This window comes from Schistocerca piceifrons, chromosome 7 (assembly GCF_021461385.2).
Source record: "Schistocerca piceifrons isolate TAMUIC-IGC-003096 chromosome 7, iqSchPice1.1, whole genome shotgun sequence".
Lineage (NCBI taxonomy): Eukaryota > Metazoa > Arthropoda > Insecta > Orthoptera > Acrididae > Schistocerca > Schistocerca piceifrons.
The window spans coordinates 2,562,059-2,706,237 of NC_060144.1; the positions used below are offsets into that span (position 1 = coordinate 2,562,059).

Sequence of the window (144,179 nt, forward strand, 5' to 3'; positions counted from 1 at the left end):
GTGAAAAAAGGGTCTTAACAGATGGTGTGACACTCAGACAACGGACAACAAATGACACACACCTTGATTTTTACCACATTTCATTATTCTGGGTCAATGGGAAGATCGTATAGACATAAATGGCCCTACCTTTTTATTGCACTGGGATAGTAGCTAACATTTATTATACCGCCAAGGGACCAGTGATATCTAACATAACTTGATACGTCCACTCGTTTTTAAGCAGTCGTACGAACGGACGGACAGGCGGACGGAAGGACAGGCAACAAAGTGATGCTATAATCGTTCCGTTTTTATCGACTGAGGTATGGAACCGTAAAAAGGGGTACAGTCTGTGGTAAAATTAAGTCAGTGTTACTATATCCATGTTAGATCTTGTGAATTTCACGGCCGTCAATGATTGTGGGTGAACAACGCAACCACATTTTAGCCTGCTTTATTTCAGTGCCATAACCGGTTTCGAGCTACCATGCCCATGTTTTATCCTCAGTCTGCATTTTTCGATGGTCGATTGAAAGGTTATACCCGGAGATGAAATGGAGGAGGTGGAGTTAGAGGGGTCGTTTTGATAATTGGAGGATCGGACGAATAGTGAGAAGAGCAGACGTCTCGACACTGAGCACGGGATGGGAGATTTTGGGTTGTCAGGTATGCATGCGAGTAATTGACTGGTAACAGAACGCAACTGTGCACTACGCCAGCAGTTAGATGATATGCCTGGAAACCTGAGAACCTCGTATTAGTTTAGTTCGTCAAGAAATACCGTAAGACTTTCTCAAACACCTTGAGTGTACAGCAAACCAGTGTCTGAATTCCTCGCTGGGGAACCTGTAGGGAAACACAAAGCCGATGTCATACATCAACTTCGTCATGCTGAGCAAATGTGGTTCCGCCAAGATTTGGAACATAATATCTCTTTGCTGGCGATGAACGAAGACATGTCGATGGCAGAGACCATAGGCATCGTCTATTTAGCGGCTCCACCAAAGGCGGCGACAATTGGTATGCTATGTGACAGTCGACTACACAAGTAGGTTGCCTGGAGAACTTCGAAAATGGCGATAAAACCTGCCCCGGAGAAGGCGAAAGTCAGTTCTCTTCGTCGTCTCACTCTACTGTACTGCCATGAGACTTTGCCTGTCTCAGCACTGCTCGAATGCAGGTGATAGAATCGGAGACATTTACGCCAGATAGTGTTACACTGATCACCCACAACATTGTGACTATTGATATAAACCTGTCCAAGCGGCGGCAGCGTCACCTGGCGAGGAACGACTGCTGGCCAGACCCACGCACTGTGGCTGCAAGCAGTACCAGTGAGCGTGCCGTCCCTGTACAGAATGGGAAGTCGCGCGATCCATCAGAGTTTGACTGAGGGCAGACTGTGAGGGCCCGGAGGCTCGCCACGAGCATTTCGGAAACTGCACGACCTGTCGGCTGTTCGAGGAGTGCTGTAGTCAGTCTCTTCACGTTGCAAAACCGCGGTGAAACCACGCCCACACGTCGTCGGGTTGGGCGGCCAGCCCTCATTAGACATGTCGGACGTCGTACGCTGGGAAGATTGGTAAACAGGACAGGCGTCGAAACTGTAGGGGAAATGACATCACATTTTAATCCTGAGCAACTACAAGAGTGCCTGAACACACAGTGTACCGAACATTCGTAACGATGGGCCTCCGCAGCCTACGACCTACGCCTGTGCCAATGTTAACGCCGCAATATCGCAAATTACGAATGAAACAGGTGCGTGACCATTGGCACTGGACATCGGCACAGTGGCAAAGCGTAGCACGGTCTGATCAATCCCGATACCTTCGTCTTTCACGGGATCGACTCCTTGCCACCTGAACTTCGCGACGGAGACAAGCTGGCAGCGGTTCCTTTATACTGTGGGGAACATTGCCGTGGACATCCGTGGGTCCACTGGAGCTCGAGGAGGGCGCCATGACGGCCAAGGACTGTTGTACACTGGTGATCGATGTTTCCAGACGCCTGGGGCATTTTCAGCAGGATAATGTGCCATGTCAAAAGGCCAGGAATGTGACGGAGTGGTTTGAGCAATACAGTGGTGAGTCCCATTTGATGTGCAGGACCCCCCAAATCGCCAGATCTGAACCCGATCGAAAACATCGGGGCTGTCATTGAACGTGGCATAAGAGCTCATGGCCCCCCTCGGAATTCGCTGGAATTAGGTCACCTGTGTGTGCAGATGTGGTGCCGAGTCCGTCTAGAAACCTACAAAGGCCTCACTGCTTCTATGCCACGACGCATCGCCGCTGCTGTCCGTACCACAGATGGACATTAGGTACGTGGTCATGAAGCTCTAGCTCATCAGTGTATGTGGTACACTCTGAACTTCGTGACATTTCTATCGAGTGTCGCTGAACTTCTGGAACTTCAGTTGCCAGTTCTCACTATTTCTTCTATTTCCTTGTGGAATTTAGTTATTTCGGATACAAGGATCCGGCGATATAGGTTGTATTACCTGACGGTCAGTAAATACTGTAACTGAAAAACCGTTTATTTTATGAAGCTTCGATGCGCGTTTTAACTGCATGCCAGTCAGGGACTCGAACCTGCAGCCTTGACCTTTTCCGGAAAAAGATTTACCGGCTGCGCTATCCTGGCACGACTTAGTATCTGCCCTCATAGTCGCCTCTCTCCTACCCTGGAAACTTCATAGAAGCTGTGCTACACCCTTTGTGGGACTAGCAGCCCTGAAAGAGAAGATACTGCGGGCAAATAGCTTAGCCACAGCCGTTGCTCCCGACATGAATTTTGACTCTGGAGTTGACTGTGCGCTGATCTGAAACCTCCATGCAGACCAAAACTGGAGAGAAGTAGTGGATGAAACTGTGAGGGCGGGTCTTGCGTCTCGTCAGGTTAGCTCACAGTCCATACCGCATTTGCCTGCCACAGGCAAAGGGGCCGGTTCAGAGTCCCGGTCCGACACGCAATTTTATTCTTGATTTAAATAACGGGACAGTGCATACGTTTCGTGTTTTTTCACGCTCATCCCGACACATTTCAAGAATTTGTTCTCCTTACAAGATCAAGTACTTGTATAGATATTTTATGCGATGTTTATGTGAAGGTACGTTGTTCTGCTGCCTCTCTTGCGCTAAAGTCGTCTCTTTGCGGTTTCATCGCAATCGAAAAATTGGACAAAAAATTTTGTGTTTTTTTTACGTGCTAATCTTAGAAAATAGTATTTTTGTCTGTCCACCCACACATTTTGTGACGCCTCATTATGCAGAAACAGACACACATACAAACCGTCACTCGCACTATTTGCGAAATCAGAATATCTATCTATCTATATCCGAATCCCGCTCCAACTACTGCCGGGTCTGGGTGCTGATGAGTCCTCTCCATTTGGCTCGGTCCTCCCACCACTTTTCTTCCTCCACCTGCTGCCAGGTCACACCTCTCCTTTCTACAGATGTTCTCACTCCCATTTTCTACCGTATTCTTGGGCGCCCTCTAGGTCTTTTCCCATCCATCTTTAGTTCTTCCATAATTTTGGGGAGTTTCTGCCCATGCATCCTCTTAACATGCCCATACCATCTTAATCTCTTCCTTTCAATTTCTTCTCTCATACTTTCTTGTTTGAGGTCCTTTCTGATCTCTACATTCTTTACTCTGTCCATTCTTGTTTTTTCCTTAACTGCTCTGAGAAATTTCATTTCCCCTGCTTGCAGTCTGCTCCAGTCCCTTTCTGTCAATGTCCATGTTTCTCTACCATAGGTGACAATAGGGATGTAATAATTCTCATACATAAGGCATTTTGCTCTTTCTGAAACTTCATTATTCCAAATCAGGTGTTTTATTGTTTGATAGAAATTGTCTCCCTTCTGTAACCTCCTATTAATTTCGTTCGTTATTCTTCCATCCCTAGATATTTCACTCCCTAAATAAGTGAACCTTTCTACCACTTTGAGGGGTTCTCTAGTCAAGGTAATATTTCCGTTGATTCCTTTCTCACTTCCAAATATTGCTTTCAAAACGAAATCAGAATATGATATACCACAACTGGGCTTCAAAAAGAGTTTGAAGTTTCAAATCGGCGCACACTCCGCTGAAGGGTTCAAAATGGCTCTGAGCACTATGCGACTTAACTTCTGAGGTCATCAGTCGGCTAGAACTTAGAACTAATTAAACCTAACTAACCTAAGGAAATTACACATATCCATGCCCGAGGCAGGATTCGAACCTGCGACCGTAGCGGTCGCTCGGTTCCAGACTGTAGCGCCTAGAACTGCACGGCCACTCCGGCCGGCATTGGTGCACGAGGTTGGCTGTATAGAACAGAGCGAAGTCAAATAATTAATTCGCCTCATGATACCGATCACATTCTGTACACTCCAACCCACGACCGAACACTTACAAGATGTGTTCTTACTGTTGTCGTGCGGTTTGCACAACTAGAGAAAGTTCTTGTTGGTGCAGGCACCAGCTGCGTTTCGCAGACCAGTGGCTCTTATCACTGTTTTTTGTGATCAGTGATTGATATTCTAATCTTATTTTTGTGGGCGTTCTGAGTGTTAAGAGGTCACCCATTTACGATGTCATGATAACCTCTGGTGTGACCGAACCCAATCGTCAATTATCCTTAATCCAGTACATCAGCATCGCACTCTCTAGGTACTGCATTACACACAGCTCAACTCCCCTCTAGAAATAGTTCGACGACTTGTACGTACGTCTGAATGAGTAATTAGCATCGACACTTCAGCCGTGTATTTTTTTATTCGGTTAATTCGCCTAGATTGTTTCTCTAGGCAGTACTCAGTGCTTTGCAAAAGAATTTTCGTTTTGAGGAAAATGCATCCTTTCAGCTAGAAGTATCAATGAAATTTCAAATATCAAGAGTCTAGGAAAAGGTAGATTGCTACTCACCGTAAAGACAACACGCCAAGTTGCAGACAGGCATAATTAAAAGATACTTACACTTCATCTTTCGGCCTCAGCGACCATCGGAAAAAGAGTAAAACACTCCATTCATTCACACAAGCAAGCATACCTCACGCACATATGGCCGCGGTCTCTTTCTTCGACGAAGGCTGAGGTGGAAAACTTAAGTGTCTTTTAATTGTTCCTGTCTGCAACTTAAAGTGTTATATTTACGGTAAGTAGCAATCTATGTTTTCCAGCATTATTTATATTCCCACCCGGAGTTTCTATTGTTTAAAATATCAAATAATTACTTCATTACCTGTAGAAGTCTCGTCGCTGAACGCTGAACTGGCACATAAATTGGTTTGACAATGTATACGGTCTTACTGTTGTCGATTGACGAAAGAGTGTCCCTAGTTAATGATATGGGTTTAATAATACATTTCTGAACAACATATTCGCACATTGCGAGCAGAATTTTGGTGATACGACAGAGGGCACACATTTACTATATAATGAAGCTAGCGTTTTCATCTGGATCATCTCGGCACCAGACCACCATACGACGGAAATACTGAAAGAGCTTTAGCTTTCAAGCACGTTTCAATGTCCCGCCAACGTCATTCGATATGCTCATCTTTCGGAAAGAACTGAATGGAATGCCCTCGAACTTAGCAGAATCCTCTATTCGGGAACTGTGAAACGTAAATTCCTGTAATGATATCCGCAGCACCATAGCCTATGTACATGTCAACGAACTACAGACACAGAAAGAAATTAATTTCGACGATATCAGACGCGTTAATAAATCTAGAAAACTGAGGAGTACAGTGTGCAGAGAGAGTAGTCAAAAAAATGGAATACAAAACATGGATTCGACTGACGAAAACTTTAGTTCTACGTCTGCATGCGTACAAGGGAAAGAAACATGAAGTGCGTGGAAGAGGGTACTTCCGATTCACCATGGATTAGGGTTCCTTCCCGTTCCACTCACGTCTGGAGCACACAAGGAATGATTGCTTGAATTTCTCCTCCTCAGCCGCAATTAGTCTGATCTTTTTTAATGACCCATAAGAAAGCGATACGTCGTTTGTCTCTGATGTGTTGACAGATCCCTCACTTAATACTGTGTCTTGGACAAACACAGACAGTGCGTATGACTTCATAATCTAAGGATTGTGCTGGGAGTTGTCCACAACGTATTTTATATTGCCGTCTTATGCATTCAGTTACGAAACTCAGCTGCGTACATAACAGCTGCAACTCCCTAATTTGTCTCATTATATAAAAGTGCAAAAGAATCAATATTTCATCTGTGAACACTACGTATATTGATGTCTTTAATTGTAGCAATTGTTGGCTTTCTGTACGTGTCAGATCAGATTGTGTTCCATATATGGTTGAGAATTCGTGAACTTTAATTTACTATTAACTGCACATATACAATAAATTCACATAATATGTCGACTTAGACGTTAAACTTTATGATTAGTATGTTGAGATAAAATAAAATTTCCATCATGGTCAAATGCATGGCAACTATTCTATTACTCTCTGAATAAAGCAATTGTTCCCGATCGCAACTGACATGTACTTACGCCGTCAGACATCCTTCAGGAAACACCAGACCACGGGGCAGAGCCGACCCACTGGTGCTCTCCTTCGTATTTATATTTTGAGGAGACCATACGCCCCTCTCCCGTGTTTGCTTCAGCGGGTGTTTGCCGCTCTGAATCACATGTGTGCTGTTGTCGCTACGCGATTCACGCACGCACTTTTATGACAGGATTAACGTTGGCTTCACAACAGTTTTTCTTTCCTGGTGTCCTCTCGCCAAACGAACCATACTCCATGCCGAGGTGTGCTGACTTGAGTGAATCAACGATACAGATGGCCGGTAACGTAGGTGCAAGCATAACGTAGGTGAATCTGCACACAAGCAAGACCGACCTGTGGTTTATGATGAGGGCCAGCAGTGTTTGATGGTCACAGGGGCAACAGTGTGGATGACTGACTCATTGTAACATTGGCCAAAACAGCCTTTCTGGGCTGGTACTGCGAACAGCTGAAAGCAAGGGGTAACTACAGCCGCAATTTTTTCCGAGACGGCTTGACGATGAGGACTCCAACTTGGGTGAAATATTACGGAGGCGAAATAGCCCCCATTTGTATCTCCGAGTGGGAACAACTTAAGAGGTTCTCGTCATCAGGGCAAACGAAACTGACATTCTACGGGTCGGAGCGTGGAACCTGGTAGGCTAGTTGGAGAACTGAATAAGGAAAGTTGATTGGTCGAGAATTAAAGAATTTCGGTAGGAGCAAGAACAAGACTTGGGCACAATACGAAATGAAAAATGTATAATAATGCATAAGAAAATAGAAATTAGGGTAAGTTACTATTAACAATATAGTGAACGAATTATCGTAGCCAAGACAGACACGAAGCCAACCAGAATCACCCTAGTACAAGTTTAAAAGCCGTCTAGCTGCGCAGATAATAAAAATATTGAAAGAATGTGTGATAAGATAAAGGAAATTAGTTGAGGGAGACGAAAATTTAAATGCGATGTGTGGCTGGAATTCGGCAACAAGAAGAGGAGGACAAGGAGATTCACTTGTAGAACATGAACCAGATGAAAGAGTGATTTTGCACAGTCCATGATTTTATAATTGCAAATGCTTCGTTTAAAACTCATTAAAGAAGACTGTATACCAGAAAGAGACCTGAGGACATTGAAAGATTTCAGCTTGGGTTTGTAATGCTAAGATGTGGAAAGGAGAATATTAAACAGTAAGGCATTTCCAGGGGCAGATGTGGATTATGACCATAATTTATTGGTTATGAGCTGCAGAATAAAACTAAAAAACAGGCACGAATTTGAGGAGATAGGAATAAAGGCATAAGTTATATGCGAAAATCTTTCTGATAACTCTGACAGAAGACCTCTTATACTGCGATTTCTATGCTTTTAATTTTTTTTGAAGAGATACTATGGACCAAAACAAGAAACAAATTGTCTGGTGAACATCGGCTCTAGATTGCATATGTTAACAGCTATGTGCACTTCTTCGGTAGATGTGTTTCACATGAGCAAAGGTGAACAAGTGCTTATAGCTCATAAGGTTTGCGCTTTAGAGTCCATGTTTGCCAGACAAACTTTTCTTCTTTTGATCCATGCTATCTCCTCTCAAATATGGGAAGCTTCCTGTTTTCTCAATAAAGATAGTTGTCCTCCTTTTTCTAGACATTCGAAAGCGGACTTCGTCGTATGACTGCGGTACCTCGTTCGGTTTCCTCGACACAGTAGTTTCAGTTCGGATGAAAACTACGTGATGAACAGTGAGTCAAGGTAACAGTACCGCGGAATCCGTGTAAATGAAAGCCACCACGAGTGGAACACCTGTTGCTGCGTCCGTTGGTTTAAGGGCGCCCGCATGACTAGCTGACTCGCAATGACGACGTATCGGACCGACCTGATAACGATGCGTGTACGGTACTGCAGCACCTACAACGCGAGTGCTGGCTTTTAAACCCTAGCGGTTGATGTTTCCGCTGGAAGTCTACAATGACGAAGACATGAGGCAGTGCACACGAAACCGTTAACGAGCGTCGGACCGCCGTAAGACGGATTCGACAGAACATATTTTCTGGGGTGCGTGTCCGTTTAGAATGTATTGAATTTTCTTCGGAGCTCCCATTTAAGTGCAATATCCGGTGGCTAAGGTACTTGTCCAGAAATACATGTCATTAGTGATAGCCGACTGGCGGGGAAGTGAAAGTTGCCGGGTCTGACTATTGACGTGTGACTAGTGACACATCAGTGTCGAGTGAGATTCATTATCAGCACTGACACGATTCGTATTGTTATATTCGTCCGTCTTCTGCGCCATCTACAAAATCCTTGCCTGTGCTGCGCTCACATCTATTTATGTTTGGTCGAACGAACCGATTTACTCTTGTAGGAAAAATTCATCGAGGGAAACACCAACTAACGTTTTCTAAATGGATATGAACCACACAATTACCGAGGTCATGGAGTTAAATGTAGGATAAAGCGGCACAACTAGAAATGGTATTTCAACAGCAGCGAGGCTGATACATCAGAAACTGTCAAGATGAGCTTGACATATCAATATTTGCGCGAGCACGTGCGCGCACACACACACACACACACACACACACACACACACACACACACACAAAAGCCACTGATTTAAGAGACAGTTGATTTGTTGGATACAGACCGCTCCTGTCGTTCGGGCGAACCGATTAATTTAGCGGTGTTTATGGTCTAGATGATAATCGGACACCCGTGATTACAGACCTAAATCAAAAACTCGCGTGGGCATCTTAGTTTATGAAATTTATTCCAGAGTTAGTGGTCCGCAGCTTAATACCATGTCCGAGATAATAATGAGGCTCGAATAACAAACAAAATTCTATGGAATATTTGTTTACTAACGTCAACCAGCACAAACAAAAGCAAATATCTGATGCATGCAGTTATGGCTGCCATTAGTGTTGCCATTACACTGTTACTCAAAAACGAAAATACAGTGCCATATGAAGTAATTCAGAGCTGTCAGACGAATAGTTTCTGCCGTTTAACAAAACAAGAAAAAAATGACCAGTAAACATGTGTTCCAATGTGCATATCTTAAGAGCTATCAGCAATTGTCCGTCTTTGCCACTATGAGACAGATCTGTTCTACTGGTCAAGTGCTCTTAGCACTTAACGTTTGCATTTTAGGACCCATGTTTGCCAGTTAATTTTTTCCTTTACTGGTCCATACTACTTATTCCCAAAATACGGATGCAAAGAGCTTGCAGCAGAAAATGTCCACTGTCAGAAGTATCAGACCAATTTTCCCTTGTAATGTTCGACCCAGTCGTTTCAGGGTCGCGTTCACTATCGTCAAACTGATGCAACTACTCTACACCATCATACTCTAAAAAGTTTGTGACATCATCACGGAATTGTCCTTTATACACAGTGTGCTACAAAACAATACTGACAAACTTTGAGGAGTGTGTCCTGAGGATCACATTCGTGATAGGAACCCGTGTCTGGAAATGTTTCCAACGACGCTACAGAGCACCAAAGTCATAGGCGTCGGCGCCTGCCAGTTAGATCACCCCTTAGACAGCAAACGTAACTACATTTTCTCATCTAGACCTTTCGTTACATCACCTTTCAATAATTTTACATGAGTTTCTCAGCTAATCATTAGTTCTGTTCAACAATTACACGCATCAGGATGCGAAACGCAATACGACTGCTATGATAGCGTGTGATTTGCCATACGCTGAACAGATAGTCGACATGAGTGTGGACGATTTCGCCTTCCACACTATCGCACGTTAGTGGCAAGTCCCTGTGTTATCGCGGTCGGTCACCGGTGCTTCCTGTCGGATAACATTTATGCCCGCGGGGAAGTCTCTAAGCCCAAATTCATTGCGTTTAGCTTCGCACACGAGGCGTTTCACTACTTCTGATTTACAGAGGAAACGTAGTCTAATTTCTTAACGACTGCTACACCTATCCCGAAGACTGAAATTTATATTCGAGTACTGGTCATGCCATTTGATTCCTCAGTCATACAAGAGATGTTAGATTACCGTGGTAATTTAATGCTAAAGACACAGCACAATCATAAGGAAAACTACGTTGGGTAGGTAGGAATGCCGATAGCTACCGTGTCTGTATTTAATGTGGACGACTGTTTGCAATTGGCAAGCGTTACGCCGACATACGTAACATTTGTAGACCACTAAAAGGTAACGAGTTCATTAAGTCTGTAGCGTCCCGAAGCCCTTGTTCATTGCATTTAGGCGGTTCAAAACTTATATCTCCTCGTCCAGATTTAGGTTTATTGCGGTTTCCCAAAATCGCTTAAGGTGAATGACGAGTTAGTTTCTTCAATAAGGAGACGGCCAGGATACTTTTGATTACTCCTTCCAATCAGACTTTGACCTCTGCGTCCAATAACGGTACGTTAAAATCTGATCTTGCTTCTGCCCTTCAACAGGCGATCTGACTGCAATGTTTCTATGTGAAATGACTACATAAAACAAATGTAATCAACATTACGTCGTGTGTTTCTTGAGTATCTACTCAAGAAACACTTGATATCTTATCGTTTATTTTAAAGCTGATTTTGATGAAGTGTGAACAAAGTACGCTTTGAGAATAGCCGAACTGAGTCTCTGTGACATTTCAACTGTGTATGACGAACCCAAGTTTGGACTTTAACACAAATGAGTCCGTTTGATGCTTTACACCAGGCGCATGGAAATAGCTATGTGGTCGCAACTGCTGAGCAGTGAAAAAGACAAAATGAAAGGACATTCTAATATAAGAAAGGACAGCCAATATGGTATATTATTGTAATTCAAAAGATTTATTCATCTGTGGACCTCGCAACTACAATAGTGGAAGAAATTTTGGCAATGTACTGGGAGCTCAGCTACTCTTCTCGACAGTAGAATGAAAAGCAACAATCCAAATCGCAAATTATTTTGGTTTTGCTCGTAGTGATCGATTTAGGCAGACCAAGAACACTTTACTCAGAAAACATGAGGAGCTACTGTGTAATAGTAGAATGTATCAGTGACGGATACCTTACGGTATTACAAAGCAGCTCGTCTTGGTCAGATGATGGCTATTTTAACAGAAACCTGCCAACAGAAGCAAAAGTAAAATAAATGGAAATTTAGATTGCTACTTTTTATCCTTATAAGATATCGTAGTCGCTTGTTTTTCGGTGCCTATGTCTTGCGACCCCATATTGCTGCCAACATACACCAGTGGTTCTCAACAGTTCAAGTTATCCCTGAGTGAAATCAGTGATTACCTTGTACCCCCCCCCCCCCCCCCCCGTCTCCCACCCCCCCATCCCTCTCGTATCATCGATATACATTTGCGGCCAACTAAATGTTAAAATCAAAAGAATTTTCTTGTGACACTTTTCGTTTTAAAATGACGAAAGATAAATGACTTTTATTGATGTTCTTTTAGCCCATTAACTACTGAGTCGATTGCTACTGCTTACTTTAAACAATCTTTTTATAAAGCAATGAAGCAGTTCTCAGTCCATCACGAGTACTACCTACAACTCCTCAGAAAAGAAAGCTAACTATCCAAATTGAGGGTAGACAGTTGCTTCCTCTGCTCCACTCCTCTACCTAAAGACATTTGCGTGAGCTATACCCCGCACTTCTAAATTACAATATATGGACTATACTTAGGCTTACTCTTTCTAAATCACTTGACTGTAGGACTCATTACTTTTGAAATGACAAAAATTTTAAGACTTCATTTTGCCAAAGCATTGTATCTGACAACTTTCAGTTTCATTATTATTGTTGTTCTTATACAGAGTAGGCCTTACAATAGGATAGTAACTATAACATAGTTACGTTATGCAATTCATTAGTTCGTTTATTCTTGTGAAGTGAATAATGAAGCAATTTCTGGTCTATTGCAGCAACTTATTACAACATGAGGGGGCCTTTTCAAGAGATATTCAAGCTTACGTGATACATAAGTGTCAATTCTACCGTCATAGATACAGTATACTGATTATCCAAAACGTTATGACCACCGGCTTAATAACTTGTTTGTCCGTTTTGGAAAGAAATACACCACTGGTCTGTGTATCGGGGATCCGACTGTTTTTGGATGTACGTGGCGTCAGACATCTACGCGCAGGTGGTGTAATTCGCGTAAATAATGGGCCGCTGATTTCCATACGCGGTGACGGCGGCCGATAGCGATCCAGATGGGTTCCGCATGATTTACATCAGGCGAATCTGGTGGCCGACACATCAACGTAAGTTTACTATTACGTTCCTCAAACCACTTTAGCGCGATTCTGAATCCGAAACACGGACAGTTGTACCGCTGAAAGATGACATCGCCGTGGGAGAAGACATCAAGCACAAAGGGATGCGGGTGGTTCGAAGTTGTCAGCGTGTCTTCGATTACTGTCACAGGCCCCATGCAGGCGCAGGAGAATGTCTCCCACTGCTGCAAGATTCGAGCCCCTCGATGAGGGCGTTTGTGGAGACGACGACAGACCTGCAGCAGCAGACACGTGATTCAGCCGAAGAGCCGGCAAGTATACACTGATCGACGGTCGAATCCCTACGGTTCCGCGCCCATTGCAATCGTAACTGACGATGTCCTTGGGTCAACATGTAAACACGTAGGGATGATGTGGTGCGGGACTCCTTGAACAATGTACGATGAACGGAGTGCTCCGAACCACTTTTGCGTGCATCAGCGTTTTGCTTTTTTGCCAGAGATGCCGATCTATCCTACTTTACGGAGCAGACAAGCCTCCGAACTCCACGTTCTGCCAAAGAGTCGTGGACGTCCAACCATTTAACGCATAGTGGTAGTTGGACTGTCCTTCTACCTCTATCCGTTGATACACGCGACAGTAGCACGTCGACATTCGACCATCTCCGCCGTTCTCGAGATACTCGTTCACAGGCTCTGCGTAACAATAACCTGCCCGTTGTGAGAGTCGCCCGCCTCAGTGGGTTTCCCCGTTCTGCAGCCCATGTCTTCGCCGGGGTGATCCCCATCGGTGTCTGCTCCGCTTACGTGTACACTCGTTACCCAGACACGCCACGTTCCCGGATCGCCACCAGATGTCATCGAACGTCGGCGTGGGCAATGCTAATTGTGTTTTAGCTCATAAGCGCATGTCTATAGGAAGCGGCCTGTATAAAGGAGATGTTCATACATTCGTTTGACAAACTGAAATCCCCATCACATCGTGTCATACAATCATGGTAGAATTTGACAAAAAAGAAATAATAATGATACAAAAAGTAAAAAATGGCCAGGCGTGAGTAGGACGTGTTCCGAGGGTTCCGTACAAACTTAAGTCTGTGTATATAGACAGTTCATCCACTCTGCAAATCGAGAATCTCTCTGATTCTTGCCCGTTAGCGACATTAATGCTGGCAAAATATCGGTCTTGGTGATTCTAAGACACTAGAGAAAGTTTTAGTTTCATGTTACAAGTCAGATACGAAATGAAAATTTTTGTGTGTGTCAAGTTATTAAAAATGCGCAGTTTTACGACTTTTTCCTTCAGCTGTACTGTGAAACCCTGCTTCTCGTCAAATCCGATGATTCCAGCTCAACTGAAAGTACTCTAGAGGCTTTGATAAATGAGTTTTCGAGTATCGAAATCTGACACAAATGTCAGTATCTCTTGATTGCATTGCCATCGAAGCTAACGTTTGTTACACTGCCAAGGGACCATAGACCTTAGTATGTGTCATAAATTTTAACTTGTTATGCCAATCCGTTCCTTAGAAAAATGGGTCTTAACAGTTGGAAGGACATACAGACAGACAGACACACGGGGAGACGCAGAACAAAGCGATTCTACCAGGGATCCGTTTTCACTGATTGGGGTAGGGAAAACAAGCATACGTAATTGTTGGTAACCTATGTAATCAATATTACAGTCTTACGAAATGCCGGTAATGGTAACTCAATTTTAAAAGTCATTTAATTACAGTCGAACCCTTTTGTTTTTACTCCTGAGAAAATCACCGTTTATTCGTCAGGAGGTAACAACCCTCAGGTCGAGAACACGGGATTAGGCACGACGGATGTGGAGCTACGTCCACCTGGGGAAGTCTCCCAGCAGACAGTTCTCTGTCGGCTTCGCTTACCGGTCGTGGCTCGCGCTGGCTCTGGCGAATGAGACGCGACAGGCGCTCCGTGCGCTGCGAACAGGACAGCGGCCTGCGCGGGGGCGGCGGGGGCGGCGCCGCCTGCGTGCGCCACGCGTCTGCGCGCGCCTTCACGGCGGCCAGCTCCACCGCGGGCCGGGGGGCGGCGCCGTCGGTGTCGTCGAAGCGCACGCGGCGCCGGGGGCCGGAGGCGGCGCCGGGAGCGGCGTTGCCCAGCGTGGACAGGGGCACGCCGCGCGAAACCGTGGCCTCGCCGCCCGTGGGCGTGCCGCCGAAGCACTTGAGGTTCATCAGGTCGCCGATGCTGCCTCCCGGCGAGTGGGGCGCCGATCCGGTTGCCGACGCCGCCCCCGGGCGCAGCCTGGCCAGCGCCGGCGACAGCTTGTCCAGATCGGGTAGGCTGGAGCGGCGCCGGAGCCCGTGCCGCGCCGACTGTTGGTAGGTGGGGGGCGGCGTCGGAGGCGGCTGCGGTGACTCTGGCGACGGGGGCAGCGACGACTTGAAGGCAGACATGCCCGCCTGCAGCGGGAAGAACAACGCCCACTGCGTCGTGTGCTCCTCTTCTTCCATGGCGCTCACTGATACAACTCCGGTGTCAGTAAGACACGTGTACGCTGGACGTCTTCAATTTCCTCACAGCCTTGTATTCGGATGTTTGCCAATATAATTTCCACTGTAGCGTGCAACACTCTTTGGCGGGTCTAGACACCAACAGCACGTAACCAAATTACTCGCACGAAGCTGCTGACGTCACTTTTGTTTTATTTCATGTCATACATTCATTCCGATTTATCAGCAGTAACAGACATGAGTAATCGTCTACAACGGTTCTCTAGAGATACTTCTTGGGTTCCTACTTCTCTAGGTTCAAAACAAAACTACAGTTCCGTAGCTCTGGTATTTCAGTTTACGCCCTGGAGTTCAACAGGTGGTGGAACGCTGCACTTTCTGTCCTAGGAAAAGTCGAACTAACGCTCTCGAATTTTGTCACTATTCTTCGGAAACACAGTAGTATCTGAGTCACAGTTTTCTATGGCCAACCGTCAGATCACAAATGTGCTTCTCTGTCACAGATCATACTTCCAAGAACATTGGCTGTCATTTACTGGCACATTATAATTCACATTTAGTCGAAGGATAATGGTTTTGTAAGTTGTCTTTCTTGAAAATGTATATGAAAAACACTCCTCTTGCGTTCCTGTTAATTTACGCCGTTGGATGTAGAATTCCACTGCCTATTTTCCCACGACAACTACTTCTTGCTCTCACTCTCATATCTGACACGATGACCAATCCAATGACAACACTCAGAACCCCAATGTTTAGTTAGGAAAGACCTGAAGCTTCATCGCTCGTAGCTACCGAGACTGTCGTAGGAGTGACATCTATCGACAAAACAATTAAACACCTCTAGCAGTACAGCGAGTAACTTGGCGATTCGGCAACGTTCCACGCTCAAAGGTGGACATACAATCGAAGATCGCAGATGTATGTGCCACTATTCACACTACGATCCTGACTAATATCTCACTTCATAATCGTCACAATCGTAGTTTTATGACACATACTAACACACTTTTTCCACTGATGTATCCCGCAATGTTGTTCTACGAAGATGAAAGAACGTTACGATATACACACGACACAGTCTGACAGCGGTGTGACGTCACAAAACACAGCTCTTGCGTCACTGCTTATGTCGGTCGCCGAGTGCGGAATTACGCTGCTCGACGCTTCAACTGCTGCACAACTGCCACCTGTTGCTCGCAGGCCGGACTGTTACACACGCTGCGCAATTCAGCCACCACTCAACAGTCGCACGGACCGAAGACAAGTGTTGTAAAGCGTGACCGCCGCTAACTACCGTCAATGTGACAGCGACGACACGTACCGGTGAAACAGTTAACACGGAAAGTGTAGCAAATCACTTGGTGATTCTGCAACGTTACATGAGACGTGCAATCGAAGGTCTAAGATATAAATATCCAGTATTCGCACTACGATCCGAACTGTTCTCTCACTCGATACAAGTAACAGTCGTGGTCCTTTGATGCACACGACTAACCTGTCCAGCAATGTCGTTCACCCGAAGGTAAGAGAACGTTACAGAGGAGGAACGGTACGGAGTTTGAGGTGGGAGCGCGCGGCGCGTCCGCACTGTGCTAGCTAGCTGCGTGCGTGTCGCGGGGCGACTGAGGCAAGCCTTGGCCGACGCTCTGCTAACACGTGGCCGGCGCCGCTGCCGCCTCTGCCACGAACTCGCGCCGCGCCGCGCCGCCGATAACAGGCGCCGGCCAGAGACCGACGCTTATCAAGGCCCGCTTCCGACACGGCGCCCCGCGGGGACACCCCCCCCCCCCCCGTTCCCCACCCGATACACTAGCAGCACCCTTCCCTTCTCGCGGTACTCCCTCGTCCAATGGCGACAACCAGATTGCCGCCACTTAACGCTCCCTCTCTACCATCGGATACACACAGATACACCAGACAACGGTTCCACTGAACTCGCTCAGGCCCTACTGTAAGGGTAATAAGTGGTGTAGCGAAATGGTCAGCAAGCTGGACTCTTATTATTCGGGAGGACTACTTTTCAGATCCGCAACCGGCAAGTGGTTTCCCTAAATCGCTCCAGACAAATACGCGGATGGTTCCTTTCAAAGGCACGGCTAATTTTCTTCTTTATCCTTGAAACAAATTGAGCTTGTGCTCCGTCTCTAACGATCTGGATGTGCACGGGACGTTAAATCTTTTCTTCTTCTTCTTTTCGTTTTACCAATGAATCTCTTTCATTTATTTACTTTCGCGTTTCACATCCCGTATTTACGAGGTTTAATTTGCAATCGTCTTCAGTACGGTCTGAACTGCGATCGCAGTGGAAGACATGACTGCATTGTCATTTTAATTAATAACGCTGTCGTAAGTACCAAAATGAAAAGAAAAAAAATATCTCGCCGTTTCCTATTTCAGCGGGGGGGGGGGGGGAGGGACAGGACATGGGTGTCAAACTGGTATTTTGACGTGGGAATGAAATGAATGATCATCTGGTATTTTCATTTATCAGTTTTCAGAAAAGCACTTCTATGGTATTTATGATTGCAAATATTTGATACTTCGGTAAATTCCTAATGAAAAGCTCTTTATCATTATATATGTTTCGCGTGACAATCACTTCGAACGTCCTGCCTGTGATGCAGTGTGGAACAGTTCTTGCACAACGCAATGTTACATAGCAACAACATGCAACAGATTCCACTGTTTCTGTGAAACCTATCGTGTGACACATCCGAGGTATGGAACTTGAATAATGAAAACTATTTATTTACTAGGGCTTGCTGCAAAATAATGCCTCCGATTTCCTTTTTATTCCGAGAGACCTTAAAGCTTTTAAATCGAGCGAACGCTTTTACCATTCTTCATCTTTATTCTTCGTGTCTACATATTTATTCCTCAACATTGTCTTCCTGACAACGAACACATTTCTCCCCACGAGAGAGCATTTCGTCGATGCCGCCGCTGTAGACGCTGCCGTCGCCACGTAGTCACAATCACTACCTGCCCTATCGTCACTATCAAAGTGAAGTGCTCGAAGGTCTTTTGCAAACAGATGAAAATCGGATAGGATTCAATCGGGGCTGTACGAAGGACGGCGGATGGCAGGGTAGTGACTGCGGAAGGCGAGGCGTGGGGCCGCAGCGCTCGTGTGTGGTCCGGCCGGCGCAGTCAGCACTGCTGGGGGACGAACCCTCTGCACTGCAGGCCCCACGGCACAGCCTCACGTTTCTCACGCACCGACCTAATTACCTTACGTGCCGCAACGTTGCACGGTAAAATTGGGAGTCCTATAAGCGGCAGGGAGCTGAAAATACGTAGACGTGATTGGTTCGCAGATTTGGGGAGAAGAGACCGAATAACGAGGTCATCGGTCCCGTCGGATTACGGAAGTAGGGGAAAGGATGCAGGCCGTCCCCATCTGAAGGAACCGTAGCGGCATTTTCCTGAAGCGACTTAGGGAAATCACGGGAAATTAAATCAGGGTGGCCGGTCACAAGTTCGAGCCGTCGTGCTCCCGAATGCGAGTCAAGTGTGTTAACCACAGTGCCACCTCGCTCGGCTGTACAGATGAAGAATAAATATGTACAACTTTAATAAAGTTTGTTTTATTTTAAAAGCCTTAAGAGTTCTCCATAAAAATTAGGAGGCGCTACTTTTCAGCACGCCTTTGTACAACTTGTACAAAATACGTTAGTGGTGTCTGCCAGATACAGACGCCGCACTAACGTATTTCAAGTCAATGCCAAGACAATTTGACGAGAAAACTAAGTAAGTGTCTCCCTACGTGGGGATAACATCGTTGTACGAGACACTGGGACATATGGAAGTTGGGGTCTGACCGTGAGGCGTGCAGGCGTGCGCGGATAGCCGAGCAGTTAAGACAGTGGTTCCCACCCTTTCTTAGACCACTACCCCTGAGTGCAATTTAACTGCCACTTCCACCCTAATCCATCCCGTACCGTCTGTTGACCACCCCCCCCCCCTCCCGTCCAACGCTTTATCACCAACTTTAGCTCCTAACGAAACTGTGGAATGAAAGGCGTTTCTTTTAGTTTCTGTGTGTGTGTGTGGTTTGGAATAAATGACGGAGGAATGCGTGGTGCATCGCAAGTGCTACTCAACTCCTTTACAGATAAGAACGTTAATAACTATCCACAGTGAGGGTAGACACTTGTTACAAACCGTATTTAGCCTGCATTACTACTCTCCATCGAGACACTTGCTTCGTCTGCACTCAGAAATCCCATTTAAAATCCATCAACTTAAATTGTGTGCAGTACACTTACTGTTCGTAAATCATTTGACTACTGAGGTTCAAAAAAATGGTTCAAATGGCTCTGCACTATAGGACTTAACAGCTGAGGTCATCAGTCCCCTACAACTTAGAACTACTTAAACCTAACTAACCTAAGGACATTACACACATCCATGCCCGAGGCAGGATTCGAAAGTGCGACCGTAGCGGTCGCGCGGTTCCAGACTGAGGCGCCTAAAACCTCTCGGCCATCCCGGCCGGCTGACTGCTGCGCTCCTCATTTCTGAACTGGCAGAAATTGGAAGACTTCAGGCTGCTAATGTTTTGTGTCTGACCACAGCCATGTGTGCAACACTATAGTAGCCCTTATGTACCTAATGCTGTGTCGTGCTGCCAATTAATTCATTATCTGTTTCGAAGCGAGTAATGAAGCAATTTCTGAACTACTGCAGGTACTATCTACAACTTGGAGAAGACATTTTCTTCAGATATTTAGCATTTGTTACATATATATCTGACTCTTATCATCAGCGATGTACGGGAGAAGGTACAAGATATGTGTGTAGTGGGTGCACTAGGAGAGGAACCTGTAACCTCCACCGCGTTAATGTTTCTAACTGAGAAAAAGTTTTTATTGCTAACTTATATAATCAGTATTAGAGTCTTACAAAACTGTGATAACAGTAATGACCTTTTGAAAATAATTAAGTTTCTTGACTGAAAAAGAATCGAATGGCTTAGTCTTTACCCCTCAGAAAATTTCACTTTACCTGTTAGAGGATGAATAGCCTCAGGTTGCGAACCACTGCACCAGGACGACCGCTCCCGTCAATCAGAAGATCCGGGTTCGAGTCGCGGTCTGTTCCGCGTGTATTGGATAGCTATGGTGGTAGCGTATTCGAAATTTTCCAACGCATTTCATGCTTAAACAAATATCAATACATGTTTCAAAGTTGTACTGTCCTTGAAACTGATAAGCACCACTGTGTACAGAGCGTTGCCAGAAATTTGCGACTCGCAGGAAGTCATTAGTTGTGTCAGAAGTGCCGGTAGTTCGAATGGAGTTGTAGAAATCGCTGTAACAGTTCTGAAGAGAATGCCACGAAGGACTTCATTTGATTTGAGAATCAAGTTGAAGTCAGAAGCGCTTGAGTCTGGGGAGTGTGGTGGTTATGACAGCATTTCCCACCCATCAATCGAACAAATTGATCAGAGCTTGCGCCATACGCTACCAAACTTTGTCGAGGAAAATGATGGGTAGGTTGTGGACAAAGTACCTCCGCTTCTTTCTCCAAGCTGCTCGTTTTTGGAACACAACCTGCGAATAGCTTGGAGAAAGAAGTATTTTCATCCTCTGTTCATACAAGGGCATTGTACTCACACAAACCTTCGACTGCAGGCGGTTCATTGAATGATCGGCGAGGATTTTGTTGGCTTTCTTTCTGTTTTCTGTTAGTTCTAGAAGGTAGACCACTTACGTTACATAGACTGTGTGGTAGAGCAAAAGACCAAACTCAGTTTTGTCTCACGATTTTAATAACATCGCCTTTTCCGCGAATGGTACACTCGCATTCGTTTCAAAAAAGGTCTTCAGTAGAGGAAGTGGATTACCAAAAAAAAAAAAAAAAAAAAAAAACATAGGGGCGTTATTAATGAAAGGTGTAAAAGGTGTACAGCTGCTAAAATATTCGTTACAAGAAAGGCCCCCTGGAAAGTATACAACATTTCTTTCTTTTTTATTTTGTTTTTGGAAAAAATGTTACTTGGAATGTAGATGGCATTACTCCTGCCTATGTGGTACACGTGGACAATAACGCTAATAATTTGGATATCGCAGCACTAGTGCAGGTGAGAGTAATTTGAAGTTTGCTGCGTGTCGTGTCCACACGACGTCACAGTCGTGACGGCCAGTGTGGCGCGTTCAAGGAGGAGGGCGGAGGGCGGAGGGCTCAGCAGACACCTCGGCAGGCGACAGGTCCCACCGCCGCGCCGCTAGGCCGTCAAGTAGAAGCTTTGGCCCTGCCACTGTCCCGTCGCCTTGCCGCCAGCAGCCGACGTCTGATACACAGCTGCAGCAGCTGTCTGCAGACGGGCGCCGCCGGTTCACTGAACCGAGAGATAAAGTGGAGCGCCAGCTACAAGGCGCGCCGTAAAGCATACGCAGTACGGTTCTCACGGCGAAGCGAGAAAGAGGCCAGAAGACACTGCCGCGTCACACTTTTAGCTCGACAACTGGACATCCCACAGTCTACGACACTCGAACGTTCTCTACTGAATTACACTGTAATACCATCTCTCATGTTCTAAATATGAACTGACCACAAAAAAACCACTGCTTCTCTAAAATAGCGAAGCACCCAGAAGGGACGAAATGAAACTTCACGGGCTGACAGTGTACGTCGTGTTATCTGTGTGACTACAAAATCTACTCTGGTTTACAAACGGCTTGGTAATGTCAGCCTACTTACAACATTGTATCAAATGGTTCAGATGGCTCTGAGTACTATGGGACTTAACTCCTGAGGTCATCAGTCACCTAGAACTTAGAACTACTTAAACCTAACTAACCTAAGGACATCCCTAGGCAGGATTCGAACCTGCGACCGTAGCGGTCGCGGGGCTCCAGGCTGTAGCGCCTAGAACCGCTCGGCCACCCCGGCCGGCCCACTCCAATCGCAGCCGTTTGTGTTGTGGTGTTAAGGTCAGCCTAGGCACGGAACAGTGCTCCCCTCGTCTAGCTACTGTTACCCTCCGAACACTGGAACGGCGTGACACAGAATGTCGCAGGTATGCCATTAGTTGTTCTCGGCTGACTGGAGTGCGTGAAGGGATCACAGTGTGCTTGGTGCACAGTACAGCGACACTTGGTCGAGGCGGTCGGCCGCGGTCGGCCGCAGCCTTCATAACGAGTACGCCTGCCCTCACGTTGTCATGCAGTCCATTTCCGTGCCGCTGTCACGTGCGAATGCTCGCCACGAATGGGAGTTTCTTACCAACTGGCCAAATGGAGACCCACCATGTGGAACCTTTCAAACTCCGTCATGTGCTGATACCGGTGTCTCACAAGAGAAAGCAGCATCTCCGCGTCCTTCACAATGATCACTCAGCATCTGCCAGCTCACGCCTGTTATATATCCTACCAGGCCTAGTACCATTACTAAACACGAACGACACTAATGCACTCTGGTGGTTGTTCTACCTGTCGCAGAGAATTGCACATTTAGTAATGTACATATCTGCTGACTGTGATTACGTACACGAAATTGCAGTGACATCCGAGGATGTGCTCTGATTTCGTCAGGTTCTTTCCCGGGCAGTGTGTTATTTGCACCCGCCGCTTTAGAACGCTGTGAACAGAGTTGAAGTGCTACAGCGCAGTCATGTGACAGTCCACCACTGGCGTGAGTCTTAATAGTGGAGAACGCGTGTGCGCCGGTCGGCTGAGTGGAATGAACGCAGTAACATGCGGAGGCGTGGCAGCTATACGGCGGTGTATCACAATGGTCGCACCATCTTCTTTGCATACATGTCATCTAAACGGTATCCTGGAAAGGCTGCGACAAACTTGCAGGGGCTGTGTGGCACAGTAGATGGAATGAGAACTGAACAGGAGCCCACGTCCGCAAACGTCAGGAGGACGAGGCAGCAGAGGACGAAGATCAGAAAGGAAAGGAGAAAATGCTTCATTTCAAACATTTATTGGACACAACGGGTACACGCCTTGTACGACACGAATGAAGCTCTAGTGGTACAACAGACGCTCGAAGTTTGCAGAATCAGACGTCGCGCGTGCCGGACACCGCCGCAGCACTGACTGCCGTACGTACTCGAACACAAGGGAGTTTCCTTGACTGTGGCAACTGCGCAGACGACTCATGCGGCGAGATCTGCTTCAGAATCCACAGAATATGAGAGAGATTATTTGGCTCCTCATAGTAAGAAATCGAGGTTCGATAAGAACGGCGAGTGCGGTGGCCAGGGAACGGGCCCGTTACGCCCAGTCCACATCGATGAGGGGGCGAACTGTTGAAATGCCTGCGAACAGCAGATCCACACTGAGCAAACTACTCCTCCGTCGCTATCCTGTGGAGTCTGAAATGGATCTCATCGGAAGAACAGTCTGCGCAGCAGCTACCATCGAAGAAACTCCCAGTGTGTACGAGCATGTTCGGCGGTCGATGCTCCGGCGGTGTTAGGCATGCGTCGTGTCTGATGGTGCAAACTTGGAGCATCTGTTGTATCATTAGAACTGTGTTCAGGTCGTGCACCATGTGTTCTCATTATGTCTAGTAAATATTTGAAATGAATAACGCTCCTGTTTCCTTTCTAATCTTCGACATATGCGACCACTTACCCCCTACGTCTTCGGCCATTGGTTGCTATACAATTCTCAATCCTTTTCATTCCCCTAGAAGTAAGTTTGTTGCAATATTTCTGGAACACCCTATATATTCACGCAACAAGATTTCACAAGAACTACGCCATCTTTCTTCCAACCGAAAACAATTAAGTCTTCCGAGCATATGCACTACCCTTTACTATGGACTGTATTGAGCAGTTAACGACCCCAGCAGCAAGCCTTTGATTTCGCTGGATGTCTCTTGAAATACGTATTTGATAAGCATGCCCATAGGTTGAACAGTAATCTGTAATTGGCCACACCAGCATCTCTTTTACAGGTGCCCTGTACTTTCTCAGTACCTACCCGCAAATCTAAGAGATCCAATCACCTTTTCTAACACTGCACTCTTCGTTCCATTTCACAACAGCCAAATATATGGCGCCAATCAGGCCATTTTAGAAGATATGAAATCGGTGTTATTAATGTAATCCTGGAGCTCTCGTAATTCTGCCTAAATATGAGCCCTGTTCCTCTCTGGTCTTATGTCGTCTTCTTAGCCAAGCCATTAGTGTTTCTTTGACTCAAATACTTGCGAGTTTGTCGCTTTAAATGATAACGCATTTTACACATTTCAATGTAGCTATAAAAATGGGGGGAAAGGTTTTCCCGCATAACGTCCGTCTTCCACGTTGGTGTGTATTTTTAAGCCTAATAATTTTACTTGTATTTTATAAAAAAAGAAGTTTCCTTGCTAGAAGTTCTAGCCCCGAGTGACACAGTATTGAGTGTTATATGGGCGGCTTCTTTATCTGAAATTACGGTCCTGTGTATTTAATGTTCTGATTCTAGTGGTATAAGATACGAAAAATCTGTTTATTTACTGCATCTGTGTGTTGTATTATACAACTTGTTTTCTCATTTTAAATTTACCTCGTTCATTTACATTTTGCTTCATGAGAATTTTGGGATAAGTTATTGCACAGGTGTTGCCCCTAGTAATTCCATCTTATCAATGTTTTGTGTGCATTACATTTATAAAGTTTTAGTGGGTATGTATATCCAGTTTACGATCTCTCATTCTTATCACTGCTGCGTCGCAGCGCCACCTATTGAGGTGATTCTGTATTAGGTTTCAGTACTGGCACACGACGCTGTGGTGCATTATGCTTACTACCTGAGTCTCCATCTTACTCTGTTACTCGCTCCTGTGAACGGGAACGCGTTATGCAGATCTTGGTGCCTCTCGCGACCATCTAGGAAAGGTAATGATTTTACTATTTTATATTTCTAGTTTTACTGAGTTTAACGAAGGCGATGTTGGCCTGATATATTCGACGATGCCCTTTGGCTACACTGGCTGAAGGATTCTTGTAAGAAATACCTAATTAAGGTATTTGCTCTTTCAATATTTGATCTGTTTATAGATGCTTCTAGGTTATCAAAGTCTGCACAACGCGATCGCGAATCTCAAATAGAAGTATTTGTTCTCCGGTTTCTATGTAGATAACCTGAAGATGCCTAAATAATGCGAAACGCGTCGCTGAAAAATAATAAACTAAATTTCAACCAAGACTGTTTTTAACCAATACAATCATATAAGACAGTGTTAAAGGCAAATGGTTATCGCGACAGCGTGCTTAGAGGGATGCACACAAGCTACCTTCGCTCAGTACGGTGTTCTAATCCATACACTGATAATGCTGGTGTCTATTGTAAAATATCGTTGTTTTGATCATCACGGAAATTTATTATTGAAAGGCCAATCCAATATTCGAATATCAATTTCTTCGGTGAGGAGTCTGCACTGCGCCTCATCTTTTAAACACAAACTAAATTCGATGATGATTTCCTCGTCTTTTTGCCTTTCTGACAACCAAAACAGCGAGCCCTATCGACGAATAGATGCCTGCTTAATTCATTGTCTGGAAGTGGCTTTCCCCGAAATGATCATTCCAACAGTTAGCATAGGTTGGAAAACTACTTCCGGGTTTAAATGACGGGAGAGAAAGCAGACCGTAGAGGCAGTAACTGACGACACATACAAAAACTCTCTGGGCACGCCAGCCGAGCTGCCTCTGGGCAAATTCCGTTGCCGGCACACCTGCGCACACAGACCATTGTGACAACCAGGCGTCATATCTGCAACCAGTTTTATCGATACGCAAACACGTGCCGGGTGATTCACTAGCTTTTGTCGAAAATTCCTAGGACTCAATAAAAACAGGCTGCGTAGGTTCCTCACCTCTTTTTGTATGACAGCAGAGCTTAGGGAGATCTTTGAAAACTGTCCTAGGTATCGAAGGAAATCATTGTCATCTTCTCGGATTCTGCGCTCATTCCCATGAAATATTTTTAACGAGGGTATAAAAATAACGCGATAGTCCACAAGGTCAAATGTCAACCAACTGGAAATGAATGTCCGCAATGTCTCCGTGTATTGGATTAAAGCGTACAACAACGTATTGGGAAACAAGATCGCTGATTTTCTTCCTAAAGAAGAGATGACTAGAAAGACATGCGCTCCAACGGAGGTGCTATTCCCGATTTAGAGAAAGAGGATTCTGAATGAGTGGGACAAAAGATTCCAAGATTCTCAGATAACTAAGGGAGAACATTATGTGCAGATAACAGCAGTGCTATCAAACTCACCTCGGTTCCGTAAACTCAGGCCTGCTCTTAAATTTGCATTTACCATTGACGCTTCGCACAGCACCTTCACTGCATGAGCATCGCACCATGTTCACTTCCTGACTTCACCGAAGTGCAAGTCATAAATCACATACTGTTTTTTTACATGTACCAATCATTAGGACGTAATGTCAAAGATACAAAGGCAAGTTGTATGAAATACTGGTAACCAACATCTGTGTACACATTACTGGCAATGTGTAAAGAACTTCACTCGCGTCTAACGAAAGCGAAAAGACAAATATGAACTGTCGTTATTGTGGTCTTCGGTCCGAAGACTGGTTTGATGGAGCTCTCTTTGGTACTCTATCCTGTGCGAGCGTCTTCATCTCCGAATAACTACTGCAACCTACATATTTCTGGATCTGCTTACTGTATTCACCTCTTCCTTCAAATACTAAACTGGTCATCCCTTGATGTCTCAGAATGTGTCCTATCGGCCTGTCCCTCGTTTTGGTCAAGTTATGCCATAAATTTCCCCGTTCTATTCAGTACTTCCTGATTAGTTACGTGACCGGCCCATCTAACATTCAGCATTCTTCTGTAGCACCACATTTCGAAATATTGTATTCGCTTTTTATCTAAAGCGTTTATCTTCCATGTTTCACTTCCATGCATGGCTACAGTCCAGACAAATACCTTTAGGAAAGACATCCTAACCCTTAATTCTATATTCTATGTTAACAGATTTCTCTTCTTCAGAAATGCATTCCTTGCGTTGCCAGTCTACACTTTATATCTTCTCTACTTCGGTCATTATCAGTTATTGTTCTGTCTAAACAGCAAAACTCATCGACTACTCCAGTGTCTCGTTTCCTAGCACAATCCCCTTAGCATCATCTGATTTAATTCGATTACATTTCATTATCCTCATTTTGCTTTTGTTGATTTTTATCTTCTGTTCTCCTTTCAAAACACTGTCTATTCCGTTCAACTGTTCCTCGAAGTTCTTTGCTGTCTCTGACAGAATTACAATCTCATCGGCAAACCTCATCGTTTTTATTTCTTTTCCCTAGGCTTTAATTCCGATTCTAAATTTTTCTTTGGTTTTATTTACTGCTTGTTTCCTTAACTGCTTGACTGAATAACATCTGGGTAGGCTACAACCCCGTCTCACCCTATTCTTAACCGTAATTATGTGTGGTCTCAATATGTTGTTTGAAGTTGTTTTCTCCTTTCTTTTTATATCATCACCAGAAGTGTTTGTTTTACCTGTCTGATGTATTATCTATTTTTTTAAATATAATTCTGATTTATTTATGTAGATAGCTGTATGGAGTACGTTCAAAGTCCGACAAATTCAGAACTTTCTTCGATATAACACGACACTGTCTATTGTACACCAGTATCTGCGGGAACTAACAATACTTGCAAAACGCAAGTGAGCAGTAAGTTAAAAACAACAGTATCAGTTTTTCAGTTAATCCTTAAAGCATAGCACCTGAAGCTATTGTACATTATTAGAGTGAGTAGTGGAGTGTGCCAATTATAACTTATCCCTTTTTCCTACACAATGAGTCATTGTCAAATTCCTATAACAATCTTAACATATAGCTACGTAGATGTAAAAGTAAACACTCTCGCTGTAGTTGATCTACGTTCTCACCGTAAAATTTCAGGCTACTGTTAACAGTGGGTATAACACACTCTACGCTAGTTTCACGTCGTTTAACTGTTTTGGCTGCTGCTACTGAACAGTCTAGGTGATGTCCGCCTTTAGATTCTCATCAGCTTGTAATTTTTTGGGGATAAAGAGTAGCTTGGTGCAGATCCGCACTAAACAGTATCTGGAGCAAAATCTAAGGTCGCTGAGGTGAGAAAATAGCTAAGTTAACCGTTAAATTTTGATCTTAATAAGCAATTTTCACAATGTTTTGGTACCTGTAGCTCTGTCAAACTTCCTTATTTTTCGGTCGTTGAGCTATAGTTGTCAAAAAACAGGTTAGTGGCCTACATCAACTAGAAATACAATGCTACTTCCGCACACTCTTTCCTGATACAGGAGGTATTCCGTGTGCTATCCGATACAGGAGGTGTTGTGTGTGCCGTCGTCGCATTTGGGAACAGTGCTGCACTCGTTCCGAATTCTTTCAAACAACGCTGCTCCATTTCTCCTATCGTATCAGCAGTAGGGCTGAAGACCACTTCTGAGATGACTCCAGGTAAGAAAAGGCAGGGTACTGATGTCAGCTGACCTAGCTAACCAAGTTTCAGGCCCTACGCGAATCCTCCTTCTTGGATCATACCTACAACAGCAGCTGGAAAATGTACCGATGCCTCGTATACATGTACAACATTCCCCAAACGGGGGCCATATGTGTAATTTGATCCCACATGTATGGGAACTAATGAAAACGTTTCCATTCCAAATACGTTTGCGCGCACGGACACTCTACATACATAGATATCTACCGATGCAGAAATTTTAAATTTTTGTGTGAGTAAATGGACGTCATTTATCCGGAAACAAATTAAACAAGTTCCAATCCCCCAGTGCGACCAAGATGTACGGGAGGTTTTCCCTGCGCTGCAGCCCCGTCCCCCTTCCAAGTCCCACACGTCTGGGATGTTCGGCTGAAAGGACCAAAGTTCTCCTACAGCCTACCCTGCTCTCACCGGCTGCCAATAAAGGATCCAAATAGTTAAACGGAACGCTTTCGCTTTTATTATCGTATACATTCATCGATGTTAATTATGCTGTTATTTATGATACCCACAGTATAAGGATGAGGTGCTTCTCTATTTGGAGAAGGTAAGCGGACACTCTTACTGGTAAAGAAAAATTACGAGTAAATTATGTAACAATTCCAGGTCCAATGAAATCTGGTACTGATAGGCGTGAATGTTACCGAACTATGGGTTTAATAAGTCATGCCTGCAAAATAATAACAAGGATTATTTGCAGTAGACTAGAAAAAAAAGGTATAAGTCGACCACAAGAAAGATTCCTTTGGATACCGGAGAAATATAGGAACTCGCGAGGCTGTACTGACCCTACGAATTATCTTGGAAGACAGGTTGAGGAAAGGCAAACTTCCTTGTACAGCATCGTAGACTTAGAGAAAGCTTTTGAAAATGTTGACTGGACTACTCTCTTTGAAATTTTGAAGGCTGCAGGGGTAAAATGCAGGCAGTGAAAGGCTCTTTTACAACTTGTACAGAAACAAGATGGCAGTTGTAAGGATCGAGAAGCATGAGGAAGCAGTGGTTGAGAATGGTGCGAGACGGGGTTGCAGCCTATCCCCGTTGTTATTCAATATGAAAGTTGAGAAAGCAGTAAAGGAAGCCAAAGAAAAATTGGGAATGGTAATTAAAGTACAATGAGAAGAAGAAAAAAAAAAAACTTAAAGATTTGCCGATGACATTGTAACTCTGTCAGAGACAGAGTAGCTGAACATCAACGAAAGCAAAACAAGGATAATGGAATAATTAAATCAGGTGATGACGAGGGAATTAGACTTGGAAACGAGACACACAAAGTAGTAGATGAGTTTGCAATTTGGAAGCAAAATAACTGACGATGAACGAAATACAAAAGATATAAAATGTGGATTGGCAAAGGCAAGAATAGCGTTTTTGAAAAAGAAAAATTTGATAACATCCAATTTAGACTTAAGTGTTAGGAAGTCTACTCAGAGGGCATTCGTCTGGAATGTATGGAAGTGAAACATGGATGACGAACATTTTAGAAAAGAAAAAAGCTTTTGGAGTGCGGTGGTTCAAATGGCTCTGAGCACTATGGGACTCAACTGCTGTGGTTAGCAGTCCCCTAGAATTTAGAACTACTTAAACCTAACTAACCTAAGGACATCGCATACATCCATGCCCGAGGCAGGATTCGAACCTGCGACCGTAGCAGTCGCATGGTTTCGGACTGCGCGCCTAGAACCGCGAGACCACCGCGGCCGGGAGTGCGGTGGTACAGAAGAGTTCTGAAGGTTAGGTGGATAGATCACGTAACTAATGAGGAGATACTGAACAGATATGGAAGGAAAAGAAACTAACGGCACAACCTGACTAGAAGAGGGATCGCGTGATATTCTGAGACATCAAGGGGTCAGGAATTTAGTATTGGAGGGAACCGTGTGTGCTTGAGGGGGGGGGGGGGGGGGGGGTAAAAATCGAAGAAGAAAAGCAAGAGGTGAATACGGTAGGCAAGTTCAGAAGAATGTTGGTTCCAGTAGTTTTTCGGAGATGAACAGGCTTGCAAGGCATACTGAGGCGTGCGCGGCTCGTGTTCGTGCCGTTTATTGCTTGACATCTTTTCTTTGCGGTACTGCCGTCCCGTTTCTCATTCGATTTACTGGCGTTACTAAGTTGCTGGCTTGCGTGCCAGTGAGTGGCAGCAGCAGCGCATATATCGATCAGAGCGCTGTCGTACTATCTTTGGAGCGGCCGCTAGTATTTCCAGGTTGTCGTGTGTCGGGAGTTCAGTCGGGTCGGAGCTGGAGTGAACTCCGGACAGTCGTGACTTGCCCGACCGTTGCCGGCACACGTGCTTGAGTGGGGACGACCTTGGTTGGTCGTTCGGTCGGTCGTCTCATCAGATGACGTGTATTTGGTCGCCAACCGCTTCTGGGTTTTTCGTGTGTGTCGACTTGTGATTCGTCTTTGTTATTCCACAGTCACTGGTTTTAGTATTGTTCGAGTTGTTTGTGGAAGTGTTTCCGTGGAACAATGTGTAGCTTGCGTGGTTTTGACTGTGCAGCTAATGTAATGCTGTCTGCGTGCTGTACGAGTCAGTCGGCTGGGATGGAGCAGTGAGGAAGTCTCTGCAGCGCGTGGCCAGGCCGGGACAGCTGGCGGCGTGCACACGCTGTCTGTCGGATTGTGAGGCGCAAGCTGCGACAGCGACAAAGTTTGTTGCCCACCGAACCTGGACGTTGAAGTTAAGTGATCAGTTAATCTGTTACGAAACCTCAACTATTGTGACATCTCATTGTTCATTTGTGGGTTGTTGCTCCCTTGGCCATTAACATCCCAGATACCTGCCCTGGTCGTTAGTGTAGTTTTCCGGCAGTGTGCCTTTCCCTCGTCTTGTTGATGCTGTCCGGCACGGCGTGTAATTCGATAGCCTTTAAATGGTTTGGTTCATATTTGCTTGGAGTGGTTATTGTTCCCTTGGCTGTTCTTAGACGCCAATTTCTGAAGAGGTAGTGCTGTTCGTATCCTCGTTCTCGGCAGATATTTACAGTTGTTGTGCCGTTGGTCGGACGGAAGGGAATTGGTTAAATTCCTGGTCAGTCGTTGGGTCGTCCCTAGTTTGGGTTGCCATCCGATTATTTAGCTTCAACTCTTGGCTGCCTGTCTCACCTCACCTTAGGTTTGACCTACCTTCTCAGGCTGACCCTTGAATCACTTCTGAGCACCATTTATTCTGTTTGATTGTCATTTTCATTTTAGTTTGAAGTATTGGGCGAGGCTCTCGGCCGTGTATTTATTCAGTTCCTTTTAAATTTTACATAAAGGCCTTCAGCCATGTTAAATTAAAATTTTGAAGATTTATTTTATTTAAAAAAAATTTTCTTTAAATTGTTTGTAATCCAGGCCCTAAGCCGTCGTTTCAAATTTGTTTGTGGCCTTCAGCCGAGTGGTATGTTAATATTTCTTTATTTAGGCTTTTGTCCGTTCTGTTGTAAGTTTAAAAAGAAAGTTCTTGGTTAGAAAAATTGTTTATTAATGTGTTTTAATTATAGTTATCCTTCAGACGTGTAATGTAGCCCTTCAGCCGCTAATTGTTTTCAATTGCATGTTTTTTTTTTTAAATTTTAGCTTATATTTTTAATTGCTTTCAATTTCTAAGCCAGGCCTTTCAGCCGTTCTTGTTCTTGGTGTGTTTTTGGGCCTTCAGCCCAGAAATCATATCAAATTTTCTTTAACTAGGCCTTCAGCCGTATTGTCTAATTGTGATCTTTAAAGCAATGTGTAAATAAGTGGTTCTTAGAAAAATAAAGGTGTTTGATTGTAAAACTCACAGTAACTGTTTGCGGTCCCATCCACAATCGTAACCTTATCCTATGCGTTCTCTGAGTATCTACCAATCAGGTTTCAGATACAACAGCACGGAGACCTGCTTCAGACCAGTCTTTGGAGAACAAGAAGAACACGAGCATCGAACTGGATGGCGCAGTAATAAGACACACGACTCGTGTTCTGGCGGGCGGCGATACAAATGCCCGTCCACCAATCGCGATTTAGTTTTTCTGCAGTTTCACTAAATTGCTCGAGAGTAACAATGGTATGGTTCCTTTGAAACTGAACGGCCGATTTCCTCCCCTATCCATCCCCTACCTGATTCGTGTCTAACATCTTCAGTAGACTTTCTTCATATTACGAGTGGTTCCTTATTTAGGTAATACAAACGTCCGAAGTGTTAAACCTGACTGAAAGAAAGCAGGAGAGAATGAACGGGCGATCAGTGTGGTATGCTCAATGAAGGCCTCACACAACTGCGAGTTGCTTATCTCCTGAGTTACGAGGACGCAGAGACATTTTGTCGGCCTGTGGGCTGTCCGTGTCATGCAGGAGTGAACTGTGACGAATGATAAGCCCTTTTCTGCCGTGGGCGACTCGCGCTGGGTGCAGCCAGAGGGTAAGCGACGAGTGCATGCAGCCCGTGGGCCGCTAACTGGACGGCTGGCGGCGCGGCGGCCTCTTCAGCATTGCGGGCGGGCCGCGGTAGTCTCTGGTGGAAGGACTCAGCTACAACTCGTGTGGACAGTCACTCTGCCGCCTCTAATAGTTGAAGACCAGGAGAAAGTATAACAGTGCAGCGAACGAAAAAGGGAATACAGAAGTATAGGAAATGAGACTGACTGGAAGGAAAAGTGGCAAAGCAGGAATGGCTAGATGAAAAGTACTTAGCTGTAGAAGCACGCGTGTCGAAGAGTAAGATAGATGCCGCCTACAGGGAAGTTAAAGAGGCCTGTGGATAATAGAGAAGCACATATTAATATCTCATATGGGAGGCCTGTACTAAATAAAGAAGGGATGGCTGAAACTGTAAGAAATTTACTGCACACAACCTGATTAAAAGGTAGGACAATCCGAAGGTACCGGGAAATCATTAGTTGGTTAATGGAGAGAAGCACGGGGGAGGACCAAGGCTTGAATACAGTAAGAAGCCTGAAATGAGCGAAGGGTGTAGTAGTTGTGAAGAGACCTAGAGACTTGCGTAGGATGGACTAGTGGGCAGAACTTCGTCAAAACTAGTCGCAGGACTGAAGGCGACAACAACAACAACACCACCACCGACAACAACAACAATTAAAACCGCTGCTCACTTTGTAGTTTTCTACTTCAGTGGTCTTTACTGTCCTGGTCAGGTTCCAACAATCGTTATTAGCAGTTACAGACACTATCAGAATGTATCGTGACGCTTTCAGCGTGATGAGCTGTTGCTCGTAGGTCAGCCTTTCTTAATCCTTACCCATTCCATTATAGTACGCATTTCGATTTGTTGCAGTTAAGCATTAATCTATTCTCTGGAAGACATGTTCAAATGTTAACAACCGCCTTGTCAGCTATATAACTCATATTACATTCTACCATATACCTTTCATAATAACACTTCTGCCCACTGCAAGGAGAAAAATGTTTGTGACAACTGTCGCGGTTAGCGGCAGATTATTGACAGATATCAAGAAAACTAACGGACCCAGAAACCGTGCGTGTTCCGTGAGATTTAAACCTGTTCGATGTTCGTTGAGACTGGAACATGTCATTCTACTTCCCGATATAGAAACATTGTTGAACTTTTGCCGCCAATTAAGGACGATACGTTTCACATATAGTGGTAGAAATAAATGTTGGAAATTGAAGCAGAACTGATTTTGTTCTGTCAGGTACAGTAATGAGAAAATCACAATAAAGATCAATTTCCACTTTATGAACACACACACACACACAAATGATTCCAGTCCAAACATTACACTTTATCCTCACTGTCCTCTTGCATAACACATTTTTATGAAACAATTGGCCATTCTAATAGCTGGAGGCACTTGCGAATGCCGTTAGGCATACTCCTTACCAATTTGTCCAGATCAGCCTCTGGCATATTGTCCAGCGGCCTGTAACGTCTCTGGCGGACAAGACGATTGCAAACCGCTCGTTTCAACACGGCACGTGCATACCCTATGTCTCTGAGATCTGCAGAATATGGAGATCATTCACACCGACTGATTCAGTGCTCGCCTTGGAAGGTGTTGAAAAGATTGAGACAATGGACGTGTGCATCGTTGTCCATCAGCGTGAATCCCGCTCCAGTATCTTTACCAAATGGAGCCACAACGTGTGAAACGATGTCGTCCTGATACTTCACACCAGTCATCCTCACATGTATTGACAGATGGAGTGTCGTGCGACCACATATGATTTCACCGCAAAACATGACATAACCGCCTTGACAAGGCTGGCAATGTATTACAAGGTGTAAAAGTTGTCCTCTGTGCCCCAGCATTATCAGGATGCGGACTGATGCGTCAGAAACGAGTGTACTGTCCCATTGCTGCCTAGCCCACAAAGATTGGTTTCCTACTGTGTGTGACACGAGCCTCTCTTCAAACCCGTTTCGGAGAAGGAGCTTTGGAAAGTCTTCCGGCGCCTTATCGCTGTTCATGGAGCCTCATTCGTATCGTCTGTGCTGCACTCCGATGGCTGTCTGGAACTGCCGCCGTAGATGTGTAGCATTGTGGCCAGGAGTTTCTGCTTACTCTTTTATACAGTTACTGGTCCTACATTTTTTGTTTTCTTCCTCGACCATTTCTGCGACGATCCTCAACTGATCCCGTCGCTAAAAACTTGTTCTAGGTTCTAGAAACACCACTTTGACTCACAGCGATGTCTGCTGCGACGTTCACATGTCTCATTCCGTGCTCCAGTAGAGTGACTGCGGAGGCTCTCGTCGTACTCATACATTATTGTTATGCGAACCGTCCTGAAGCAACGCACAGTTCTCGCCATGACACCAGGCACAGGTATTGCAACGTTTGCAGGCGACACGGTTGCCATACACTGCACGTGCTACTCACTCACGGTAGCAACGTTGAGTGTTTTCACTAGAATAACATTGAACAATAAGCATTATATTGATATCATAATCTGTTTCTGGATCACAACGTCCAATGTTAAGGTTTCAGGAAATATTTAAGATTTACACTGGCGGAAGAAAAATTTTTACGTCCTTCTAGATGTTTCCAACTTACTCAAGATTTATTGTTACAGTATTGAATATGGATTGCACGAAGTGATTACATTTACAGATCAACAGCACAAGCGGTTCTGAGGTATGAGGTGTCGATCTGTGCTGAAACACCCATATTAGTTCGTGATTTAGCAGTCACGGGCGGCAACGATGGCACTGGCTCTGGTATCCAGTCAATCGTACAGCTGGCGAATACTGTGCTGGGACACGTTATGCCATGCCTGCTCCTCGTGTTCTCACAGTTCTGTAAGCGTTGTCGTCTGTCGAGTCGCACGAGTCACTTCCATTCCATCGTACCCGATACGTGCTCGGTTGGAGACAAGTCCGGAGGTCGTGCTGACCAGGGAAGCTGCCGCACGTGTAGCAAAGCACGCTGAGTTTCACGGGTGGTGTGTGGGCGAGCGACCTTACGGTTGCGAGAACGGCAGAGTAACGGGACTACCAACAGGGTGTGCATACCGAGCGCTAGTCAGCGCCGCCTCCAGAAACGCCAAAGGTGAACGAGAGTTGTAGTTTACCGCACCCCAGACCGTAAGAACAGTGTTTCTTCGACGAATGCACTCTACGAGACAGCGCCCACCAGGTCTCCGTCGTACGCACGAACGACCGTCACAACCCGCTTTTATCACCGGATACCGGGGAGCGCCGTTCCACCTTCCAAGTGATTCTCTGGCGGCGCCACTGGGGCGGTGCACGTCGGTGCTGTGGTGCGAGTGGAAGGCCGGCGAGGCGTGTGCGTGCCCGCGGTTCCGCTCTTAACAGCCGCTTCACAACAGCTCGTGCTGACTCGTCTGGACTCACTGGCTCTCTGGTCTGTGCTGTGGCAGCTGTACGACCTGCCGCTGCTGCCCTTACACTACGACGATCCTGCGTGGAATCTGTGCAGCCTGATCCTCGTCTACGGGCTACGGTTTGAAAATTTCACGTGACCACTGACAACAACATCGTGCACAACTGACGCAGCGAGTCCAGCTTGTGTGTCAGTTCTCCGAAAGGACCATCCCGCGACTACGAAGGCCACAATTTGATCCGTTTCACTCAGCTGTAGGAAACACGAGTGCGTCCCCATGGCACGGTTGCCTGTGAGCTTCACACGTTTGCACCACAATGAGCCTTGTGGCTGTGAGCGTTACCTGTTAAAAGGTTGACACAGGTGGACCTCTGGTACATATGCCGCTACACTATCTGTCGGCGAACAACGTTGAAACCATTATCAGTACATCCACTATTTCGCAGGTGGCACATGCCGCCATCGGATCAAAATCGACGTCGTATTTCCAGGTCTACAAATATTTTCTCTGGCAGTGTATTTTGACCGTCCTAGCTTGACGAGGTGATTCAGATGCAGGTACGGTAGACTTAGATGATGTGGCGGGTAGCAAAGAAATAGGTATCAAAGTAATGCAGCGGGTAGTTTCGGGAGCGAGCAACGTCAAACGCTTTAAAATAGCCAATGAGCTGGACGAGGGACTGTCCTCAGCCGAGAGGCGGCATCTCGGTGGAGTTGGCGGCATACCGCGGTGAGCGTCTGGAGTGGCTACCGACCGGTTGCTCATTTCCCGGCGGTAATTACGGCGCGACACGCAGCCAGCGGGGCGCGCGCTTTTGACTGGCGCCAGCGCGCCGCACCGCGCCGCGCCAGTAGAGCCGGGCCGGGCCGGGCCGGGCCGGGCCGCGTGGGGTCGGAAGCTCTCAGCGCGCAGCGGGCGCTAATGGAGGCGGCCTGTCGCCGCCGCCGCCAGTGCCCGCCGGGCGGCAGCACCGGCGCCCGCTCTTTTCGGTAATTTGGCCGGCACCAGCTAATGAACGCCCAGCCCACACTTTCCCACCAAGATGCCACTGGTGCTGCTACTTGGTGCAGTTCTTCTAGAGTACAATTTACATTCCAGCGGTGTACGTGGATAATATCTTAAAACTGTGTTGCGAATAGAGTCGGTAGTAAAGAGCTAATTAATTAAAATGCTGAATTTTCACAATATGAATAGCGAAAATGTAGTGAGCTATAAACGCTTTTCCTTTCATCATTTTAGAGGATGTGAGTGAGAAAGAGTTTTGTAGAGATTTAAAATTAAGTTCTTTATTTATTAAATACTGAATGAATACAGTCCGGGTATTTGCGCGCCGCAGCTTACGCTGCCTCAAGACTGTTTCTAGCTGTTGTACCTGCCTTACTACCTTACTAGCTGTTATACCTCACTGAGCTGGCGACAACGTGTTCGTCGTCAACGCCTTGTCACGTGGAGATCGGAGGCCTGACCCACCTCTGGAGGAGTGTAGTTGGCGATCTGTGTCTGATGCGACGGCAGAGTACGACTCGGGCAGGAAGAAGTGTTTGGAAGTACACTGTCGACCACAGGGCTCTGCAGTACACGATTACTACGTGCCCTCGTGCTCACCCAATGGCAACAGCGGTGGGCGCGGCATCATACAAATTAGACTGTGGATCAATAGAAACGTGTCAGCTGATCACATGAATCAAGTTTCTTGTCGATGCTCGTGTCAGCACATGCTGACGTCCAGGCGAACGGCTACTCGAAACATGCACCGCAACATGGGCGCAAACTGGTGGCCGTAGTGTTACGCTATGGGAGACCATAAGCTGTGCTTACAAGCAGCCTGTGATAGTAATCGAAGGAATGATGACAGCTTTAGATTACGTGAACGCTATTGCAGACCACCAGCATGCCTTCGTGCTTGACACTTGACGTTTCCCCGACGAACGTGGTATATTCCAGCAGGATAACTGGCTATGTCACAGGGCCACAGTCGTGTGACAGTTTTCTGACGAGCTTGACGTTCATGTCTTGCTCGCCAGATCCCCCGAAACACATGTCGAAACACATGCCGAAGGCTCTCGGGAGCCAGTTATACGCGCACGAACCATCGGCCCCTAATTTACGGGAAATCTGTGAGGTGTACGTAGAAATTTGGTGCTAGATACCTCGTGAAACCTACTAACGACTCTTAGAATCCTTGTCACGCATAGTCGCTACTGTCTTGCATTCCAGAGGCGGACTAACATGCTATTACTCAGGCGTTCATAAAGTTTAGCTGATCAGTGTGTAGCTGTATTAGTACAATTTCCATAGAAAGGATTCACCAATGCCGCTAGATAGAGTCCAAAGGCAGTACTTTACTAATGAGCACATTGTTTACAATAGACACGGCTGCTTGCCACGTAGCTCAGATAATTTTTAATCCTTGATTCGTGATATTTTGTTAGTATGCAGACAAAATAATTAAGGGTGCGTTTTTCATTTTCTTTTTAATGGATTTGGGTTTCCCTATGTCCAGCTTGTATTATATGGGAACTTGTCGACTGCATTTGAATAGAAAATTCTACTTTGATCCCTAGAGGAGGAGGCAAAGTTAACATGGAAATTAGTTTTAACTATCATATTGCGATTGTGTAAATCAAAGCACAGTTTCAGCTCATTTTCATTGTCAGCTACAAAAGCATTAAGCAATTGTTCTGAGAAGAGAATGTAAATGCTGTACAGTCTCAGGTATCAGATTAAACGGGGGAGCTAACCACCAAGACGAATGAAGACACGAAGGAATGAAAGGCCGGTCTACTGGGCACAAGGCAGATGCTCTGACCACTAAGCCATCCAGACACAGTAGTCAGCAGACCACCTTAGCACGCCTCCCGTCAGACACAAATTCATTTCTCATACCCCACACTACTGATGTAGTGCCCCTGCTCACTAGGCTCATTACTCGCAACATCTCGCCGATTCGCTTGGTATGAATCTGCACTGGAGCGCTCATTGGCCATCATTGCCTTAATTATACAGGGTGAAGAGAAATTCGCTCATTCGGGCTTCACAGCACTACTTCTCACGTGACAGCGGTAAAAAAACGTCTCTCACAACATTTCGTCCAGAGACTACATCGGGCAGGAAAAGGACGTTAAAGAGTGGTAAGTACCTCTTGCAGTACACGTTGTACGTGCTGCACAGTTGGCGCAGTGCATAGAGTTTTGGGTTACCATTCAGGAGATCGAAGCTTCAATCCTGGGTTGGGGCTGAATGTTTTTGCTTGCTAATTTCATTCTGATATTTCATATAGTAATATACACCGTTTCTTAGGTCGCATATATCCTAAATTTACAGCGTTTTGTAACGCTGAACGTAATAAATACGTGGTTAGACAAAAAGTAATAGAGAGTTGAAACAAATGACCCGTCATAGTACAGAATAACTACAACAGCAATATCAATGTCGAAATGGTAAGGATGATAGCAGAGCACAATATTACAACATCTACTTGTCATTTATACTACATGTAATATGAGCGGTCAGATGTCGCACATTAGCAACCAGTGACAATAATAATGTCCATACTAATGACCGAAGAACACGTTTTCCTCACAACAATAGATGCTCGAAGCGACCTCCGTGCACGTCCGAACATTGCGCAACCACGCACTACCAGTTCTTCCACATTCGTCGGCGGAGTAGACTACACGTGCTCCTTCAGGTGCCGCACAGGAACAAATTCAGGGCATTTAGGTCAGGTGAAGGCGGTAGCCATACAAATGGACATCCAAGTCCGAGCCATTTCCCTGGAAATGTTCAGTGCAAATCCTGTCGCACATTAATTCCAGAGTGTTGAGGTGCACCATCGTGTTGGATCCATATCCTCTGCCGAACATGTAGTGGAACATCTTACAATGAAATGAATACCTCTAGCTACATACAGGCGTCGATATAACGGGGACAGTTGAAAATGTGTGCCCTGACTGGGACTCGAACCCGGGATCTCCTGCTTACATGGCAGACGCTCTATCCATCTGAGCCACCGAGGACACGGAGGATAGTTGGACTACAGGGACTTATCTCTTGTACGCCACCCTTGAGATCCACATTCCCAACTTACTGTCCCGCACTATATTCATAGTACCCCTGCCCATTGTACTCATTACTCGCGGCTTTTTGCCGATTCCCGTAAGGGTTCGGGCACTGTTTGTGCATCAGCACAGAAGAACATGGTCAAATGGCCGATAAACCTTAACTATACATATATGAAGATGGTATCTGTTCTTTCGGACATCTTCAGCGTATCAGGCAGATAGTTTGAGAGGAATGCATGATATCTTCGCGCAGACAGCCGGTCAGGCAATATGTAGGGGCCCAAACAACTGTCGCCCAATATTCCAGCCCAGACGTTGATACCAAAGTGAACTTGATATCCACGGTCGACAGTGACGTACAGGTTAACCTCACACCAATGGTGGGCATCGTGCACATTTAAGACGTCCCCACCAGTGAATGCTGCTTCGTCCGACCACATTACGGTGTTCACTAGGTCGGCGTTGGCTTCCTGTTGTCGTCGGAACCATTCACAACATTGCATCCGCTGGTGGCGATCTGCGGGATCCAGGTGTTGCGTGAAAGCAAAATGATAGAAAGGGGTGCAGCCCGTGCTCGTGCAGCACGTTGACGACCGTGCGTTGCGAGGCACGCAGCTGCTCTGCTACGCTACGTGTACTCCGCTGAGGCTCTTGGTGTGCGACCTCCAGAGCAGCTTCCTCAGCAGCTGGAGTACGGCGAGTCCGTGGATGACCTCTGTCACGTGATGGTGGAAGGAGAGAATCTGACTCCCAAAGCCGGCCGCGGTGGTCTAGCGGTTCTAGGCGCTCAGTCCGGAACCGCGCGACTGCTACGGTCGCAGGTTCGAATCCTCCCTCGGGAATGGATGTGTGTGATGTCCTTAGGTTAGTTAGGTTTAAGTAGTTCTAAGTTCTAGGGGACTGATGACCACAGATGTTAAGTCCCATAGTGCTCAGAGCCATTTGAACCATTTTTTTGACTCCCAAAGGCGCTGCTCCAAAGACGAAACGCATGGCGTCGACGAGGATATCTAGCTGCATATTCACTAGCGGCAACACCAGCCCGGTTGTCAGGTGCACCAAGGGCCAGAGGCATATCCACATGTTCATCGTTTGTGTGTGCCATACGTCTGCCACACTGGTTTACAATGAGAAAATTCGATGCGTGTACGCATGTACGTTGGAGCCTGTCACGGGCGCGTTTCTCCGCTCGCAACTAGTGCCTACTTGGTGAACAGCGCACACAGCACAAACACGTCAGTCCTGCGCGCTGTTCCTAAAGCGCATTACCTCACTGTCATATTGTTCTGTATGGTTCATCCCGTTACCGCTAATTGTGAAATGTTCGGTTTCGAATTACACCGCTGCCCTGACGGTAATAGACGTAATGTTTCCATTGTCCCATCGATAAAATAATAATAATAATAATAATGCATAATCTTGTTAGGCGGCTTTAACGCACAATTAGGCAAAGAGAACAAATACAGGAAAATCACCCGAATCCATACAGCTCACAAGAGAACTAACAAGACTGGGGAAAGACTGATAAGCTTTTGCGAAAATTTCGACCTCGTAACTATGCCAACACAATTCGAGAAACCCAACAAGAAACTGTATACTTTTAAGTCGCCCAACATAATGGTGGGTGAGTTCCAGATAGACCATGTGGCCATCTCCAAGAGTAGCACAGCAGAAATTCTGAATGTGAAAACGAGAAGAGGATTTTTTTTAATCAGACCACCATCTTCTGCAGATAAAGACCAGATTACAACCCAACAGAAAAAAGCCAAAACTAAACAAAGTGCTGAGACCAGACCCTGAATACATAAAAATCAACAAGGAAAACATCTGACAGGAAATTAGACAAACACCACAAACTGGACAGAACTTGTGGACTTCCTCAAATCAGCGATGAAATTGGGTCAACCCCCGAGAAGGAAATGCGTACTCATCCACCCACTCCACAAAAAAGGGGACAAAACTGAACCAAATAAATACAGGGGTATCTTAATCGTGCCGGCCACATATAAAATCCTATCGAAAGTTCTCATGAATAGATCAGAAGAACAAGCTGACCCACAAATAGGAGATTACCAGACTGGTTTTCGCAAGGGACGATCATGCATAGAACAGATCTGGAATCTGACAATGATTCTCCAGATGACAAACACCCGAAACACAGTGGTCACTTTTGTAGATTTTAAAAAGGCCTACGACTCAATAGACAGAGTTGCGCTCTGCAATACGCTGCAAGAATTCAGCATTGACAGAAAGGTAAGAGCAATCATTCGGCAAACATTAACTGACACAGTCTCCAAGGTTAAATTTATGGGGGATATCTCTGAACCATTTGAAATACAAACTGGAGTGCGACAGGGTGACGGACTTTCACCATTACTCTTTAATATCATTCTTGAAAAAAATTATCAGGTCATGGGGAAAAGAGTCCAAGTAATCCAAATTGGCATTAGAATAGATAATAGATTCAATGTGAAGTTTTTAGCTTTTGCAGATGATCTTTCAATCCTCACAAATAATGAAAAATAAGCCACTAATGCCATAGAGAAGTTACACGAAATTGCACAAAGAACTGGCCTGCAAATTTCGTATGAGAAAACCCAGTACATAGAAAAAGTGCGACAAGACAAATTGCATATTGTGACAACCCATGGGAAAATCGTACAAGTACCACATTTTAAGTACGTGGGAGAAATCATCCAGTCGTCAGGGATCAACCTAAAGGCCAATGAGGAAATAATAAAAAAACCACAGGAAGCATATAAACTCACGTTGAACTATTATAACAAAAAGTCCATATACATTAAAGGAAAATTGAGGCACTACAACACTGTCGTACTTCAGGAGGCACTGCATGCATCTGAAACAACACATATAGGTGGGCAAACTAAAATCGAAGAAACAGAGAAACAAGAAAGGAAAATTCTCAGGAAAATTTTTGGCCCGATACAAGAGCAAGGAATCTGGAAGGAGAGACCAACATCAGAATTATATAAATACACAGACAGGATTACCGATACAATAAGGAAAAGAAGAATGCAGTTCTACGTCCATATCCACAGGATGAATGAAAACAGAATTTCAAAGCGAATTCTTAAAGTCATCAACTCAGGCAGGGGAAAAACAAAATGGACAAAAGATGTCGAAGAGGACCTCAGACAAGCACACATAACAGTAAACGATGCAGAAAATGGAACTGAAGTCAGAAACATCATCAATAAACATAAATTTGACACCACAACACAGAAGAGACCAGGATGCAAATGGACAGCGGAGCGAAAGAAACAACACAGTGAACACATGAAGAAAGTATGGGCTCAGAAAAAACATAAAGAATCATCATAAAGGAATTCAACTTCAAACGCACTCTTTAAATGGGAATAATCGATAATAATAATAATAATAATAATAATGCATTTAGATACATAGTAAACAGCATACGGTTGCCAGACTCAATGTTGAAATGCATAATTAGTGAGACCATGCTGATAACACACAAAATAGTAACCGAGTTGGGACATTATTCGCGAAGTACGTTGCTAGTCCTACTGGTAACGTAAGGTCCTAACGAAATGTATTGGACCTGGACGAAGCAAGAATAACAGTTGCTACTAATCTGTGGGACCATTGGAGGAGGGTACAAAGAAAACAGGTTTCGCATCTAGTAGATGAAGTGATGCGAAAAAATTCACGCCCACGACGTGGAAAAGCCTTCTTTCAAAGCTGATCAATCTTCCATTTCTACGATTGTACTATGCAAGTGCCATTATTTTCTAGAGGACCCGCTGCAATCGCTGTTGACGTTTAAGATGCCAGGTATCGTACCACCTGGACTACATTTACACAATAAAAAACATATGCCTCAACCCAGCATCGAACCAACGACCCCCTGCATGCGAACCCAAAACTCTATGCACTGCACCAACGGTGCAGCACGAGTAACATCTACTGAAAGAGGTAATTACCGTACATGTGGTTACAGTGTTGCAAGTTTGCCTCTGTTTAACGTACTTTTTCTGCCGGATGTACTCGCGGGACGAAATTTTGTCAGAGACATTTTTTTTATTTTTTTTTATTTATTTTTTTTTTATCGCTGGCATGCGAGGAGTCGCGCTGCGAAGTCCGAGTGCGAGAATTTCGCTTCACCCTGTATATGTAAGGTCTGCTCTTTCGTGCTTCATAAAAGACACCATTTTGATCCTGCAGCCAGTGTGCATCAAGCCACGAAAGAATGAAAAACGTTAGCTGCCACAGGGTTGAGATTTACATCGATGGGTCGAGTTGATAACTTGTGCCGTACGTGGATTCGAACCCAGGTGTTCACTACGCCTATGCGCTGACCAGTACACCACCCGGGCACAGTGCTCACGGACTACCCGAGTACGCCTCTCCTCACTACCAAATTGGTACAGTGGTCAGCGCATCTTCCCGGTAAGAAGGAGAACCGGGTTCGAATCCCGGTTCGGCACTAATTTTCAACTTGCCCCATTGATATAAATCTGTACCCACTGGCAGCTGATGTCTTTAATTCCGTTGTGTATTGATTCATATCGGCTGCAGGAGCAAAATAGTGTCTATATATACGAAGATTGATGAGAAGCGCTGCGGCTCCATGTCTCTCTTTGACTTCACGTAAAGCGTGCAGGGAGAAACTAAGCGTGCGGTCGGTGGCGCTTTGTCACTGGGTGAGGCGGCGAGGCCTCGAGTTGGAGAGAGTGGCCGTCAGAGGCGCAGTGGGGAGGCAGCAGGCAGCCCGACTGCGCGAGATGCGGGCGGCGGGCGGCGGGCGGCGGGCGGGGGCCGGCACGCGATGTGTGTCTGGGCCGCCCCGCATCTGCCCGCAAGGACACTGTCACCCGTCTCTCTCCCTAGTCACGTCCGCCCTCCCCGACTCACACAATTGTGGATTAGCTCGCCGTCAGGACTCTGAGGAAGAGTCCAGTGAAAGCGTTTCTTGCCTTTACTACACAAAAATTTTGGTTTTCTTTATGTTGGCAGCAGAAGTGTTACGGGCATGGCACAAGGACGCCTGTGCTATCGATGAATTTTTGTTTTCGTTACATTGGCAGTGAAAGTGTTTCTGGCACTAACACGTGTACTTTTGTTTCTGTTATTTTGGCAAGCAACATGCTACGAAGATCGCCACCGAGTGTGAGAAAACTTTGATTTTGATGCGTTTTTGTTTCAATTATATTGGGAGCGGTAGTGTAGTTGGGCCCATCACTCAGATGCCTTTCTTTTCGTTAATATCAATGTATTTTCATTCTCGTTATGTTGTTTAATAACGTAAGTCAAGTATCTACGCGAATAGGGGAAGCGTTTCATTTATGTGACTTTTTAAAATAGTCGTAGTGTGTGTGTGTGTGTAAGCGTTTCATTTATGTGACTTTTTAAAATAGTCGTAGTGTGTGTGCGTGTGTGTGTGTGTGTGTGTGTGTGTGTGTGTGTGTGTGTCTGTGTGTGTGTCGTTCAAAAGAACAAATGAAATGCAGCACTGTCATAAAATTCTGTCTATTAGACAGGAACTCACCAGATTTTGGTGATGTTAACAACCAGTTTGAGCCGCTCAAAATTTATGTACTCAAAGAAGCTGCAAGTTTTGTCAGCTACATTAAGGTCGCATTCACATAGTTTATCACTGCTGCAGCGTTACACTCGAGTTAACTAACATAAAATAGCAGATGAAACTGCCTGATGCACTTTGGGATCGATATTTTGTCTTATAACAGTAATAATAAATAATATAATAGTATAATAATATAATAAGTAATAGTATAATAAATAATTTTTCTAAATAAAATATCCACCGACCAATTGCGCTGTAATTCTACTCACACAACCGATCTTGACTTCGATAATAATAATTCTCAAATGTGTGACATGGTTACGCCACGGAAAGAACGGTTGCATAAATTTTTTTTTAAATGGGGCGTCTTAGGTGTTTTAAACATTGACGATACTATAGGAAAGTTGTACACAGTTACTTCAATCTCAGGAAATACTGACCGAAATTGTTTCCGCAGGGATGTTACAACTGACATTGTTGCAAGTCTCTTCACTGTTACAGACCAACCACACTAATCGTGCACTGTGTGTCTTCCATCGTCTCTTCCGTGATCACATCCGAACATATCGACCAGCCAACTCGGACCTTACCTCCCAAATTAATATTAGCCCTCTTTAGCACCTCCCCAGCCCCCACAGCCCCGCTGTAAGCGATTAAACAAAGTTTTTCTATCTTATATACTATCGCTTATTGCATAATTATTAATAATCAATAAATTTCACATTTAAGAAAACTCTTTTTTTCTCTAAAACGATAGCTCATCCTTACTCCAGACTCTCACTTAATACAGCCATCGCCGCAGTCTCAAAAGTGTTTTCATGTTTCTCTCTCTCGTCTTTCTCTTATTTTTCTTCTTCCTCTTTCTTGACGTTTCTTTCGTTTTCTTTTTCCCTCCCTTTCTTCCCTTCATTCTTTCCTTCTCTTGCTTTCCTTTTCCCTCCTTCATCTCCTATCTTACTTCTTTATTCCTACCTCCATTTTTTAATATTTAAATAGACTTTTCATTTATTGCTATACGAGGTGATAATACACACTGTGTATTCTAATAGGCGTTACGTTTGAAGAGGACGCCAATCTTGTATAATGTGACGTGTTTAATCAGGAGTGGATAATCCAAGAAACCAAAGTACATTGATGATTTTTAAGTTGTGGAAGCAAGTGAAGATGTTCCCAAAAATATTGATATTCAGGACGGGATGACACATCAGGGCAATCGCTTTCTGGGGGACGAGAATATTCCACCCTTGTGTTAGTCCCGCCTCCTATATAAGAAGTAATGAGAGATGACGCGATGTTTCACAGATCTGCCCCTCGTTTCGGTTTCGATAACATTTCAATTACGCTTCTCGAGTCTTCCGACATAATTTTTGAAGTATCTGCGAGTGCTACCTTCAACAAAGATATTGCCGGTATGATAGATTTATATTCTCGGATTCCATTGGGCCATAAGAGTGGTTTTCCAAGAAGATACTGTATGCACGCTATGGTTGACAGAATACTGAGGACACACGTTTAGTAATTACAGGAATTTAGTACAGCATAAACTTATGAGTTTCTAATCACAGCGAAAGACTACTTTTTTCCTACGAACTCCTAACAGTTAAAAACAAAAAAGAAAAGAGAGAAAGAAAGAGAGAGAGAGAGAGAGAGGGATAGAGAGAGAGAGAGAGAGAGAGAAATAGGGGAAGGGGGGGGGGGGGGGAGGAAGAAGAAAAGCGCAGCCCTAGGACGCCGTTCATCTTAGTTACCACACATTCCTAACTCGAATGATGTACTCTCGAAGTAATGTATGAAGTCCAGCCTTCTTTCAATCCTTATTTCGGTCATATGGAGATGTTTAGCAATGTCTTGAATTTAATCCTCTTACACAACACCGTTTTAAACTGGATTAAAAAGTACTAAGATGCTAAAAAAAAAAAATAGTTCAAATGGCTCTGAGCACTATGGGACTTAACATCTATGGTCATCAGTCCCCTAGAACTTAGAACCACTTAAACCTAACAAACCTAAGGACATCACACAACACCCAGTCATCACGAGGGAGAGAAAATTCCTGACCCTGCCGGGAATCTAACCCGGAACTAGGGTGCGGGAAGCGAGAACGCTACTGCACGACCACGAGCTGCGGACTAAGATGCTAAAAGATGAAACTTTTCTTACACCATTTGTAACATAGATATACTTTATTTTCCTTTTTTTGAACACTAAGCTCGAAGAAATGGTTAGTGTTTAACATCCCATCGACTACTATGTCATTATAGATGGTTGACTTTGGAGTGCATAACGTTACGGTAAGCGGTGGAAATATACGAACAGCAGTCCATAAAGAGAAACATTATTCAAACGCAAATTATTTGTTACGTGAACGATAAGCAGTACAAGCAGACAACATGAAAGTCGAAGAACGCTGAACGTAGCTGCCGCATTGTGTGGTTTCGTAGTACGGATGTGGCTTTCCGTTGTGCACGTGACGTGAATAGCAAATCGAGACAGCTGCAGCTGCCACAGCTTCCTAGCTGAGGCTGCAAGTAGAGACTCTGATACATAAAATATTTAAAAGGTCAAGAATATTTGATCAAGAAAGCTTAAAATTAAAGGCAGAGGCTATTAATTACGTAAGCCATTGAGGGGGGTTACAGAGGTGTCAAGACGTTGGGCGTTATTTGGCAACAGCACCATTCGGACTTAAAGAGGCTGCATGCCTTGACTTGTCAAGGTCAAGACCAGGATTTCATTTTTTTTCCAACGAGCATCCCGGTTATTGCATTTCCGGTTTTGTTCGATCAAATTATGTATTCAGTTCCTTATGAGGTCGACGGCTGTGGCAAGTTTAATAGTAACCACGCTTCTTCCTTCTCTGATTATAAGCGATAACAGTTTCACAAAAAATTTCTAACACGGATGCTATTCTTAGTTTTGTGAGGAACTTCGATACAAATTATTACGGATTTCTAAGACACAAATTCGCAGATTTCAGATAGTCATTTCTATGGCAAACTGTTAGATCAGTCGTTTATCCAATGAGTCACTGCTAGCCAGTACGTCGTTGATTGTATTCATCTTGTTCCACAAATATTTAATTTATGGCCTCCATGTGTTATAAGCTTGTCGTGTCGTAAAATGATTTATTGTGTGTGCAGGTGGGCAATCTCGAAAGTAAAGGCGTACATTGTGAGGCGTGTGAACGCGAAAAACTGTAAGATGCACTTTTGTATGCCCAACACGATGGAGCCCCGTTGTAACATCTGTAACTTCAATGGTTAGTAGAGTCATATAACTGAATAAATGATAGAGGAGCATGCTTTGCGTTTGTTGATATTACTAGATGCTATTTTAATTTACAGTCTCAATAATTTCGAAAATCCACTTGTAACCGCTGTCGAAAGAACGTCTCTTACTTAGAGGCAATGCCTACGTGTCTCGTACGTTAGACTGCATCTGTATCTACTTCTGTACTTCAGAGGCCATCTTACGGTGTGTAGCGGAGGGTACTTGTGTCCCACTGTCACTTCGCATCTTTCCTGTTCCAGTCGCGCATAGTTATCTGGAAGAACGATAGTCGGTAAGCTTCCTTATGAGCTGGAATCTCTCTAAATTTATCTGCATAGTCTGCTCACAAGTTATAAACAGAAGGATGCAATATACTGGCTGGTTCTTCTGACGTGAACAGTGAAGCACACCGCGATTCACACCTCTCCTGCAGCGTCTGCCACTGGAGTTGGGTGAACATCTCCGTAAAAAAAAAAAAAAAAAATGGGAACACTATGGGACTTAACATCTGAGGTCATCAGTCCCCTAGAACTTAGAACTACTTAAACCTAACTAACCTAAGGACAGCACACACATCCATGCCCGAGGCAGCACTCGAACCTGCGACCGTAGCGGTCGCGCGGTTCCAGACTGTAGCGCCTAGAACCGCACGGCGACTCCGGCGGGCCATCTCCGTTACACTTTCGCTATTACTAAGTATACATGTCACGTCTCGCGCTGCTCTTCTTCTCATCTTCTGTACTTCGCCGGCCGGAGTGGCCGTGCGGTTCTAGACGCTACAGTCTGGAGCCGAGCGACCGTTACGGTCGCAGGTTCGAAACCTGCCTCGGGCATGGATGTGTGTGATGTCCTTAGGTTAGTTAGGTTTAACTAGTTCTAAGTTCTAGGCGACTGATGACCTCAGAAGGCAAGTCGCATAGTGCTCAGAGCCATTTGAAGCCATTTTCTGTACTTCCACTATCATTCATACTTGGTACTGATCTCAGTCTGACGAGCAATATTCAAGTATGGACCGAACGAGAGTTTTGTAAGATACATTCTTTGTGAGTGCACAACACTTCCTGACGATTCTTCCTGAATAGTTTTATGTGGTCGTTCCACTTTAAATCGCATCGCACTTACACTCCTAGATATTGTATGGCTGGAGTACTTCTAGTGATTGTTCTGCAATTGTGTAATCATTTGATAATTGGTGTTTCTACTTATTTACGTGTAGTGCGTTATATATTTTTACGTTAAGGGTCGATTACGAATCCCTAACATATGTATAAAGGGCAGTACATTGGCGGAGCTGACGTTTGTTACAAGGTGATTCTTGTGAACAGGGTTCCGACGTGAAATGAATTAACGGACTTTGCAAGCAGAATAGTAGTTGGTGCTAGACGCATGGGACATTACATATCCGAAATCGTTAGGGAATTCAGTATTCCGAGATCCACAGTGTCGAGAGTGTGCCAAGAATACCAAATTTCAGACATTACCTCTCACCAAGGCCAACGCAGTGGCCAATTGCCTTCACTTAACGACCGAGAGCAGAGGCGTTATCGCAGAATTCTCAGTGCTGAGAGACAAGAAACACTATGTGAAATAACCGCAGAAAACAATGTGGGACGCACGACGAATGTATCCATTAGCACAGTGCGACGAAATTTGGCGTTGGTGGGCCAAGGTAGCAGACGGCGGATGCGAATGTCTTTACTAACAGCACGACATCGCCTGCAGCGCCTCTCTTGGGATCGTGGCCACATCAGTTGTAGCCTAGACGATTGGAGAAGCGTGGCCTGGTGAGAAGAGTTTCGATTTCAGATGATAAGAGCTGGCGATGGGCACATACCCCACGAAGCCGTGGACCCAGCTTGCCAACAAGGCACTGTGCAGGCTGGTGGTAGCTCCATGATGGTGTGGGCTGTGTTTATACGGAGTGATTATTGATGTAGAAAGACATTAGTTCCGACGTCGACCGGTAGGCTGGTACCCTGAGGAACCATATAGGCCCTCCCAGTAAGGTAGCGTAAGGCCGTCGCATTGAATGGTGGCCATGTTGAAAAATAGGGTTTGGTAGCCAAAAGAGTGTGGAATAGTATGAAATACTCAGTAAAAGCAACCAGCTTCCAGAAAAGAAAAATATGTTGCCATTTTAGCACACGACGATAATAGTGATGTTGATATTGATTATGTTGGTTTCAGAGTGCTCAGGCGTATGATTACTGAGGTCATCGCAGATTTTCAATGCACGCATTCAGTGATACGAACGCCCTAGAAAGAACTTCTCTTATCGAACAAGCGGGGCCCTGCAACCAGCCTGTGGCGGAACCCAGCCAGTGTTGACATAAAAGTTTTCTGGGTATAGCACCGCGTCATAATGTAGAAACTGCTGCTGCTGGAGAAAAAGCAACGTTTCGGCCACGATTGCAGCGGCCTTCTTCTGGGTCATTCAACGCTAATTCAGTCCTTCATGCTACATTCCTGTACTGACTCATATACTGAGATGTAGACACATTAAACACCGAAAGGAAGTTGAAAGCTGTCAACGCACTTCTCGCTGATAATGTGTTACAATATCTTACTTTTGGTTATGAAAATCGGTGTCAACTTTCCTGGATGTTGGATAGGAAGAGTTGCTCCTTTTTTCGCGGTCATCTCGTTCAGCTAATCTGATCAAACCCGATTTCTCCTTTTGGGCCATATGAAACGTTGTGCACACGAGACTTCTGTGGAGACTGAAGAGAATCTCGTGGCAAGAATTCTCTCTGATTTGTTCTTTGGGGCCAGCAGTACAAAATATGTCCTCTAATGACATGATCATCATAAACGTCAGCCATTTATATTGCTCTTCAGATGGTCTTGACAGATGTCAAGAGAAAAAGAGCGTACATAACAACCTACATAAGTCAGATATACGTCCCCAATTTACATCTAAGGCGAAACACATAATTCTAAAAAAAGACACATGGCAGCAACGATACTACATGTAAGAGCATACGATGATGGCATATTGCCATATGGGCTCATGGTGAGTGATTTATAAAGTAAAAGCCATATACAGATCAGCGTAGCTAGGCGATATTTATAATAAACTCTCGCTGCATGTGAAATTTTCTATCGACTCTGCGCTTGTACGAACGCGTACCCCCAGTACGACGGTGGCAAACTTACACTGAAGCTGAAAGATGTCATTTCCAACAACATTTGTTGAGTTTAGTACATGTGCAGATAAATAAAATTACTACAAAAAAGTGTCTATTTATAATTATATCGCCGTCATTAGACGAACGGGAAAGTAATTTCTTTCTCATTTTCGATTATAATTTTCAGCTACGTACCTCTGAGAACTAGGGTTCTCTCTACAGCTGATACATTTGCTCTTCCCTAGCATTCATGATGACGACGACGACGATAATAGTGATGTTGGTTTCAGAGTGCTCAGCCGTATGATTACTGAGGTCATCGTAGATTTTCAATGCACGCATTCAGTGATACGAACAAATTCTGTTCTCATAAGGGAGAAACTAGAGACGGTGGCACATGTGCACATATTACAGACTTAATAGACAGCGATAACCCACAGAGCAATTACTTATCAGTGTGCTAAAATGGACGATTATATAGTCGCATGAGCGTGAACGTAACTAGATGCACCTTCATAAACCATGACATAAAACACTATACAAAATTACAAAAAGGGGAGAAACGTGCGAAAACTCTTTCCTAGTTAACATTGCCTCGCTGACAGAAAAAAAGAATCAGGGAAGACGCATCCTCTATGGGAACAGGTGGAACTTGTCTGCACACAGTTCACGTCGTTAACGTTGCTTACATCAAATCTAAGTCTCAGTTAAAGGCTACATGTGTATTAAAAATAAAATTATGATCCACGTAATTACGGGTCATTTGATCGCTATCTGAGGAACATTGAAATAACCTCTCCATGAATGTTACCAGGGATACGAAGGACACACGAAACCTTGCAACCTTTCCCACATTCGCCTTTTTGTTACTCACAACAATAGAAAAAATCGTTATGGAGAAAAACAGCAGTTCTTTTTTCAGAATAAATAATGCAGTCTAGTGAAATGCGGCACATCGGAAGTGGTACGCGAAAATCACCGATCACTGATGGGTCCCCCCGTCGCAGGAGGTGCCTCTGTGTGAGTCGTGAGAAGGCCACTTGAAGACAGAACGTGGAGGCGTGCGTGGAGCATAACAACATAACGTTTATGGGTCTGGAGTCAATTTTCCGGACGTGGAAGTGTAACGGAGACAACAGTTTATTTGTGGTAGTGGAGTCACCAGCGGGTGTCCTCAGTGTGTGCAGTGATAATTTAGAAAGGCGAGAAAAGAATGAAAATCTATATTTACATCAGAAGTTGTGTTTTGCAAATTGTTTCTAACCAAAAGAACATTGTACTATAGAGACCAATCGAATCAGGCAGTGCAGTTGTTAAAGACACTGAATTCGTATTTTGGCGGATGGAGTTTGTTCTGTCCACCAGTCCTGGTTTAGGTTTTCCTAAACATTTCCAGGAAAATGCCAGGATGGTTACTTCGTAAAGGCTACCATGAGCACCTGTCCAATCCTCTAAAAAACATCTTTATAGGACGGTAATTCCGTAAGTCATGGAAACTATGGTATATCGTGCGATCATGTGGCGTCACGGCAGTCGCAGTAAATACATTCTACAGCCCGTGGCAAACAGTACCGAAATCAACCGACAGATTGTGGCCGCATACGAGGATGGCTCGGTACTAACGCCTGAAACATTCAGTGTGCGATTGGCCGTGCTACAGGACGGATGTAAATATAGATGAACAGCGATCATAGGTAATCTTTCTTGCCGGCAAAAATGCTACTCAGCGTCAAGTGGAACTACGAGCCGCCGCGGTTGACGGGATATTGCCCCACAGAGCAGTTGCACGCTGGGTGGAGTCTTCCCGACGTGGACGCGCAGCCACGACAGACTCGCGGCCCACATTTGTTCCTACTGACCGGTCCGTGACTCCTACTGAATGGCGTTTAACAGAGCACAGGCGATGGGCTGTGCAGGACTGGTTATGTCGAGGAAAAAAGTGTTCCGCATTTTACGGCAGGGCTTCAAGGTGCGGAAGAAGTGTTCAAAAGGAGCACAACATTAGTCATCAAAAATGGATCAAATGGCTCTGAGCACTATGGGACTCAACTTCTGGGGTCATTAGTCCCCTAGAACCTAGAACTAGTTAAACCTAACTAACCTAAGGACATCACAAACATCCATGCTCGAGGTAGGATTCGAACCTGCGACCGTAGCGGTCTTGCGGTTCCAGACTGCAGCGCCTTTAACCGCACGGCCACTTCGGCCGGCCATTAGTCATCAGTGGTGCAGAAGAGGACGCGTTAAGAGACAGCCTATCACCCAGGAGCGATTTTAGCGGGAAGGGAATGATATTCTCAATCGCATTATAGCGGCTGATGAAACATAGATACGAGGTATGAACCGGAATTGGGGACCCATTCATTAGAACAGTGCTATCCAGGTTCAGCATAACGCCACAAGATGCACTATAATCAATCACCCACGAAGGTCATGCTCATTCTGGGGTACGACAGCCGTGGTATTCTGGAGTGTCACCGTGTTATGGACATCCACACCGTCAGTGATCAATACTACCGGAATATTCTGCTGTGCCATCTCCGACGTACACTTGGGCGAAAGCGTCCATCACTGCTGGATAATGCACAAATACTCCCTGAAGACGCTACAGCCCAAAGTGCAGACGTCATCAACAATTGTGTACAGCAGTGGGGTCGGTAAATCCTCGCCCAGCCACCATATCTCAATCCGAGCTATTTCGACCTTATTTAACAACTACAGAAACCATTGTGTGGGTGGCGCTTTGCAGACATGGTGGATATCCTCACGGACGGCATTTCGGCGACATCTTGCACGTATTGATGGCAATTCCACTGGCATTCAGTGCCTTACCCGTCGCTGGCAACTGTTACGAAGGACAGCAGCTGATTTTGATTAATTTTTATTCCATTGGCGCTCGTGCACGATAAATTTACACTGAGTTCAAATGAGTGTGTTTCATTTCACCCTTTGCCGTGATTTCCTGTACTTGAACCCTATTTTATGTTGTCATTCAGCTTACCAGTTCCATGCACATCGTGGAATTCCCATTGTCGCATTATCGCAAGATATACCACAGTTAGCATGACTTACGGAATGACCCTCGTGTATGCCACGAGCTCATAATTGCAGCTAATTCCGTCATGGCGTGACAGGGCAAGCTACACGCAGCTCTACTGCACGGTGGTCTACTGAGGGTGTCCTGCAAGTTAAAATATGCGGGAGGCAGACCAGTCGGAACTCCAAATGGAGACTACTCAGGGCCGGTTGTTGTAATTACAGCAAACAAGTCTGTTGTTTACCCGCTCGAAGAGTAGAATTTTGGATCCCTTAATTGGTCAGGAAGGTTAGAAAACATGTTAAGAGAAATGAACAGGTTGAAATTACACACAGTGCGAATTAATGAAGTGCCGCAGCAGGAAGAAAAAGTATTTGTGGTCGCATGTGTACAGCGTTATCAACACGAGTTAGGGTGACATAAGAGTGGATTTAATAATGGCGAAGAAGTATTATGAACAGAATAGTGAACGGATAGTCATGCCTAAGATAGACAGAAAGCTACGACCCACCACAAACCCCAAGTATACACGTCTGTGCCTACTAGCTCCGCAGTTCGTGAACACATTAGGAAGAAGTGAGCGATGAAATAAATGGAATTGTTCATTACGTTAAGAAAGAAAATAAAACCTGATAGTGATGGGAGACAAAAATTCGATAGTTTGAAAAGGAAGAACTGAGATATTATTTAGAGAATTCGTGGAAAGGAATGATGTCGCTGCAGCTTCGTAGTATTTTGCACAGAACACCAGTTGCAAACAGTTTAAGGATCATGAAAGAAGTTTTTATACTTACAAGGGAACCTCCCCATCGTACCCCCCTCAGATTTAGTTATAAGTTGGCACAGTGGATAGGCCTTGATAAACTGAACACAGATCAATTGAGAAAACAGGAAGAAGTTGTGTGGAACTATGAAAAAATAAGCAAAATATACAAACTAAGTAGTCCCTGGGCCACATGAGCAACATAATGGAGTATGTGAATTTAGGAGCGCCGTGGTCCCGTGGTAGCGTGAGCAGCTGCAGAGGGAGAGGTCCCTTGGTTCAAGTCTTCCCTTGACTGAAAATTTTACTTTCTTTATTTTTGCATTGTTATTATCTGTCCGTTCGTTCATTGACATCTCTGTTCACTGTAATAAGTTAAGTGTCTGTGTTTTGCGACCGCATCGCAAAACCGTGCGATTAGTAGACGAAAGGACGCGCCTCTCCAATAGGAACAGAAAACATTTGATCGCAAGGTCATAGGTCAACCGATTCCTCCACAGGAAAACACATCTGATATATTCTATACGACACTGGTGACGGCATGTGCGTCACATGACAGGAATATGTTGTCGACCCACCTAACTTGTACACTTGGCGAATGGGTAAAAAGATTCTTCTACCTTGCCCGATTTAGGTTTTCTTGTGGTAGTGATAATCACTCCCAAAAAAGTGATGAAAACATAAGAGTTTCTCACATAAACTGATAATAAAAAATTAAACTTTTCACTCGATGGAAGATTTGAACCAAGGACCTTTCGTTCCGCAGCTGCTCACGTTACCACGAGAGCACGGCGCTCCTGCTTTCCCATCGTCCTTAATGTTGCTTATCTTCCTTTGAACTACTCAGTTTGTATATTTTGTTTATTTTTTCACAGTTCCACACAACTTCTTCCTGTTTTCTCAATCGATCTGTGTTCAGTTTTTCAAGGCCTATCCACTGTGCCAACTTATAACTAAATCTGAGGGGGGTGCGATGGGGAGGTTCCCTTGTTAGGAGAAATCAGGAACCGCCACAAAGTTCCAGGGTTAAAATAGCGGAGGCAGCAGAGAAAAACCATACACGGTATACAATAAGTTTAACTCATGAATACAAACGTTACAAAAACGCTAAAAATTAAGCAGGCAGACCCGTTAAAATGAGACCGATAGAAAATACAAGGTGGTATAGCATGACATAGTGGTATAGCAGGAATGCCAAGAGGCAAAACGCTAACACTTGCAACAGTGCTTGATCGTCGGTAAGTTGGGTGCTGCTTATAGCAGAGTTGGAGAAACCTCGGCAGAAAAGAGAAGTTGTAGTACGAACGAAGAGCTCCGGCGGCAAGCAGTAGTAGGCGTAGAAGGAATATTAAAATGCAGATGTCTACAAGTAGAGCAGACAGGAAAGAAATTAAACAACAGTATTATGGAGAAGGACGATGGACTGGATTAAGATGAGACGGTGGGTGCAGTGCTGCGAAAAGTCCAAACAAGACATCTTAGGTAGACAGCGTTTCCTCACAATTATTAATAACTGTGAAAAAATTAGAAATCACAAAACTGATCCGCCTGGCATGAAAAATATTTCACTCAGGAGAAATACCCCCAACTCCGAGAAGACTATAATAATTCCATTACGATAGAAGTCGGGTGCTGAAAGTGTGAATATTGTCGAATCATCTGTTTAATAAACCGTATTTGAAAAATACTAACACGAAGTACGTACAGGGTAGAACAATTAGTATAAGGCAACCTGGAGGAACATCATTTATAAAAACAAGTACGTAAACCTGGGCGTGTTATGTATCTTAGAAGACAGGTTAAATAAATGCAAACTCACATTTATAGGATTAGTAGATTTGGAAAACCTCCTAAAAATGTCAAATGGAAAACACTGTTTGAAAATCTGAATTCACTATGGATAGAACGGAATTAGCATGAGGTTATCTACAGTCTGTACTGAAGCTAGATTGCACTTAGGCAGGAATTTAAAAAATGGTTCAAATGGCTCTAAGCTCTATAGGACTTAACATCTGAGGTCATAAGTCCCCTAGACTTAGAACTACTTAAACCTAACTAAAAAAAATGGTTAAAATGGCTCTGAGCACTATGGGACTTAACAGCGGAGGTCATCAGTCCCCTAGAACTTAGAACTACTCAACCCTAACTAACCTAATGACATCACACACATACATGCCCGAGGCAGGATTCGAACCTGCGACCGTAGCAAACCTAACTAACCTAAGTACCTCACACACATCCATGCTGGAGGTAGGATTCTAACCTGCGACCGTAGCAGCAGCGCAGTTCCGGACTGAAGCACCTAGAACCGCTCGGCCACAGCGGCCGGCAGGAATTAAACTTCAGGGAGAGGAGGTAAGGTATGGCGATGAAATTAAAAATTATTTCAGATGGCTCAATAAAGGATTGAATAGGATCCTTAAAAGAGGTAGTAAGATGAACATTACTAAAAGTAAAACGAAGGTGATGGAATGTAGCAAGACTGAATGTGATGATGCTGGTGGTGTCAAAGTGGGAAATTGGGCATTACAAGTTGAAGACCAGTTTTGCAATATAGGTAGCTAAATAACTGGCTATTGCAGACGTAAACAGAACATTAAATGCCGACTCGCAACGATAAAAGACGCTTTCCTGAAAAATCGGCCAGGAAGGTTACAAAATTTAAAAAGGTAAATGGATAAGCTTTAATTAGGTATAGTGGGAATTAGTGAAGTTCGGTGACAGGAGGACCGAGAATTCTGGCCAGGTGAATACAGGGTTATAAATACAAGATCAAATAGTGGTAATGCAGGAGTAGTTTTAATAATGAATAAAACATAGGAAAGCGGGTAGGCTACTACAAACAGCATAGTGAACCCATTACTGTGGCCAAGACAGATACGAAGCCCACGCCTACCACAGTTGTACAAGTTTATATGTCAACTAGCTCCGCAGATGACGAAGAGATTAATGAAATGGGTGGTGAGATAAAATAAATTATTCAGATAGTGGAGGGAGACGAAAATTTAATAGTCGTGGGTCATTGGAATTCGATAGTAAGAAAAGAAAGAGAAGGAAACGTAGTAGGTGAATATGGATTGGGGCTAAGAAATGAAAGAGGAAGCCGCCTGGCAGAATTTTGCACAGGGCATAACTTAATCATAGCCAACACTTGGTTCAAGAATCATGAAAGAAGATTGTATACATGGAAGAGGCATGGAGAAACTGAAAGGTTTCATATCGATTATGTAATGGCAAGACAGAGATTCAGGAACCAAGTTTCAAATTGTAAGACATTTCCAGGGGCAGATGTGGACTCTGACCACAATTTATTGGTTATGAACTGTAGATTAAAACTGAAAAAACTGCAAAAATGTGGGAATTTAAGGAGATGGGACCTTGATAAACTGACTAAACCAGAGGTTGTAGAGACTTTCAGGGAGAGCATAAGGGAACAATTGACAGGAATGGGGGAAAGAAATACAGTAAAAGAAGAATGGGTAGCTCTCAGGGATGAAGTAGTGAAGGCAGCAAACGATCAAGCAGGTAAAAAGACGAGGGCTGGTAGAAATCCTTGGGTAACAGAAGAAATATTGAATTTAATTGATGAAAGGAGAAAATATAAAAATGCAGTAAATGAGGCAGGCAAAAAGGAATACAAACGTCTCAAAAGTGAGATCGACAGGAAGTGCAAAATCGCTAAGCAGGAATGGCTAGAGGACAAATGTAAGGATGTCGAGGCTTATCTCACTAGGGGTAAGATAGATACTGCCTACAGGAAAATTAAAGATACCTTTGGAGAAAAGAGAACCACTTGTATGAATATCAAGAGCTCAGATGGAAACCCAGTTCTAAGCAAAGAAGAGAAACCAGGAAGGTGGAAGTAGTATATAAAGGGTCCATACAAGAGTGTTGTACTTGAGGACAGTGTTATGGAAATGGAAGAGGATACGGATGAAGATATTGCATGAAGAGTTTGACAGAGTACTTAAATACCTAAGTCGAAACAAGGCCCCGGGAATAGACAACATTCCATTAGAACTACTGACGGCCTCGGGAGAGCCAGTTCTGACAAAACTCTACCATCTGATGAGCAAGACGTATGAGACAGGCGAAATACCCTCAGACTTCAAGAATACAATAATTCCAAACCCAAAGAAAGCAGGTGTTGACAGATGTGAAAATTACCGAACTACCAGTTTAATAAGTCACAGCTGCAAAATACTAACGCGAATTCTTTACAGACGAATGGAAAAACGGGTAGAAGCCGACCTCGGTGAAGATCAGTTTGGATTCCGTAGAAAAATTGGAACACGTGAAGCAGTACTGACCTTATGACTTATCTCAGAAGAAAGATTAAGGAAACGCAAACCTACGTTTCTAGCATTTGTAGACATAGAGAAAGCTTTTGACAATGTTGACTGTAACACTCTCTTACAAATTCTGAAGGTGGCATGGGTAAAATAAAGGAAGCGAAAGGCTATTTACAGTTTGTACAGAAACCAGATGGCAGTTATAAGAGTCGAGGGACACGAAAGGGAAGCAGCGGTTGGGAATGCAATGAGACAGGGTTGTAGCCTTTCCCCGACGTTATTCAATCTGTATATTGAACAAGCAGTAACGGAAACAAAAGAAAAATTTGGAGTGGGAATTAAAATCCATGGAGAAGAAATAACAACTTGAAGGTTTCCCGATGACATGGTAATTCTGTCAGAGACAGCATAGGACCTGGAAGAACAGTTGAACGGATTGGACAGTGTCTTTAAAGGGGGATATAAGATGAACATCAACAAAAGCAAAACGGGGATAATGAAATGTAGTCGAATTAAATCGGGTGATGCTGAAGGAACTAAATTAGGAAATGAGACACTTAAAGTGGTAAGTGAGTTTTTTCTATTTGGGGAACAAAAGAACTGACGATGGTCGAAGTAGAGAGGATATAAAATGTAGACTGGCAATGGCGAGGAAAAGGTATCTGCAGAAGAGGAATTTGTTAATATCGAGTATAGATTTAAGTGTCAGGAGTCGATTCTGAAAGTATTTGTATGGAGTGTAGCCATGTATGGAAGTGAAACATGGGAGATCAATAGTTTGAACAAGAAGAGAATAGTCACAAACAATTTTCACACTTATCAGTAACAAATTACTTTCGTCATGATGAAGAACGTTCTACAGAAGACAAAATAACAATAATAATTGTATAAATTTTCTAATGTTTGAGTTACATGATAAACTAGTTGTTATAAACAGCAATTTATGTTTTATTAGGGTATAAAATACACAATGGACTAACACCGCGCGATGTACGTTTGTAATTACGTACAAGACAAATAAACAAACAAACAAAAACCATTGAAAATTCGTCGAGTCCTAGTTTCTCTCGCTCACATTCATTTATATTTATTTCCGTACCAACGCTGACAATACTAACGGTAATACTACAATTTACTACGTCATTTATATACTTCACCGAAACTTCCGAACTGTAGTTTTCGTAGAGAGCAATTCTAGGCGAGTTGCTTTGTGTCGCCTTGGTCATACTGCTCCGTGTAGCTTGCGGCATAAGCGCATAACAACAACACGTTGCCTATGTGGAACTTGGCCTTAATGTTGTCGTTCACATGTCCCTCAGATTACATGCATATTATGGTCCCTGCAACAGTCATTATTTACACTTGGAACGTTCTGTGAGTTTCATATCATTTTAGTGTTTTATTTTCATTTTTCTGTGGAACTTGACGTACAGTGTAGCACGTGATGGCTCATCGGTGGATCCCAGCACTAAACGCACAGCTCAACTGTTGTGTGGAAAGCGGGCCACCACCACGGCGGCGGCAGGCAGGCAGGCAGGCAGGCTGGCAGGCGTACGTGGGGGGTAGGGGGGGGGGGGCGCTCGGAGCGCCCTAATCCCCCCCTCCCCCCCCACCCGATGCTGTGTACACTGCGCTGTTTGTTTTGCAGCTGGCGAGCAAACTGCGCACGGCGCATACGATGAGCTCTTTTTGTCCTCTATATGTTCGAGCGGTACCAAATTTCGAGCACAGTTTTTACTTCAACTAGTGGGCTCCTCTCTCGCGCTTTGACAAATATGAGGAAATAATTCTGAAGCTAGTATCCATGAAAATGATATGGTTTGCGGGAAAAAAATGTGCATTACCCGCTTCACATTTTGTCAAGATCTTCGGTGACGTCAATCCCGACGCCAACGACTGCAAGAGGCTGTCAATAACATCTCATATCCACATTTTACCAGCAAACCCCTCTGCGACCGGAAAAATACCCAGCACAGATTTTGACCCTCTTTTGTGCGATTGTAGAGCGTACTTACGGTCAACAAATACTGCCCTAGTACAATAGGCTCCTCGAGAATTTTCGAGAAATCGGGTTCAGTATATTAGGAGCCTGCTGAACACCGTACGAGAGCACCAGCCATTTAGCTGACGCAGTACTACTAGTCTGCCAGTTATGTATCCGTGTATTGACACATTCTTTGTATCAGTATTCTCCCTAGAAACCTCTCTGTCACCGCAGCCAATCGTGCTGCTTAGGGAAGGAAAACTGATAATAATCGATGAAATCTTCTTGCATTATGAGCCAACTCGTGGTGTCGTGTTGTCGCAACGTTTCTTCATTTTAGACTGAAGATCATGAGCAGGAAATTACTCAAAATTTTGGTATAAAATGATAAAACGACTCGGTTGATAACCCGACAAGATTTCATCAATGAAATTCACCATGAAATCCTGCATTCACATATAATAATAATTATTGGACATTCCAACATTATGTAATTATATAATTATATGAAGGTTTAAATCAGTATACCAATGACCAATGTCAGATATTGTGTAGTTGTTAATGGTGATGTGCTTAACAAATGGTTCAAATGGCTCTGTGCACTGTGGGACTTAACTGCTGAGGTCATCAGTCCCCAAGAACTTAGAACTACTTAAACCTTACTAACCTAAGGACATTACACACATCACGCGGTTCCAGACTGTAGCGCATAGAACCGCTCGGCCACTTAGGCCGGTTGTGCTTAAGACCTAAAGATATTGACTGAGTTGCTTATGTCATAGAAATTCATATACGTAATCTGTGAAATAAACGTCTCAATCGCTCTCCTTGGATATCAGTTACATCGCTGTTCACAAGAACACAATATCAAAAATTGATACGCTGATTAAAACTGTCATCTAATTAGATAATTGAATGATTTATAGCCATGTATACAGGGGGTCCATTGATAGTGCCCGGGCCAAATTTCTCACGAAATAAGCATCAAAGTAAAACACTACAAAGAACGAAACTTGTCTAGCTTGAAGGGGGAAACCAGATGGCGCTATGGTTGGCTCGCTAGATAGCGCGGCCATAGGTCAAACGGACATCAACTGCGATTTATAAAATAGGAACCCCCATTTTTTTACATATTCATGTAGTACGTAAACAAATATGAATGTTTTAGTTGGACCACTTTTTTCGCTTTGTGATAGATGGCGCTGTAATAGTCACAAACGTATAAGTACGTGGTATCAGTAACATTCCGCCAGTGCGGACGGTCTTTGCTTCATGATACACTACCCGCGTCAAAATGGACCGTTTACCAATTGCAGAAAAGGTCTATATCGTGTTGATGTATGGCTGTTGTGATCAAAATTCCCATCGGGCGTGTGCTATGTATGCTGCTCGGTATCCTGGACGACATCATGCAAGTGTTCGGATCGTTCGCCGGATAGTTACGTTATTTAAGGAAACAGGAAGTGTTCAGCCACATGTGAAACGTCAACCACGACCTGTAACAAATGATGATGCCCAAATTGTTTTAGCTGCTGTCGCGGCTAATCCGCACATTAGTAACAGACAAACTGCGCGAGATTCGGGTATCTCAAAAACATCGGTGTTGAGAATGCTACATCAACGTCGATTGCACCCGTACCATATTTCTATGCAGTACAGTTGTGCCACTGGGCACAAGAGAAATTACGGGACGATGACAGATTTTTTGCACGCATCCTATTTAGCAACGAAGCGTGGCAGGTTAATGTATGGTGCGGCATTATGGGAGGAAGGATAATTGGCCCCCATTTTATCGATGGAAATCTAAATGGTGTAATGTATGCTGCTTTCCTACGTAATGTTTTACCGATGTTACTACAAGATGTTTCATTGCATGACAGAATGGCGGTGTACTTCCAACGTGATGGATGTCCGGCACATAGCTCGCGTGCGGTTGAAGCGGTAATGACTAGCATATTTGATGACAGGTGGATTGGTCGTCGAAGGACGTTCACCGTATTTGACGTCCCCGGATTTCTTTCTGTGGGGAAAGTTGAGGTATATTTGCTATCGTGATCCACCGACAACGCCTGACAAAATGCGTCAGCGCATTGTTAATGCATGTACGAACATTACGGAAGGCGAACTACTCGCTGTTGAGTAGTCGTTACACGTATTGCCAAATGTATTGAGGTTGACGGACATCATTTTGAGCATTTATTGCATTAATGTGGTTCTTGTTATTGTTGTGGTCTTCAGTCCTGAGACTGGTTTAATGCAGCTCTCCATGCTACTCTATCCTCTGCAAGCTTCTTCATCTCCCAGTACTTACTGCAACCTACGTCCTCCTGAATCTGCTTAATCTATTCATCTCTTTGTCTCCCTATACGATCTTTCCCCTCCACGCTGCCCTCCAATGCTAAATTTGTGATCCCTTGTTGCCTCAGAGTATTCCCTACCAACCGGTCCTTCTTCTTGTCAAGTTGTGCCACAAACTCCTCTCCTCCCCTATTCTATTCAATACCTCCTCATTAGTTACGTGATAAACCCACTTAATCTTCAGCATTCTTCTGTAGCAGTAGCAGCACATATCGAAAGCTTATATTCCCTTCCTGCCCAAAATATTTATCGTCCATGTTTCACTTCCATACATGGCTGCACTCCATACAAATACTTTCAGAAACGACTTCCTGACACTTAAATCTATACTCGATGTTAACAAATTCCTCTTCTCCAGATACACTTTCCTTGCCATTGCCAGTCTACATTTTATATCCTCTCTACTTCGACCATCATCGATTTTTTTTTGCTCCCCAAATAGCAAAACTCATTTACTACTTTAAGCGTCTCATTTCCTAATCAAATTCCCTCAGCATCACCCGACTTAATTCGACTGCATTCCATGATCCTCGTTTTGCTTTTGTTGATGTTCATCTTATATCCTCCTTTCAAGAGACTGTCCATTCCGTTCAACTGCTCTTCCAAGTCCTTTGCTGTGTCTGACAGAATTACAATGTCATCGACGAACCTCAAAGTTTTTATTTCTTCTTCATGGATTTTAATACCTACTCCGAATTTTTCTTTTGTTTCCTTTACTGCTTGCTCAATATACAGATTGAATAACATCAGGGAGAGGCTATAATCCTGTCTCACTCCCTTCCCAACCACTGCTTCCCTTTCGTGCTCTGCTCCTCGATTCTTATAAGAGCCATCTGGTTTCTGTACAAATTGTAAATAGTCTTTCGTTCCCTGTATTTTACCCCTGACGCCTTTAGAATTTGAAAGAGAGTATTCCAGTCAACACTGTTAAAAGCTTTCTCTAAGTCTACATATGCTAGAAACGTAGGTTTGCCTTTCCTTAATCTTTCTTCTAAGATAAGGCGTAAGGTCAGTATTGCCTCACGTGTTCCAAAATTTCTACGGAATCCAAACTGATCTTCACAGAGGTCGACTTCTACCATTTTTCCCATACGTCTATAAAGAATTCACGTTAGTATTTTCAGTTGTGACTTATTAACCTGATAGTTCGGTAATTTTCACATCTGTCAACACCTGCTTTCTGTGGGATTGGAATTATTATATTTTTCTTGAAGTCTGAGGGTATTTCGCCTGTCTCATACATCTTGCTCATCAGATGGTAGAGTTTTGTCAGGACTGGCTCTCCCAGGGCCGCCAGTAGCTCTAATGGAATGTTGTCTATTCCCGGGGCCTTGTTTCGACTCAGGTCTTTCAGTGCTCTGTCAAACTCTTCACGCAGTATCGTATCTCCCATTCATCTTCCTCTACATCCTCTTCCATTTCCATAATATAGTCCTCTACAATATCGTCCCTGTATAGGCCCTCTATATACTCCTTCCACCTTTCTGCTTTCCCTTCTTTGTTTAGAACTGGGTTTCCATTTGAGCTCTTGATATTCATACACGTGGTTCTCTTTTCTCCAAAGGTCTCTTTAATTTTCCTGTAGGCAGTAATTATCTTACCACTAGTGAGATAAGCCTCTACATTTTTACATTTGTCCTCTAGCCATCCCTGCTTAGCAGTTTTGCACTTCGTGTCTATCTCATTTTTGAGACGTTTGTATTCCTTTTTGCCTGCTTCATTTACTGTAGTTTTATATTTTCTCATCAATTAAACTCAATATTTCTTCTGTTACCCAAGGATTTCTACCAGCCCTCGTCTTTTTACCTACTTGATCGTCTGCTGCCTTCACTACTTCATCCCTGAGAGCTACCCATTCATCTTTTACTGTATTTCTTTCCCCCATTCCTGTCAATTGTTCCCTTATGCTCTCCCTGAAAGTCTCTAAAACCTCTGGGTTAGTCAGTTTATCAAAGTCCCATCTCCTTAAATTCCCACCTTTTTGCAGTTTCTTCAGTTTTAATCTACAGTTCATAACCAGTAGATTATGGTCAGAGTCCACATCTGCCACTGGAAATGTCTTATAGTTAAAAACCTGGTTCCTAAATCTCTGTCTTACCATTATATAATCTATCTGATACCTTCTAGTATCTCCAGGGTTCTTCCATGTATACAACCTTCTTTCATGATTCTTGAACCAAGTGTTAGCTATGATTAGTTTATGCTCTATGCAAAATTCTACCAGACGGCTTCCTCTTTCATTTCTTGCCCCCAGTCCATATTCACCTACAATGTTTCCTTCTCTCCATTTTCCTACTCTCGAATTCCAGTCACCCATGACCATTAAATTTTCGTCTCCCTTCACTACCTGAATAATTTCTTTTATCTCATCATACATTTCATCAACTTCTTTATCATCTGCAGAGCTAGCTGGCATATAAACTTGTAATACTGTAGCGGGCGTGGGCTTCGTGTCTAATTTCGCTTTGTGATAGATGGCGCTGTAATAGTCACTAACATATTAACATATTAATGTGGTATTTACAGGTAATCACGCTGTAACAGCATGCATTCTCAGAAATGATAAGTTCACAAAGGTACATGTATCACATTGGAACAACCGACATAAAATGTTCAATCATACCTACGTTTGTTTATTAATTTAAAAAACCTATCTGTTACCAAATGTTCGTCTAAAATTGTTAGCCATATGTTTGTGACTATTACAGCGCCATCTATCACAAAGCGAAAAATGTGGTCCAACTAAAACAGGCATATTTCTTTATGTACTACACGAATATGTAATAAAAATGGGGGTTCCTATTTAAAAAAAACACAGTTGATATCCGTTTGACCTATGCCGGCGCCATCTAGCGGGCCAACCATAGCGTCATCTGGTTTCCCCCTTCAAGCTAGACAAGTTTCGTTCTTTGTAGTTTTTTCGTTTGACGCTTTTTTGTGAGATATTTGGACCGGTCACAATCAATGGACCATCCTGTATATCTGCAAGCTGAAGATTAATGAAACGGAAAAACTGCAGGGACTGATACCTGAATGGAAATGATGGAAAAAAATTCCTATGAACATGTGTGTGTGAAACAACAACAAACCGTCTCTGAACAGAATACAAGCTGCATTGCATCCACGTCACAACGGATGTTCGAAGTGGCCTCCATGGGATGTGTATTTCGTAAGGCAATTACGTGTCGGAAATGCTTATTGTTGGAGTACTGAGTAACCATGAGGTTATTCTGTGTGATTGAGAATAAAACGGTATTAAATGTTTTTCTTTGCTTTATTGTTCTGATCACTATAATGTTACAATAAAAGTTAAATATCTGCCGGTATCGGCATAGCAGAGAGTTGTGTGTTCGCTGGAAAACGTGTGGTGTTTTCTGTATTTGTGCGGCTGCTGCAAGAATTCTTACAATCTATTCCGCCTCCGAGTGAACAGGGCTGAATCCACCTCGGCTTTCATGTAGCTCAAAAAATGGTTCAAATGGCTCTACGCACTATCGAACTTAACATCTGAGGTCATCAATCCCCTAGACTTAGAACTACTTAAACCTAACTAACCTAAGGACATCACACACATTCATGCTCGAGGCAGGATTCGAACCTGCGACCGTAGCAGCCACGTGGTTCCGCACTGAAGCGCCTAGAACCGCTCGTCCACCGCGGCCGTCTTTCATGTAGCCCCAGAGAAGGAAGTCTAGTTGATGAGGTTCAGGAATCTTGCCGGCCCTTGAACAGGACCTCCCAAGCCGATCCACCGATAGCGAAAGGTACTGGTTATTACCGCTCGGGCTGTTTCTGCAAAAGATGCCCCGGGTTCCCTCATGCTGAAAACACATCCGCATTCTAGTACCTAGTGGTATCTCTCCAACAACGTCGGCAGGTGGATTTCCAAGACCTGAGCCGAGCAGGCAACGTATAACGCACAACTAAGTAGTCACCCACGATACCGAGCCATATGTCTACTGCAAAACGTCTCTGACGACCTCGAAGACGTATAATATTCATCCGGGCACATATGCGAATTGTGACTTTCCGAAAAAACTGAGCCTCATCTATAAACGCAGCGCCGTCAAGAAAAAGAGGGTGTTCATTAGCCTGTTGCAGAAACCAGCGTACATACTGAAGACGAGGTGGATAGACTGTATTCTCACGGGACGATAAAGTTGAAGCAGATCTTCAGGTAACGCATCCCATACTAAACTATGGTGAATACTGAGCACAGCAGAAATTGCCCTTGTACTTGTTTCTGTGATGTTCTCAAAGTGGAACAGCACTTCTCCCTCGACGTTAGGTGTACACTCCGTCCGTGGTCTGCCAGTATTTGCCCTGGTTACCGTCAATGTGCTGGTGTTTCCCAGTCGAGTGTGGACTGTAGTAAATTCGCAGTGATGTGGACATCTGCGTGCAGAGGAACGTTCGTGATACATTCAGCGGAACTTCAACTATTCCTTCAGTCGCGCCTTAAAGTGCCTGTATCGCAGTTCCCGCATGTGTAGCGCTCCATGTTGACAACGCAACTGCCATGCAAGCAGTAGTGCTACCTCTGCTTACTGACTCAGTCTCTAAGATCATGACACGACAACAGGTCACGTATCTTAAACTAACATCTGATGTAACAACATCTGGTCCACTCGGATATTAACTGCGGCACGCACAGTGCTAACGCGATATGGGTTCTCGACGTACGTTTGCTTTACGAAATATATCTTTTTGTCTCCTGTATCATCCTTGTTAGTTTGGGCAATGAATTTTTGAATGTATATATGCCGAAACGCGAAAAAAACTGATATAGGTATGCCACTTCAAATACAGAGATACGTAGGCAGGAAGAATACGGCGCTGCGGTCGGCACCGCTATATAAGACAACAAGTGTCTAGCGCAGTTGTTAGAACGGTTACTGCTGCTACAATGGCAGGCTGTCAAGATTTAAGTGAGTTTGAACGTGCGAGCGATGGGACACAGCATCTCCTAGGTAGCGAGGAAGTAGGGATTTTCCCGTACGACCATTTCACGAGTGTACCGTGAATATCGGGAATCCGGTAAAACATCGACATCGCTGCGGCCGGAAAAAGGTCCTGCAAGAACGGGTCTAAGGACGACTGAAGAAAATTGCTGCAGATTTCAATGCAAGGCCATCAACAAGTGTCAGTAGGCGAACCATTGGTCGGAACATCATCGATATGTGCTTTCGGAGCCAAAGGCCCACTCGTGTAGCCTTAATAACTGCACGACACAAAGCTTTACGCCTCGCCTGGGCCAGTCAACACCGACATTGGACTCTTGATGACTGGAAACGTGTTGCCTGGTCGGAATAATTTCGGTTCAAATTGTATCGAGCGGATGGAGGTGTACGTGTACGGGGACAACCTCATGACTGCATGGACCGTGCATGTCAGCAAGGGACTGTTCAAGCTGGTGGAGTGTATGTAACAGTGTATGGGGCGCGTGCAGTTGGAGTAATACGGAACCGCTGATAATCTACATACGAATGTGACAGGTGACACGTACGTAAGCATCCTGTCTGATCGCCTGCATCCTTTCATGTATTTGTGCACTGCGACGGACTTGGGCAATTTCAGCAGGACAATGAAAAATCCCCGCACGTCTGGAATTGCTACAGTGTGGCTCCAAGAACACTCTGCTGAGTTTAAATACTTCCGCCAGCCATCTAACTCCCCAGACGTGAACGTTATTGAGCAGATCTGGGATGCCTTACAACGTGCTGTTCAGAAGAGATCTCCACCCCCTCGTACTCCTACGTATTTATGGGCAGCCCTGCAGGAATCATGGCGTCAGTTCCCTCCCGCACTACTTCAGACATTAGTCGAGTCCACGCCACGTCGTGTTGCGGCACTTCCGCGTGCTCGCGGGGGCCCTACACGATGTTAGGCAGGTGTACCAGTTTTTTTGGCTCTTTACTGTATGCTTGCAAACTGCAGAGCACCCCCCGTTCAGCACAGAAACTACTGGTGACATATTGTTCTCGGAATATTCGTTAATATTTCGAACGCAGTGACGTGGCTATGGCGTTCCCGGTTTGGTGACCAGTGCTGTAATCAAATTTTAGAACACTGCTGTACACTGACGTGATAACGCAGAGGCGCGTGAAAATGGACAGGTGCGGAGTGCGGGAGATAGTTGCGTGCTGCCGGTACTCACATTGAGCTGCATCACGATCTTGTTGTACGCCCAGTGCCAGCGCTCGCGGGCCGACAGGACGCGGCGCTCGGGCTTCTCGGCGGGTGGAGGCGGGTGGACGACGAGCGAGACGGGCGCCGGCGACGACTGCTCCTCGTCCTCGAAGGACACGCTCTTCGACTTGGCCTCGCTGGACGGCGGCGGCTCCTCGCTGGGCGTGCGGCTCAGCTCGAGCGAACCGGTGGCCGTGCCCGGCTGCGGGGGCGACGCCGCGTGCTGCTGCTGCTGCTGCGGGGGCGGCACGTACGGCTCGATGAGGCTGTTCTCGGGGGCGGCGGGCGGCGTCGCGAAGCGCTCCAGCAACGCCGGCGGCGGCGGCGCCACCACGGTCGGCGAGTCGCGCCCGTAGCGGTGCTCCGACAGCGAAGACGCCTGCCGGCCCGCCGGCCCGGGGTACTTGTCCAGCTGCGTCGACGGCGTCGACCGGCCCTCGTGCTGCTGCTGCTGGGGCGTCGAGCGGCCGCCGCCGAACCGGCCCTCCAGCTGCGGGGGCGGCGGCGGCGGGTACTTGTCCAGCTGCGCGGCGGGCGGCGACGCCGGGTAGCGGTCCAGCTGCGCCGCCGACGCCGACGGGCTGAGGCCGGCGCGGCCCTGCAGCCTGGCCAGCGCGGGCGGCGGGCTGCCCCTGGAGCCGGAGCCCAGCTTGTCCATCTGGCTGCCGCCGGGGCTCGTTCGGCCGCTGTACCTGCGCGCGCACCCGTAAATCAAACTTGCCGCAACACACACAATTTCGTTCTTACCGTTGAAAATCTTATCACCTAAAAGGAACATATAAATTACTTGTAACTTAATTAATTAATTTAACCATATCTATAACAATCGTGTATGGCAAAGAAATGAATTCAGATTTGTACCAACACTGGTAATCGTACCCACATCTCCTGCTTATTAGGCATAAGCGTGATGCGTTAGACCGTATTGGCACGGACTGCCCTAGTACGTCCCTCTCACTGATAGAAATTCCATCTCCAACTCCAGCCCGTTGCTACGGATAGTGCATATGTCTAATAAGCGGGAGATCCAGGTTCGAATCCATGTGCTGGTACTGATTTTAACCCACTGTTTTGGCCTACATCATTATCATACGTAAAGGCGAGACTCGATGTGTCCCAGGAATTCCAACTACATACGATCGACCTAAACTGATTAGGGCCATGAGGCCCTCTCTTACATCAGACCAGTGTTTCACGCATACAGTCTCTTCCTTTACGTCTTAGTTAAGTAAGAAATAACAACTGTAATATGACACAGAGTATTAAAATGATGTCAGTGTCTATAGAGACAATGTGAGGAAAAATTTCTGCCTATAAACTAATAACGTTAATACTGGTTGTATTTCTACTATGACAGCTGCTGTTGCCACTAACAGTAATAATAATAATAATAATAATAATAATAATGTCAGAATCTTACTAGGTGATTTCAATGCGCAGCTAGGCAAAGAAAGAAAATACAGGAAAACAATAGCAAACTTTCCAGCACATAAATGGAATAATCAAAATGGACGGAGACTGGTCGAATTCTGCAGGATATTCAACCTTAAAATCATGTCAACGTAAAGAAGAAACCATCGAAACAAATGACATGGAGATCACCAACTCACTCATTTGCGAATTCCAAATTCACCATGTAGCAATTTCCAATCTAAACCACAGAGAAATTGTGAATATCCAAGTAAGAAAGGTGCACTCAGATCATTACCTAACAGAATCAAACTACAGTTAAAACCTCAGAGGTTCACAGAAAGGAAGCCACTAATCCCAAAATTTGACACTAGCCGGATCCAACCATTTTTCACAGAATAATTAGAGAAAAAGCACTCCAACAATTGGAAGCAACTCAGAAGCAAACTAATCGAAACCGCAGAAACACTGGAACCTCTGAAAAAAAAGAAAAAAAAAAGAAAACCACCCTAGATGGAACGAAGACTGTAAACAAGCAATCCAACCTCCACAGAAAGCATACAGTAATTGGAACAGCAGAAAGACTGAGAAGAATTACAAAACATCCTTGGCAGTGAGGAAAGAGACAGCCCAATTAATCAGAAAGACCAAAAGCAAATTCAAAATGGACTAGTTACTTGAAATCGCGTCCGGCCATCCTGATTTAGGTTTTCCGTGATTTCCCTAAATCACTCCAGGCAAATGCCGGGATGGTTCCTCTGAAAGGGCACGGCCGACTTCCTTCCCCATCCTTCCCTACTCCGATGAGACCGATGACCACGCTGTCTGGTCTCCTTCCCCAAACAAACCAACCAACCAACTTGAAATCGAGAAAGACTTTGAAAGAAACAAGAGGCGAAATTTTTACAAGAATTTCAAAACAAAACTCAGAGGATATCAGCCGCAAAATCTTTGCTTCAAGAAAGAACTGGGCAATTTGCTCTGAACAATCAAGAAAATTACGAAGAACCTGAAAGATATTTTGAAAAACTGCTGAACTGCCCAGAACCAATACAAGGATTTCCGCCTCAGGAACCTGAATCCACAAACCCAAACTCACTATCACCGGATGTAGAGGAAATCACCAAATAGATCACACGCCTTAAAAACAATAAATCTGCAAGTGAAGCTGGAACCGTAGCGGAAATCCTCAAATCGAGATGTCCAAATACTATAAGAGAAATCAACGAAATAATAGAAGACATCTGGCAAGCAGAACGGATTCCGGACGACTTAAAAATGCGTTAATTCACCCGGTACACAAGAAAGGAGATAGATCGGATATAAACAACTATAGGGGAATCTCTTTGATATCAGTAGCTTACAGAATTCTATCCCAGTGCCTTCTCGATAGAGCACAACAACAACTAGAACCAAAAATTGGAGAATATCAGGCAGGATTCAGACCAGGCCGTTCAGGTCCAGAGCAAATTCTGAACTTAAAACTGATCTTAAGACATCAGAGAGTAAGTGGCAAAGATGTAGTTTGCACATTTGTTCACTTTAAAAATGCGTATGATTCAGTTGATCGTCAATCATTAATCAAAATATTTTAGATCTGAAAACACTTGCAATCGTACAACAGACATTGTCAGACACAAAATCTAAAGTCAAATTTATGTGGGAAATCTCTGAACCTTTTCTGATCAAAACAGGAGTAAGACAAGGAGATGGACCCTCTCCACTACTGTTCAACTGCGTCCTCAAGATTGACCAACCAATTACACTCGGTAGAGGAAAATTAACAGTAGATTTCTTAGCATTTGCAGACGATCTAGCCATCTTAACTCGCGGTGTTTCAACAGCCAAAAAACAGATTGAACTCCTGAAAGAAACTGCGGAAAAAGTCGGCCTGCAAGTATGTTTTGAAAAGACAGAATATATGACTTGTAACAAGCAAGCACCAAAATTCATGGAGACAAAATATGGCAAAATTAAACTAGTCCCACAATTTAGATATCTCGGTGAAACGATTCAGGAAAATGGAATAGAAACGAAAACCAACGAAGTCATAGCCAAACAGACATTTCGAAATCAGGTGTCGGACTGTAAGAAGTACCAAAGAGCAAATGAATGGGGTGTATCAAAATTTATGTTACAAGACATAATGGTTGGTAGACAGTTACCATGTGAGCAGATTTTGCTAAGAAACCTTAATTTCGTTAACGCTTTCCTTGCGCCTCTGAAATGTGGATGAGGACGTAGGCAGTTTGGACCACACAAGCTAGGCTAGGACATGCACATCAGCGTCAGTAAACACTGGTTTTTTTCACTTATAGAAAGTTCTCAATATGACCGCCACGACTTCGATATATTACGTGTAACGCCTGATGGTGACTTGCTGAACCCTTGGAAAGATTCCCGGCATGTCACAGATGACTCCAGCTGCCATATGTATTCGTGCCATACCACCTTGTGGTGACACCACGACTGTATTGTGCACCACAATTTTCAATTACCCCCCAAACGAAAAACCAGTGGTGCCACGTGTGGTGAGTAGAGGACAGGCTATTGTGCCTTCACGTCCAATTCTTCCGTTGCTACAGGCTTCATTGAACTGGCCACGTAGCATACTGTTAGCGTGGGCTGGAGTGCCACCCTGCTGGAACCACGTGGTGTGACAAATTTCCAGCTAACAACCTGGGTAAGACCTCTCGAAGAAATACAATGTAACTGGGACCATCAATTCTTATCGGCATGAGACACAGGTCTATGACATGGTCATCAATGAGACCAACCCACACGCTGACAGCAAAACGACGTGGATGGCCTCAGATACGCAGCATATCAAGGTTTTCTTCCATCCGAATATGGTTATTCCTGGTGTTGAACATGCCTTTTCTAGTGAATGTGCACTTTTCAGAAAAATATAATACATCATGGAAAGCGAGGATTCTGCATACTTGGTTCGAGCAGTCACTAGAAAAACCTGAGTCAACCCTTCTAGGGTTCGTAGGGACAAAGATGCCCATCGTATAGTGTGTGCCACATGGTTCACACCCATGGAGTGTGCTACATTTCTTGTTTTCGTAGAAGGCTGCTCCGCAAAACGCTGACGTACAGCTTCTTCCAACGCTGTTGTGCAGCGTTTCTTCAGGCGTGCAGTGCTGTCAAGGTTAGGAAGTAAGCTGATCATTTCACAAAACGCCTTACAGACATGGCGTGGAGTGGATGAGGTCTTTTAGGATAAAGTTCTTTATACAGGTAGTAAGCTTCTTTTGCATTCCTTCGGGCTTTCCTGTACCAGAGAAGCACGTCTGTGTACCCTGCAATTCTGTAACGTTTCTGTTTTATGATAGCCACATGAGTGACTGAGAACTACGTACTGTATGAAACTACGGAACACAAAACAGTACTGTACTCTACCGTTGTCTACGTAACACTATTGACTGCTTTGTGTTTCACGTAACGAATAAAGCAGTACGACAGGTAAAAACTCTGGCCTCGAAATACACACACACGTCCTCTGCTGCTGGTCTGTGTTGGTTTGCTTATCTACGTTTCCGTTTCGGAGTCCCTAATGCACCAAGGGTCTCAGAGCGATTGCAATTTACATTGCCTCCTTGACTCCTTGCCCAGCTCGTGCACTCGAAATTTTGTATGTTCTCTTCCACATTTCAGAGATGCTAGCATGCAAACGAAGCGTTTTCGAACATACATTTATTAGCAAACTACTCTTACATTGTCTACCAGCGACCTCATCTTGTGTCATGCCTTTTGATACACCATATGGATTCAGATCACGTTGTAAAAGCGACTGGCGACCCACCCTGTGTTCGCACGGGTAGCGCTAAGTGTCTACGGCAGAACGACATGTCTGGTGCAGCCGTAATAGATTGTACACTGACGTGACAGAAGTCATGCGATTGTGCTGATAACACATGCAGGTGACTGTAGTGTCGCGTACACGAGGTATACCACGGCAGTGCATTGGAGGAGCTGCCATTTGTACGCAGGTGCTTCACGTCAAAAGGTTTCCGGCGTGATTTTGGCCGCACGACGAGTATCAACAGTCTCTGAGTGAGGAATGGAAGTTGGAACTAGACGCATAGGACATTCCATTTCGGAAATGTTTAGGGAATTGGACGTTCCGTGATCCAGAGTGTAAACACTGTGCCGAGAATACCACGTAACAGGCATTATCTCTCGCCACGGACAAAGCAGTGGCCGACGGCCTTCACACAACGACAGACAACAGCGGCGGCTGCGTAGAGTTGTCAGTTTTAACAGTGAAGCAACACTAACCGTAGAAACCAGTGGCTGCGTACGACGAGCGCATCCGTTAGGACAGTGCAGCCAAGTGGGGCGCTAATGGGTCATGCAATAGACAACTGACGCGAGTGTCTTTACTAACAGCATGACATTCCCTGCAGCGCCTCTTCTAGGCTCCTGACAATGTCGGTTGTACCCTACAAAGTTGGAAAACCCTCGCCCGATCAAATGAGTCTCAATTTCAGTTGGTAAGAGCTGATGGTAGGGTTATAACATGGCGCGGACCCCACGAAGCCGTAGACCCAAGTTATCAGTATGGCATTGTGAAAGCTCGTGGTGGCTCCCATAATGGTGTGGGCTGCGTTTAGAAGGAATAAACTGGGTCATTCGGTCCAACTGCAGCGATTATTGACTGGAAATAATTATTTTCAGCTATTTGGAGACCTTCTGTAGGCATTCATGGACTTCCTGATCCCAAACAACCATGTTGCGCCACTGAGCCACAATTGCTCGCGAATCGTTTGGAAAACGTTTTGGACATTTCAGCGAATAATTTTTATAGCTAAATCGTCCGACATGAATCCTATCGAATATTTATGGGGCGTAATGGAGAAGTCAGTTCGTGCGCAACATTCTGGCCATTGTGGGCAGTGTGGGTGTTGGTGAATATTTGTGCAGGGGACTTCTGACGACTTATTGAGTCCATGCCACGGCGAGCTGCCGCGCTCCGCCGGGAGAAAGGAGGTCCGACATCATGTTGGGCGGTATCTCGTGACTTCAGTGTACACACAAAACTTCCCCTCGAGTTATTCCATCTGTTACCGAAAATCGTCTCAAAAATTCCTAAATTAGTTCCTGAGATAAGCCATCATACAGGGACAAAAAGAAGAGGCACTGGACTTAAACATAGTAATATGCGTATACTGTGTTATCAGAAGTATTCTAACAAGCCTTTGTAACTTGGAATTGACTCGTAGATGTCACGGGAGGCGAACTCGCCAGTAAAAAAGGAAGTGGGAAATATTATGTTGCCATCGAGAAGCAATAGAAGCAGAATGGCTCGCTGAGGATAGTCCAATCACTTCGACTGTACACAAGTCTTTGGGTGACTCCACAGTAACAAATTCATCAAGGCCATTTCATCTCTTCTAAGGCTGCCCGCATCGACTGCTGGTTATGTGAATGTGAAATTGAAATACGAGGGAACAACCGCGACTAAACCGAGACAAGGCAAACACCGTGTGCTGACGGACAGGGGCATCGAGCATTGTAGAGGGTGACTATAAAAAAGTCGCACGAAATCAGCGGAAGGAATCACTCGCGAGTTCCTGAGAGCTATCAGCAGTCCTGCTAGCTCAGTAACCGTGCACAGCGAGTTAAGAAGAAGGGGGTGCAACGGGCGAGCAGCTGCTCGTGAGGAGCACATTTCTGTCAGTGCTGAGCGTCGCTCGACGTGAGGTGACGGGTGGCGCCACTGCAAACAAGTGGCGAATCACCCCTCCAGTCGAACGGCTCTGCCACCTTGCAGGAATTGCACCACCTCCCATTCGAAGAGAAATACCAGCAAACAGGGAAAGCACGAAACTGGAGCAGGGAAAACGCTTCCCGTGCGCGGGAAGCAACCCTATCCAAACGACTAAGGTTAAGGAAAAGTTTCCTCAGAGCATTGGAAAAACTAACAACCACTGATGAAGAAGCCAGGCTGTAACTATGGAGGGCTGAGTCATGCCCCCCCCCCCCCTGCTTGGAAAATATTTGAATCTTTACCCCCTGGTCATGTCGAGAATTGGGCATTCTGGAAGTCCTTGAATAAGGTGACGTTGGGCTTGGTCAAAATGGAAAAAATGGTGGTGCATTGAAGAAAACAAAACTCAGTGTGCAGTGGGGATGGATACAGCCTTCAAGATATGCTTCAGTGTCGACTGTGTCCAGGCACCTGCAAAGAAGATGACCACCATGCGACGGAAATTATACTGGAAGTGGCTAAATTTTGGTCAAAGATTATATATACTCTGTTGATCTGTCAAAAACTGTATAAGCTTCCTTTTATGCGTGTTTATGACACGAGAGTAATAATAATTGCACTCAAGTAAACGCTAAATGGGAGAGGATACGAAAGCATTTTACAGCATTGTCGGCTGCGCACAGTAGAGGAACAGTTCGGATAGGATGGTTGTGTGTATCAGCATGACTATTCATCCTGTCATAAAGCAGCATCTGTGAATCAATGGTCCTATCCTGAAACGGACTAACCTGCCCGCAGTCCCAACTTGAACCATATCGAACACTGTGGGGATAAGTTACTACAGCCAGTTGGCAGCTTGCACCAGCGTCAACATCACCATCTTCTCTTGTTCTGGCTGTTGAGGAAGGATGTACTGCCACTCCTCCATCGGCATTCAGCAGCCTCAGAGTTCAGGCTGCCATAAAGGACAAGTGTGGACACAGCCCATATCACAGCCCACTGATAGGTGTCCGGACACTTTTGATCACTTAGTGTAAGACTCTTGGGAATGGAATAAATAGGAAGTGCAGCGAAGCCAAGGCGAAATAGTTTCAGAAAAATGTGAAGGAATCGAAAGAGAGTTCGGAAAGATTTATGCAGCTCATGGAAATGTCAAAATAAACTTAGGAGAAATTAATGGTAACGTTAACAATGCAAGAGGAATTTCATTGCTAAACGGAGAATAGAGGGTGGACAGATGGAAAGAGCACAATGAAGGCTTCTAGGAGAGGGATAACTAGTCTCATGACGTGATTGAGGAAGAACTTGGAGTCGATGTAGAATACATATTGGATCCAAAATTACAGTCGAAGTTAAATGGAGCTTTCAAAGACTGGATCAAATAAGGAATGGCTAGCATCGAAACGAAATTTATAAAATTATTGGCGAAGTGGCAACAAAACGACTGTTCGTGTTGGTTTGAAGAATCTATGAGACTGGCGACGTATTATCAAGCTTTCGAAAAAAATATCGTCCACACAATTCTGAAGATACCGAGAGCAGATTACGTGCGATAACTGTCGCACAAGCAGCTCAACAGCTCATGTTTCCAAGTTGCTAACAAGGATAAGGTAAGACCTGAGTTTTTCCTGGCGCATACAATTTTCAAACAACTACTGGAATTCAGCGAGGTAATATTTACAGCGACGGCCGATATTTCGGCGGGACTACACCCCGACATTTTCAAGACACAAACTGCAACGGACAGGCAATGTACAAGCAAATTTAAAACTTCGGTTCTTGGAATAATTCAAGAAAGATAACACATATACTGAACGCTAGTGCCACCGAAGATGGCCAACGTCTGAGGTATCGATAGTAAAAGACTACGAACTAGCGAGTGAGGTAACATTAACTCTGTCCCTCTGTTTTTTGACAAGGGAGGGAGCAAGATTCCAATCAGAGTTTAAACAAAAACCTCCGTCCCTCTTTGCAAGGTTGCCCGCTAATTTTATCTCAACAGCGTCCTTAATAACACTATCCCAATAGCGGCGCTTGTATGCCAATATCTCAGTATTATATAACATAAAGTGACCTCTAAGGGGAGGAAATGTATCGGTGTTTACGAAAGTTGGATAAACTTCGTAGCTGTCGAGTTAGACTGCAATGTGCTTTGTCGTTTTTATTCAGGTGTCGTGAGGAAAATCGTGTCGCTACATTTGCCAAGGTTGTGCACCATATTAATTCTCCTGCCGCCAATCGCATCAAGCAACGTCCTGGACTGGCTCTTCTGCGTGAATGGATTCGTTTTATTCGTCGATGTTTAGATTCTGTTTCCAAAGAATTGTTTCGTTTCCATTCAATGGTTGCTTCGAAATTGTCTGATTTCATATGGTATTGGGTGCACGGTGCATCATGGGCTCAAGCTGATTGGGAATACAATTTTGTTACTGCTCTGCATTTGGCAAAGTTTGAACGTTTCCATCGCTCAGAGTCTAATTTTATATCTCGACGTTCTGTGATAAATCTCACAGAGAAATCTTTGGACGACACAGCCTTATCCGTGCTAGAGAAGGGTTTAGATTTTGCAGCCACACAATAGATGGTTCACATGGCTCTGAGCACTATGGGACTTAACATCTGTGGTCATCAGTCCCCTAGAAATTAGAACTACTTAAACCCAACTAACATAAGGACCTCACACACATCCATGCCCGAGGCAGGATTCGAACCTGCGACCGTAGCAGTCGCGCGATTCCAGACTGAGCGCCTAGAACCGCTAGACCACCGCGGCCGGCAGCCACACAATAGAATTTGCAGGTAGTTGATTTTATTAGTTCAATTGAATAGGGAGTTAGCAAACTACCTCCTGAGGCTGCAGAGGAGGTTAGGAGGATCTATGTTGTGTGTTCAGTAGGGCATGTCCACCAAAGAGTAAAGCAGCGGCAGAGAGAGCTGCTTTGCGCTCACTCAAAGTCAATCCTGACACTGTAATTTACGTGCTGACAAGGGCAATGCAACCGTTATTTTAAACAAACAAGATTATGTACAAAAGGTGCAATATTTGATGTTTTACTGAAACCCTCAGCTGCCGACAGGTGTTGTTGATATACCTCGATGTGGACAGCTGAAAAAGTGTGCCGCGACCGGGACTCGAACCCTGGATCTCCTGCTTACATGGCAGACGCTCTACCCATCTGAGCCACCGAGGACATCCACTCAATGAGTGGATGGGCAAATGTATATAAGGTACATTACATGTGTAGAATTGTGGACAGTTGGGAATGTGAGTCTCACGGGAAGCGTGCAAGGGATAAATCCCTGCAGTCGCGCTATTCATCTGTGTCCTCGGTTGCTCATATAGATAGAGCGTCTGCTATGTAAGCAGGAGATCCAGGGTTCGAGTCCCGGTCGGGGCACACATTTTCAGCTGTCCACATCGAGGTATATCAACAACACCTGTCGGCAGCTGAGGGTTTCAGTTAATCATCATTTATTCCAGGGAAAAGCTGCACGGTCATCAACATTGTCTCTTCTTTCGAGAACATTTATTGTCTTCATATATATAGACACAATATTTATTATCTGACTCAGCGTATCGCAGGATCGATGCTGACCCCACGAAAAGTGTTGAGAGAAAGACCAACAACCTCCTGAACAAAAGTGGTTTGTCGGAGGACATTATCAAGAGTCTTAACACCTATAGTGCTGCTCCCCCTAGGTAATTTGGCCTTCCGAAGGGGAACACAAGGAAGGGGATCCTTTCCGTCCTGTAGTGAGCATTATCGGCGCTCCGACATATCGTGTAGCCAAGCATCTTGCTTCTCTGTTAAGCCCACAAGTTGGTCGGTGTGAACATCATATCAGGAACTCAGCTGAATTCTTACGTCATTTGGACGGAATGCTGTTGAATGACTCTGATATTTTAGTAAATTCTGATGTGACCTCTCTCTTCACTCGTGTTACTCTGTCTGTTTCGTTGCGGTTAATTGAGCGTAGATTTTGTGTTGAATTAACTAATCTCTTCCGACATGTGCTGACATCCACTTACTTTTTATTCAACGACCAATATTACGAGCACACAGATGGAGTTGCGATGGGTAGCCCGTTGTCTCATGTGACTGCAAATTTATTTATGGAAGACTTCATGAAACGTGCATTGGATTCGGCGCCTTTGAAACTCGTCCGTTTTTCAGATATGTTGATAATACCTTTGTTGTTTCGCCTCATGGATGGGAGAATTTGAATGTCTTTTTAGAACATCTGAACTAGATCCACCCGAGCATTCGTTTTACGACGGAGGTGGATGAGGATGGTTACCTTCCCTTTCTTGACGCTTTGGTTAACAGAAAGGTTGACGTACTGGGACATGCAGTTTACCGCAAACATACTCACACTGACTTGTATTTACAGGCTGATAGCAGTCACCATCCGGCTCAGCGTGAAGGGGTACTTGGTACCTCGGTACACAGGGCACATGTCGTTCCTGACGCTCAGACTTTGTCAGCTGAGCTGCCCCATCTTGCATCTTGAAGCCACGTTTCATCAGAATAGTTGTAGTGGAAGATAGATTGAACGTTCGTTGCGCTATCGATCAGCTGTGCATCGGGTGACTGATGATAATACTGAGTCGACATCTAAGTCTACTGCTTTTTTTCCTTACGTAGGACTCCATTCCAACAAAAACCTGTCGTATTTTACGGAAGTTCGATGTGAAAGCTGTTTTCTGACCTCCATCTAAAATTAGACTGCTTTTGGGTTCTGTTGAAGATGGTCGTCTTGGTTTGCGTAAGACGGGTGTATATCGCATTCCTTGTATGTGAGCCGGTCGGTGTGGCCGTGCGGTTAAAGGCGCTTCAGTCTGGAACCGCGTGACCGCTACGGTCGCAGGTTCGAATCCTGCCTCGGGCATGGATGTGTGTGATGTCCTTAGGTTATTTAGGTTTAATTAGTTCTAAGTTCTAGGCGACTGATGACCTCAGAAGTTAAGTCGCATAGTGCTCAGAGCCATTTGAACCTTGTATGTGTGGCATGGCGTACGTTTGTCAGACAGTCAGGACAGTGGAGGACCGATGTACTGAGCATAAACGGCACACACGATTACAGCAGCCAAGTAGATCTACCATTGCCTAGCATTGCTTGGGTACTGGTCACCCTATGTTATATGACCATGCCGAGATATTAGCATACACTTCCAGCTATTGGGACAGTGTTATTAAGAAAGCTGTTGAAATCAAATTATCGAGCAACTTTGTAAACAGGGACAGAGGTTTTTGTTTAAAATCTGCTTGGAATCCTGCTCTCTCCCTTGTCAAAAAACAGAGGGACAGATTCACGGTTACCTCACCTGTTAGTTTGAAGTCTTTCACTATCGATACCTCTGACTTCCGTCATCCATCTTTGTTGGATCTAGTGTTCAAGGTGTGTGTTATTTTTCCTGCATTACACCAAGAACCGACGTTTAAATTTACTTGTACATCGCCTGTCCATTGTAGATTGTGCCTTGAAAATGTCGGGGTCTACTCCCGCCGAAATATCGGCGATCACTGTAATTATTACCTGGCTGAATTCCCGTAAGTTGTTTCAAAAAAGGAGAATGTAGATATAAAAAACTCAGCAGCTGTTAGATGGGGTTCAGTTTGGGTTTGGCAAAGATAAGAGCGTTAAAGACTCACTTGTGACGTAATTCCATTTGATGACGGAAGCAGGAAAAGTCAGGAAACGCTCAAAGGGCTTTCAGACCTAGAAAAAGCGCTCGATATTGTAAAGTAGTGCAAGATGTTTCAAATTCTGAGAAATATAGGAACGAATTATAGGGAAAGACGGGTAGCGTACAGCATGTACAAGAACCAAGCAGGGATGATAAGAATGGAAGAACAACAACCAGGTGCTCGGACTACAGGGGTGTGAGACAGGAATGCAGCCTTTCGGTCCTACTGTCCAATCGATACATCGAAGAAGCGATTACGGATATGAAAGAAAGTTTCAGGAGTATGATTAAAATTCAGAGTCAAATAATATCAATGATAAGATTCGCTGGTGACATTGCTGTCCTCAGTGAAAGTGAAGAAGTACTGCAGGACTTCTTGCAGAGAATGATCTATGTAATGCAACAGAATATCGACTGAGTGTATACCGAAAAAAGGAGAAAGTAACGAGAAGTTACAGAAACTATACTAACCATAAACTTAACATAAAAATTTGCGACCACGAAGTACATCAATTTGACGAATTCCGCTACCCTGGAAGAAAAATAACGCATGACTGACGAAAAAGGAGGACATCAAAAGCAGATTAGCACAGGTAAAGGGAGCATTCATGGCAAAAGGAAGTCTGCTAGTATCAAATGTGGACCTTAATTACGCAAAAAATTATGAGAATGCTCGTTTGGAGCACAGCATTGTGTGATAGTGAACTGCGAGAAAACCAACAAAGAAGAAATCAAGACGTTTGAGATTTGATGTTATAGAAGAATGTTGAAAATCAGGCAGAACGATAATATAAGGAATGAAGATAATCTCCGCAGAATCGGCGAAGAAAGAAACATATGGAGAGCAATGACAAGAAGAAGGGGCTGGTTGGTGGGACACGTGTTAAGACATGAGGGAGTAACTTCCATGACACGAGAGGAACTTGTGGAAGGTGGAAAATGTAGGGGAAGACGGAGCTTGGAACACGGCCAACAGATGATAAAAGACGTAGGACAGAAACGCTGCTCTGAGAAGAAGAGACTGGTGAACGAAACGAATTAGTGGGGAGGCCACATCAAAGATGTAGGAAGACCGAAGATTAGGAGATAGGTATTAATGTGTGAAGGGTGTCAACTGAGGGGAGGTGCTGACTGAGAGGGAAGATACGACAGATTGGGATGTGTGCTTAGACGTCAGTAGTTCCAACGACGATGGAATGTGAGTTGTGATTTAATATGTGAGTGAAGGTGATCTCGAGTAGATGTATGGAAATAAATTCACAACTAGCGTAAAAACAATGTGTTGTAAGCCAATTGATGCTTTCTTTATAATAGCAATTGTAAATGTAATTTCCTTTAGTATAAATACGTTAGTAACTAGTAATAGCATAGTGTTTTCATCTACACAAAATTTTAATGATTCAATGGTTTTCCTATTCGCTCAATAACTGGACAATTAATTATACTTACAATATTGAACGTCAGACGATAGACAAATAAAACCGAATAGATTATATATGAAATCCGTGCACAGTTTCGCTGGCTTGAGGCTTACCAAGCCCCAGACTAACCGGATTGCTATGCACGCTACTAAATAGAACTTCTGTGTATAGGATAATATTAGCAGAAAATTCTCAGATGTTAGTTAATTCAGTACTTGGTGCTGGCGAAACTCAAGACATAACATGATGGGCAGCAAAAGAAATCCACACTAGGAATTCAAAACCCATAATGATGTGTACAGGACTTTGAAAGTACAACTTGCTTTAGACCCAATAGAGCTAAGCTTTTTAGAATGAAGTAACTAAAAAAGTGATAATTATCTAATTTACTAAGAGAAATACCATGAAGGCTCTGATGAATCCTTAAAATATAGCGATACGACCGGCGTACCGTCACGTGTCCTCGAAGAAATCGGTGCGGATAATATCCAGGCTACAAAAATCAAACATCAGATTCGATGGACGGAAGTATCATTTGTTATGAGCTCGTGGTCTAGTGGTTAGCGTGGCCTACCGGTTACCTTTCCAGACCGGGTCGGAGTTTCTTTGTGCTCGGGTGCGGGCTGTTTGTATTGTCCTAACTAATTCATCTCATCTTCATCAGAGAGACGAGCTAGTTGCCAAAGTGACGTCAAGTAGAAAGACATCCATTATGCAGTGCGGTTCTCCTGGCCAGTCACGCCACACGATCATTAAACTGCATTACATGATGACAGAGTCTCACCTCCGTAAGCAAATCAACTACGTTCACCAATAGATGCACAACCTACGCTGAGAGGAAAGCATAAAAGGCACAAAGTTGTCCTGAAACGCAACATGATCTGATTTGTCAATGTAAAAAAGTGGAGGACAATAGCAAACAGTAATGAACAAGCATTGCATCGTTTTGCTGACGAGGGCCACTACATTTCTAACAGGAACGTTGAATTTACGTAGTCGGTAATCTGCAGGCAAGGAAGTAACGAATGATGACTTGAGGAAACACTCACCAGAACGCTGTGGTTGATATAAACGTTACGCAACATTGTCAAAAAGTTCGCGACTTCAGATTGGATTTATACAGTCGTCAATGGACACGCAACTAATGAGATGCTGAGGTTTCAAAGAAGACATCATACTTGTCAGCAAGCTTATGATGATAATATCTTTGGTGCTGCGATATGTAGCGTAGCATACACTTAGCGTATTTTTCGAACTATAATGCGCTACGGAGTATAAGATGCACCCTTATTTTTAAGCAGTTAACAGCTATCAGTGTTTTTCTTAATCATACTTTAGTTACCGTATTTTATGGACTACAGGACGCACCTATATATTTAAGCAATTTTTAAAAAAATAGCATTGCTATAATTTTAATTATTAGACTACAAATCCGGACTAAAAAACAAAATTCTTACTTTCAGACCGAACTGACCTTTAAAATCCCTCATCTGAACCTTCTTATTGTTCTTGTTCTTCTTCTTCCCATTCGTCATCATAGTTGTCCTCTTCATATAAACGATGGTCTTCACTGCCATTGAGACCGTTACTTACGCCGCACTCCTTGAAAAATTTAGCAATGACCTCTTCTCTCACTCTAGGGGCAACTGTTTTATCCACTGACACACCTGTTTGATTGTAGGTCGTTTTAAAGTTCGCTTCAGCGTGAATTCATGTTGAGTTTCATCTACTATCAATAACTTTCATTTCTATCTCACATGCCCTTTAAATGATTTATGTATCGAGACATCAATAAGTTGCAATTGTGAAGTAAATCGTCCCAGAATAACAGCAAACTTTGTATTTCCCTGTCTCAGTTTCTCTTCCACAGAAATTTTCAAATGACTACTAAACTGATCTAGCAGAAGAAGGGAACTCTTCTTCGATAAAGCACCTTTCCTGCTCTCCCACACTCTGTTAATCCATAATTTCATGGCAGCCTCATCCATCCAACCCTAGTCCTGTACCTTAAGAACAACACCTACAGGTATTTCAGAAGGGTTAGGCCCTTGTTTTGCGCTTGAAAACGATCATTGAATTAAGTTTAGTACCCTAAGCACAACATGAAATAACAACCGCGTAGTGTATTTTTTCATGTCTATTTATATTCGTAGTTGCAGCTTTAGCACCTTTCATGGCAACAGTTCTGTTACTAGGCACATCAAATGTCAAAGGAGTTTCCTCCGTATTCGCTATTTGGCTTAGTTCCATACTGGTTTTCTTTCGATGTTGAATAATAATGCGATGGAAAGATAATATTTTCTCTTCATACTCTTGTGGTTTTTTCTGAGATATTACCGTTTAGGTCCGCATGCTAAGTTCATGACGCTTGATAAACCTGTAACCCCAACCAACTCCACCCTTAAAGTCTGTTAGTTTGCACTGTAGCGCTAGCTTACGGACGTGGGTTTAAATCATTTTTGTATTAATTTCAGTGCCATTTTAAAGGTGCCCTTGAATCTATGTCAATATGTAGTCTTCTAGCTTTGGCCATTTTGCACTCAGTCCTACATATGCACATTTAGTCTTTCTCATTTAGCCCGCCAGTCGCGAATGGACTTTTTCTATTGGTGGAGGGCTGAAATGTCGCCCAGCTCAGTTCAAGTTCACTGGCATCGTAGACTGCATTGGTGCACCAATTGCTAGACAGTGTTCCGGGATTACGTTGTCGGGGTGGGAGGAAGGCAGTGTCAGCAAGCTTGTGAATCCCCGCAACTTGTGTTTGTCACGTCGGTCCACTGCTGCTGCCAGTTTAAACAAATGTTGCCAGATAGATATAAGTTTCCCGCGGCATCGAATATACGGCCGTTTTTAAGACTGGCCGTAATTTCAAATAAAATACTGGATTTTATATATTATTTTCTAGTATTGAATGCATCTGTATTTTGGCGGCAATTTTTCTAAGAAAAAAGTTGGTCTTATAGTCCGTGAAATACGGCACGACTAGTTGTTGTTCTTGTCAGCCTTTCGACTTAGTTAGTTTATGATTTCCATATTCTCTTAAAAATCACCATTCTTGTCTCCCCTGTGAATTTGGTACATTCAACTTTCGTGGTAGCTGGTTGTCGGTGCTCCTGAACGACAAAGACATATTTATTGGAGTGTGAGGTGGCGAAATGTATTTCTGGCCACACTGCATCGCTGGAACCCATATGTACTCGCAATTCGCTTTTGAACGTCGCTAATTCACAAACACCAGACCTAATGCACATGGCCGCCACCTAAAAACTTCGTATCGACACGTGATAGCGAGAAAGTCTCGTGGAGACTGGCCTGGACGACACTTCAGAGGAGGATAGATGAAGGAGGCTTTTATAGTGGACAGGCAAAGTTGATACAATCTTTGAATGAGAAGACAGCTGCAGGAATCCGGAAAGAGAGAGAGTATAAGAACTGTGTGTGTCAGATAGCCGTGATGTAGAATCTTGTAGACAAAGGTTGATGGAGAATGAGTACATTCTTCAAGAATTCTAATTACTTTGTATTAATTGGTAGCGTTGTTACACAAAATTCTTCCAGACTAGCGTATCTGATTTACTCCCGACTGGTGCTCCCCTGGACCTTGTGTAAATTCTCTCTTTGAGAACGACTGCTGTGTTCACTGGACATGAACTGTGCAGTTATATAATGACTAAGGCCTAAATGTTTCCAGGAACTTATACTATACAGCTGATATCCGTTCAATAGGGCCAAAGGTAAATTATTATCGAATTAGAGAGCTTAAAGTAATGATCGTTGGCTTCTGATATTAAACTGCAATAGAGCATCCGCTGCTACTTAAACGTTTTGTACAGGACGCGAGTCAGTTTAAGACTGAGAGTGGAGCGCAGAAGCCAGTTTTAGAACGCTTTTATGACTTTCAGCTCTTGCAGTGATCAGCTCGATGAGTTATAACTTTCACTTCAGCTCTTCAACACAACGATACAGCGTCCAAGCGAAAATGTGGCTAACGTCGAGTGAATCGGTAAGCGGCAGTACCTACACTGTCTCATCAAAAGTACTGTAATCTCGATTAGCTGACAATAATAGGAGGTGTATCCACCTTTCTCTCTTATGACGACTACAACTCCGCTTGGGTCACTGTCCGTGAGGTGTTTGACTGTCTGTGAAGCGTCTTTAAGAACCGAAACCAGAAAAGGTAGTGATGGTGCAAGCTTGGGTCTGAAGGGAAGCCGACACACTAACCCATCGCAATGGTGTTCCATTGGGTTCATGTCGGAATTCTGAGCAGCGAAGTCCATTTTAGAAATGTTATTGTTCACAACCCACTGCCTCACACGTGATGTTTAATGAAAGGGTGTATTGTCACGATGATAAACTGTGTTTATCTTCGAACAATTCCTCTACTCTCAGCAACACACAATGCTGTAAAATGTGTACACATCCTTCCACATTTAGCGTTTTCTTTCGCGCCACGAGGGCAGCCCAACACCAGCAAATTTGTGGCTCATGTGGAGCTGCTCGCCCGCTGTACCCCATCCTTCTTAACTCTGTATGCATAGTGACTGTGCTGGGTGGTCTGCTAACAGCACTTCGTAACTACATCCGCTGACCTCATGCAATTTATTACAGTCACCCTCTGCATTGCTCGACGCCTCCTCTCTGACAGTAAATTATTTCTGACTGGTCTTCATTCATCTGTGCTTCTTCCTTCGCGTTTCCATCTCACAATCATATCACCAACAAATTTCTTGCAGTGACCAATAGTCGATTTGGGCAGCTCTAAATGGACTGAACTGTCTCTGATGGATATGTTACTCAGGTGACTTCCAATGAGTCGTCCACTTTGATGTAGCTATGCTGTCTTGTCTGTTTCACTACTGACAACACAATACTACCATCAGCTTTTATACCTCTCGTGACTTGCAGTGGTCAATTCTGCAATATGCAGTGAAATCCCTATACCTTTAGTCAAGTAGTGTACATGGAGGAAATGGTATATCAGAGATTGATCATATAGAGCAAATCCCTTTCCACAGATATCTGATTAAAAAATGTGATATCATATAGAGATTGACTATCTGTTTTAGAACCGATGGCCACCTTCAGATAGCTACAACATCTGCACAGATGCAGATGCGTGTAAACCTGCTGATAGCATTATTCAGTGCAATATATGATCTTAGAGAAGCAGAACTGGGCCATCTGAAAATGACCATAGCTTAGAAACAATAAATAATAGCCGCACAAATTAAATGTGAGTGTGACTTAATATAATTTCTACATGGGAACTGACATCTAATTTTACTGTGACACACTTTCGCAAATATCAGCGAGTGGTGGTCTCAGTTTCTGGTTCTGGTAATTTATAGGTCGGTGAGTATGCTAGTACTTAAAATTCTTACTATTTGGGTTATGTATTACATACTCTGTGTACTGACTTTAATCTGTAGATTAACCATCAACCCAACAGGTAAACTTGTTATTGTTACATATCTCTAGCACTATAGAAAGCCAGAAAAACCTACAGACACCTGTTCAAAAGCATCCAATGTAAAATTATCTGTTACGTGCTTAATTATTATTTTATGAAAGGATTAATTCTTTGAGTCAAGAGAGCAAACTCTGCTCATAACTGAATGAATGGGGGCGAAAGGAAATGAAACAAGTGAAGCTGAAAGGTGTAATGCTCCATCTACAGGTAAGTTTTCATGGCCAAACTGTAGCTCTGAATTGATAAGGATGGGGAAGGGAGACAATTTTCGAATGTACTATCACAGAATTCTAATCAACTGATTTAAGGAAATAACAGAATAGCTAAATATACGATATCAGATGTAGATTTGAACCTTACTCATTCAGAATACCAGTCCAATGTCTTTAATAATGTAACACCTCATTCAGAATGACTTTAGATGGTCTATGAAACACAAAACTGTGTAAATATAATATGATTTCAACAGCTGAAATTCTTACAATTCTTTTTGACAGGGCAGACAGAAGGACAATAGCATAAAAATATGTAGGAGTTATCTTGAAACAGTTGAGAAGTGGATAGATTTCTTAAAACTCAGGGTAAAACTAGAGATGTACTTGAAAGCTGCATTGGTGTAAAATATGATCGTCTACAATTGATAAAAATCTTTCCCATTATTGGAAACTGAAATGACTACTTCCAAGTTGAGCCATATAACACAATCATAGCCACCTTAGCTTCACTGACAGCTTAGAGAAGAAAAATAGTATTTACTCAACATATATTTGAAGTATTTGATAATATGGTAGGCTGAAAGGTCCTGGAGTTATTGTAGAGTATGGCATCATCTCTAACAGTATTAAAAGTTTCTAATTTAAGCCCTTCCAATGTGCACACAAATGAGATGGTCATAAATTAAGAGACAGAAAACAAACTTCATTATCCATATTTGATGTTTCTATGGTTTCTTTCAGTGACTTTAAACTAACTCTGGAAAAGTTCATACAAAGTGATACAAGCATCATTCTTTCTGCTAGTCACAAACCGGAAAAGTTCATACACTGAAGTGATACTAGCATCATTCCTTCTGTTTGTTAGAAAAACCAGTAATCAACCACAGAAGCTGTTTTTCAAGTGAAGCTGTACATTCCTGTTATTAATGCTTATGTTTTGTGCCCTTGCATACTGTTCACCAAATACAAGATTTCCAATCACACTAGGCTGGAGGTGGCATTGTATGTCAGAGAGATACTGATGAGTGAAACAGATGTCTTGTATTGATGATGGTGTGATCAGTATATGGAATGAAGCCACTAGTTTACAGCCTGTTTTCTGAATAATGCAGTAATTTGAAGAATGATTGTTTGTAGAAGCCGAGAAAAATTTCTAATAAGATAATCATTTTAATAAATATATTGGTAATAGTAAGAATTACAATGATTTCAAGTGTAAGAAACAAATGTTAGAGCAATATAATATTATTCATGTTGAAATGACTCTAAAAATAGGTAAGATATGATATACATATGAATAAATTTTTATGAAAACTGCATGCATTGGGATACATTAGTAAAGAAGAGCAAAAATGCTGAAGTATTTGAGAAGAGAAGCTAGAAAAACATTGAGCAGAACAGAATCTTTTGAAAAATCTGAGGTGTTATAAAAACGAGTAAGAGGAAACATATGCTTAGAAGATAAAAAACACAAAAAATACATAATTTGGGTGAAAAATTATTGTATGTAAATTAAAAAGATTTAAGTAAAGAGCTGTACCTAAATACACATTCCTCCTGACTGTAAACTGATAACAAATTTGTGGTTAGTATGGATACATGGGAAAAGATAATATTCCCCCCAAAACTATTCAGAAAATGGTGAATATTACAGCAGCAAAAACTGGATTGTCGATGATAATCATGTTAGACCCAAATTAATTTTCTATTCTCAGAGTTATTACTGTAAAGCTGATGTAACATAATAAAATATTTTAATTTCATTTTAAAATTTGTTGAACTTTGAAAAATCGGAATATATATATATATATATATATATACTACATCAACCCATCAAAATTGTAAAAAGGAAAATATGTGGAATAAGTAGGAATAAAAAGCAATATGTTAAAACAGAATATGTGAACAATAAATAACAGAAAGGGTTTGAAAATGTCGTTTTTGATATAATAAACATTGGAAGAATCAAGAATAACTGCAGCACTATTGAGACCTTCAGGATAGAGGGGTTTCTGATGAGATTTGTTGAATAAGGAAAGATAATCATTAAATTTAATCTGTGGAGATACCAGCATCAAAGTTTATTATTTTTGATAGAAACTATATTAAATCACTCATGACACAGACCTCCATCAGTTAACATAGTAACACCTACAGTGAAGCGATATAGCAGAATTTAACAAAATATTTAGTGTGGTTGTTTATCAGACTTGTAACAGTGCTGGTAATTTATTGAGATTGAAAAAGTTTATGAAAGAAATTAAACTGGAATCTGCAGTTGATGTCGGTATATCCCTAATTAATACAGGAATGAATTTTGATCTTCAACCTGCAGCTGTAGAAATGGCAATAGGACATATTTATTGCTGAAGTCAATAAAAAAGAATAAGACGAAAATTATACAAAGAAACTGTACACATTAGTCTGTAGTAGACGGTATTCTCTCAAAGTGAGAAACAGTGCGTGTACTAACAGTAAGAATAGTTGTGAGACAGCATTAGATCCAAAAGTATCAAATTAAGATATGGCATTGAAACAAAAATTCTTATGTGCAAGAGAATTTTAAATAACATAAAAAAATGTAAATAAGAATCAGGAGACAAATGCTATGTCTGGTGATGCTCACAGAACAAAATTAGTAATAGAGTGATATATGTATGTTAAAATATATTTATACAAAATTAATGACACACAATAAATTGTAGCTTTGGCTGTAGAGACAGGTTTCATTCATGATGACAAGAGCATTTACATGCTGACAACACCAAAGAATAAGAAATGACAGGATGGAATTATTGAAAAAAGAAGGAAGAAAGGGAAATTAGGGTTCAAAGATATGTTGGCATTAGTGTCATTAGACATGGGAAAACACATGATGCTCAGTCAAAGAGATATTCTCCCTTATTTAGATTTTCTCCACCCAAACATGTTCTAGCACTTTTATACTATCTTCAGCAGCATTTTTTAAATGTTGTATGTGAAGATTACTGTGATATGCTAACATTTAAACCTTAGTTTTAAGATATTTATATGTATATAATTTGTAACTGGGAGATAATTACGCTTCAGATTCTTGCACTGTTTTATATGTATAGTTAATGTCAAGTGTTGTAGAACTGAGATATGATATATTGCATGGTCATGCTATTGTGAAAATTATGCCTAGAGCATTACTTTGGAAAATAAATAATTACATATTTAATGCATCATTTACATTACATTAACGAGTTATTTTGTGTTGGTAGCTTTATAACCACCACATACTTTGCAGCCTATCATCTGTAAACATTTTTATGGATTTTTTTGGAGCTCTTTTATGTGAGTACATGGTTTATCTACTTGGTTAAAAGACTACACAATGATGTAAGCACTAACCATCCACAAATACATTTCATCATTGACTGCAACAGATGAAAGACATAACTTCTTATACCTCACCATACACACAAAGAAACAGTAAACATGAGTTCACTATATATAGGAAGGAACCACACCACTACTAGCACAATAATCCACAACAAATCTGATCTCCAAATGAGACATAAATAAACCAGCTTCAGATACCCACTATACAGACTGGAGAGAACACCTATGAATAAAAATGGATATGTAGAAAAACTAAATGCAGTAAACAAATAGCACTGGAGAATGTCTATGATACAAAGACAGTAGATAAAATAAACAGCAAAATATGGAAACAGACAGAACACAGTAAAAGACATACACAACAGGCTGACACACTACACAACAAGTCAGCAAACAGTAAGCGACAAATGGCACACATTGAGACACACCAACAAAATCACACACAGAGTAGGAGAGATAAATAAGAGACAGGTACTTAATATAGCATATAGTAGTAGCAGTCCAATACAGAACAGACAAGGAAGACAAACCACCAGCATTCATGTATGTAGCTAATCTGGTGTGCATCAATTATCCTGCAACTGCTGCCAATCTCTATGTGTGGGTCGAACATGTAGAAATTTTAGTACCAGATATACAGAAGGTCTAAGAGGAATGAAATATAATAGTCCTCATTTAAAATTTTCAGAGCATGTAATGGTACATAATCTCCAACCAGTAAACATAGAACCCAATTCAAAAATTCTTAAAACTAGTAGTAGCTTGCGGTCTCCCTACCTTTCTCTCTCTCCCTTTCTCTCTCTCTCTCTCTCTCTTTCTCCCCATCACTCACACACACACACACACACACACACACACACACACACACACACACAAACACAAAACTTCCTTTTCTGGAACTTGTGTCCTATGCCTAATTTTCACCACAGCATCAACACACAATACTTCATGTCTCACTTCTGTAAGATTTGTTATTAAATACAGGGTGGTCCATTGACATTGTCAGGGCAAAATATCTCACGAAATAAGCATCAAACGAAAAAACTACAAAGAACTAAACTCGTCTAGCTTGAAGGCGGAAACCAGATGGCCCTATGGTTGGCCCGCTAGATGGCGCTGATATAGGTCAAACGAATATCAACTGCGTTTTTTAAACAGGAGTCCCCTTTTTTATTGCATATTCGTGTAGTACGTAAAGAAATATGAATGTTTTAGTTTGACCACTTTTTTCTCTTTGTGATACATGTCGCTGTTATAGTCACAAACGTATAAGTACGTGGTATCACGTAACATTCCGCCAGTGCAGACGGTATTTGCTTCGTGATACATCACCCGTGTCAAAATGTATCGCTTACGAATTGCGGAAAAGGTCGATATCGTGTTGATGTATGGCCATTATGATCAAAATACCCAACGGGCGTGCGCTATGTATGCCGCTCGGTATCCTGGACGACATCATCCAAGTGTCCGGACCGTTCGCCGTATGGTTACGTTATTTAAGGAAACAGGAAGTGTTCAGCCACATGTGAAAAGTTAACCACGACCTGCAACAAATGATGATGCCCAACTAGGTGTTTTAGCTACTGTCGCGGCTAATCCGCACATTAGTAGCAGACAAATTGCGCGAGAATTGGGAATCTTGAAAACGCCGGTGTTGAGAATGCTACATCAACATCGATTGCACCCATATCACATTTCTGTGCACCAGGAATTGCATGGCGACGACTTTGAACGTCGTGTACACTTCTGTCACTGGGCATAAGAGAAATTACGGGAAGATGACAGATTTTTTGCACGCGTTCTATTTAGCGACGGAGCGTCATTCACCAACAGCTGTAACGTAAACCGGCATAATACTGGGAACGGAAAATCCATGATGGCTGAGACAAGTGTAACATCAGCGACCTTGGCGGGTTAATGTATGGTGCGGCATTATGGAAGGAGGGATAAAATGGAATTTACTGCTAAGGTCATCAGTCCTTAAGCTTCCACACTACTTAACCTAAATTATCCTAAGGACAAACACACTCAACCATGCCCGAGGGAGGACTCGAACCTCCGCCGGGACCAGCCGCACAGTCCATGAGAAGGAAGGATAATTGGCCCCCATTTTATCGACGGCAATGTAACTGGTGCAATGTATACTGATTTCCTACGTAATGTTCTATCGATGTTACTGCAAGATGTTTCACTGCATGACAGAAGGCGATGTACTTCCAAAATGATGGATGTCCGGCACATATATCGCGTGCGGTTGAAGCGGTATTGAATAGCATATTTCGTGACAGGTCGTTTGGTCGTCGAAGCACCCTACCATGGCGCGCACGTTCACCAGATCAGACATCCCCGGATTTCTTTCAGTGGGGAAAGTTGAAGGATATTTGCTATCGTGATCCACCGACAACGCCTGACAACATGCGTCAGGGCATTGTCAATGTATGTGCGAACATTACGGAAGGCGAACTACTCGTTGTTGAGAGGAATGTCGTTACACGTATTGCTAAATGCATTGAGGTTGACGGACATCATTTTGAGCATTTATTTCATTAATATGGTATTTACGGGTAATCGCGCTGTAACAGCATGCGTTCTCAGAAATGATAAGTTCACAAAGGTACATGTATCACACTGGAACAATCGAAATAAAATGTTCAAACGTACCTACGTTCTGTATTTTAATTTAAAAAACTTACCTGTTACCAACTGTTCGTATAAAAGTGTTAGCCATATGATTGTGACTATTTCAGTGCCTTCTATCACAAACTGAAAAAAGTGGTCCAACTAAAACATTCATATTTCTTTACGTACTACACGATATGTAATAAAAAAGGGGGTTCATATTTTAAAAAAACGCAGTTTATATCCGCTTGACGTATGGCAGCGCCATCTAGCGGGCCAACCATAGCGCCATCTGGTTTCCCCCTTCAAGCTAGAGAAGTTTCGTTCTTTGCTGTTTTTTCGTTTGGCGCTTATTTCGTGAGATATTTGGCCCGATCACGATCAATGGACCACCATGTACATAAGTAAAGTAATGCAAAATGTCAAGACAAATTATCTACCCTTTATATGTTTATAAAGAATTGTAAGTTGAATTTCAAATGTTACCATATCATCAATTTCATACTCAACAAGAAGAAGTGCCACTGCAGGTAATAGAAAACTGCTTATTTTTGGTTAGAGAAAAACTGAAGAAATGGGGAATTGCATAAGTTGGAATATCTCTGCAGTTATTCTCCAGTAGCATGGAAAGAAAGAAGAGCATCGACAACCCACAGATGATTAGTTCAATGTTTAGCCAATATCAGATGGGAAAAGATATAAAATAGACTGGGAAGTTGAAACAGAAGAGTCACAATATCAGAGAATGACAAAAACGTTTAATGAAAAAGACCCAAAACTCATTGGTGGTTCTAAGGGACCAATTGTGAAAAGTATTGAAAGAAAGCAGTGAAAGGTTTATATAACAGGGTCATAGACGATGATGAAAATGTTGTGCAGAGCAAAAGCTAAGCAAATTTGTGTTATATTTCTTAACCTCACACATTGTTTGCTATAAATGATCTCCGTGGTCAGCGCAGCATGCAAAAATGTGTTTTACAATGCCTGACACCACATTGCGGAGCATAATAATGCTGATGTTACTTTCCATTTATGTTTTTGTTCCGCCTGTGCGAACGGCCTGTTTTTTTAGCAGCACAACAGGAAGAAGGTTGGAGACGTTATATCAAGAGAAGGCAGGGACCAAAATCATTTAGTGATTATTCGATCACAAAAAAAATTACTTGAGAAGTTGACTGTTTCATTGGATGTGTGACAAGTGCCACCATCCTGCTTCAATTAATAATAACGTTCGTCTGTCAAAAGATGCGAAATAAACTGCGTAATAACGTGTTGGTACACAATGCTGATTACTGTAACTTCAAAGAATGTAGGGTCCACTATTCGTCGACGCGATACGGCACATTGAGCTGCAGTTTTATTATATGACAAGCTATTTTCTAGCAACACATACAGCATTTTGGTTGATCAATTTCTTGTATTTTGACGTACCAATAAGGCGAAAGCACGCCTCATCAGTGGAGAAAACAAATGAGCGTAACCATGTACAGCATGGTAGACTTTTTCTTTATCTGGTGTTTTCAATTCCTGGACATTCCCAACATAATAGGAACGAAATTTTACCCTCTGTATCGCTTTCTGAGTACTGTCATGCGATAACTGAGGTTGGACAGACGGCATTGTCAAGCTTTCTGAAGGCAGAGGCAGCACCACATCTCTCAGTTCAATCAGTTTATCATTCGTCATAAGGAACGGCCTTCCAGATCTCTTCTTGCCTCCAACCGATCCGCATACTCAAATGCGGACGGTTAATCTCGTCATTGTTGAACTGTGCTACGGTACAGCATCTCGATATTTCCCACAAAATATGCCTACAGTATGTGCATATGAATGACTAGTATAATACTAATACTAAAATGTAGACTTCCACGGCCGGAAATATCATGTCCATTATAATTATCCGGGCTGTTATGCCGTGGTCGGCTGATGAATTCTGTGTCGATTACCAACGTTTCGTCTCCGACTGCGTGAGACATCTTCAAGGGGGTCTATAGCTTGATGGAAGGTCCAACACACCCACTGGCTCGCCCGGATAATTATAATGGACATAGTATAATACTGTTCAACAATGAAAACTAGTTGGGCTCGGGAAAGCGACATGTTTACCAATCAATAAACTGCGCAGTACTACGGACGTCATTTTACCCCTGCTTGTTGCGTTGGCGTCTTCGTTTGCCGTCGGTTATACCGGTAGTGCTATCTTGCGGTGTATGATCGAAAGATTGAAAAAGAACCCATATTTACAGACACATTTCCGTTTACGTTCGTGCACAACTTTTCAATAGCACTGCAAGTGCGATCAAAAACCTCGTCATATAATTCTCTGCAATTTCGCCATTTATATTTCCTTTTGGGCACTATTGCAATTTCGCTTCAGAGGGCTGCTTATCAATAAAAGAATAACCGAATGGTGAACAATTAGGTAATTATCTCTAAGAAATGTGACCACTAAAAATGGAAAAAATTTGTTATAATAGCCAGGATTGCCAAGGAAATAAATGTTAGGTTTCTACCTGGCCTCAATAAATGATGTGAATCACAGTGGGGTATTTTTTAAGTTTACTATGAGCCACATACCAGAAACTTAAAAATTTCTGGCATAGAAAGACCTCTAGATAAAGGACCATACAAAGTTTAAGACATAGTCATATTTCTTTATTCAATGTATGAGTTTCAGAGCAGTTTGGTACACAGAGCACTAAAAAATGAAATGTAAAAAAGACAAAAAGAAGAATGAAAGTAAAATTAATGTTGATTATGTGGATATGATTAGGACAGTAATGAGAATTAGCTGTATACTTGTCCCAGGAAACAACCGAACACTCGTCTGTTTGCAGTTTATGGAAACCACAGAAAGCTCGAGTCTGGATGGCTGTGTGGGGATTTGAACTTAGTTCCTCCGTAATGTGAGTCCAGTATGCTAACTGCTGTAGCTCCTCTGTCACTATGTGCAAAAAGAATCACGGGAAATAAGCATGTGCAAAAGAAATTTCAACGGAAAGATAACGTGTCGCACAGAAATAGGAAGGATATTGTTGGTGAAATGAGTATTTTAAAATGCTTCAGTGAGGTTTGTGAATGCGATCACCTGTATCAGAGGGAATTAATGCACTTGAATCCTGAAGCAGAGAGAATACAACTATCTATTGAGGCAATACTTGTGTGCAGTTATTGTTGATAACCATAATTCCATTTTAGCATCGGCTGGAAGATTTAAGTACAGGCATTTGTACACCAAGCTGATAACCATAACGGAAAATCTAGTATGCATAGATTCAAAATGTGGGCTGATCGTTTCCATATCAGAGAAGTCTATGATTAACGAATGGAAAATCAAGAGATAAATGTGAGGATTTCGGTCTGATTATTCCAATGTTCAACATGTGTGTCGAAGAAGCAATTAAAAATAATGGAAAAATACAGAAATTCTATTTAATTTCAGGGTGGAAAGACATCAATGATATGATTCACTGATGACATTCTTATCCTCTGCGGAGATGAAAAGTATGTTAGTAAGCTAAAGAATGACAAACGTATTGAGAAGAATAGAACCAGAAATGAGATTAGTGACACATCTAATATAGAAACTGGAAACCACAATAGTTCACAAAGGAAAGTATTTCTATTACTTTAGAAGCAAAAAGTGCATGAGGGAAGAAAATGGAGGACATGCAACAGAATAACCCAGGCAAAAGAGAACCAGTCCTTATCGAAGAAAGACTACTAGTGTAAACATAAGTTTTAATTTGTGAAAACAGCTTCAGAAATCGTAGATCTGAAGCATAATGCTGTATAGAAATGTCATGGACTGTGGGAACATCGGAAAAGAAAGGAATCGCAGTGTAAGTTGTGTGGTTTTAGAGAAGGGTGCCAAAATTAAGGTTTAATAGTAAGATGATAAACACAGAATCGGCGAGGAAAGAAATATCTGGAGGCCACTTAGTAGAAGAATTGATAAAATGCTATGACACGCACTGTTAAGTCATCGGGAAGTATTTTCTATGGTACTAGAGGGACTCACAGAGAATAAGGTTTGTAGGGGAACACAGTCTTTTAATAAGCAGGGTGTAATGGGGACATGAGCAGATATTTCTATTGGTGACTGAGGGTGATCTACTGAACAACATTACATCAGTGTTTACATCATTTGTAGAGTATTATAATTGTAGCCATTACAAGTCATATGTCTTTAATATCTTGAAGTACATGTGGCAAGGGTAACCCATTAATGCTTACTTTCCCATAGTCAGCATGTCAGGTGTTGCGATGTGGATACCTGGACGCAACACGTTTAGTCTATACTGGTAGGCGTGGTGCAAATGAAGCAATAGAAATATACAGAAAACATCACGTCGTAATATCTGTGAATTGTTAGTGGAAAGACTGTTCCATAGATAAATAACTAACACACTACTCTGTATTTGTCCAATAATTGGGTATGTTTAGTGTAAGTATTGCAATGAGATGAAGAGATTGACACAGAAGATCGTGGGGGGTTGGGGGGGGGGGGGGGGCATTAAACGGGTTAGAAGACTGGGAAACACAACCCACCCACACACCCCACCCTCCAACCCTCGAAGAAAGGTATGTCTTAATGGATGTTGTAATTAGTCAAGACAGAATAGTAGGCGGGGAAAAAAAGTCGTCGAAAACACGCACACAGCTGCTCTTGTTTTTCCTGACGCTGCCATATTACTATGGATTTGGCAATATTAGTGATAGAGGGTGACCTGTCGCCACACCATATCCCTCCCCCGTACAACCCTTACAACACTGGGACGGAATTTTTGTACCCAATCTGTCTGAGCATAGTCTTATCTCAAATGAAAGTGTGTCAAACTTGTCGAAATTTTTGTGAATCGTGTAAATCAGACGGGACGAGGGTTCATCCAGGGCCAGTGTGCTTCCCTGAGTCGCGGAAGTGACGTACTAATGCGTGCGGCTACCCAGGCAGATAAATCATAAACTTATGTCGCTTAGTCTCTTGTAAGATTTGGGTCACGTTTGATGCTCTCGCAGTATAATCTTCCTGTAGGTTGAAAATTTCCTATGTAGGAATCAACACAGATTCCCCAAACAACGATCTTGCGAAACTAAACTCTCTCTGTTCGTCTACGAGGTCGTAGGAAAAAAAAGAAAAAAAAGTAGACATCTAACAAAGCAGTAGTCATCTAACAAAGAAAACACAAGAGTGTCAGTTAAGCTTTGTGATTTGTTTTTTCCGAAGGTTTCTACAGAACGCAACACACCATGCCAACTTATAAATGTGAATCTTTGGGTGTACCCCGAAGGAATGTTATTACTGTTAGGGAATGTGATCAAGCAGATAACATAGGAAGCACCACGAGGCTATTTGTGGATGATACTGTGATATACAGAAAAGCCGCAATGCTAAAAAATTGTAACAGAATGCTGGGTTCTCTGAAGATGATCGATGTTTGGTGCGGGGATTTCTTTATCTGACCGCATGTATCGTGACATATCGGTAATCGTGCAGTACAATTGCTTAAGCTGTGCGCAGTGATATAATGTTATCTTTTCTTGCAAGAATATTTGGAGTTTATCATTTTTGGTCACGCATTGCACCAAAGTGTTGCGGGTAATGTAACAGCGGCATGTCGGCGCTCGCAAGTCGCAGTGCTGAGTTTACATGCGATTCAAATGCCAGCTAGAGCACATATATGTCATAGCACATTATACCGTCACTTTTTTATTCCCATGGGATTATTCGTTTAATAAGTAGAGCACCACACTTCTTTTTCTGAAAGGAGGTTCGTTTTATTCAGGATTCCAGTACACCACGTTACTCCGCACTCTTGTGCCCAAAACCTAATTTTTCTGCATAATATCCGTTCAATGGGTGGGCGTTGCTTCTCGCTACTGGGAGGGCCAGCACGCCAGCACGGTGCCACTCTACTGGCCGACGTCTCGCTGCACCAGTGACCTGCCCCTCATCCACGTGCTGCCTCATGCGGACCGAACAGTCGGAAGGTGTGAGATCCGGGCTGTAGGGTGGACGAGGACAGTCCAACCAAGTTTTGTGGGCATTACCAACAGAGACATCCAGTTGCGCAGCGAGGTGTCTGTGCTCCGTCGATCACCTCGAATGAGACTATCTGCACATTCCAACACTGCAAGAGCCACAGCGGTGTGTAGGTGATGTGATCGGACGGGTTTTACGCGACCTCGTTGCGACGACGGCAGACGCCTCTCGCAACCACTGCTGTGCTTTCGTCCACTGCCAGGTCTCTGTAAACATTCTGCAAGCGCCTACTAATCCCTGCGATGCTCTCAATTTTCGACAAAACAAACTCAGTGACAGCCCTCTGCTCGGAATTCACCACCTTCCTTACAGGCGCCGATCTGAAGGCTGCATATAGCGCCGCCACCTGTCGGAGCTTCAGGAAACTGTAGAGGCTGAAGCGGGAGTGTTCCACGACCTTCCACAACAAATTCCGCATTTTTTCAACCTAAATTGGGCTAGGAAAAAAAAACGTGTTTCATTAGTTATTGAACGCCCCTTGTAGATTTATTAGTCGTCGCTGAAAAACTTGGATAATTTGAAGTTTCGGCCTGAAGAATTCATCGGAAATTGTGAAGACTGGCTATCTACAGACGTTATGTACTTCCACTATTCGTGTGCGTACACACGTGAAAATATAAAATGTTAACTTTGTCATTTGTGCAGAATATTTCCAGTAAAAGTCTTTATAATCTGTATCGTCGTCTTATTGCAATTAAAACCGTTTCACAACGATGTTTGAAATAAATCTTACTGCTCGATGCACGACCGAATAAGGTGGAACAGATGAAAAGTACTAACGTGAGATGATTTCCGCACACTGGCCGGCACTAGACAGAGCACGGGGAAACGACAATCGTAACACAGTACTCTTTACCAGACATCGCAAGATGGCTCGAGGCGTATAGCAGCAAGTGAGGTAACAGGGACACGACAAAGCGCGCCTCCGCCTACCTGTCGAGCTGCGCCGTGGCGACGGGCGACCCCCTGGAGGCGGGGTAGCGGGCTGCGGGCGCCACCGGCGGCGACTCGCCGCCCCCGAACCGGCCGCACCCCTCGCTCATCGCCGCCGCCGCCGGCGACTGCCGCGCGCTGCCCCCAGCCAGCCGCGGCGCCTCCTGCGGGACACACAGCCAGCGACTCTCACCCGGTGCGTGCCTAACGTAATTCGTATCGCTCCTACAAAGTAAAACTGGCCGTTAAAGTATCTCGTGCAGCTTAGGATGGGCAAATGATACCACCGTACGATGTTAACTCTGTTGCCTGTCTTAATATTTCCTGCAGCGCGGTCTGGGGAGCCTCGAAACGGTTCGCGCACCTCCCCTCGTCGGAGGTTCGAGTCCTCCCTCAGGCATGGGTGTTTGTGTTAGCCTTACCCGAAGTTAGTTAAATTTAGATTAAGTAGTGTGTAAGCCTAGGGACCGATGACCTCAGCAGTTTGGTCCCGTACGAACCTACCACAAATTTCCAAATATTTCCTAGGCCAGTTTCATTTTGCCCACCTTGTATTAACTACCCAGTGGATAAACGTCTAGAGAATTTCACAAAAAAATGTATTTTGAAATAAAAATTTTTTAAAAATGTTTATCAGGTTACACAATATTACAACATGGAACAATTATTTCTAAAAGTTATACAATCACAGAGTTTGTATAGTTACATATGCAGCCTGGGTAAAAATTGTAGCATCCAGACGAGACATCACAGTAATACCGTGTAACACCTTCTCAATTCGGTGACGAAGACAACCCACATTTCAAGAATGCCATGTCGAGCAAGAGCCACTCACTGATGATTACGTCTTGTAGACCAATCTAACTGTGAGGACGTCAATTATAAAGGGCAGTCAAATGTAAACGACACAGAATAAATAAAGGAACTAAACTGTTAATTATTTCAAAACTAATCGCGTAATTGTTAATACATTTATCCCACTTTGAAACAGGCCAGTTAACACGTTTATGGAAGAATATCTGCAGTTGCCTACGGAGTTATGATCATACCACTCGCACACGTCTCGGTCAGAGGCAAATCGACGGCCAATAATATCTTTCCTCAGGGACCACATGTTGGTAAGGTTATTTCGACTAAACTGTAGATGTTTCGTTGGGAAGCCCTTATACATCCTCCACAAAGTCCCGATGCTTTTCCATGCGATTTCCATATTTTTGGAGTCCTGTAAGGAAGGCATTAGTGGCTGTCGGTTTGCTTCGGAAAAATAGGTGCACGTCTGCTTAAACTCGTGGTTCCGTAGGCAAGTGCCGACATTTTTCCATGAAGGACTAACCATCTTCTCTCACACTGAGAAGATGTATTAACAGTTATGGTGATTATCTTTGGAATAATAAACAGATTACTTACTTTTTCCATTTTTATCAGTTTTATTTGAGTGTCCGCTATAGTACATTTCACTCAATTATCGAAATAGTCTCAGAAATGTTTTATAGATTCAAGACTGCATGATCTAGAGGATGAGTCGAGGTGCGATTGCTCATCAGACTGTTCGTCAAAACAAGTACGCACGTGTTCTGCCCTGTGAAAAAATGGTTCAAATGGCTGTGAGCACTATGGGACTTAACATCTGAGGACATCAGTCCCCTAGAACTTAGAACTACTTAAACCTAACTAATCTAAGGACATCACACACATCCATACCCGAGGCAGGATTCGAACCTGCAACCGTAGCAGTCGCGCGGTTCCGGACTGCAGCGCCTAGAACCGCGTGGCCACCGCGGTCGGCTCTGCCCTGTGAACACGGCAGTTATCTTGGAGTACGAATGTGTCGACGGCAATAATTACAGTCACAAAATATTGAAGTAAACATTCTAGTACGTTTACGTTAACACGAATGAAAGGCACCGGATGATGGTACGAATAACAGCGGCAAAACATCACAGAAGCACGCCTGGCCTTGAGTTACGCCCTCGATAAACGGCCGATTGACCTCATCGCTGCGCCGTCGATGCATTCGATGAGAATCACCACTTCCCGGATTACACTGGGCTCGTCCTTCCAGTTAAAGCCCAGTTTCTGTGTTGTTTGGCCCACTCAAGATATGTAGCTTTGTATGTCGTTGTCACTCATCTCCTTTTACGCGGTATCCGACTCCACACATTTATTGCATCGAATTGTTTGGCAGTGATCGTAGCGAATCATTTTTCGGTAGGCCAGCATTCACTGATAACTGTAATTCCTGTAGGATTTGAAACTGATAGTCGTTGACAAGGTTAAACACTCATCTCCATTCTCCCCCTGTCAGTTATGATGCCTTTCGGCCACTTTTTCTACGCCACTTTACGAAACTACAAGCGGTACACCACTCCATGCTGTCACGTTAGACAGTCTCAGTTGATACAGCAACAAACCGGGCAAATTCATTCATGTTCTGGTCATAGACACGTCGAAACAAAGTGACTCATTTCCGCTATTCTGATTAATCCACATCGATCAACCTTACTACACTGAAATAGTAAAGCGGAATAGATAGTCCACACCCCTTCTCTGCTATGACTAAGGTTAGAGGTGGATGGTCGTATGTCGGCCTCTACGTCATCTACAACGGTCGTAACTGACCAGTTTGGTTTTTTACGTGGGTGACTAATATTTCGTTCAGTATACTTACGTGACGGTTAGTTGCACCTTATAAAACCTCCAAAAACAGGACATCAGAACCTGATACAAGAAACCAAATTTTATCTGAAGATCCCCTTCAGTCAGTCGTTAAATAGTATAATACACCTAAGTCTGTACATATGTTCAATTTTAAAACGTATGGATACGATAATCTATGCTTGTGCAATTTACAAATTCATGACTTTAAAAATTACACGTCTCTAGTACCTTGTTTGGAAATCTGCATATTCGATTAATGTGGTCTTTGAAGAAGAAGGTCTTTGAATTCTTGATATAAGCATATACAACGGTGCAGATTTTGTGGTAGAATTACAAACATTTCCTATATGCTTAATAACGTTCAGTTCTGTTTGCTTGTCTCCATCACTCTTTGAGACTTGGTGTGATCTATCCATTCTCTATGAATTAAATTAAAACCTAATGTCGGATATTGGAGTCCTTGTCTCAACACGGAGTATTTCAACTGAGGTCTTGCTGCATCTCCTAGTCTTGTCCCAGTCAACGTCTTCCTGTTTATATTTGTAAACATTATATTTGCTGTTTGTAGCTGGAATTTTCTGCGCATCTCAAGTAGTCTTTACCATTTTTTACTCTTTCTGCCTAGACCGCATTTCTTCCATTACTGTAGCACTTCGGTCTCCCATGATAATTCGATTTTTGTCTCCATTTACATACTGAATTGAACTTTTCAATGCCATCACGTACTCCTCTGCTGGTGACGTCTGAGCATATACACTGATCAGACAAGAACGGTATGCCTACCGACCTGGTATCGACTTAAACCCGTTCAGGCGATAGCAGCGTCATCTGGCGAGGCGTCAAACACACGCACGGTGCATATGGTATCAGTGAGTAGAATAGGGAAGGCGCAGGCGTGCGACTACACTGTGTGATCAAAAGTATCCGGACGTCTGGCTGAAAATGACTTACAAGTTCGTGGCGCCCTCCATCGGTAGTGCTGGAACTCAGTATTGTGTTGGCCCTCTTGATGACAGCTTCCACTCTCGCAGCCACACGTTCAGTCAGCTACTGGAAGGTTTCTTGAGGAATGGCAGCCCTTCCTTCATAGAGTGCTGCGCTCAGGCGACGTATCGGTGTCGGTCGGCGAGGCCTGGCATGAAGTCGGCGTTCCAAACCATCCCAAAGGTGTTCTATAGGATTCAGGTCTGGACTCTGTGCAGGCGAGTCCATTACAAGGATGTTATAATCGTGTAACCACTTCGCCACAGGTCGTGCATTATGAACCGGTGCTCGGTCGTGTTGAAAGATGCAATCGCCATCCCCGAATTGCTCTACAACAGCGGGAAGCGAGACGGTGCTTAAAACATCAACGTAGGCCTGTGCTGTGATAGTGCCGCGCAAAACAACAAGGGGTGCAAGCCCCCTCAATGAAAGACCCGACCACACCATATCACCACCGATTCCGAATTTTACTGTTGGCACAACACCCACCGGTAGATGACGTTCACCGGGCATTCGCCACACCCTCACCCTGCCATCGGATCGCAAAATTGTGTACCGTGATTCGTCACTCCACAAAACGTTTTTCCACTGTTCAATCGTGCATTGTTTATGCTCCTTACACCAAGCGAGGCGTTGTTTGGAATTTACCGGCGTGATGTGTGCTTATGAGCAGCCGCTCGACCATGAAATCCAAGTTTTGTCATCTCCTGCCTAACTGTCATAGTGCTTTCAGTGGACCCTGATTCAGCTTGGAATACCTGCGGGACGGTCTGGATAGATGTCTGTCTGTTACACGTTACGACACTCTTCAACAGTCGGCTGTCTCTGCCAGTCAACAGAGGAGGTCAGCTTGAACGTTTTTGTGCTGTAAGTGTCCGTTGACGTTTCCACTTCACTATCGCATCGGAAACACTGGACCTATGGATGTTTAGGAGTGTGGAAATGTCACGTACAGACGTATGACACAAGTGACACCCAATCACCTAACCACGTTCGAAGTCCGTGAGTTCCACAGAGTGCCCCATTCTGCTCTCACAGGATGTCTAATGACTACTGAGGTCACTAATATGGATTACCTGGCATTAGGTGGCAGTACAATGCATCTAATATGAAAAACTTTTGTTTTCGTGGGTGTCCCAATACTTTTGATCGCAGTGTATCTGATTTTAACCGACGGTAGATTGTGATGGGTTAACGGTTCGGCACGAACATTTCGGAAACTGCACCGCTTGTCGTGTATTCGAGGACTGCTGTGGTGCGTGACTTCAACGCGTTGCCAGAAACCAGCTCCAGACGTCGTGGTGCTGGGCGGCCACCCCAGATGTCGTGGGCTGGTCAGGCTGGCGAAACAGGACAGGCTGCCAACTGTGGCGGAACTAACATCAGACTTTAATGCAAGTGTGTCTGCACCGAACACTCGTAACAACGGGCGTCCCCACACCGACGGGAGGGCGTCAATCCGTCGTCTTCCAAGAGAACACTTCGTTGACACTTGTACTGCGGGACGGAGACAAGCTGGCGGCGAATTCATTATACTGGAGGCAACATTCACTGGATCTTGTGCAAGGCACCATAACGGCCAAAGAGTATCACACACTTTTTGCAGACCACGTACACTCTTTCATGACATTCATGTTTTCCATCGGCAGTGGCATTTTACATGAAGATAATGCGCCATTTGAGAAGGCGAGGAGTGTGATGGAGTGGCTGGAGGAACACAGTGGCGAGTTCCAGGTGATATGCCGGCTCTCCATCTCGCCAGTCCTGCACTCGATCGAACACATCTGGGTTGTTATTGAACGTGGTGTAAAGCTCATCACCTCCCTCCCTGGAATTTACGGGAATTAGGTGACTTGTGTGTGCAGATGTGGTGCCAACTCACTCCAGAGACCTCCCAAGGCATTATTATTTCCATGTCACGACGCGTCGCCGCTGTTATCCATGCCAAAGGTAGGCATACCGGGTTTTAGATAGCTGACCATAATGTTCTGGCTGATCAGTATACATGATCTGTTGTTGGCGTTGGTTTGCTGTCGGTTCTGATCATAATAACCCCATCATTGTAATGTTCGCAGCAAGTGATATTTTTCCCCTATCTTCCTAAGCATAATTAAATCCAATTTCTCTAACACCATTTTCTGCTGTTGTTCTTACTGTACTTTCATCTGTTCATAAATCCTCATATTCTATCAATTTCACTTCACTGACTACTGCTATATCTAGACTTAGCATTTGCATTTTCGTTTTCAGATTTTCGAGCTTTCCTTCCACATTGAGACTTCCGTCATCGCCAACTCATAGAATGTCCCCAGGATGTGATTTTCACTCTGCAGCGGAGTGTGCGCTGATATGAAACTTCCTGGCAGATTAAAACTGTGTGCCCGACCGAGACTCGAACTCGGGACCTTTGCCTTTCGCGGGCAAGTGCTCTGCAAGGTTCGCAGGAGAGCTTCTGTAAAGTTTGGAAGATAGGAGACGAGATACTGGCAGAAGTAAAGCTGTGAGGACCGGGCGTGAGTCGTGTTTCGGTAGCTCAGATGGTAGAGCACTTGCCCGCGAAAGGCAAAGGTCCCGAGTTCGAGTCTCGGTCGGGCACACAGTTTTAATCTGCCAGGAAGTTTCATATCAGCGCACACTCCGCTGCAGAGTGAAAATCTCATTCTGGAAACATCCCCCAGGCTGTGGCTAAGCCATGTCTCCGCATTATCCTTTCTTTCAGGAGTGTTAGTTCTGCAAAGTTCGCAGGAGAGCTTCTGTAAAGTTTGGAAGGTAGGAGACGAGATACTGGCAGAAGTAAAGCTGTGAGGACCGGGCGTGAGTCGTGCTTCGGTAGTTCAGATGGTAGAGCACTTGCCCGCGAAAGGCAAAGTTCCCGAGTTCGAGTCTCGGTCGGGCACACAGTTTTAATCTGCCAGGGAGTTTCATAGAATGTCACTATTAGGTAGGTTTTCCACTAGCCGGCCGGAGTGGCCGAGCGGTTCTAGGCGCTATAGTCTGGAACCGCGCGACCGCTACGGTCGCAGGTTCGAATCCTGCCTCGGGCATGGATGTGTGTGATGTCCTTAGGTTAGTTAGGTTTAAGTAGTTCTAAGTTCTAAGGGACTGATGACCTAAGAAGTTAAGTTCCATAGTTCTCAGAGCCATTTGAAGCATTTTTTTCCAATATTTTTACCGTAGTGACCTCCGTCATGTCAGTGCCGTCGTGGAGAAGCCAATGGTGGACCAATTCGCATTCCTCCATAGTCAAGGACACTTTCCCACCCGAAGGACAGAATGGTTCTCTGAATCCGTATCCGGTCCTGTACGCCCTTTGACAAAACCACTGGCAGCAAGAGGTGCTCGTAGTAGCCGTGCAACAGTGCTTTCGTCACACGCAAGTAGAGGGACGCTTGTAAATGCATGGTTGTCTCTCAACATATGCCTGCGAGTAATTCGATTCACACCTTTGTTCACACTGGGCGCCTCTGCTTCCGTGCGGGGAAAGCTAGAGCCGCACGGCGACCAGCCCCGAGGAGAAGAGGTATAAGCGCACTTTAAGGGTGATTCATCACGCTCCATACAAAGCGACAGTTTGGCAGGCGTCTCTGAATACTTTCACGCAAAATTGAAGCGAAACAGGGACTCAGGACCACAGACCACAGTGAACAACATCTCTAGGTTACTACGAGCAGCATCCATTTGAACTTGCCAAGTCTTTTCAAACCACAGACTCTCTTTATAAGTTATGCCACCTATACTTCCCTCCATTGCTAAATTATTTTTTTCTTGATATCTTGGAATGTGTCCCACCAAACTATCCTTTCGTTTAGTTTGAGCCACGAAACTCCTTTCTCTCCAATTCGCTTGTTTACCTCTGTACAGCTCATTTCAGCATTATTATATATCAGCAAACGCTTCGATTCGATTCTTATGTACTAGTCTTTTTCAAGAAAGCGTTCGCCACTATCGGTTACTTACAGCCTTTATGCTCTTTACTTCCCCAGCTGTAACTTATTTTGCTGTCCAAGCAGTAAATATTCGCCTTTTACTTTTAGTATCTCAGTTCATAACGAAATTTCATCAACATTTACTTCTATTACACTCCATTATTCAAATTCTACTTTTATTGTTGTTGATATTATATTTTCGAGAAACTATCGATTCCATTCAACTTACGTTCCACGCCCTCTGATGTGTCTGAGACAACACAAATGCCATTAATAAACGGCGAAGTTTTTAATTTTTTCACTGCAATTTATTTCTTTTTCCAAGTGTCTCCTTGGTTTCCTTTCCTGTTTTCACTATATACGAAACGAATGACATGATGAGTAGGCTGTAACAACGTCTCACTTCTTTCTCATTGGTTGCCTCCACTGACGCAGCTCGACTGTTAGAAATGCAGTCCCGTTTCTGTACAAGTTGTAGATAAAAGGTATCTCTAAATCTATTTCGAATAACTGAGTGACGGTTTAGGGAGAGGAGTTGTGAGCTGGGTAGACGGGTAGGGAGGGCCGGCTGACCTCCTTGGAGACGGGCACGGCGTACAGCGGCGCCGGCACGACGGGCGAGTCGCGGTCGTAGTGCGAGAACCGGTCCAGCTCGGCGTCGCCCTGGCCGCCCCTGCCGGGGTACCGGTCCAGCTCGACGTCGCTGGCTCCGCCCCTGCCGGGGTACCGATCCAGCTCGGCGTCGCTGGCTCCGCCCCTGCCGGGGTACCGATCCAGCTCGGCGTCGCCCTGGCCGCCCCTGCCGGGGTACCGATCCAGCTCGGCGTCGCTGGCTCCGCCCCTGCCGGGGTACCGATCCAGCTCGGCGTCGCCCTGGCCGCCCCTGCCGGGGTACCGATCCAGCTCGACGTCGCTGGCTCCGCCCCTGCCGGGGTACCGATCCAGCTCGGCGTCGCTGGCTCCGCCCCTGCCGGGATAGCGATCCAGCTCGACGTCGCTGGCTCCGCCCCTGCCGGGATAGCGGTCCAGCTCGGCGTCGCTGGCGCCGCCCCTGCCGGGATAGCGGTCCAGCTCGACGTCGCTGGCTCCGCCCCTGCTCGGGTAGCGGTCGCCGGCGCGCACCACCGACGTGGAAGAGTCGCGGCCGCCGCTGCCCGCGAACCGGTCCGCCATCGTCGACTGCACCGACACCGTGGAGTCGCGGCCGGAGCCCGCGGCGAACCTGCGGCCAAAACCAGAGTCGTACAGTCTGCGACTCGTATTTATACTCTGACACACTATTTCTGATAATATGAAACTGTTTATACTATACTGAATCTAACCCCTCGGTAAATTTGCTCTATTAATGCACTGTACGATACGATCTAAATTTTGTCGGACTTGAGCTAATTTTCACGTTAAGTGTGTATTTCCTACGTGTGCATGGTCATCGAGTTTTCTGATTGACAGGTACAATGTTTTTGGATTATACTTTTATTATTTATGTACCAATATGTTATCATATCGATTATACAGCGTCAAAATTAGGCGACACATAGAACGGAAATGAAATGGAGTCCCATGCTTCTTGTCAGAGCGTAGGGGAACGATGAGGGAGTCCCGCACCGCCGTACTAGGCAAGGTCCTAATGGACGTGGTTTGCCGTTAGCTTCCTCCGACCGTAATGGGGATGAATGATGATGATGGTGAAGACGACACAACGACACCCACTCGTCAAGGGGCAGGTGAAAATCCTTGACCCCGCCGGGATTCGAACCTGGGACTCCCGTGTTCGGGAAGCGAGAACGATACCGCGAGACCACGAGCTGCGGACAGGAGCACTAACTACCACTAAATTGTCTCGAAATAAATCTACATCATTTACAGTATTTTTTTGTATTCGAAATAAATCTACATCATTTACAGTATTTTTTTGTATTCAGTTTTATGTACGAGCAAAATATCTGTTTCCATTTGTTTTTTGTTTGTTTTACTGTCGGTATGAAATCGTTATTTTTAAGCAACAGGTAATTTATAATTTTTGCAATCTTCGTCATTTGATATTACTATTAAAATCTTTACATACATATCAACGTCAGAAAAACAACTTACGTAATTTAAAATTGTTAGATAGTCTAAAGTACGAAAGTCATTTTAATCATATTTCGACTTATGTTCTCGAAGGTTCTGGAACATCTATTCCTTCTATATTATGCTGTTTCTGACATCAAGCGTGAGATTTCACTTCGGGTTCGGTTTTCTGGCAGATCGTTTTCAGATCGTTCCTGTCGAGGGAATTTCTTTCGAATTATCTATCAGCTTGGAAGCGTTAAGTTTGGTTTGGATCTGTAGATGTTATATTACAACTATTAAACTCTCTCCATGCTATTTAAAAGATCCTTGGACGGTAGAATTGAATAATATGTCATAATACTTCCCTAGACGCTGAGGCCATTTTGAAACGCTGAGTAAAATTCCTAAACCATTATGTAATGTCACAAACGTTAACCGAGGAAATTATTGCTCGAATAATTATGAATATTACTTAGCAGTGCTGTTATAAAGAACATTTAATTAGAATTGATATTGTGGCTTATTTAAGGGAGGTGCATCACATCGCATCGTCATCTACGTCTGCCGCACGCAAGCCTGCTGGCGGCGCGTGCCGCAGTGGACGGTGCGCGGCGCTCTCCTGTTGAAGTCAGACTCAGAAAGTCGTCGGCGTGGCGGCGTACTCGATCTGCAGCAGCGCTGCGAATCCAGCCCTCGACAGGTGAACGCCATTGCCGGGACCTGCTCGCCGCAGCACACCAGTTTCACAACCCACCGCTCTGCCTCGTTGGTCCGTATTACCAACAGCGCTGGTTACCGTCGAGCTGTGTTGAAGTTGTTTGTTCGACGTGTGCCGCCTTGCACGTTGAAAGCCGCCAGTGGTCGAATGTCCGGGACTGCGGACACAGGCGCATCTCGCTGGTTGCGAAGAAGTTCTGGGAGGCCTCGGTTATTACTCAGAAACCAATTGGTGGCGTTAGCCGAAGGGAAGTTGATTGTCCCGAGAGTTTATGAGGTTCCAGCTTTGTCCGTTTGCTGTATTTATTCGGCGTTCAGTTACATGGCAGTTCATGAGCAATAGTGTAAGACTTTCATCTGCCTTGAGCTTTTACTTAGGGACTTATAAGGACTGCACTGTTTGGTATATGTAAAATTTTTATAGAGTTTCATGTCACTCGCTTCTCCGGTAGCATTTACCATGCATGGAGACTAGCCGATTTACAAATTACGAGTTTTAAGTATACAATTTTACTGAAGATGTCATGATTTTTGCTACGGTGCTTTTCTTAAAATTATTTCAGATTCTATTCTCGTATCTGCCGAGCAACTTGTTTAGGTACACGTATCTAACTGTTTAAAATTATATTCTCCTTTCGTTCGTAATATCATCGTCGATAGGTGAGAGTTTTCTGCTTACGAATAATGCTGCGTGTTTTTTTGTGGGACTCTTATGGTGTAATACACCTGAGCTAGCAATGCACTTTTGATTAAATGCAATTTAGAGCAAATCTATCACATCGACCGTCACGTAGCCCTTTCACTCATTTAAACCATGTCACTATTCGAGTCGCGAATGTTGCACAGGAACAATGAAATGAAATGAAATGGTCGTGTGGCATTGCTGGCCGGGAGGCCCCAACAAGGGGAAGTTCGGCCACCGATTGCGAGTCTTATTGCATCGTCGCCACATTGGGCGACTCGCGTGCCTGTGATGACGATGAAATGATGATTAGAAGAACACAACAGCTAGTCCACGAGCGGAGAAAATCTCCAACCCGGCCGCGAATTGAATCTGGGCCCGCTACATGGGAGGCAAGCACATTACCATCCAGCTAAGCAGGTGTACACAGAAACAATTAATGTTGCTAACACTCCGAGCTCGAATTTCTCTAATTTTACCACCATAGACTCTGCAAGAGATAAACGTAGGAAGATGCAATATATTGCTTGACGTTTCTAGAAAAGTGCGCTCTCAGACTCATAACAGTGAACCACACCGTGATGTTCAACACCTCTCTTCCAAGGTCTTCCATTGGAGTTGGATAAGCATCTCTGCGAGACTTCTGCACTAACAAATCGAATCTGTGACGAAACGTGCAACTTTTCTTTGGATATCTACCAGTTGTAACTGGCGCCCGTCCTAGCTTGACGAGCGACATGTTGCGAATCTCAGTCTCGCATATCGTACGAATTAGAACACTTCAGAGCTATTTCGCTGATACAGCTATGAGCGAGCGTCGGGGAGAAGCGTTGCCTCAATATTTGAGGAACGATAATAGGCAGCGTCGACCAAGTGACGCCGGGGAAAAACAAGGCTGCATGCCTAGCACTGCCCGCAGTGCCAGGCCACGGCAGGTGAAATTTCCGCACAGCACTTATACGGAAATGGAGGTATACTGAATACTTTACTAGCCTCGCCAGAATTTTCTAGAGGCCGCCCTGTGACGTCATACGAGCCGTATAAATAAGGACTCATGAGGACCCGATAGGGGCGAGATCTGAGGTGTGTAGCGACGCAGACTCTGTGTCGTTCTGCGCCAGACACGAGACTTGGAACTATTCGCGAGCCTCGGCCCCCTAATAACCGTGGAGATAGATTCAGTAGATGGGAATTGACTGATGGGAGTGGACTGATAATGGGAACAAGTAGCAGTGCCAGTAAGACTCTTCATTTTTGAGATGAGAGGGGCCTTACGATTTATACCTCGCTTCCCTAACCGACCCTCACCGAGTTCCGTACTCTGCACCACCTCGTAGCATGACTCCTTCAGGTGTCGGAGTTTCGGAAGCTGGCCACGCGTACTTCCGCTCGTCGAGAAAGTTGACAGAGGTGAGACCCCTGAGCTGCAGCAGCGGGTCTGGCTCACTCTCTCTCGGGAGACGACAAATAGACAAGTAAGAGTCGAACGAGTGTTTTGTAAGCTGCTTCTCTCCTGGTCAGCTACAAGTCTTGAGACTTCTTCTAATGAATATGTCTGGCAACAGCCTTTCCTACAGTTAGTGGTAATCATCCGTTACAAATCCCTTCGTACGCATTCTAACACCCTAAAATGGATATGGTTTCTTCCAGGTGAATATTCGAACTCTGTGTACACATGAAATAATATGTATTTCCATGTATTTATGAGGAATATGTTACATTTCTTACACTGAAGTTCAACTGCCAAATCCAGCACCAAGCATTAATCCTCTGTAGAACTTAACTATATTTCGTTACCATTTGCTAGCGTTGCCACTTCTCGGTATATAACAGCGACATCTACTAACAGCCCCATGGAATTTACGACTTTAAACATTACATAATTTTTATGTATTGTGAACAGTCATGCTCCTGTAACCCTCTGTAATTTTATGTCTTCGTTAGAAATGTAATAGTCAGTACCAAACGAATATTTTATTTATACTTAATTCGCATTTAAATTCGCAAAATATTAAGGAAAGAAAAATCAGCGTTCAGTTAAAAGCGTGTATTTGATTTGAAGCATAACGTATTTACAGCCCTCGAGGAACATGTTTAGCTGATAAGCAATTATTTCAGCAGTATTTTTAAGTAAGGGGTTCTAAAGCTTGTATTAAATAAAAACGTTTTGTCGCGTGAAGAAATACGTCTGAAAACTGGCTAACATAAGAAGAGTAGCTCGAGGTCTACTTATTATGGAGCAAGAAAGGAAACTGAGTGTGGTCTTGTCTCATTTTTTATTCATGTGTACTGCGGGAAGCGGTCAGAATGTTTTTTTCACGTTCTGTTATTAATTTTACAACTAGTGATTCCGATACTACAAGTTATGTTTGTTGATAGAAGAAGTAGAATGACTTTCCTTCCCTCTGTGAGCACGGATTAAAGAAACACTAATCGTTACACTCATGAGCCAAAACAGTATGACCACGTGCTTAATAGCTTGTTCGTCCGTCTTTTGTACGAAATACATCGCTGATTCTGTGTATGAGCAATCCGACAAGTTTTGGTGGGCTTGTGGGGGTGTGTGGCATTAGATGTCTACGCACAGGTCATGTAATTCACGTAAATAGCGCGTCGCTGATTTTCGTATGAGGTTATGGCGCCCAATAGCGACTCAGATGTATTCCGTAGGAGTCACATCAGCGAAATTGGGCGCCGAGACATCAACGTGAGTTCACTCACTATAATGCTCCTCAAATCACTGTAGCAGGGTTCTGGCTCCAAGACACGGAGAATTATACTGCTGAAATATGACATCGCCATCGTCGAAGACGTCAAGTCTGAAGGGACGCAGGTGGTTCGCAGTTGTCAGCGTGTCTTCGATTACTACCACAGGGCCCACGCAAGCGCAGGAAAATGTTTCCCATAGCCTCCTGTCTGCGTCCGTGGCGCGCTGTTCGTTTCGGACCGCCGTTCACCTCGATGATTCAGTTTGTGGAAACGACCATTGACCTAACGTAAAAAATGTGATTCACCCGGAGAGCCGACACGTTTTCATACATCGATGGTCGATTCCGTATGGTTCCGCGCCCACTGCAGTCGTCGCTGGCGATGTCGTTGGGTCAACATGTGAACACGTAGGTGTGGTCTGTGTGGAGCACCGTGTTCAACAAGGTACGATGTACAGTGTGCTCCGAAACGCTTATGCGTGCACCAGCATTGCGCTCTTTCGGCAGATGCCACAGATCACCTTCTATCCTCCTTTACAGAGCAGACAAGCCTCCGAATCCCACGTTCTATGAAGAGTCGTGGACGTCCAATCATTTGGCACCTAGTGGTAGTTTACTGTCCTTCGATCTCTTTCCGTAGATGCCCACGACAGTAGCACGTGAACATTCAACCAGCTTCGCCATTTTCGAGATACCCGTTCACAGGCTCTGCGTCATAAGAATCTGCCCTTTGTCCAAGTCGCTTATCTAAATGGATTTCCCCATTTGCAGCTCATCTTCGCAAGGGTGATGCCGCGTCCGTGTCTGATTTGCTTGCATACTGTCGTCACCGTGCCACGTACCCCAACTCTACCAGGCGTCACCCAACGCCTTGGTCGTCAGTAGTCACAACGTTTTGGCTGATCAGTTTATTTTCCTTCAAACTATTCATACATTATGCTATGTTACTCTGGTAGGTTAGCTAACGAGCGATATGGATGGAAAATTCAGAAGGTAAGTTACGCATGTCATCCAAATGCGCAACACTAGAGGTGTGACGTCAGAAGATAGTACGCGTTGTGGACTCCCTGCGGACGTAGTTTTGCTATGGTGCGGGTGGTAGGTGCACCACAGCTTGGGAGTGATATGACGTAGCAACTGAAAAAGTATTCCAAAGTTGAAGTAGGCCTATGTCGGACAGTACGATTCTTGTACATAAAACGCCTAAATTGTACACAGATTCACCATGATATTCAGGCGGTATATGGTCCAAATGCAGTCTTGTGTCCATCTGTAATGGTGCCAGCAATCTGACAAAGGCTGTACAGGGGTGGGAGAGGCTGATCGGAAGGAAGGTAATCGTCAATGAGCACATATGGCAGTTTCCTGACAATCGAGAAAATCATTTGCAGCAACTGCAGATTTTCTGACGATGAAGACATTCACACAGAGATTCTCAAATGACTCTGTGGCCAAGAAGTGGATTTCTGTCGTCAAGAATCTGAATGATCGCCAGATAATTCGTATCGTTGTTTATAGCGACTTTTGACTATGCTGAAAAATGCCGTCAATGATCAGTGACACTTTTAAGTGTAGGGCAGCATACAGTAACAGTCAACTGCCCTGCTACAATGATGTGTAACATATTTTTTCACTGTTCTCGTATCAGTGGCAGTGGAGCATGTCTTATCGTTGCAGTATTACAACATGGCTGCAAGATACACTATACGAAGTCCATTAAGTTCTTGTACAATTAAGTTGTACGCTGCATTACTGCTCTTGGAGTTATGTATTTAATTGTGTAGTCCGATAATATGGAGAGATGTATTCTTATATCATGTAGTTCTTCATTGTCTTGTCCCAACTTTTAATTAATTCTAATTAGAATTTCAATATCATAACACACTTGGAAAAGCCTTTCCATTTGTACCATTGTGTAATTTCTTGTCTGCAGGGAATCTATCCCAAAGTGTGTCCATTTTGATGGGTAATACTATGTGAATACTTTTATACCCAATCAATAGTTGTTTTATATTTTATACACTAACTGATATGCATTTCAGATAGCCGTTTCAAAATGACTTCAAAGCAAACACTATATACTAATGAAAAAAATGGACTGATATTTTAATCCATCCAATGGCATCCAGCGCTCTAGAATGTTATCTTTCAGACAATTAATGGTGGCTATAGATCCCATCCCAGCTAAAACATTTGTTTCAACTTCTGCCTTGTTTTCCTCTCCACTATATCTTTTCTATTAGGATGCACAATGGGGCAGCCATTTGAAATTTTGGGCCACATCCTCAAAGCTACGTATTACACCAATGTGGTGACATGCCTGTGTCTAACAGGAGTGTGCTGACAGCAGAGACTGATACCCTACAGACGTAATTTGTAAGCTCCCGTGGTGTAAGACAGAGACAGTGATCTTGCCAGCATGGGTACTCTCATACGAATACCATGGGTGCCATAGGAAATGGCTTGTAACCTGGGCTCAGCAGTGGACTGTGTTTGGCAAACACTGACCCTTGATCCACATGCACTTTTCTTCTGTATTAGTAGAATCTGCTCTATTGACACAAGTCTGTAGTTTTCACTATCCATCTCTAACGAAAGGCACACCTCTTCATATCTTCTAGAATTGTTTCTGGAGGGGTGAGGTACTCCTGAACATGACTACCAACAAACTAAAAGAACTTCTTTTTGACAAAAACTATTTAATTTCTAGAAATCAACACAAACCAAGGCCTACGAGAAATTAGAAAAGAATGAAAGGAAAGTGTCCCTTCTCTCAGAAGTAGTAGTCTATCCACATTGTAGAAAGCTTTGAATGCATTTAGTATATATGAAGAAACACAAGTTGAGCAAATCCTTGGTGTCAGCACACATGTGCAAGAATCCAGGCTCGAATTTCAGTCCGACACATTGTTTTAAATTGTAAAACGAACTTCAGGGTGCATTCAATGTCCTTAGCAGACAGGTATCAGAATATGTATCAGAACACATAACAGTGAAATATATTCCTAATTTGAAAATCCCTCTTTACAGTGTCATGTATAAAATTTTTTCTCTCTCTTTAGTAGCACAATTTCATATTTAAGAATAAAAAACCCAAACCATAAGCTGGTGCACTTTGTCATTTTCCTGTTAATTAGTTTTCAGTTAATTACACTGCAATCAGGAAAAACTGGTTGTTGTTGTCAGATATGTTATCCTCTGTAGTGCTGACACACTGAGGACAGATATTGTCTTAGGTAGGAAGTGAATTTAAAGGAGGTGGTACTCAGTGGTAAGAGAAATCAAATCTTATTTCATGAACTAACTTATAATTAAACTAAAATTACCAACTGTTACAGTTTATTTATGGATGTTATGAGCAAATCTTGGGAAGTGCTACATAGTTGCTGATGGACACATAATTGAAAACTATAGAGAATCTGTAAAATTAGTACAGTTGTACACTAAACTATATACAATGTTAATGGTAGGTAAGAAATAGACACTATGGGAAGATCTGAGGAACTAGTTGAGGGGGAAAGTGAAACATAGGATATAGGATAAGAATCTAATTTATTATCTAGAAACGAGGGAAGATGTAAAACACTGGATCATAAAACTATTCAATTACAAATATTACAAGAATAATTATAAAATCTGTATCAACTGTAGTAAGTGAGAAACGTCATTTTGATTTCATTTAACAACTCTGAACTTAGGTTTATTGTGCAGTATGTTTCCTTTCTTTCAGTAAAGTCAGCAGCATCTTTAAAGAGCAGTACAGGCCTTTTTACTAACTCTCCATTAGCCAAAACTTTTTCAGGAATTAACGACCAAAATATCTTGTGTCTTCTGGCTTCCAGAGTTTTCTACTGTCAGATTAAATGTGATGTGGTTCAGCTGGATGCACCACTTCATCTACACTTAAGAAGTGAGAAACATCACTTTTAATTACTGAATTATAATACTAAAAGGAAGGCAGAAAAACTTCAAAAGCTAAATGTAGTTTGTCCCCTTAAAAGCACATACCTACAATTTTATTAAACAATTAAGTGCATCTACTCTTTCTAAGCAGAAACGAGGAGGGTTGTTGGAATTTTTGGAAAGTGATGACCACACCATGAAGTGGAATGAGATATTTTATGTAACAACAAAAGGAGTTTGGATATATGAAGTGGCATCTCATTCAGAAAGGACAGTAAGTTTTTTAAATAAAATAGGTCTTATTCAATGAGCCTATATTCTTTGGAATAGAGTCCAGAATCTGAAGGTACACTGACTGCATTCATAAAGTTGAGTAAATTAATTTGACGTTTTGTGAATGATAGCAGAAATTACTCAGCACTGGAGAATGATATAGATAACAATGTTGAATGTGACAATGACAGTGGACTACAAAACTTTTCATTTGTATATTCTTAAAAATTCTTTGAAGTTAGTTATGCAAAATGTGTTCCAGACTTCCCATGTTGTATTAAGATGCAGCAGTAATAAACTGTTCCTGTGGCAAATAAAGCAGACATACATGTGCAAGTGGTGACAACAATAAAAAACATAAAGTAATTATGAACAAATTTTTCAAGAGAGGTCAGATAATTAATTTAGAAGATAATGTTGTTGTTGTTGTGGTCTTCAGTCCTGAGATTGGTTTGATGCATCTCTCCATGCTACTCTACCCTGTGCAAGCTTCTTCATCTCCCAGTACCTACTGCAGCCTACATCCTTCTGAATTAGAAGCTAATATGAAATGTAATGCAATTTATTGGAGCTGGATTAATGGAGAACTTGCATATGATTGTAAATTTTAAAGATGAGTCAGAAAAATAAATTAAGAAATTAAAGTTATGTAAATTAAGTAGGAAAGAGAAACTTTGGCAACAGAAATATGGCAAACCATATTATAGCTGAATGTACAAATAATATTATTATCAATTCAACTCCAGTTATGAATTTACAGTGCATCATTAAGTCTTTGATAAGTTTTCCTTTATCTTTCTTTTGTATTTCTTAAGTTTATGTTTTTAGTAACCATATTGTACTGTATTGTATGTTAACTGGGGGCCTAGAAACAACAGAGAGGCTCCGTCCTCAATGCAGCTGCAGTGGTCCACAACCCCACAACTACAACTGCAGTCCACTTCACCCCTCCGACGCCACACACCGAACCTCTCCCTTAGGGTTATTGTGAAGTTCGGCCCCCAGCGGACACCGGCACGGAAATTCACACACCAGACGAGTGTAGCCCCTATGTTTGGATGGTAGATGGTGTACATGTACGTGGAGAACTTGTTTGCACAGCAATTGCCGACACAGTGTAGCTGAGGTGGAATAAGGAGAACCAGCCTGCATTCACCAAGGCAGACGGAAAACCGATTGAAAACCACCCACAGACTGGCCGGCTCACCGGACTTCGACACAAGTCTGCTGGGTGGATTCGTACCAGGGACCAGGCACTTCTTCCCAATGCGGAAAGCCGTGCGTTAGACCACACAGCTAACTGGGAGGGCTAGTAACGATAACCAGACAAACCTAAACTTAAGAACCTTAGTTGATTCGACATGAATTAGCTTTTAACGCATTTCTAAATTATACAAATACATACTACTAGCCATTTATAGTGTGCTTGTCTAACAGCTTGGACGGCGGTTTAAGTGTGATGTAAATATGCTAACTTTCACTTCTTTTACAAGATGACTTACTTGAGATGCTCAGTCGACCATCCTTGCTGGCTAGCCTGATGCTGCAAAATCACTTTGTTCTCCAAAGTATGTTGCTAGGTACAGGAATTTCTTAAGACTCTCTCTACTTATAAAAATAAGTAGACATACCAATTTCATTTGTTTTAACTAATGACGTATATTTGAGCTTCAGACATATTACAAATCTCACTCTTCGTATAAATATATACTGCTTTGTAAGCCTCTCGTGTCTCCAAACATTAGAAACAAACTACTTTGCATATAAGATAAAGTTGGCTTAAACTGCATGTCCAGTCTTAACATGAATCTACATACACATCTCCCCTTCAACAAGGCTAAGACAAAAGTTTTTCTCAAGAGTACCTCCTCAGCTGTTCTCGTTATTATAACAATGGTCACTGACACAAATAGCACAGAATAACATAGAAGCTCCGTGATTCTTCCATACACTTTCATTAAAACTTCCATGGATCGCCCGACAAGTACTTTTCGTTGCCGTTCAACCACCGTATCTACATTCTTCTCGCGACTGAATTTGAAACCTACACACACAAACATGTGACACGCAGTAGGTAGAATTCTATCATCCTATACTCATCTCTAAAATATCGTGTGTTCGAAATGATAGAAGGCAAGTGCTTCTAGAATTTACACCGAAATTCTCAAATCACTACACTTGTCCTACAGCAATTAACCTTGTCCGCTTCAGTTTATCTCACCAAAATACATTAGATGGGAAGAATTATCTTCGTTGAAACAAGTTGAGAATGAATGAGAATGGTAGAAAATAAAATGATCAAAAATTTTTCTCAGTTGAAGAAAGTTTACTCTAGCACCACTGTCCTTTACTAGCCTGTGTATAGTAATGTGGTGATATGCCTGTATCCTTCAGATGTTTGAAAAATGGCCTGAACTGTTAGTTATGGCAGTATCTGAAGTTTAATATGTGTCAGAGACCACTTTTCATGTGTCAGGTGTGAAGAGCATTAACTATCACAAAAAGTTCCAGAAGAAAATATGGAACAAACCTAAAAGTTTACATTTATGTGTTGATAGGTTCTCTTTCTGCTACACGTTCTTTATTCCATGAGTATTCTGAAAACAGACAAAGGATTTTATGGGCAATTACAAAGGGATCTTCATCCTTGCACTACGTGGATCCATCTCATGGCTCTGTCTGAGGGACCTATCACAACCTCCCAAAAACTATTTTATTTTGCTCCCTGATGAAAGAACTAATAGTTCTAAAAGCTACATGAAATTTTTTTCTACTTTCAATGCATTTGTCAGCAGTACTGGAATTTTGCATCCAGAAGTTAACTCATTGTCAGTTCCACCATCTCCCTGTAATTTTCTTGCTTCCTCATAAGGTTGTTATACACATTTCAATGGGAATGAACACTTGGAAGCCTGTAGATGGTTTTATAGTTAAGTAAGTTTCTGAAATTTTCTAACTTCTATTATGTGCACAACAACTTCTGCACAGGAAACTTTTTAGAAATTTCTCTAGAAATATGTGATCTGGTCTTTTTTACTATGGACCACAGTCCCAGACTATACTGGCACATAGTTGATAATATATTGTATTAATTATAGAGAAGAAAAAGTAAAGTCTTTCGAATCAAGAGAAATAGACCATGGTGAATGTCAAGAATGAAAATGTTTTTTATGAAAATATATGGTGTAAATAATGTTAGCAGAAATGTTGCGTGTGTTAGAAAATGTATCACACGCCACACACACGCACGCACACACGCACCCACCCACCCACCCACCCACACACACACACACACACACACACACACACACACACACACAGAGAGAGAGAGAGAGAGAGAGAGAGAGAGAGAGAGAGAGAGAGATGTTAGCACTCGAACAATAATGCAAAAGTCCAAGGAGCCTATCATTTCACATGAAGAGGGAAGACATATGTCTGACACCCCATGTCATACTGATTCAAATATTAAGACTGGTGCAACTGACTTCCTGAAATAATAAACATAATATACCCATGCTAGGAGATATAAGGAAATATCAGCTTAAAATAAAGCAACATATGCTTAGGAAATCAATAGGCTTCATGGCCATTAAGGTACATATGTTTGAATGAATTTGGTTTTCAGCAATCGAACAACCAACACAAATTAAAATAGAATGCTAAGTAAAAGTTAATGTTTACTCAATGTCAATAATTTAATCTAAACTTTGCTTTCATATTTTATTCATCTTCTCCATTGCTTTTACTTGGTTGGTTGGCTGGTTTGGGGAGGGGACCAAACAGCATGGTCATTGGTCCCACTGGATTAGGGAAGGATAGGGAAGGAAGTCAGTTGTACCCTTTCAAAGGAACCATCCTGGCATTTGCCTCAAGAGATTTGGGGAAACCTAAATCAGGATGATCAGTCATTGGTTTGAACTGTTGTCCTCATGAATGTGAATCCAGTGTGCTAACCACTGTGCCACCTTGCCTGGTTGCTATTAGTGTGATAATATAAACAACAAATTGACAGTAAACCTAGCTATAAAAGCAATGAGGTTAACAATATGAAACTTATATTGCATTGATACAAATTAGAAATATCTTAACAGTAACGAAAAAGCGTTTAATAAGTTTAATAAGAACCAATATATGTTATTAGTACATTGTGGTATATTGTGTGATTCACATATAGAGAGACAAGATAACTACATTGTATAGGCTAATGGAATTAACACAGAAGTGTGGATGACTTCATTGAACTGTTATATAGCAGTTGAGTATTTAAGGTGAAAATGCTTTTTGCATTTACAAATAATCAGGTTACAAGAACAATCAAGTTCACTAAAAGTATCACATCTGTCTAAAACGTGTATTCTTACGACAGGAAGTGAGTGAGAAATGTCATTAAAAATATCAGTAGCCAGTTCAAATGCAAATTTATCACATATTTATTATACAATGTGCAATGGATGAGTACCATGTTTCCGTTTTATGCATCTGTTATGATAAATATTTCTTTACTGACGAATGGAAAACCTGGTGGAAGCCGACCTCAGGGAAGATCAGTTTGTATTCCGTAGAAATATTGGAACACTTGAGACAATACTGACCCTACGACTTATCTTAGAAGATAGATTAAGGAAAGGCAAACCTACGTTTCTAGCATTTGTAGACTTAGTGGAAGCTTTTGACAATGTTGACTGGAATAATCTCTTTCAAATTCTGAAGGTGGCAGGGGTAAAATACAGCGAGCGAAAGACTATTTACAATTTGAACAGAAAGCAGATGGCAGTTATAAGAGTCGAGGGACATGAAAGGGGTGCAGTGGTTGGGAAGGGAGTGAGACAGGATTATAGCCTCTCCCTGATGTTATTCAATCTGTATATTGAGCAAGCAGTAAAGGAAACAGAAGGAAAAATCGGAGTAGTTATTAAAATCAATGGAGAAGAAATAAAAACTTTGAGGTTTGCCGATGACATTGTAGTTCTGCCAGAGACAGCAAAGGACTTGGAAGAGCAGTTGAACGGAATGGACAGTGTCTTAAAATGAGGATATAAGATGAACATCAACAAAAGCAAAATGAGGATAATGGAATGTAGTCGAATTACGTCGGGTGATGCTGAGGGAATTAGATTAGGAAATGAGGCACTTAAAGTAGGAATGGAGTTTCGCTATTTGGGCAGCAAAATAACTGCTGATTGTCGAAGTAGAGACGATATAAAACGTAGACTGGCAGTGGCAAGGAAAGCGTATCTGAAGAAGAGAAATTTGTTAACATCGAGTATAGATTTAAGTGCCAGGAAGTCGTTTGTGAAAGTATTTGTATGGAGTGTAGCCATATATGGAAGTGAAACAATGAAGATCAATAGTTTGGACAAGAAGAGAATAGAAGTTTTCGAAATGTGGTGCAACAGAAGAATGCTGAAGATTAGATGGGTAGATCACATAACTAATCAGGAGGTACTGAATAGAATTGGGGAGAAGAGAAGTTTGTGACACAAATTGACTAGAAGAAGGGATCGGTTGGTAGGGCATGTTCTGCGGCTTCAAGGGATCACCAATTTATTATTGGAGGGCAATGTGAAGGGTAAAATCGTAGAGGGAGACCAAGAGATGAATACACTAAGCAGATTCAGAAGGATGTAGGTTGCAGTAGGTACTGGGAAATGAATAAACTTGCACAGGATAGAGTAGCATGGAAAGCTGCACCAAACCAGTCTCAGGACTGAAGAACACAACAACAACAACATGATAAATATATGCAGAACTATTCAGACACAAAGTCAACTAGAAATTGAACACACAAATGAAATGAATTTAGCAATTATTACAATAGAAATTTTGGTATTAGTAAAGAATAAAAGTCGATTATTAAGAATGTATATAAAATAAGGCACATAGTTCCACTTTCAAATGTGAACATGTGGGTCAATGTGGAAAGTATACGAACTGTGTAGATCACTTTTTAAGTATGTCACTAGGACAAATGACACAAATTCTACAACAAAAGGGAAAAAGTAAGGATGACGTCATCAAAAAATTCAGGTAAGTAGGTTTTGAAGAATCTAATTCACTAGGATCTGTAAGAAAATGAAGTTATGGTTGTGTATGACAAGAAGTTCAGAAATGAGGAAGGAAATGCCTTTGTGTTCGCTGTGAAACCATCGAAACGTTCTATGAAAGACAAGAAAGTAATGAAATATGACAACACAGGAAAGAATGACTAGAATAATTTCTTTGACAGTATATAATTAGAAGAGAGATTAGTGTCAACAGTAAAACACACAACTGATAATTTTGAATGCAAAACACCTAATGTTATATGGTAAATAAAAAAAAATATAGAAACAAAAATATTTCATGTGTACAGTTGTCTTAGAATTAATTGTTCTTTCAGACTGACATTAAATATTGCTCTTAGAATATATAGCTTAATAAATCTGAAGTTTGATCTCTCTCCAGTCTCAGGGTTTAAGTTTCATGTGGTAATATGCTCCACAATAGGTTTCTTTATGTGGTGCTGGTAGTATTTGCTTATTGTGGAATGTGATAACTGATTTAAGACACTGAGTATTTTAAATTTTTAAATGGAATTATATACATTGAGAGGTTTTCACAAGGCAAACTGTCATATGGGTTTGTATAGTGGACTGCATTGTATTATTGACTACACTATATAATTTTTAAAATTACTGCAGAATGTTTGCAAAGAGGCAATTGTTAAGCAAAGAAAAGTAGAATGACAGTACACTGGGATGCAAAACCAAACCACATATCTGAGTGCTATTACATAATCAAAATAACAGTGACATGTAGTAGGAAAAATGAAATAATGAGAGAATATGATGACTTATTTACCAAATTTTACACATCCTAAGAAAGTAAAAGAAGTAAATACACATTCAGGGTAAATAAATGAAATTATCGGCTTCATGCAATGCATAGCACACAACAGAAATGTTCTAAAAAGGAAATGAAGTCTGTTTATTTTGAAAATTCTAGAATCTTTTGACAGTGTTCCGATCCTTTAGGATCACCTACTCATCACAGCCACGGAGGGTTGTAGATGCCTCATATCAGGAAACAGTTTCAGAATAAATTTTTGCCTATTTGGGAAAGTTCTCCTCATAGATCTCCTACTCTTTCTTGGCCTGTGGTGTTGGATACAATCCATACAGAATAGACTATAGTGTAAAAAGAAAGCCATTAACTGTATTGATTTCAGTGGCTATCCCGAGGAAGAGCACTTTCGAGAATCGAGTACCAGTAGGGATCTGGATAGGCCAACAGGAGAAGTTTTACTCTTTTTCTGAATTTTCTTTACTTGAAAAAATATGATTTCTGAAGGGACTGAAAATTACTGCGAATAGCTGCCGAGAAGTAACCCAATTTTGAGATCCTCAGAGTCGAATGTCAGAAGTCTGATTTCCACGGTGGGTGGACATATCTGAGATAACCTTTAGTAGGAATTTGGCCCATAAACGCTATCGAGAATTTGTATCTCTGACGTCCTGCAGAATGTAGCTTACATGTATGAATACTGGAATGCTGGCTCTGTACAGTTATGTGAGTAGGTTTTCCACTGTGTAAACTGTCCGAGCAGGGGACAATATTGTTCTAACGACGATATTTTCTCATAAACAAGTTTATGTGTTTAGTGTACGTAACTGAAAATGTTAGTCAGTGACTCTCTGGTTGCTGATTCACTCTGTTAGTATTTAAAGATTCTCACGTACTTCATATCGTTCTCTTCAAAAATCTACGAGAATGATGTGGCACTTCGTGACTGAAGCGAGTGGCTCTGAGCTTTCCATAAGAAACAGGGTAACACTAGAGAACAGCTAAGTTCCTATCTTTTGTAAAAATGATTCTGGCCATCCGTTCGTACTCTATTGAATTTACTGACGAATAACGAAGTAATCAATAAGTTATAGAGATTTGTGTCGAAATGTGACACACGCCGTGACATGAAGAAAGGAAGCAATCAGTCGAGTTTCAGCGAAATACCAGAAAACGTACGCACATGACTTTCAATACAATGTGTGTTGGTGGGCTACAAAGCGTATGTTTTACAACGTAACTTTCGTCATACATGCGAACAATGAAATATGTAGGTAAATTGTCAGTTATTCATTGGTTATTCTAAGATGACCAGATCAGACTAATAACAGACTCTACTCTATTGTACCAGGGAGCATACGTTCTGTACCTTGCTGAAACTTTTTCACAACATGTCGAAAGATGAATCAAGTGGCATGCGTTAATTGAAAGTGATAATATATGTTAAAAAGGAAAAATAGCAGTGATTTATTTGAGCGTCCAATGGATATAGTTACTGCAGGTCATGGTAGCTAGGAATGAACAAAAAGGGAAAGAGTAAATTTGAAAACGATAATACTGAACTAGTAAGTGGAAAATTAACTATCTCCTGAAACTAAGAAGGTCCACAGTCGTTCCAAAATTAGGTTCCTGATAGTCAAATATATCTCGGAAAAGTGGCTACGGCATGCACTGATACACACAGTACCCCCTTTTTTTGTTTTTAGGATAACAAGTGTTTCTTACTATGTATTCGGACAGCGGTAATAGACCCTGCTTTTTTTTAAGACGATCCACGGAAAGCTTACGAAAACGCATTTCCTGACGACGTTGTCATATTTCCGTCATTATTATTGAATTTAGTTGAAAATATAATGTGGACTATATCTTAAGAATAAATCATACTTTCATTTGCTCCTTAGCGGTCACCTGTTATGTGTGACTGCGAGAAACGGATCGTTAGGCTTATAATTAACGCGTTGTTATTCTTTTCCGTCAGAAATTCTCCCTGTTTGTAATATAACAAAAAAAAAATGTGTCTGTTAATCGAGATTCAGAAAATTGTCGGGTTAGAAGAAAAAAGGACAGTGATGAAGAATAAACAAACTAAGTATTGCAACAGTACAAACAGAGGTGGTGATTTCTTTTGTGTGAAAAACTGAGTTCTGAGATGAACTTCATACAGACTCAGTTGCAGTTGACAGGCTTTTTATTAATAGCACGTAAACCACACACACAAAACATTCTGTGGAATCAACTTGCACCCCTCTTTTGTGATGACAGTGGAAAAAGCTTTTGACACTACTCACGTCGCTACCACATATATAGAAGTGACACTGTAACTGTTTGTTATTTAAAGACATGATTGTTTCTATAACGCGGTTTTTAAATAGATTCGTTCTGTCATGTTTTTCCATATTTATTTTATTATTATTGTTTTTGCTGGTAACTTAGCCCTTAATTATGGTCCATGTCAATTCCGCTGGCTTGAAACGGCAGCGACAAGATGGCAGCCTAATGGCTACATGCCCAAACACTTTGCCACCTCGTCGATTTCGTATATGGGAAACTGCGGTTTATGCGGAGTTACTAAATGAACGTCCTTGGATGAATATGAAACAAAAGAAATGAAGATATTTCAGGGAGCTTCTGATGTGGGAAACCAGTAGAATGGCAATAAAAGGGGAGCTATAAATAAACAAAGAAGTACTAAGGCTGAAAAAGATAGGAAAGTCTTTTCTGGTAATATTTACAATTTATCTCGTGAAAATAAAAAGTGGCAGATTAGGAACAAATAACGAAACATACATGGACAGATGGGTAATCCATTCTCTTCATGTGAAGCAGACTAGAATAGTAAGTATTGACAGAATGACCTGAAAGCCCAGCTCAGTATAGGTGTTCAGTAGGGTTGGTGACTGTCACCTTTAATATCGTATTCCAGTATAGAGGGGCAAATAAAAAAACCAAAGGTTATGGATAGGAACCAAACTCATACGATTTACTGATGGTACTGCAGTGGTCAGGTGATTAATGAAAAAAATGGCTCAAATGGCTCTGATCACTATGGGACTTAACATCTGTGATCATCAGTTCCCTAGAACTTAAAACTACTTAAACCTAACTAACCTAAGGACATCACACACCTCCATGCCCGAGGCGGGATTCGAACCTGCGACCGTAGCGGTCATGCGGTTCGAGACTGAAGCGCCTAGAACCGCACGGCCACACCGGCCGGGCGGTCATTAATGATATTGACAGTGTGTTACCTCACGGTTACAACATGAACAAAACGAAAACAAAAACTTAAGTGATGGTGTGCGCAGCATGATGGATGTCTTTATGTGAAACGTGGTCAGGAAACTTTCGAAGAGCTAGACGAATTTTGCTATGTGCGCAGAAAAGTATATGGAGAAGGAAGGAGCGAGAACGACATAGTAGCGAGGATTACAGAAGGCAAAAAGTATTTTAAGAAAATTAAACATTCGGATCATAGGAAGGTTCTTGAAAAGCCATATATGATGCACAGGTCTGTATTTGTGAGACACGTGAACACTGGTGAAGACAGAAAGGAAACGATTACAAGCCTCTGAAATGCGGTCTTACTGGATACTGAAGAAGATCAGATGGACTGACAGAGTAAGTAATGAACACATCTTGCAACGAATCAACGAGAAAAATTGTGTAATAAAGAACATAGTGAATGAAAGAGAAATTTTTTGCGTATATTGCGATACGAGTCATTGTTGAAAACTGTAGATTAATGGAAATGTAGAGGGAAAGAATTTGTTTGGAACGCCTAAATGAGAGTACACAAGACAAATCTTCGACAATGTAGGACTCATCACGATATTTAACAAGCAACAGGGATGCAGAGCTGCAGCACTCCAACTTTACTTAGTGTTGATGTCCGAAACGTAAGCAATACGTTCTCACCGTACATAGACATGATTCTTCTCAATAACAGAACTCTTAGAAACATTGTTTTCATTGGTGGATTACCTGCACTGCTTCTTATACTTCTGCAATCCTGCTTGTACCGTCTTCAGAATTTGCTACCGCTAATAACACTAAAACGAAAACTTAGTGCAGCTTTCCCAGAAGACAGTGATGGTGGTTCCATCTTTTTACAGCGAATAATTTGCGAGTCTGAAAGAGCTGAATGAAATGTAATAACTTTTGCGTGGGACAGGGCAACTCTGCTCAATGTATCTTTCGACGTGTCATCCGGAAGTGAATGCTAAAATTTTAAATAAATCTTTAATTATCTTCGAACAGATTATTAGTTACCGTCACCATGAATGTCATCATCGGGATTACCCTTGGTCCGTAATGTAATTTTTGAACATTCGTTTTACCAAAATATGCACTCCGTCTACAGCTAATTTAACATTACCTAGGGTATACCGTGGCGTCTAAGGCGAGATAATCTGCTCGCGTGTTGTTCATTACGCGTCAGTGCGGAACTGTACGCGTCAGTCCAGAAATGTACTGAACGCAGTCCGGAAGTCACGGAAGACGGCATCAACCGGGGTGGGTGTATCTACTGTATTCAGGGTTTCGTGACCGAAGGCAGTCAGATGTTTGTGACAAATAGAACCTGATGTCCCAAAAGAGAGACCAAGTTACTAGGTTTGACATTTTAAGGGGGTGGATCAGGGCGACGCGATTTTGAAAGCGATATTCATGATTTTTTCTTCAATAAAATAACAAGCAAATTATAAAACGGACAAGGCCTTTATTGTTCACTCCTAAGAATGTATTATGTATTTTAGGTAAAAAAATTACTCCCACAGAAGATATACGACATCGGCAAAACCAACTCGAGGATTGCGAACTTCGTTGGTGGAACTCTGAAAGCCACACTTTTCAAATTAGAACTAAATTTGAAAAATGCTTTAAATAAACGATACTGTCTAACATTGTACGTCGGTATATTTTAAGAAAATGTTTTTTTTTACAAAATGGCGACACTTTGAACTAAAAGTCAGTTTTTTTCGCCAAATAGTCGTTATATAAACATACAACAAAAATTTAAATTAAAACATATCGAAAAAATATCGCCAGCTCAAAAATTACGAAAAGGTATAATGTAATTTCATAAATATTTCGTGTGTTACAGTTCCCACCAACGTGAAAAACGTCTGTTTGAGAAAACAACCGATTGAAGTTTCAACTTTCTTTCTTTTTTAATGTTGAAATTGAACAAACCTTAAACGGCAATGACAGAAACGGCCAGTTGGTCTTCCTTTTTCGCCGATGTCGAATTAACTGGCTTACACATGCCAATCGAAGCGTTTTTTGCTCAACTGTGATTATTTTTCAAACGTTTGCTATCCATATAAATACCTTTGTTACTCATTTTCAACGAGTCACGTTTTACTCCGTGTAAAAAAAAAAAAAAAAAGCAAGTTGAGAAGTTAAGCAGATGTTTGACAAAAATGTGCTTTTATACTGTTTGCAATAAAGAAATCTTGTTGACAATAGTATTTTAGTTGACACTGTAGCCGTCTATGATGTTATCCGCAACTAACACGGCCTCTATTCCACCAGCAACTGTTGTAATATTAAATCGATTGCATTCGAGCGCTCGGATGCGCCAGGCTCACATGCTGTTTTATTTTAGCATTTATGGCATTCTTTATATGACTGAATGACAAGTGCGACACGCAATCACATTACGAGAATCAAAACTCTACAACGCAGCAGCGACTGTCAACCAGCCATTACCAGTACTGAACGTATCATTATTAGCGACTCTAAAATTAAGTACATATGCTACACAAAACAGAAGGACCGTGAAAGACACAAGTTGAGGCAACTCCTTTAAGGTCATTTCTAGCGACGCAGACTCCAGTGTTACTCTTCACTTCAATAGCCTTGCAAAAACCGGCAGTGCCCCTGGAGGACTCTAATTTCTTCTCCTGTAGCTGAAAGCAGACTGAAAGGAGTGGCTTCTACCTATGTCCTTGACGGTCCATCTGTTTTTGTTTGACGGGCAATTATTAGCTAATGATACTTTTATTACCGGTAAGCTGGTTCACAGCCGCTGTTGTAAGGACAGGTAGTACTGCGTCTGCTGCTGCTCAGTTGGAGAATTTTGGTTCTCTTGATGAGATTACTTATCGCACTTATCATATTGGCGAGGTTGTGAATAAGGCTTTGGTAGTTCGTATTTTGTGTTCATTATGCCATTGACTCTTCTTACCCGTAGCAAACGTGAAATAGAAGGTACTAAAGTCGTTAGAGTTTCGTTTAATCGACATGGTGTTTGTAAAAATATTTCTGTAACTGGTGACGTATTGTTTATTATCATCATTAAATGGGATCTTCAACCTACTGATTTTTTTTTTTTAAAAAAGAAGCATTGATCTTGAAAAGCCGAGAAGCGATTCTCATTGGCGCTGCAGCTCTCTGAGCTGCTCTGGGACACTCACCGTGTGTCCCTGGACTGTTCAGTGGCTCCGGGCAGAGCTGCAGCGTTTAAGCTAATAAAAACATTAGGCTAAGGAAATGTCCACCTCGGTGTGGCCCCTAATATGTGCAGCCTCATCAGCACAAGCAACACCTTCACCGCGTTACGCCGGTTGGACCACGGACTCACCTGGGAGGCGAGTCGGTGCCGTGGAAGGAGGTGGCGAGCGCGACCTCCTCGGCGCAGCTGTCCAGCGAGTCTTGCGGCCGGAGCGGCCCGCGCTGCGGCTGCGGCTGCGGCTGCGGCTGGTGGATGGTGGCCGTGGTCGTGTGCAGGTGCGGCGGCTGCGACGACGTGGGCGTGCCCGCCGCCGAGGCGGTCGTGGTCGTGGTCGTGGCGGCGCCGGCCGCCGCCGGCGTTGGTCCCTGGTCCCTGTCGACGCAGCACACCGTCAGCCGGCAGCCTCACACGGAGACTCACTACGCTCCACTTGGTCCGTCAGAAAGACGCATTCAAACCTGTGTGTCTCGTGCCTACAGTTTTTCTCTCCAGGTTCAACACCGAAGCATACATCTTGCTGTGCGTTCGTTCGCATGTGCCGTTATTAAGCGGCAAAGCCAGAATGGTACGGCAGGCGCGTGTACGCCTGAGAAGGAGGAAGGGGAGGGGGGCGGCATCAGCGTACACCACAGAACACCAGGCGCACTCACATTAATGTGACCGCCGCCTATGTTCGACATAAATGCGGAAGAACCATTCGCAGGAGGTGGAGGCAGCACTAGCAATGGAGGGTATGCAAAATGATGCGAGAGGGGGAGGGGAGGGGGCGGACAATAGTGCAGTCGTAATGCAGAAATGGGGAGATTTATCAGACGTCCAGACAGACGTGGTCATAGGCTTTCGGCCCAAAGGTGCAAACATTTGCGAAACGACTAAGTATGCAAATTGCTCGCGTGCCACTATGGTTAAAGTATGCTGTGCATGGCAAAATGGCGCTACCGAAAACTGGCGCTGAGACAACTGTGATGCATCACGGGCTAATGAACATGCAACTGTTGAGCATGTGACTGGCGAGATGAACCGAGAACCTACCGACAATGTCTCACGAACGACCGTACAGGGAACGTTGCTACGTATGGTCCTCCGTTGTAGGCGCCTGGAACCTGCACCCATGCTATCTGCTGTTCATTGGCGATGGAGGCTGAAATTTGCACCCCAATACTGCAACTGGATGCCCACTTAACTTTCCATCGAACACATGGCCACTGGTGTCGAGAGCATGAAACACGTAGAAGCAAACACTCTGCAACCCAGAGGGAGTGTTACGGCCTAGCGAATGTTTTCGTTACAGTCCCTGTGTGATATTGTCAGTCTGGAAGGCACAATGGAACAACAGAAGCACGCATCTATCCTTCGGGACCGTGACCACCCCTACACACAGTTTGTTTTTCCTCTTGACAATGGCACCTATCAGAAGGAAAATGCAGTATCTCCAAAGCTCGCTCTGTACGTACGTGGCTCGAAGAACACCAGGATGTGCTTACCGTACTTCCCTGGCCACAAAGCTCCCTGGATTTGGAGCCAATCGAGAGTTTGTAGGACCACTTAGCCCTCGGTGTTCACGCCGTGGACCCTCTACCTAGAAACCTATCTCAGCTGGCCAAGACAATAGAGTCGGCATGGTTCCCCATTACGTCGGTATGGTCCAGAAACTCATTGACTCCGTTCTTGGACGTCTCGCGCTGCAAAAGATTGTTATTCAGGCTTTTGATAGTTGGTCACGTTAATGTGACTGGACTGTCCATAAGAAGTGCAAAGGCTTAGTGCGATACGGAAACATCTAATCTACTTATATACTCCGCTAGCCAGCAAGCGGTGTGTGACGGAGGGTACAATTCGCGCCAAAGTCATATTTCCCTCCCTTTCTGTTCCACTCGCGGATCGCGCGAGGGAAAAACGACTGTCTCAACGCCTCAGTACGAGCTCTTATGAAACCGTATCTTTGAATGGTGATCACTGCTCCATTTGAAAGTTGGTGATAATAATAATATATGCTCCACATCCTCAGTGAAGATCGGATTTAGGAATTTAGTGAGCAGCCCCTTCTGTTTAGCGGGCCGTCTATCTGCAAGTATGTCCCACTTCAAACTTTCTATGAGATTTTTAACGCTTTCGCGATGGCTAAATTTACCAGTCACGAATCTTGCCGCTCTTCTTTGGACCTTCTCAATCTCTTGAATCAGACCCAACTGGTAAAGGTCCCATATAGAAGAACAATACGCCAAGACTGGACGAACTAACGTATTGTAAGGTATTTACATTGTTGAAGGACTGCATCGCTTCAGGATTCTACGAATAAACCGCAATCTAGAGTTCCCCTTACCCGTTATTTGTGTAATCTGAGATCATTTCGAATAGTCACACCCAGATACTTGACGGACGTTACCGCTTGCAAAGACTGGGCATTTATTTTGTACTCGTACAGTAATGGGGATTTTCGCCTTGTTATACGCAGTAGGTTACACTTGCTAATATTGAGAGATAACTGCCAGTCGTTACACCAAGCATTCATTTTCTGTAAATCCTCATTGATTTGTTCACAACTTTCATCTGATACTACTTTCCTGCAAATTACATCTCATTCTCAAACTGTCTAAGGCCGCTGCCAATACCATCAACCAGATCATTTATGTAAATCGTAAAAAAGCAGAGGGCCAATTACGCTGCCCTGGGCCACACCTGGAGTTACGCTTGTTTCTATTTAAGTCACTCCGTTCAGGACGACATACTGCTCCCTCTCTGTTAGAAAACTTTCTATCCAACCGCATATGTCATCGAATAGACCGCAATCACGCACTTTTTGTAGCAAGCGACAGTGCGTAACTGAGTGGAACGCCTTTCGAAAGCCGAGAACATTGGCGTCAACCTGGGAGTCGGTATGTGGAGCCTGTTGTATATCATGCACAAAGAAGGCCAGCTGTGTCTCGCATGACCACTGTTTCCTAAAATCGTGCTGGTTTCCACAGATGAGCCTCCGAGAGTACAGAGAGGTCACTGTGTCTGAACACAAAATATGTTCCATGATTCTACGACAAATCGATGTCAGTGAAATTGGACGGTAATTATGTGCATCCCATTTTCTACCCTTTTTATAGATTGTTATGACCTAGGCGTTCTTCCAGCCCGTGGAACTTTCCGCTGTTCCAATGATCTCTGATAGATGATGGATAAGAATGGTGCTATATTTGTAGCATAGTCAACATAAAATCTGGGCCAGATGCCTCCCTGGCGTCTTATGATCTTAACTGTTTTACAATCCCAGATACACTAAACACTATGTCAGCCATCCTTTCGTTTGTTCGACAATTGAAAGGGGGAATGGTGCTGCAGTCCTCTACCGTAAACGAGTTTTTGAAAGCTAGGTTTAAAATTTCTGCCTTCTGTTTATCATCATCAGTTGCATTATCCGTACTGTCAGCAAGAGAAGGTACTGGATTATTTGTAGCGTTCATAGATTTTACGTACGACCAAAATTTTTTGGGGTTATTTTTAGAATCTGCAGATAAAATATTGCTTTCAAATTCCTTAAAAGAATCTCTCATTGTCCTTCTGACAGCTGCTTTCATTCCGCATAATTTCTGTTTGTCAGCGGAGCAGTGACTACGTTTAAAACGACTGTGCAAAATTCTCTGCCTACTCAGCAACTTCCTAATATGCCTGTTGTGCCAAGGTGGATCCTTTCCCTCCCCTATACTTTTGCTAGGCACATACTTCTCTAGCACATGGTGGACAATACCATTAAATTCCGACCAAACATGCTCAATATCGTTGTGTCCCGCTGTGAATGCTTGGAGCTGACTATGAAGATATTCATTAATGACACTACGCTGTTTCTGACATAGAAGCCACAACGACACTATGGTCGCTAATACCTTCTTCTAGATTAACTTCCTCAAAAAGATCAAGTCTGTTTGTCGCCAAGATATCTAATATGTTCCCATCTCGAGTTGGATTTCTAACCAATTGCTCAAGGTTATACGTCGGAGCGCTCCTGGAATAACTTCACACGAATCTTTGCTTCTACCCCCTGTGATAAACGTCAATGGATGCTAAAGTCTCCACCTATAACTAATGGATAATTTGGATATTTACTTCCTACGTATTCAAGACTTCCCCTGAAACGTTCTGCGACGTTTGTTGCGGATGCTGGTGGTCTATAAAACATCCTAATACAATGGTCAATCCTTGTCTGATTGACAGCTTTATCTAGACTATTTCACAGTCCGACCCAGTATCGATCTCAACTGCGTTTAAATAGCTTTTAACTGCAATGAACACACCACCTCCCACAGACTCAGTCCTATCCTTCCTAAACATTGTCCAATCCGAGTTCAAAATTTCACTGCTTTTTATGTCTGGTTTCAACCAGCTTTCAGTACGTAATACAATATTGACATTGCTACTGTTTATTTCGGAGATTAACTCGAGGATCTCGCTACAGACACGGACAATTTACTAACATGAGATTAAGCATACTTAAATCCTTTGAAATGACCTGTTTAGGTGAAGCAACAATTTTTACAGTTGGCACACCAGCATCAGTGTCATGAACTGGTAATTTTTCAGGCCAGTGGTTTGTTTCCGGTGGGGAGGAACCTAATATTAAAAAGAACCGTGTGCACGCCCCAAGTACTGTGCTACCCATGTAGCTGCTTCCTGTGTGTAGCGCACCCCTGATCTATCGAGGGGCGTCCTACAACCTTCCACCCCATATCGTAGGTCGAGGAATCTACAACCATTTTCGTCACAGAGTCGACGGGGCCTCTGGTTTAGGTTCTCCACTCGACTCCAAACCAGAGGACCCCGGTCCACCCTGGGTACGATGCTGCAGATCGTCAGCTTGGCTTCCACTCCTCGAGACATGGAGCCGCCTTCACCAATACAGACAGCCGTCGAAAAGACCCAAGGATTTCCTCGGAACCCCGACGACAGGCATCGTTGGTGCCGACATGTGCAACAATCTGCAGCTGGCTGCACCCCGCACGCTCGATAGCCGCCGGAAGTGCCTCTGCCACATCCCGGACAAGGCCTCCCGGCAAGCACACCGAGTGAACGTTGGACTTCTTCCCCGCCCTAGGCGCTATGTTCCTGAGGGGCTCCTTGACACGCCTAACGTTGGAGCTCCCAATAACTAACAAACTCCTACCTCCATGCGCCTTGCCGGACACTGCTTAAGAGCGGCCACTATCCTGGCAGAACGTGCACATTCTCATCCGGCTCAGGCTCGTCGAGTGCTAGTAATAGTGTTCCATAGATTTAGTGTTTGTTTTGAATACAGTCAGAGAGTCCCTTTAGTCAGCCATAGCGCCAGTAGTGTCAGTGTCGTCGTAACTGCCGTCTGCTTCACGTCTGCTGTGCAGCGAGCTAAGTTAATTTAAGTATTAACTGTATTTTTCTTACTTGTCACTTCATTTTCCGTGTGTTTTTGCTTTTAGGAAGCTTTAATTGTCGAGTGCTAGTAATAGTGTTCCATAGATTTCGTGTTTGTTTTGAATACAGTCAGAGAGAGTCCCTTTAGTCAACCATAGCGCCAGTAGTGTCAGTGTCGTCATAACTGCCGTCTGCTCCACGTCTGCTGTGCAGCGAGCTAAGTTAATTTAAGTATTAACTGTAGTTTTCTTACTTGTCACTTCTTTTTCCGTGTGTTTTTGCTTTTAGGAAGCTTTAATTGTCGAGTGCTAGTAATAGTGTTCCATAGATTTCGTGTTTGTTTTGAATTCAGTCAGAGAGAGTCCCTTTAGTCAGCCATAGTGTCAGTAGTGCTAGTGTTTGTTTTCAATAAAGGCCAGAGACAGGTAGTGCTATTTTCATTGTTCTCTACAAGAAGTGGCTAGCAACCACAGTTTACTCAAAAATCAGCCGCCATTAGTGAATTAGCAGTGTATTTAACAGTTGATCAACTCTCTACAGCAAATTGATTTCTTAGGATGGATAGGATGTGTGACTGCTGTGTTCGGACGCAGGAGGAGATGGCCACTGTTCGCGAACAGCTGAGCGTGTTGATGGCCGCTGTCAGCCGTCTTCAGGCTGCTGCCTCTGAGTGTAGCGGCAGTGGGGAGTCTGGCGCGTCGCATGGTACGCCTCAGGTGTTACATGCTTCACCCACTGTCCCTTCTGTCGAGGCACCTTCGCGGGTAAGGGGCGCGGTTGGGCAACCCTCTCTCCAAGGGGGGTGGCGGGTTCGGCGGCGTTCGCGGCGCACGAGGCGGAGGGTCAATGTGGAGGCTGGCCGTGTGGCGTAGCCCGCTCTGCATATGAGTGGACATGTGGCCGCTCCTTCAGCGAGGTCCGAGCAGGCACACGGGGGGGAGGGGTTTATTAGTTATTGGGAGCTCCAACGTTAGGCGGGTGATGGAGCCCCTTGGGGAAATAGCTGAAAGGTCGGGGAAGAAGGCCAGTGTTCACTCTGTCTGCTTGCCGGGGGTCTCATCCGAGATGTGGAGGAGGCCCTGCCGGCGGCAATAGAGAGCACTGGGTGCACCCGACTGCAAATTGTTGCTCATGTCGGCACCAATGACTCCTGCCGTCTGGGTTCAGAGGTCATCCTCAGTTCGTACAGGCGGTTGGCGGAATTGGTGAAGGCGGAAAGCCTCGCTCGCGGGGTGGAATCTGAGCTAACTATTTCTAGTATCGTTCCCAGAACCGATCGCGGTCCTCTGGTTTGGAGCCGAGTGGAAGGCTTAAACCAGAGGCTCAGACGATTCTGCGGAGATCTGGGGTGCAAATTTCTCGACCTCAGCTATCGGGTGGAGAAATGTAGGGTCCCCCTCAATAGGTCAGGCGTGCACTACACGCCGGAAGCGGCTACAAGGTTAGCGGAGTACGTGTGGAGTGCACATGGGGGTCTTTTAGGTTAGAGAATTCCCCCCCTAGGCCCGACAAGATTCCTCCTGAGACGTGGCAAGGTAGGAGTAGGCAGAATGCAACAGGGAATAACAATGTTAATGTGCTAATAGTAAACTGTAGGAGCGTCTATAGAAAGGTCCCAGAACAGCTCTCATTAATAAACGGTCACGACGCCCATATAGTACTAGGGACAGAAAGTTGGCTGAAACCAGACGTAAACAGTAATGAAATCCTAAACTCATATTGGAATGTATACCGCAGAGACAGGCTGGACAGTGAAGGGGGAGGCGTGTTTATAGCGATAAGAAGTGCAATAGTATCGAAAGAAATTGACGGAGATCCGAAATGTGAAATAATTTGCGTGAAGGTCACGGTTAAAGCAGGCTCAGACATTGTAATTGGAAGTCTCTATAGGCCCCTGGCTCAGCAGGTGTTGTGCCTGAGCACCTGAAGGACAATCTGGAAAATATTTCGAGTAGATTTCCCCACCATGTTATAGTTCTGGGTGGAGATTTTCATTTGCCGGATATAGAGTGGGACACTCAAACGTTCATAATGGGTGGCAGGGACAAAGAATCCACTGAAATTTTTTTAAGTGCTTTATCTGAAAACTACCTTGAGCAGTTAAACAGAGAACCGACTCGTGGCGATAACATATTAGACCCTCTGGTGACAAACAGACCCGAACTATTTGAAACAGTTAACGCAGAACAGGGAATCAGCGATCATAAAGCGGTTACTGCATCGATGATTTCAGCCGTAAATAGAAATATTAAAAAAGGTAGGAAGTTTTTTCAGTTTAGCAAAAGTGACAAAAAGCAGATTGCAGAGTACCTGACGGCCCAACACAAAAGTTTTGTCACAAGTACAGATAATGTTGAGGATCAGTGGACAAAGTTCAGAACCCTCGTACAATATGCGTTAGATGAGTATGTGCCAAGCAAGATCGTAAGAGATGGAATAGAGCCACCGTGGTACAACAACAGAGTTAGGAAACTGCTGCGGAAGCAAAGGGAACTTCACAGCAAACATGAACATAGCCAAAGCCTTGCCGACAAACAAAAATTACGCGAAGCGAAATGTAGTGTGAGGAGGGCTATGCGAGAGGCGTTCAATGAATTCGAAAGTAAAGTTCTATGTACTGACTTTGCAGAAAATCCTAAGAAATTTTGGTCTTATGTCAAAGCGATAGGTGGATCAAAACAAAATGTCCAGACACTCTGTGACCAAAATGGTACTGAAACAGAGGATGACAGACTAAAGGCCGAAATACTAAACGTCTTTTTCCAAAGCTGTTTCACAGAGGGAGAGTGCACTGTAGTTCCTTCTCTAGATTGTCGCACAGATGACAAAATGGTAGATATCGAAATAGACGACAAAGGGATAGAGAAACAGTTAAAATCGCTCAAAAGAGGAAAGGCCGCTGGACCTGATGGGATACCAGTTCGATTTTACACAGAGTACGCGAAGGAACTTGCCCCCTTCTTGCAGCGGTGTACCGTAGGTCTCTAGAAGAGCGTAGCGTTCCAAAGGATTTGAAAAGAGCACAGGCCATCCCCGTTTTCAAGAAGGGACGTCGAACAGATGTACAGAACTATAGACCTATATCTCTAACGTCGATCAGTTGTAGAATTTTGGAACACGTATTATATTCGAGTATAATGACTTTTCTGGAGACTAGAAATCTACTCTGTAGGAATCAGCATTGGTTTCGAAAAGGACGGTGGTGTGAAACCCAGCTCGTGCTATTCGTCCACGAGACTCAGAGGGCCATAGACACGGGTTCACAGGTAGATGCCGTGTTTCTTGACTTCCTCAAGGCGCTCGATACAGTTCCCCACAGTCGTTTAATGAACAAAGTAAGAGAATATGGACTATCAGACCAATTGTGTGATTGGATTGAAGAGTTCCTAGATAACAGAACGCAGCATCTCATTGACAATGGAGAGAAGTCTTCCGAAGTAAGAGTGATTTCAGGTGTGCCGCAGGGGAGTGTCATAGGACCGTTGCTATTCACAATATACGTAAATGACCTTGTGGATAACATCGGAAGTTCACTGAGGCTTTTTGCGGATGATGCTGTGGTGTATCGAGAGGTTGTAACAATGGAAAATTGTACTGAAATGCGGGAGGATCTGCAGCGAATTGACGCATGGTGCAGGGAATGGCAA

At 43.5% G+C, this 144,179-nt stretch overlaps 1 protein-coding gene across 1 annotated transcript; it reads right to left on the bottom strand.

The window, feature by feature from the left end:
• Positions 1 to 45,189: 45,189 nt before the first annotated feature.
• Positions 45,190 to 114,314, bottom strand: LOC124804971 (WAS/WASL-interacting protein family member 1-like). The gene is made up of 5 exons (XM_047265361.1): positions 114,163 to 114,314; positions 112,125 to 112,773; positions 103,984 to 104,057; positions 71,067 to 71,679; positions 45,190 to 45,345 (listed from the first exon to the last, which is right to left on the bottom strand). The coding sequence occupies exons 1-5, from the start codon at positions 114,312 to 114,314 to the stop codon at positions 45,190 to 45,192; spliced, it is 1,644 nt and encodes a 547-aa protein (XP_047121317.1).
• Positions 114,315 to 144,179: the final 29,865 nt, after the last annotated feature.

Excerpts from the sequence above, each read along its gene's own strand:
- LOC124804971 (XM_047265361.1), bottom strand. The coding sequence starts at position 114,314 with ATGGCGTTCACCTGTCGAGGGCTGGATTCGCAGCGCTGCTGCAGATCG. Across the intron at positions 71,680-103,983 it reads GCCACGGCGCAGCTCGACAG|CCCGTCGGCGTCGGCGGCGC; the intron begins GTAGGCGGAGGC and ends CGCCGGCCTCAG. Across the intron at positions 45,346-71,066 it reads AGATCGTGATGCAGCTCAAT|ATGCGGGGCGGCCCAGACAC; the intron begins GTGAGTACCGGC and ends CCTTGCGGGCAG.